The sequence below is a fragment of the Xenopus tropicalis genome, chromosome 2 (assembly GCF_000004195.4).
Source record: "Xenopus tropicalis strain Nigerian chromosome 2, UCB_Xtro_10.0, whole genome shotgun sequence".
Taxonomy (NCBI): domain Eukaryota; kingdom Metazoa; phylum Chordata; class Amphibia; order Anura; family Pipidae; genus Xenopus; species Xenopus tropicalis.
In genome coordinates this window covers 150,650,723-150,789,252 of record NC_030678.2, presented here as the reverse complement: position 1 = coordinate 150,789,252, position 138,530 = coordinate 150,650,723, and the positions used below count along the sequence as shown (strand labels likewise).

Here is a 138,530-nt window from a genome sequence, read left to right as displayed (position 1 = left end):
ACAAAACATATTCCCAAGTTTCTAGCTATGCTTATGCACTGTAACATTATATTTAGCTCTTTTCAGATAAGAAAATAGCAAGAGCCATGAAGAAGGAATGGAAGTGAGAAATGACTAATTTAAATTTCCATTTCACTGGCACAAATAGAATTTTAGCAGCTCCAGTCGGAGCCTTTCTACTGGGTTCCTGAACGTGCGAAATGCGTGAAGTTATTTCCAATGTAGCGTATGATGAGAGGCATTCCCAAGAGCTTAAACCTTCGCCCTCCTGTTCTCTGACTGATCACCCCTGGAGAACTAGCACTTGGTTACTATTGTACCAAAGTAGAACCTTTTACAGGGGACACATGCCAACTGTATGATGAGATTTACTTACATTTTATTTAGTACAGGTATTGGATCCCTTATCCGGAAACTTGTTATCCAGAAAGTTCCGAATTACGGAAAGGCCATCTCCCATAGACTTCATTATAAGCAAATAATTCAAATTTTTAAAAACAATTTTCTTTTTCTCTGTAATAATAAAACAGTACCTTGTACTTGATCCCAACTAAGATATACAGTGGTGTGAAAAACTATTTGCCCCCTTTCTGATTTCTTATTCTTTTGCATGTTTGTCACACTTAAATGTTTCTGCTCATCAAAAACCGTTAACTATTAGTCAAAGATAACATAATTGAACACAAAATGCAGTTTTTAAATGAAGGTTCACGTTATTAAGGGAGAAAAAAAACTCCAAATCTACATGGCCCTATGTGTAATTGCCCCCTTGTTAAAAAATAACTTAACTGTGGTTTATCAATTTCAATTTTCAATTTCAATTTCAATATCAATTTCTGTAGTCACCCCCAGGCCTGATTACTGCCACACCTGTTTCAATCAAGAAATCACTTAAATAGGAGCTACCTGACACAGAGAAGTAGACCAAAAGCACCTCAAAAGCTAGACATCATGCCAAGATCCAAAGAAATTCAGGAACAAATGAGAACAAAAGTAATTGAGATCTATCAGTCTGGTAAAGGTTATAAAGTCATTTCTAAAGCTTTGGGACTCCAGCGAACCACAGTGAGAGCCATTATCCACAAATGGCAAAAACATGGAACAGTGGTAAACCTTCCCAGGAGTGGCCGGCCGACCAAAATTAGCCCAAGAGCGCAGAGACAACTCATCCGAGAGGCCACAAAAGACCCCAGGACAACATCTAAAGAACTGCAGGCCTCACTTGCCTCAATTAAGGTCAGTGTTCACGACTCCACCATAAGAAAGAGACTGGGCAAAAACGGCCTGCATGGCAGATTTCCAAGGCGCAAACCACTTTTAAGCAAAAAGAACATTATGGCTCGTCTCAATTTTGCTAAAAAACATCTCAATGATTGCCAAGACTTTTGGGAAAATACCTTGTGGACCGACGAGACAAAAGTTGAACTTTTTGGAAGGTGCGTGTCCCGTTACATCTGGCGTAAAAGTAACACAGCATTTCAGAAAAAGAACATCATACCAACAGTAAAATATGGTGGCGGTAGTGTGATGGTCTGGGGTTGTTTTGCTGCTTCAGGACCTGGAAGGCTTGCTGTGATAGATGGAACCATGAATTCTACTGTCTACCAAAAAATCCTGAAGGAGAATGTCCGGCCATCTGTTCGTCAACTCAAGCTGAAGCGATCTTGGGTGCTGCAGCAGGACAATGACCCAAAACACACCAGCAAATCCACCTCTGAATGGCTGAAGAAAAACAAAATGAAGACTTTGGAGTGGCCTAGTCAAAGTCCTGACCTGAATCCTATTGAGATGTTGTGGCATGACCTTAAAAAGGCGGTTCATGCTAGAAAACCCTCAAATAAAGCTGAATTACAACAATTCTGCAAAGATGAGTGGGCCAAAATTCCTCCAGAGCGCTGTAAAGGACTCGTTGCAAGTTATCGCAAACGCTTGATTGCAGTTATTGCTGCTAAGGGTGGCCCAACCAGTTATTAGGTTCAGGGGGCAATCACTTTTTCACACAGGGCCATGTAGGTTTGGATTTTTTTTCTCCCTAAATAATAAAAACCCTCATTTAAAAACTGCATTTTGTGTTTACTTGTGTTATCTTTGACTAATAGTTAAATGTGTTTGATGATCAGAAACATTTTGTGTGACAAACATGCAAAAGAATAAGAAATCAGGAAGGGGGCAAATAGTTTTTCACACCACTGTAATTAATCCTTATTGGAGGCAAAACAATCCTATTGGGTTTATTCAATATTTTAGCAGACTTAAGTTATGGAGATCCAAATTACAGAAAGATCCCTTATCTGGAAAACCCCAGGTCTCAAGCATTCTGGATAACAGGTCCCATACCTGTACCTGTGATGTACAGCATATTATTATAATATTGTGCTTCATTTCTACTATTGTCATAGTATTCCTATAGCACAATCCCCAAACATCTGACACAATAAACAGGAGGGACTTGTTTCCCACTGCAACTGCCTTGGATTGCCGGTACCTTGTTTTTCTTGGCTTTACTGCTCATAGGGGAGTGCGGTCTCCCCAGAGGATCCAGCACCAGGCGACTGTTGATCTAGAGGCCTGAGAGTAGCCTTTGTACTTTGTTGTGCACCTTTCATTAACTTTAGTATGTTGCAGAATGTCCTCTTGTTAGAATTGTTTCACCTGGTCATTTTTTTATATAGTTTTTTCGCTTCTGCCTCTTTACAGCTTACACAAAACTTCATGAGCACTTGTGCAATTTGCATGATTTTTTTTTTCTTCTTTTAGTTTTCATGATATTAGCAGTTTTATACTGCTAATACCTTGAATGTTTTACAGACATACCCCACTACTGTTCTGTCCTGGTAGCAGTCATTTTGTCATGCCACGCAACACAGAAATTGTGTTTTTGTGTGTTTTGTGCGCATACTCAGACATTGCCAAAATGTGACTGACTACACTGGGAAGTTAAAGGAACAAAATCAAGCATCAGCTCTGATATCCCATAAACCTAGCAGGCTGGATCTTCTTAACGTGGCCATACACAGGCAGATTTAAGCTGCCGATTCAGGTCCTTCAGACCAATTTGACCTATCTGCCTGTGTATGGGGCCCTCCAACAGGCCTCCCTAACCGATATCTGGCCAAAAATTGGCCAGATGTCGATCGGGCAGTCTTGATTTTACTGTCCTCACTCCGACTTCTCATATCCCCTTTACTAAAAGAGTAAATCATACCATGTATGGCCACCTTTAGTCTTGCTTGTCTACTGGAGCTCACTCTGGGCCCACTAGCCAGATAAGATGGAGGAGGCATTTAGCTGCTTTCAGTTGCCCCCAAGCGTCCTACAGTGGCAAAACCCTGTGTAAGTAGGGCATGTAAAGCCAAATGTAAGGTCACCATTTCTGGAGTTGCTATATAGCAATAAGGTGAGTTTGCAGAGCAAACAGGTGGTTTGCTGCTAAAAGAAACAGATCCAGATTATACAGAGCCCTGGTTAGTTGTAAACCCCTAATTAGAGCTGCTCTGCAAGATTACAGGAGTCCCAATATAAACCTTGAAGCCTAATAACAGAGGCGAGACACACAGATCAAGCAGGCAATAAAAGGTACAGAAAACTTTTATTGACAGTGTCCAGGAAACACCTTTTGGAGCTACAAAACTGTAATTCATTTTCAGACTGTTGCCTGTCCTGCCCCTGCCTAATGGCAACCCCAGAATGCAGCAGATTTTCCACAGCAGGTTTCCAGCGTTCTGCCTTCTTTATGTTTCTGTTACATAGAGCAACTGAGAGGAATCTGTATAATGAGATATACAGATATATAAGCTACCTGTGACTATTTCTTTGTATGAGCTCCATACAGTACGGAAGCTGAATTTGCCCAGTCTCAGTAAAAAAAATATGTGATATGGGCCCACCAGGATTCCTAAAATACAGAACCCACAAACAGCTATTCATATCTCTGCATGTTTCATTTGTAGCCATCCTCTGTTACTCTGCACTTCTATAAGCTGCTCCATTCTCTCCTGTTCTGTCTACAGCTTCTTCCTCTGTAGCTTCTTTTTGTATTTCTCTCCTTCTCACATTGTATTGTATTCATGATGCTGGCAGCATATTTGGGTCATAGTCTTGGTAGCCTAAATTGCCTACTGAAGTTTGGGCCCTCTTGGCCCAATATGCTATAATATGCTATAGTATGTCCTATTCCTATCAGCTTTGCAATTGAGCTTCATTATTTATTTTTTATAGTTTTTAAATTACCATCCTTTTAGTTTTTAAATGGGGGTCACTGACCCTGGCAGCTTAAAAAAATATTGCTCTGTGAGATTACAGTTTTTTTTTAATAACTATTGCTTTTTTCCTTATCCTTTTATTGAGACCACCTCCTATTCAATTTTCCAGTCTCTTATTCAAACCACTGCCTGGTTGCTAAGCTGCTGATCAAAAAGCAAAATACCACAAATAAAAAAATTGAAACCAATTGCAAATTGTTTTAGAATATCATTGTCTACAAATGATAGCCCTTTTAAGAGAAACCTGGAAACATCCTCCTCATGTGACTACTGCCAAACTATAACTCCCAGCATGACATGCCATGTACCCTTTCCTTCTATAGAACTGGATATTCTGTGTACAGCACAGATGTGTATGGGCCTACACAAATACTGAATTGCATAGAGCCCCATTATGGGGGCCCCACAATATTCTTATGCTGAATTGTTCCTGGATCAAGACAATACCAATGCTTTGGTACCTCTTTTTACTTGTTACAAAGAAATGTAGGGAGCATTTCATTCATTTAACTGACAATTTTGTCTGCCCATGGCCCCAGTAATGCCAGTCAGTGTTCCTGCTACGCTAGGACATGCCCACTGCTTGCTTCTTTTAGGGATTTTATAACTTTATAGCAAGGCTATGATAAATAGGTTATGGCAAGCCATCCCAAGTGAGAGCTTAGACAAGACTGAAAATGCAAGCTTAGTCAGTAACAGATTTCAGGGCAGATGTCTTCAGATATTTTAATCATTGCCCCCCAGGTACTCATAAATGTACTCATGTTTCCTTGTTCATAACAAGATTAAAGATATATGAAGTTATTAACAGTAACTCCTGTACTGTCTAAGGATATCCAAGACAGTAAAGAAGCACTCAGCCCTTTACTGTCCCTCCAATTAACCTTCAGAATGGGCGCTACCTCCAAATCTTTGGGTCCTCTGCGGTTTTCAAACCAAGTTAGGAATACATGATCAATGGAAAAAAGGAAAGAAAAAATTTACATTTTGGCAATTTAATATCCATTACACATATACAAACTGAAAATAAATATAAAGCCAGTGAGCCACCACATTTTGGAATTTGTAACACAAATGGGGAAGGTGCTTCATTGTGTCCAAAGTGCTGTATTTTCAGAGGTACAACAGCCTATAGACCAGGGGGCTCAAACTCAATTTACCTGGGGGCCGCAGGAGGCAAAGTCAGGATGAGGCTGGGCCGCATAAGGGATTTCACAAAAAATTGGCTTTCAAGGGATAATGCAAGGCACGGCGGGCGGGAGCTGCTGATTGCAGAAATGACGTTATGCCATCATAACAGTTATTATGGGAAGATGTTCTGTGTGCACAATTAGCTCCTTAGCAGCTAACTGTGCACACGGAACGTCTTCCCATAATAACTGTTATGATGGCATAACGTCATTTCCGCAATCAGCAGCTCCCGCCCGCCGTGCCTTGCATTATCCCCTGAATCGCAATAAAAATCGCGATCCATTCATTGCTTTTGAGAAGGCGTTGGTGCGGGCCACAAAATATTGTACAGAGGGCCGCAAATGGCCCGCGGGCCACGAGTTTGAGACCCCTGCTATAGACCCAACTTCCTAAAGGGCACTTTAGGCAAACAGGTTGCTTAGCAGGGGTGTAACTACAGAGGGGGGGGGTGGGGGCAGGAGTGTATAGGGTCTACTTAACAAGCAATTTCAATTTATTGTGGTAGAATAAGTCAACCTTGCAATATTTTGGGGCCCTAAATTGAATTAGCTATGTGGCCAAGTAACATCTAGTTAGGCTACTGTTGCTGAGCAAAGGGGAATAGCCAGGAGCAAGCTTCCCACTGGAGCTCCATATGCAGTCTGCTCAAGGGAATGCCATTGCTGCATTTGTTACAATATTCAAAATGTGATGTCGGTATCACTTTAAAGTTTAGAATGCTCTTCTGAAGCTGCCTGGATAAAAGCTCACATTTCCAGACGCGCCTTAATACCGGGCAGCATTAGATACGACTGATTACATCAGGTTAATAGACTTTTTGTTTCAGCTCATAACGAAGGAATTTCTTATCTTGTTACCTGGCCAAAAATGATTGGAATTCAATTAACAAAAATGAATTTGCCATTAAGTGAGAATTCTTCCAGAGAAACTGGGGCTGGTAAAAGAAAATAAACCCCATAATATTTCCCTGATGTACTTTTACTTGAAAATGTAATTGGTTTTACACAAAATGTCAGCAGAGGAAGGAAAGGGGGTATTTCAGAAGGTTAGACTTATATTACTACTTACAGCAAAAAAGTGATTACAAAGGTTTTTGAATATGTACAGGTATTTAGAAAAGAGCTTTAAATTGCACAAATTCTAAAACTTAAACTTGGATATGACTTGGCAATGGTAGTTGGAAAAAAAAGTATTTTCCAATGTATGAAGAGATAACTATAGTTCATCTTGTATTTAAAGTGAGTTCTGGACCAACTTGTATTGGCACCCAAGGTGCTCCCTGCTTGCTTGCCTTTCCTCCACCAGACCGTTGGTTGCTCCACCACCACCTCAAATGTTTCAAAAGCCTTGGATGGGGAAAAGCATTGTAATCTGTATAAACTATACCAAACTGGATCCAAACACAAATTTTCATATTAAAATCTCAACAAAATGCTCAAACATGCTATATCAGAATAATACATTGGTTGGTGTGTGTTACTGCACCTGGGCAAACTTAGGGGTATATTTATCACGCTGTGTAAAAAGTGTAGTGAAGCATAACCGGTGATGTTGTCCAGGGCAACCAATCAGCAATTAGATTTCAACAGTTAGAAAATCAAAGCAAAGCATCTGATTGGCTGCTATGAGCAACATTACCGGTAATGTTTTACTCTACTTTTTACACAGCATGATAAATATACCCCTTAGTGTTTTTTATTGCATATGGGTGCTAAATCCAAACCCTGCTTGAAATGCATACTGTCACTACTGTAGGTATTCTCAGCCCAAGTTGTGACTGCTTGGATGCTGAATTTTCTGAATTGTTTTGTGGTTATTGACAGTTACCTGAATGATGGGGAAAAATCAGCGCACAGGTTAAAAACATGGTGATTTTCTCACCCCTGCTATGGCTCCAAACACACACTATACCAGAAGCAAAAGAGTGTCAACTGCCAACCACCGACCATACCCTGATGGTCTGGCAAACAACTAGAGCCAAATATGACCTTCCTTTTCCATTCCCAAAACTACCTATGGAAACAGTCGCTCTGTTCATACCAGGTATCAACCTAAACATATGGATACTACAAGGACTGATCAAGGTCACACAACTCTATGATGACGGATACTTGCAACCCTTCTCTAAACTAACCAGTTCTTACAAACCCAGCAACAAGATACTTTATAAATACCTAGGGGCACATTTACTAATGCACGAACGGGCCGAATGCGTCCGAATGCGTTTTTTTCGTAATGATCGGTATTTTGCGATTTTTCGCAAAATTGTCGCGACTTTTTCGTAGCCATTCCAAATGTTTCGCAAAATGTCGCAACTTTTTTGTAGCGTTACAACCTGCGCAAATTGTCGCAACTTTTTCACAGCTTTCGCACCGAGTACGAAAGTTTCGGATTCATTCAAGCTTCAATATGATGACTTTTCTTGGGCCGGGCTGGAGCTGCAGAGTGCCATTGAGCCCTATGGGAGACTTTCCTTGGGCCGGGTTGGAGCTGCAGAGTGCCATTGAGCCCTATGGGAGACTTTCCTTGGGCCGGGTTGGAGCTGCAGAGTGCCATTGAGCCCTATGGGAGACTTGCCTTGGGCCGGGTTGGAGCTGCAGAGTGCCATTGAGCCCTATGGGAGACTTTCCTTGGGCCGGGTTGGAGCTGCAGAGTGCCATTGAGCCCTATGGGAGACTTTCCTTGGGCCGGGTTGGAGCTGCAGAGTGCCATTGAGCCCTATGGGAGACTTTCCTTGGGCCGGGTTGGAGCTGCAGAGTGCCATTGAGCCCTATGGGAGACTTTCCTTGGGCCGGGTTGGAGCTGCAGAGTGCCATTGAGCCCTATGGGAGACTTTCCTTGGGCCGGGTTGGAGCTGCAGAGTGCCATTGAGCCCTATGGGAGACTTGCCTTGGGCCGGGTTGGAGCTGCAGAGTGCCATTGAGCCCTATGGGAGACTTGCCTTGGGCCGGGTTGGAGCTGCAGAGTGCCATTGAGCCCTATGGGAGACTTGCCTTGGGCCGGGTTGGAGCTGCAGAGTGCCATTGAGCCCTATGGGAGACTTGCCTTGGGCCGGGTTGGAGCTGCAGAGTGCCATTGAGCCCTATGGGAGACTTGCCTTGGGCCGGGTTGGAGCTGCAGAGTGCCATTGAGCCCTATGGGAGACTTTCCTTGGGCCGGGTTGGAGCTGCAGAGTGCCATTGAGCCCTATGGGAGACTTTCCTTGGGCCGGGTTGGAGCTGCAGAGTGCCATTGAGCCCTATGGGAGACTTTCCTTGGGCCGGGTTGGAGCTGCAGAGTGCCATTGAGCCCTATGGGAGACTTTCCTTGGGCCGGGTTGGAGCTGCAGAGTGCCATTGAGCCCTATGGGAGACTTTCCTTGGGCCGGGTTGGAGCTGCAGAGTGCCATTGAGCCCTATGGGAGACTTTCCTTGGGCCGGGTTGGAGCTGCAGAGTGCCATTGAGCCCTATGGGAGACTTTCCTTGGGCCGGGTTGGAGCTGCAGAGTGCCATTGAGCCCTATGGGAGACTTTCCTTGGGCCGGGTTGGAGCTGCAGAGTGCCATTGAGCCCTATGGGAGACTTTCCTTGGGCCGGGTTGGAGCTGCAGAGTGCCATTGAGCCCTATGGGAGACTTTCCTTGGGCCGGGTTGGAGCTGCAGAGTGCCATTGAGCCCTATGGGAGACTTTCCTTGGGCCAGGTTGGAGCTGCAGAGTGCCATTGAGCCCTATGGGAGACTTTCCTTGGGCCAGGTTGGAGCTGCAGAGTGCCATTGAGCCCTATGGGAGACTTTCCTTGGGCCAGGTTGGAGCTGCAGAGTGCCATTGAGCCCTATGGGAGACTTTCCTTGGGCCAGGTTGGAGCTGCAGAGTGCCATTGAGTCCTATGGGAGGCTTCCAAAATCATGCTAAGTCTGAAAGTTTCGCCCGCCGCTTACGAGCGTTCAATACGAAAAAGTCGCGACAAGATACGAAAAGTAACGGCGACAAAAAAAATCACAAAAAAATACGAAAAAGTCGCAAAATGTTCGTTTTCCAATCTGAATTTTTCCAATTGGAATTCGTGTCTTAGTAAATCAGCCCCCTAGGGTTAACCTTACTTGCATATGACCTGCGGCGCCAGTATTACCCAGAAGCCCCCCCCCCTTGTTTCGGAACGGTACCATTTTTGCTCAGACCTACTAAATGACGTATACTGAACAATATGGAACACGAGTGTACTTTGTCCTATTTTGTTAATAAAAAAGAAAATGAAAAAGAAAAAAAACATGGTTATTTGTGACGAATGTTTTTGTATGTTGCCCAGTTTAGGATGGGCCCTTTGGTGCTCTGTGCAAATGCTCAGCCTGTAAGGCATTGCTTTCTTAAACCTTTACATTAGGTTTAGATTAGTCTCACAACTATGAATAACAAACATAACTCCATTTAAGTTATCCTTTCGTCTACCCCCTCACAGAGGCAACAACGCCCCAGTAAAGCCACCTTGCATTCACAGTGATTTTATTGCTTTTAATGTAAGGAAGGACTTTCCCCTATGCAGAAAGTGCAGTAAATGGGTTTGTAGGCAAATCTAACTAAAAGTTTCGCTTCCATGTTTATTTTTACGATACATTCACTTCCATTTACTGATCTCACCGCACACATTGGAACTAGACTGTGCGCTCAGCCAGTAACAGACCCTGCGCAACGTAGCAAACTAAGCGTAACAAAAACGCCAACCACAACATGGCGACACATCTACTAAACAGGAAACAGCGTTAAGCGGCCAATCATTGCAGTGTTCCTGCGGAATTTCAAAAGAACCCGCCAATGGCTGAGTCCAGGTGAGCACAAGTCGCGGGAAAGTATAGCAAAAGTCTCCTGTGGGAGCGCTACTACATATCGTAGCTAAAATAGATAGTGTGAATCAGTCTGGCCAGTTGTTTTGTTTCTTTTAGCATTAGTACGGACTGTCTGGAGACCGTACATATTGCCGCTCAGGCAGGGATAGGCGGAGAGTTATAGGCTGGGAAGTGAGAGTACTGTATCAAAAGGCGCAGTTTTGTACAGGCGACGTTACCTATAGTAACCAATCAGCAGGTAGCATTTACTAGTCCCTGCTTAAAACCAATTATGTGATTGGTTGCTATGGGTTACTGGCCCCTGATAAGGGGTAGAAAAGATATAAGATACACGCTCTTTTTTTTGTGCAACCACTTCAGCTATGAGTTTATATTTGGACTTTTTGGGGTTTTTTTATTTATTTATTACATACAGCACTTTTTGGGGAAGTTATTTTAGCAGCTATGAGTTTTTCACAGACCCTTAACACCATATAAGACATGCCTAAAGAGGACATGAAGTGCAATACTAACAATATGACTTGCTCAGTGGTTATGGGTATAGCAGTGCAATTCCCTTCTTCATCCTTTTTATGTTATTTGATGATAGTAGGGAAAAAGAACTTATTTCTGGTCATGAGATCATATGTATCTGCAGTCAAAATGCTTTTAAAATATATATATTATATATATATATATTGTATTGTATATTATTTAAATATACATTTTTTTAATAGTTTATAAATTCTCAAGCCATTTATTGCCACAGTGCTCATTTTGAAGACTCTATCTGCCCACGTATCCAAGGAACGTAAAAGAAAGACATACAAGCCATGTGGCATACACTAGAACCCCTAGTTTACAGTTTTGAGGGGCCTAGTTAAAAATGGTGTAAAATCAATGTAGCTTTTGTTTGAAATACAATATTCCTGTGGTAATGACAAGGCTTTGGCATTGCTACAGGGGAGACGTGTTGGACCAACGTGTAAACCTGCAATGCCGTGGGTTTCAAGCCGGCTCACACATCACTACTCTGTGGCAGTCATATGCATACCCTTTAGCAATAAGTGATTGTGCATGACTGTATGATATGTGCGTGACAGCCATTTTTGGGTAAAAAATGTTAGTGTCAAATCTGGGAATACATAAAATTATCGAAAAGCACCTATTGAAATGCATTATAAACTGGCGGGACAACAACAAAAATGGTGTAAAATGCAGGAAAACTTGAAATCAGGGTATGTAAAATTGAGATTGCACTGTGTTTTACAGGAAACGTAATTTGCCACAACATCCTATGGAAGATACAGAAAGGAAAGCAGAGACAGACACTACATTACAATTACAGGTAAATTGTAATATAAATTCAGGTAAATTCTAAGTGTAAAAAGTTCTATACGTATTTTGTGTCCTATAGCTACAGATTCACCAGTTGTCACTTCCTGCCACAGCTGTGGCTAATTCATAGGAATTTTTTATTAATAAAATCACTTTACAATAAATAATCAACAAATTATAAACATTTCACAGATCATGAAACAAAACATAACCAAAACACATCCCACAAACCCACCCATATCCCTCCAGCCTGTTCATCCCTCTGTCCTCTGGCAAATCTCCACCAAACCAAATCAAAGGCCAGTTTGCAAAGTCTTGTGTTTGTCCATACGGCCTTCCTTCCACCACCTCCCAACAAATTCACCATCCCCAGAAAAGTCTTTCCTGGCACAACCCCCCAGTTTCCATCCCTCAACAAAAACACAGCCAATAGTATATCAACAACAAAGTGAAATGATCCCCACCCATAACATATATATATTCCATGCCAATCTGAGCAGATTGCCCCAGGCCACAGAAATCTACACCTCCAGCCTATAGAGAGAGAAGAGCAGAATCAGTGCTGGGGGAGCCATATACATACAGTAGGTACATACCTTGAGAAAAGGGCGTGTTTAGGAAGAAGACAGAGTATGGTGCACCCCTCGCCATAGATTCTGATACATAGGTAATTTGGATGTGGCAAATACGGTTGCCCCCTGGCTTGAGCTAATATTGTCTGTACCTGAAGCTGCTTCTAACTTAACTGGTGTCTAACAACATCTTGGCCTCACATGTACTTATTGTACTTATCACGTGTGTATCGACTATCCGCCCAGTTTCACCTATAGCATCACAAGAACTGGTGTGCTCACTAGATCTGCACATAGGGTGAGCTGAGATGGTGATGGTTGGAAGACACTTCTGTTAAAAGAAGGCCACATAGGGCCCTCCAGTGGATTTTTCTGGCCCCCAGCTGTCATGATCATTGTTATAGAATCTGCCTCACAGCATTTGGTAAATAAAAACCAGACCCACAATAGAGATAATACTGGAAGACACTGCTTTTACTTGTGTGTATTATTCACCATGAACTCAGTTAATCATTTTAGCTTTCTTTGGCTGTCAGGTTTAAATAAACAGTTAATTTCTGGTTATATATTTTTGTTTTCACTTAAATTTCATATAATCATACCATAACAGCAGGAACTGGAGACTCTTCAGCAGGTTCATTCATCTATCAAAGCTTTACACCATATGACCGTTACATTACATACAGTAAGTTCATTGTATTTTGCCGTGTTTTTTTTGTTTATGTGGACCAAGATGCTACTGCTACTGTAAGGCACACATAGGCCTAAGCTTGCATAAGGATAAGGTCACAGTCTGTGTGTCCATATGTGTGTATAAGCTCATAAGGTACAGGAATTTATATATATTTTTTAATAGTTTTCATATGACACTTACTGGGGTAAAAGTACAGACTGTATTTTATTGGTTGTACACTTATGTACTGTATAGTATTTTGGGGATTAGTTGGGGCATGACACCCACAAAGAGAGAGGCCTTTGTGTTGGAGGAGAAGGGAGAAGGAGTGTGAAAGGTTTGGTATAAGATAAATATTAATTTTCATCTCATTTATTGTTATGATTTTAATAGAGGAAACAAATGTGGTTTGCCTGAAACAGAGGGATTCTCAAAATAAACCATGTGTGTACTAACAATAATTATATTGATCATGGCAAAGGCTGTACTACAGAAAACTACTGCACATGCATTTCACTGAGCAGAGACTGCCCAATGATTTCCTCTGTGTGGTGTTTATGTAAAGGATAACATAAGCCATAGATAAAAAGTGGTAGCCTCAGAGAGACCTCCTGACCCGCACCAGGGATTTTGGACTTTAAGGGCACAGCAAATACATCACAACATAATGTATATTGCTTCTTTTTTAGTGTTCCACAACCAGCCCTTACTCCATAAATATAATATATAAAATATCAAGTGTTTTTTACAGCCCTTTCTTGTGCAGGGCTTTAGGAAGACAGTAGTTATGGAACCTCAGTTTCAGGAAAGAAATGCAACCTTCCATTGCTACGGTGACTTTTCTAGTGTTTAACATCTCACAGGGTTATGCTGGCTAGGTAACTTGCAGCTAGCTGACTGTAATTATTCTTTATATGCAGCTAAATAATATTTAACACAGATGCCATGATAGAATTATTATATGTTTATCTTTTTAATGAATATCTGATTCAATACCACGTCATCTAAAACAGCTGTATAATGTGTGTTTAGCTGTACAGCTGTATAATGTGTGTTCTATAATCATTTTGATTGAAAGCATTATTATGCACAAAATACTGGGTGGATTTCTTTTTCCCTGTGACTACTCCTTGCAAGCACGTTTAACATTTATAAATGTTTCTAGAAAAGCAATAGCAACAAGATATAAAGCCACAAAAAAAGCAAATGGCACTCAGGGCTGCAAACAAGGGAAAAACCCTTAAAAAGTTTATTTAGGGTTTTTCCCTTGTTTGCAGCCCTGAGTGCCATTTGCTTTTTTTGTGGTTGTACTAGTTTTGGAGGGTGCCGATCCCTCCAGCAGAGTGCACCGGGCATATAACTTTGGAGTGCCAGGGTGTGCGGATAAGGTCTCTGTGGTACAACAAGATATATAGGCCACCTTTCACTTCCTATAGAAAAGAACTTTAGCTATAGTGCAATTTTTGAAACTGTTATGTGTATGCATGTTAACAAGTCATAGTCATGTCACTGAACCCATATGTCCTTGCATTGTTATAATTATTGTATTATTTTTTATCTTTGCAGACTTTGCAGTCTGTTGTTAGAAACAGCAATGAACTTAAAGGTTGGTATTCTGAAAAAAAAAAGTTGGTATTCTGCTAGTAAAAAACTGCTTGAAATCCTCTAAGCCAGGGATCCCCAACCGTTTATACCCATGAGCCACATTCAAATGTAAAAAGTTTTGGAGGAAAAAAGTTTCCGGAGGTGCCAATGAGCGCTTTAATTTCTTGTTTGATAGCCCCTATGTTGACTGGCAGCCTACAGAAGGCTCTGTTTGGCAATTACACTGGGTTTTTATGCAACCAAAACTCACCTCCTGACTAGAAATTCAAAAATAAGCAGCTGCTTTGGAAGCAACATCCAAAGGGTTGGCGAGTAACATGTTACTTATAAACCACTGGTTGGGGATCATGCTCTAAGCCATCTGTGTTATTGACTGTAATAGAATGTTCGCGACACCCCTAGTACAGGTAGATTTTGTCTTTATTCATATTATGTTGGCAGGTGGCACGGCCTGGTTTAGCCATTATTCCCCCCTGTGGCAAATACACCATGAGCATAAAACCCCTCAGGATATGAGGTTATGCTAGTGTTTTTTTGCATTGCCAGGCTTACTTCTGCCTGCAACATCTACTCTGACTTCTGCCCCAATGGGATTTCATCCAAGGGCAAACATTTATCTTTGATTGTTGAAATCCATCCCATAAAATGTTTATATGATACAAGTATTTTACATTCTTCTTAAATAACAGCTGTAACTATATGAAGCCCCATTACTATGTGCAGGGCACAGGGCAGTCACCCCATGGACTGATACCCCAGCCCCCAGATATAAACTGTTCCTAGGACCAGACCACACTACAGGCATGACAATGTTTGGAAGCAATAGGATTTATTATTTGCTACTAAATGAAACCTTTGATTTTTTTTTTTAGATTTGAATGAAGGATGGAAAATCTTCTTTGGTCAAAGTTCAACCTAAGCCAAAAAATATCTGTTCCCCAAAGTCACCCATATAGAAGCCTCAAGTAATGAATGTCCATCCTTGTATCAGTGATTAATTGCTGAAGCAAATTTACAGAAAATAATATTTTAAAAACCACATACTAAAAAAACAAATAGAATATAAACCCTGCTGTGCTTTCTCTTGAAGTATGTATAGCCTTAAACTATATGAGTGCAAATAAAATGTATTGTTTGTTATGACAGAGCAACTTATCTGAATTTGTTCTTGCCCTTCATTCTCTTCTCCATTTTTGAAGACAAAGAGCATGAACTGTCAGTATATCTAAGACAGGGGCTGTCGACTAAGCTATGTGTGATTCACAGACAAACCTTTATAGTGAATAATCAGACATTGCCGATTTCATAACTTTCCTCAGTTTTTAATGAATTCAGCACCTTTCTTTAGAAGCTGGCATTAAGCGTCAGGTAGGAATCTCATGCTGTGAGTGCACAGATGGCAGGGATAGAACCGGCTGTATGCTTATTGGCCTAGCATGCTACAGGACACATTTATGGTGACTCAGACCCGGGGAGGAAGGATATGTACTGTTATCAGTAAAAAGGAAATTTAGTTATTTATTTCTCAGGATCGCTAAAGGAGGCCTAGATGCTTTTTTGGGAATCAAGGTCAGTGGCACCTGGAGCGCATCTGCAGGATTTTCATGCATCTTACTGACATATAACAGCAGAACTATTATTATTTCTATTGACTATTCTCACCTTTCATTGTGGCCAGGTGTATATCTGAATTCAGTGCCAATGTGATTGCTAATAATGCCCAGTGACAGGCCTTCCAACTGTGCTAATTCCCTCTACTTAAGTAAGGCATATCATGTTATAAACCAACCCCAGAGCTTTAGAAATAGGTGATCCATAACTCTTAATGGTGAAAAAAGAAGCATTTGTCCAAGGCACAGTCTCCTGGGACTAAATTTTGTACTCATTATCACATTTTCTCCTTGAACCACTGGGAGGTTCCATGCCCTCTTATTGCTGCAGCACAGTATTCTTTTTAGGGTCATAGAATTTGGGCTGATTAGCTGCACTTTTGTTCCTTTTGAAAGGGATCCAAGAATCCAGCTTGATCTTCATCCAGCAAAACAGTTCTGAAACAACAGCTGCTCTTAAAAGCAGCAGAACCTCTAATCATAAAGCAAAATCATATAAAAAGCTTGCAGTCTTGAAGATGTACTGTATTTATCCAAGGTCCCGGAACTCAAAGATCAAGAGTGTTCCTTAACTGAAAATTTTCAATAAATAAAATTACATTTTTGTAACCAAAACACACTCAATTCCCTAAACTGCACTGTTTACCTATTATAATGTCTGGCAATCACCTCTTAATGTAACACTAACCCATTTTATTATTTTCTTTCTAAATTCCCGGTTGCTGATTCTGCCTTATTAAAAGGGCACTTGCAGTCTTGCCTTTCTAGCACACACTTTTTTTTCTCTAATGCCATTTTTATGCCCCCCCCATCCCCCTCACTTCAACCTGTTGCTTCTGACAGTGTTCTTACACAGGCAGAGAAGACGTAATGTATGCCATATGCCAAAGTCTAAAGGTGGCCACACACAGGCAAATTTTCACTGCCAATTTCCCCCCGTCAGCTTATCTACCCATATATAGGGCACTCTCAGGGGCCTACCTGTTAATATCTGGCAGAAAATTGGGCAAATATGGATTGGACAGGTTAAAAAAATCTCATCAGAACAATAACCTCATTGGCTCGTTGATGCGATCCTCACCCTAAACCCCTGTCAGGGTCGGACTGGGGTGTGAAGGGCCCACCAGGGACCCCGTCCCAGGGGCCCTGCAGGTGCACTCAGCCGGGCACGTCCTCTAACCCCCCCGTAGGGGCCCCCCCTAACCCCCCTCGCAGGGCCCCCACCCAACGTCCTCCCCCAAGCGCATAAATTTGGCCCTAGTGCCTAGTTTCAGACTCTCACCTAATGTAGCCTTTTGCTGGCATTTTTCAGCCAGCAGAGAAGCACACAAATAATGGAAATTGTTTGTCACCATTGCTGACTGGCTGCACAGAAAGGTTTGGCCACTTCAAAATGCTTTCTCCACAAAGGGCCCCCTCCCAATTCACATTAAATGTTTCTGCATCAGTAGACCAATACCCAGATGCTATGACCCTTTGTTACTTGATAGCCTCCATTCCTTCTTTGGGCCAATCAAAATTTAAGACGGAGTGGTCGAATTGTATTAATCACTTTAACGCTAGACTGTAGCTCAAACATGCCATGGCAATCTGTTGGCTAATGGTATAAAATAATGCTTTTCTCCATGGTATGTACTTAGTCCCCAGTCTTGCTTATTATCAATAAAGTAAGAGACAACTGGAAGTGGCTTCCAAGCATTTAAACATTTTATAAATCTCAAGCTGGTGTCTTATTTTAGAGCTTCAGGGTAGAATAGTTCTACTTCTTGGAGCTTTTCTCATAATATAATATTCCTCCTACTCCAATCATTGTCTGGAAAATGTGAACTGTGATTTTTATATTCAGAATATGTAATTGCCTTAAAAATCAAATATCTTTGTAATTGTTGAGAAGCCGCCCTGTGCCGGCTCAGTGATACTGTTATTGAGCGCCACACTGGATACTATTGATTCTATTGTTGTAACCCAGTGACTGTGATTATTCCCTGCCATCTTGGGAAGACTATGATTTCTCTTCAAAATGCTGAATTATTTCTTCAGTCTGCTGATTTATCCTTTTGCCATAAGTGTAAAAAAAAGTACATTTCCATGAAGTAAAAGCTCACATAAAAACTGTTATGTTGCAGTATATCCTTTGCAAGCTCAATACTTTGTGAGGCATATTATGAATGAAATACTACCAAGTTTACAGTATATTGTACCTGAAAACATTGCCTACTGGTTAGTAGAATAATTCTGGAATAAAAAAATCTTCATTTCAGGCTTCTAGACATTATTATACTTGCATGGGGAAGCACAATTAAGCCCATATTGAGCAAACACAGGTGCCGAAAACAGAGATTTAACAGAAGCAATATCAAGGTCCGGTGTCCTTAGCAATGACATTTGGGGGCATTTGCGCCCGGAAGCACCATTGCACTTGTCTACAGCTACTTGAGAAAGAACTCCTTTCACATACACACACACACATATATAGAGAGAGCAAGAGAGTTAGGTTTTGGGGGCCCAGTCATATCAACTCAGCAGTGTGCCCTGGCACTATCACAACATTTTCAATGTACAAGACATAGATGGAGGAAGCACTCATTGCACAAAAATATCATTTATAGTGTTAAAGAAAACAAAGAACATGTTGTTGAGCATGTCCATTGATTCTAGTCACTTAGTTTAGACCTTTGGCCTGTGTGCCTTTTCTTCCAAAAATGCATAAGCTCGGGGTACTTTTCTGCTTAGCACTGGGCCATCATATATTTCTGGTACCACGATGCTGCTCAAGGGGAACACATGAACAGTACAGAAATTTGCCCATGTTTGTACTGAGCATGTGCAAGTATCAGTGTTGGTCTGGGAACCCAGGGGCCCACCAGGAAACCTTAGACCATAGGCCCGCTTTCCAAACAATTCAACATCTACTCTTCCATCTATTTCTCCTATTTGTTCCCATTCAGAAATAGTGAATGACAATGAAAAAGGGCAAATGGTCAGAAGCAGGAGGGCCCACTGACACCTGGGCCCACTGGGAGTTTTCCTGGTATCCTGGTGAGCCAGTCCGGCACTGAAACTGAAGTACGGGGCTGTGGTGCTGAGAAGAGAAGTACCCCAGGTCTGTGCATTTTTGGAAGAAGAGGAGTGTCGGCCCAGGGTCTAAAGTAAGAGACTAAAATCACCGGCCTGAGCCTGACAATTTTCCACCCTTAGTGATTGTACCTTTCCTTGTCCTTTAATGTTTTGTTGCCATTCATGGGGCCTTTCTCAAGATGTATATATATACCAGTATAAAAAAAAGATTTTAAACCGACACACCCTTTAAAAATTGTAGCTTTTATTCAACATACATTGTATGTAATAATTGTATATATATATATATACAGGGAAAGAGAATGCGAGTTAGAGATGAACTCCAAAATCTACTGGCCTCTGCGTTGAGGGGAATCATGATATAGAAAAGCTTTTCTAGCACTATAAATAGCACTATATATTAGGGATGCACTGAATCCTTGTAAAGGATTCGGACAAATACCGAACCGAAACAGTTTCAACTTCCATGTTTACGTGACAAAAAGTCACGTGATTTTTAGGATTCGGATTCTGTTCAGTCAGGAGTGTGAATTCGGGGAATCTGAACCCTGCCAAAAAAGGCCATATCCCAAACCGAATCCTGGATTCGTGCATCTCTACTATATATATAACTCCATGACTATCCTGTCTGATAAATCAGAATAAAGTTATCTTATCAAGGAAGAATTTATTTATACCTGATTAAAAAGTTTGATTTCAGATGACAGATGGTGTCTGAGCAGTTAAACAGATGGTGTCTGAGAGTATTAAACTGCTTATTATTACACAAAAGTTCCATAAAAGAGACTGAACCTCAATAAAAATCCTCTTCCTTTGCCTGCGTCCTCCTTTTTTTCCTCTGACCTGTCATGTGATGATCCATGAGAGACCTATTTTAATAGCTTTGCACCTGCACAGAACTGACATGGTGCGTATTTATCGCTTACTGAATGGTAATATAGTGTGAACACCTACCTTGTCATGGAAAGCTCACAATACTCAGCTTTATATATAAGCCTCCGCATTGTAATGCTGCTAGAAATAAACAAAACATTATAAAATATTGTATTTCGCTCCACCAATACAACCTTGACTCTGGAATGATATTTATATATGCTCCCTGGTTTCCTATTTTATATGACTAATGAATCGATGAAAAAGATTTAAGTGCATAAGCCTTTAAAATAGAGTACAGACTAGTTTGCAGCATGTGGGAATTGATTATAGTAGTTAACACAACACTGCCGTGTCATTATTCTACTAATCTTGTACATCAAAACTCAGTCAATATTTTGGTATTTGCAATGATCTGAACCAAAGGGGGATATAAAAATAGGCAGGTTATTTGTCATTTTAATGGAGTAGTGTGTTTTCCCTTTGCGAACTGTGATCTACCTCGGTGGCCTACAATTAAAGGAGAAGTAAAGTTAAAATCTAAGTAAGCTTTATCAGAAAGGTCTATGTAAATACAGCCATAAGCACTCACAGAAAAGTTGCACCGAGTTCTCTATCAAAAGAAACACAGGATTTATTGTCTTCTTTTGTGTAAACATGTCCTTCGGTATCACACTTCCTCTCCTTCAGGTTTGGGGCACGAGTCTGTGCAGCTTTCTCCTCTCCCCTCTCCCCCTCCCATAAGATTCACTCCCCCTCCCATAAGAACGTGTAATCTGAGCTACCAGCTGCTAAAGCTTCAGCACAGAAGCTACTGAGACCAAGCTAAAATGGCAGCTGCTATCTTAAATGGACGGGGTTTCTAGGGCTCTTTACTCAGGTATGATAAAGCTTTCTGCAGAATAAATATAGTGTTCTAGGTGGCACTAATGTGGCGAATCTATTGGCAGTAAAATGCCTTTCCTTCTCCTTTAAAGATGCCGATAAACAGAAAGATATACTCGTATAGCGAGGTGGCCAAAGATCAGGTCTTTTCCTGAAAAGCCCACCTTGAGGTGCCTGATATCTGATTGATCCGATCTTTTGGGCCTTGGGCCAAAATATGGGATCAAATTGATGGGATAAAGGCTGTTGGAATGAGGACTGCATCAACGTGTCGATAGGGGGGATTTTTAAACCCAATCAACATCTAGCTGATTTTCAGCAAGATATCAGTAGGGTAGGTCCATCTAAGGGCCCCGTACACAAGCAAATAATCTTCTGACGGACCATCCACAGCTTTTATCGGCCGTGTCTGACAATAGATTCTGAAAGCAGCAGATGATTAATCCTGTATAAACAGAAACAATGGTTTTTCAAATACGATATGTGGCCTTTGAGACAGAATGCACTGTTATAAAAATAGCTAGACTCTTAGCCATAAAGCAAGACAAGACTGCTGTTTGTCGAAAGAAGGGGACTTAAATAAACTTTGCTGTGCAAGCACAAACTTTGAACAAATTGCCGTGGTCCCCTGAACTGAACACAGTACTGCTGAGTAGAGTTCTGCTGTGGGTCAGGCAGGTCTGGACTGGGATTCAAAATAGGCCCTGGCATTTCAAGTACACAGAGGCCCAAACAGCCCCCACCAGCCCAATAAATAGTGACTGTCTATGGCATCTTACAGCAGCCCCTCTGGCATTTGCCAGAACCCACAGATTGCCAGTCTAAACCTGAGGTCAGGATCCTGTCTGTATTGCTGGCTTGAACCATTGTATCTAAATAACTTAATAAAACTATACAGCAATTACATATGTTTTATATAGCGTGAAGGACTGGGCCTACCTAATTTCCCCTTCATCCAGAAGGGGCTAGTGGGATGGCTGAAAAACTTATCGTACCAGTCTGAAATGTCTTTGGTGCCCTCGGAGTTAGAGAATATGTCTAAAAATAGGACATGGAGCATTGAAGCACATGAAAAGGCATTTATACACATGGAATAGATGTAACCCTGTTATATAAAGCATATATTTCTATGGAAATTTTATTGTAATTAAAAAGGTTTTTTTCTAATAACTGATGCCCATTCCTCTTTCAGATAATCCTCTCCAGACCCCATGAAATCAATTTGTGCTGAGGTCTCCTTTTTATTTAGAGCTAACAAAGCAACAGATATCTGCACAGACTTGGGGGTTTCAGACCATCGGGTTTCAATTTAAAGACCTTTTCAGTCTAGTTCATACTTTCTGGCTGTCTTTTTATTGTGTTTTTTCAATAAAAGCGAGTCCCCTGAGGTTGGCAGTGTATTGTGCATGCAGATGCTGACACATCATTTCGGAATAATTGAAATGCAAGTTTGCCTTTTCCCCCTCTCGTTACCCTTTGCTCATGAACACAAAAAGCAGTTGTAGAGGGCAGTGAGCAGTCAGAAGCGGCATTAAGTGCCGGCATGTTGGTTGTCATGCACTGTTATATGGAGCACGCTCTCTACTGCAGAGCTACCGACACACTGCTCAGGTTTTATATTTCTGTTGTGTTTTTAAGGCTATAAAAGAGAAAGTTGAGCAGTAACCATTATACTCTCGATTTTCTCTGGGATAAAATGTCTTCCCAGGCTGGATTTACCATGAAGAGGAGTGACGCTAGAAATAGATCCTCCTGTTATCTAACTGGCTGCTGCTGGGATAGGGATAGATGGACCATAATACATGGTTATAGTTTATTATGCCCTTACTGACCACATTTACCTAATGCATAAGGATTGGCTTTTGTTTTGTTTTTACAGTTTCCAAACCAAAATTTGTTAAAGTGCCCCACACAACACAGAAACTCAAAAAGTATGATTAAAACAATTTTTATGTGCTGAAATCCAGCTGCAAAGCAGTTCTTCTCTTTCTGCATCATTTGAAATCCTGGCAGGGGAGGAGGGACTAAAACACAGATGTTACAAATTGTTAGTTACATAGTTGCATAGTAAGTAACATAGTAAGTAAGTATAAATATATAAGGGGATCATATAATAACCTCTCTAATGCTTTATTTACCAGTAGGTCTTTCCAACACGAGGGCACCCGCTCCGATTAGAAGAAGGGAGGTTCTGTTTAAATATTCGGAAAGGATTTTTTACTGTGAGAGCTGTGAAGTTGTGGAATTCCCTCCCTGAACCAGTCATACTGGCTGATACATTATATAGCTTTAAGAAGGGGTTGGGTGGCTTTTTTAGCAAGTGAGGGAATACAGGGGTATGGGGGATAGCTCTAAGTACAATGTGATCCAGGGACTGGTCCGATTGCCATCTTGGAGTCAGGAAGGAATTTTTCCCCTCTGTGGCAAATTAGAGAGGCTTCAGATGGGTTTTTTGCCTTCCTCTGGATCAACTAGAAGTTAGGCAGGTTATATATAGGCATTATGGTTGAACTTGATGAATGTGTGTCTTTTTTCAACCTAACTTACTATGTAACAATTTGTTCTCAGCTTACAGACAGCATGCAGGGACAACATAACCCATAATGCATTATGCTGTGATGGTACTTTCCTTATTGACATTACCCATGCAGGGAATTGTGGGATTGGGAGGATGCAGGCTGAAGGCTGGCTGAGGACAGGCGACTTACATTTTATTTGAGTCACAACTAGTCAGCCAGGTTAGCAGGAGAACAGGCTTAGGGAACTGTTCCAAACAATATTAATCATGAAAAGGCTTCATATTGTTTAATTGATGTATATTGCAAAGTTGCTTGAAATTATGTTTACTTTTCACAAAGCTCAAGTTGTGTTTGGGTGGAGTTCCCCTTTAACTTGAGCCTGAATACTATTATTGTTATAATTCTCTGGAAAATATTGCATTTTGCAATTAAATAATGTTGGGGGGTTTATTACATGGCAAGTTTTAATTGTAGAGGAAGAGGGACTATCAATAAAATAAGTTCTTAATAAAAAATAAAAAGGTTAGATTTTCAGATTTTCCTTTTTTTCCATTCAGTAAGGTTGCAAAGCATCCACATCCCCCTGAAATAGTCACACAGTCAAAGATAGGGTTGCCACTTTTTATTGGAAAAATACCAATACAGCCTCCACCAGACTCCAAATAAGCAAGTAATTCTGAATTTTAAAGATGATTCCCTTTTCTCTGTAATAATAAAACAGTACCTGTACTTGATCCCAACTAAGATATAATTACCCCTTATTGGGGGCAGAACAGCCCTATTGGGTTTATTTAATGGTTAAATGATTCCCTTTTCTCTGTAATAATAAAACAGTACCTGTACTTGATCCCAACTAAGATATAATTACCCCTTATTGGGGGCAGAACAGCCCTATTGGGTTTATTTAATGGTTAAATGATTTCCTTTTCTCTGTAATAATAAAACAGTACCTGTACTTGATCCCATCTAAGATATAATTACCCCTTATTGGGGGCAGAACAGCCCTATTGGGTTTATTTAATGGTTAAATGATTTCCTTTTCTCTGTAATAATAAAACAGTACCTGTACTTGATCCCATCTGAGATATAATTACCCCTTATTGGGGGCAGAACAGCCCTATTGGGTTTATTTCATGGTTAAATGATTTCCTTTTCTCTGTAATAATAAAACAGTACCTGTACTTGATCCCATCTAAGATATAATTACCCCTTATTGGGGGCAGAACAGCCCTATTGGGTTTATTTAATGGTTAAATGATTTCCTTTTCTCTGTAATAATAAAACAGTACCTGTACTTGATCCCATCTAAGATATAATTACCCCTTATTGGGGGCAGAACAGCCCTATTGGGTTTATTTAATGGTTAAATGATTCCCTTTTCTCTGTAATAATAAAACAGTACCTTGTACTTGATCCCAACTAAGCTGCATGAATCCTTATTGGAGGCAAAACAATCCTATTGGGCTGATTTAATGTTTAAAAGATGTTTTGCAAACATAAAGTATGGAGATCCAAATTACAGAAAGATCCAATATCCAGGTCTCAAGCATTCTGAATAATAAATCCTATACCTGTATATTAATATATAGCTGTTTGTCTCTTCTTGGGCTATCATTCAGTGTGTCATTTCGGGCCACAAAGAGACAATTAAATTCTGTGTATTTATAGACATTTACTCATCCGGTTATCCGGAATCCACTCGCACAATTTCAGGAACCGCAGAAACAAAAGTTGATGTAACGCTGTCTTGTGGGAAGGCTTGCTGCTACATTTAGTTCTGCCAGGCCCATTATCATAAAAGCCCTATGAAGCAGCGCTAAAGAAGATATTGTTATCTCTCCAGTGAGGAGTTACCTTGTTAGAAAGCTTTTAAGCAACAAATCACCCAGTATGTTACCGGAACTGTGCAACTTTGCTCTGTCACTGAACACTTCAACAGCTTGTCTCTGTCTGAAAGGGAAAATGTTAATCATTTATGATTACCCGACGTTAAACTGAACTCCGTAAATCACTCGCCATTGTCCTATTAGGGAAAAACATAAACTGACGGCTAAAGAAATAAGAGATTTGTTTTCTCCACAATTTTATCTCCTCTCTCTGCCACAAACATGCCCAGTGTTTTGTCATTGCTTGTAAAAATCAGACCTGGATTTTGGTAGAACAGACATTCTTCCACTAGGGCTGCACAAGTAGAGACACCAGGGGGCACGTTTACTAAGTCATTTTGAGAAAAATACTTCTAGATCAGTGCTGTCCAACTGGCGGCCCGCGACCCCCCTCTGTGTGGCCCCCCACCTGTCTGGCTGCTTTGATTGTTTACTCTTGTATAAGCTTTAAATGGTATCAGTACTGAGATTAACTGGCCCCCTGCATGGTTCTCACCTCAGATTCAGGCTGTAATCAGGCTGTATTGTTTAAACATGTAATCCCCTGTACTGTTCACACCTTTTAATCTATGCATTGTTTACCCCCTGCAGTCTTCACACCTCAGGCTCAGGCTGTAATCACCCATATTGTTCATCTATTCACACCTCAGACATTGTATGTACTGCCTGACTATGCTACCTGTGTGTAGGCAGCATAGGGTAGGCAGAGTATGGCACATAGGCAGCATAGGGCAGGGAGGGTATGGCACAAACAGGCAGCATAGGACAGGGAGGGTATTGAACACACAGGCAGGGTAGGGCAGAGTATGGCACACACAGGCAGGGTAGGGCAGAGTATGGCACACACAGGCAGGGTAGGGCAGAGTATGGCACACACAGGCAGGGTAGGGCAGAGTATGGCACACACAGGCAGCATATGGCAGGTAGAGTATGGCACAGAGGCAGGGAAGGGCAGAGTATGGCACACACAGGCAGCATATGGCAGTCAGAGTATGACACACACAGGCAGGGTAGGACAGACAGAGTGATGTGTGCCATACTCTTTCTACCCTATGCTGCCTGTGGGAGGTGAACCTGGCAGGGGTTTGTTGTGGGAGTTGGAAATAGCCATTAAATGGTCCCTAAGGTGTGTAATTATATGCTGGGGGTTGCTCCTCCTATAGGGGAGGAGAAGTCATATGGATTTTAGGGTGTGTCTTAATATGACATAATATAATTCTTTCACATATGAATGATGGTTGATATCCCTGCAGTGAGGACCAAGCATTTGGGTTTTTGCTGCACTACCACCATCGTGATAAAATGGGTGTGGTTTGAAGTGGGTGTGGTTTAAAAGGGGGAGTGGCTTCCATTAGCGGCCCTCCACCATGTATGCGCGAGAAATTCCGGCCCTCGGCACCGCAGAAGTTGGACAGCACTGTTCTAGATCATTTCCAAATTTAGAAATGGGTTTTTGCCAGTAATCGATTTTTCTGATATTGTTTTTCTAAAAATTTGAGTTTTTGAAATATGTTGAAATTTTCCCCCGAAAAATTCAAGTTTTTCGAAAATAACTCCCCTAATTCGTGATTTATTAATGTTTGGCCAAATAAAATTTCGGCAGGTTTGAATTTAATCCCCTCATTGTTTTCTATTTCACCCAGTTTCATGGGGAAGTCAACCCCCTCATTGTTTCCTATTTAACACATCTTCAAGGGATAGTTAATCCCATGTTTGTTTTCTATTTCACCCAGTTTCATGGGGAAGTCAATCCCCTCATTGTTTTATATTTCACACATCTTCAAGGGGAAGTTAATCCCATGTTTGTTTTCTATTTCACCCAGTTTCAAGTGAAACTGAAACACATTATTTCCAAGAATGAGCACCAATGCTCCTAAAATGGCTGCTGGAGCAATTTCTGTTTGGGAAAAATAAAGAGGATTCATGGAAACAAACATCCATTTAAACTTGAGTTTTAACAATACTTTCAACTAGAAAAATTTGGGATTTACAAATGTAAACTCAACATTTTTGTACGAACAATTCAAGCATTATCGTGACATTTTAGAAATACAATAATGGTCGAATTTATACAACTTTCACGGCCACAACAAAAGTAGACCAGCCCCCAGGTCTCACCCGCCGTTGCCATTTTCCTACACTCCTGGTGTCACTAGTACAGGGCAGGCGGCTGCACCAATTTAACAGGTTCTTCTGAGCTTCTCACACAAAGGGGCATATATAAATGTTATCAGTCGATCCATTATATTTAATCCATAATAATTTTGAGGCTACAATTTTATTATTATTGTTACTTTTCATTCCCTGTTTTTCTATTTAGGCCCTCCTCTATTCATACCAGTCTCTTCTTTAAGTCATTGCCTCACAGTCTCATCTTTTCTTGTCAAGAACTAGCTTGGGTTTGAGGTTGGCAGGAGGGAGCCTGGGTGCTGACTAACCCAAGTTAAGCATGTTATAAGATGGATTGTTAGTGGAAGCCATGTAGAGAAAGCATGGTGATGTAATGAAAAATAATACACAAATAACAAAACTGAAATTAGGTGAAATGAAAGTGGCAAGACCAAAGAAATAACCATTGATTAGCAGGTAGGCAAGCTGGTGCAAGTCCTAAGGCAGGCAAGAGGTCAGGCCCAGGCTCAGTTCAATCGTAGTCGAGGACAGGCTGAGGTCAGAGGCAGACAGAGTTCAATCGTAAAGAATGTCCCGGAAACAGGCAGAGTCTTTATACAGATCCAAACAAACATAATGATCCAGGAGGCCGGATATAGGCCTATAATGACCAGATTATAGACACCTAGCCTGAATGAGAGTGAAGGTGGAGACAGAGAAAATAGCAGTGGTAACAGTGTGTATATGGACATTCGGGACCAGTAAGCACCTAATGCCTCCTGTAGCTCAGCAGGATACTACAACCGCTATATCCCACAGAGGCCAGAGTTTGAATCCCAAAGAGTCTAGATGCTTCAGTTGGTATAAGAATAATATACATATTCCTGTTATGTTGCATCATACTATACACAAACATAAGTAAACCGTAGCTACCCCAAGGGGTTACATTATAATGTACGCAGAGATAAATACTTGCGTTAAGATTAATAGTCGACAGGGGAATGAACCAAAACACCTGTTCTATAATAAGATGAGAATATGAGACTGAATGAACGAGTTGCAACAATGATATCGCCCTTGGGATAAACAGTTTATCCTTAGTAAGTTGTGTGTTAAATGGAATGTATATGACTGGGCAAACTGGAAATTCAGGCACCTAAAACGAGCATATTCCTCAGTGCTGTCAGCTCTTAGTGTGGTGCCTTTAAATAGAGAATATAAAACTTGCATTTCTTCTGCTGCAGAGATACTATCTCCCAGCATCCTCGGCATAGCACTAACTGAATGAAGTTGCAGAGCTGCAAGGGCAAACCCTGCTAGAAACCATGGGACTAGACAAATTGCTCAGTCTTATAAGTCAAGCAGTCACAATTTTTATATTTTTGCCACTGATACTTATTGAATGTATATTGCAAAGCAGTGATCACTGTACAGGGCTCATTTACAAAGTGCAGGGCAGGGTGCAAAGTAGAAAAAATGGGTGCATTGTACACCACAAGTGCAGGAATTTGAATTCCAGATTGGAGTTAGCAAAGGGACTCAGATGTGCATTAGGTGGCACTCGGATGAACATTAGGAGGCACATTTAGATGAGCATTAGGAGACACTCAGATGAGCATTAGGAGACACTCAGATGAGCATTAGGAGACACTCAGATGAGCATTAGGAGACACTCAGATGAGCATTAGGAGACACTCAGATGAGCATTAGTAGGGAATCAGATGAGCATTAGGAGGCACATTTAGATGTGCATTAGGAGACACTCAGATGAGCATTAGGAGGCACATTTAGATGAGCATTAGGAGACACTCAGATGAGCATTAGGAGGCACATTTACTGTAGATGAGCATTAGGAGACACTCAGATGAGCATTAGGAGACACTCAGATGAGCATTAGGAGACACTCAGATGAGCATTAGGAGGCACATTTAGATGTGCATTAGGAGACACTCAGAGGAGCATTAGTAGGGACTCAAAGGAGCATTAAGAGCCACTCAGGAAAGCATTGAGGAACACTGGTGGGCACAGGGCACTAAAGAGGCCTGTCTGGCAGGTGGTTAGGTCAGGGCTGTATTTTGCCTGCCAGTGCTCATGCCACAAGGTGCAAAGTCCTGCAAAGCCCCAGATACAATTGCTTAGTGAATGAGCAATAAGAGGTGTAATTTAGTATTTGAAGTAATAAACAAACAATTCTAAAAAAAATTATGATCCTGTTCTTAAATTAGCTGATGACTTCTGAAGCTGAATTATGTTTGATGCCTTGTCCTTCCTTTTTCTATGATGAGAACTAAATTACTAGATTAAATCATCAGGGGCATTAAGGCTACTGCCACATCAGGCTGACTCTGGCCTGCAGATAAACACGGGCTGAGAAACGACCCCTACATATGCCTCAGCCTACCCTGCACTTGGTTCCACTGTATCGACTGGTGGGCTGAGGCAAGAGTAATGATTGTTTCAAAAATCAGCCTTGTGTGGCAGTAGCAGAGAATACAGCTACCCTATTGCCTTGATGTTTCTAATGTACATTGTACTTACTGACCTGCCTCTTCCTGGTTCCACAACAGGACCAGTCTGTGAGATGACTCCTTGTACACAGGGAATGCTCTCTAAATATTGCCTTATAAGAGAGATAGGAGATTTATCCACAATTAACAACAATTTTACAGTATTACAGTCTATAACTTCTAGAATTGCAGCCAGCATCTGCCTTAGGCACAGCCTTTCCAGTTCTTTGACAACCAAGAGTGTTTTGACCCTTAAAGGAAACTATACCCTATGTATTATGAGATATATTTTTATAGAGACCTACATTGTTTAAGGTTATAGTTATCCTTTACAATGTGTATGGTACTGGAGTCTAGTTGACCCAGTGTAATGATGCCATATGCAGTTTAGTCTTTCTTACTCCAATGAGCAATGAGACCAGTTCCCTGAACCAAGTTTGTACAAAGAATGTTAATATCAGTAACAGTGTGATTTCATTCTTGTGAGAGACATCCAATCCCTTCTATTTCCCACTACAACAGTTTCATAAAGAGAATTCCACAACATCACTATAGAAAATACTTTTCACTCCTAAAGATGGAAGCTACTTTCTTCTAATCTCAAAGGATGTCCTCTGGAATAACTTAAAGGCATCAGAGCACTTATTATTGTTATTATTATTGTTATTAAGATATATTAAATCTTCCTTTCATCAAGCAAGTTGTGGATTGAGACAGTTCATGCTCCGGAAAATATACAGACATTGTTTCTGTCTTGTGCTGGTAAGATCTTTAAGAGCCATTTCTACCCAGATGGAACCAATTATGGCTTAAAAGGAACGTTCAGAATAAAGAGAGTAAAAGGAATGTTAAGTGTTCAACACCCCCAGCTCTTGCTTATGTACTTTATGGGCTATTACCTCTCTACTTTATGAAATGTCTATATGGGATCAGAAATCCGGCCAAAATGTTATTTTCTCAGCAGGCTTCATCTAATGTTAGTTACCAATTAATCATGAGTTACATGTAGTGAATGGTGTAGAATACAAGGTCTTTTTCTTCATCAATGATTATTCTTTAAGTTTGATGTTGGGGTCTGTTATCATCTATTTATTTTGGGTGAAGTGAAATGGCTCTGTGGATATAAATGTGTTGAGTAATGATCTGCTCGCTGCAGATGTTGTGCATACGTTCCCTCGCATTTTCATCTTAATCCCATGATGTCAGGGAAAGTAGAAAGGCAGGAAACATCTGGGAAAAATCAGTATACATTAAAATTAACCTTTAGGGGAGGTTTCTATCAAATATGGCCTCAAACCATACCTTTCTGAAAAAGCAAGCAGAGAATTTTTTTATATCTGAAATGATGTTATTATAGAATGTTACTATACAACTGGTTAATACTGTCATTAAGCTGCCTATACACGTAAACATCTGTTCAAGTGTCCGGTTTAGACATCCTCGAGCTGGGCCAAATTGGGCTAGTCCAAGTGAGGCTTTGTCAGATGGCGCTGCATCAGTCACCTGATTTAGTACGTGCCCAATGGAATTTTTAAACCTGCTTGATATATATCTGGCTGATTTTCACCATATATATCGGCCAGGTTGCCTATTGGGAGCCCCCTTATATAGGTGAATAAGCTGCCAACCTGGAGGGGCTTAGTCAGCAGCTTTTATTGGACTCTGCATAGGTTTGTTCAACTAAGAAACTAATAAGATTATTAAGAGAACAATCAGAATAAGGATTTAAAAAGTAATTATCCATGGTCACCATATTTTGAAGAGTAGGTTTTTAATGTCAGTATCTCTTTAATACAGCTGCTTATGGATATCCCTCTTTTACTTACCAGTGAAAATTATTTATGGGAAACATTTGTATGTATGTATGTATATCTTTATTTATAAAGCGCTACTTATGTACGCAGCGCTGTACAGTAGAATACATTAATACAAACAGGGGGTTATTAAGATAATAATAGATAAATACAAAGTATTACAATAAAGACAAGTAAATAAACAAGAGGATGGAGGTCCCTGTCCCGTAGAGCTTACAATCTATACAATCTATATACTTTTTTTCCTAAGCTGCCCTCTCCCTGCCCCTTATTGCTGATGGTGCAACTGCTCACATGACACAATACTAGAAACAATGAACTCATTCTCATATGATCCTACATTCGGGTTGTAGAGATCAGCCAGTGCCAACATGTGGGATTCATTTTCTAGAAACATTAGTGGAAACCATTGCAGTGTGTGCGTCAGCAAACAGCGAGTGTAACGGAAACTGAAATTTGCTGTTTATTAGATCATTTGGCAACATTATGTAAGTGCTAAATATTCAACAAATGTCACTAATTATGAATTCATGCAAATAAGCTGTATGTACGGTGTATATGTGCCTCTGTGTATATGGCAGCCAGGCAAGTATCATGATTGCAGAATGTTAAAGCCTATGCAGTTTTCCAGCATTAACTAAAGTTTTTGTAAAATAAATTCATTTTGAAGAAAATGATGTACCCCTAAAGAGTGCCAAAATATAAATCACCCCCATGTGAATAGATCACACATTTTTCCCCCAGGCTGGTGCTGCTGTTAGGAGAAAACTGTGGAAAAACCTTCCTAAGGGCTCTGGCACACGGGGAGATTAGTCGCCCGCGACAAATCTCCTGTGTCTCAGGCGACTAATCTCCCCCAAATGCCATCCCACCGGCGAAAATGTAAATCGCCGGTGGGATAGCATACGCGGCGGCGCAAGTTTCCTCTCAAGGCAACTTGCGCGATTTCAGTTAAATCGCGCCGCCGCGTATGCCATCCCACCAGCGATTTACATTTTCGCCGGTGGGATGGCAATCTGGGGAGATTAGTCACCCGCCACAGGGAGTTTTGTTGCGGGCTTTTGTGCCAGAGCCCTAAGTGCTGCACCGGCATTTTACTTACCTTCCTACCGGTGTCCCAGGCGTCCCTTGTGAAAATCCCAGTTTGCGCATGTGCAGTAGAGTAAACCTGGCACATCTACTGTACTGCACAAGTGCAGCGCTTAGGTAGCTTTTCCATGGGATGGTGCAGTTTTCTTCTAACAGCAGTGATCCCCAACCAGTGGCTCGTAAGCAACATGTTGCTCCTCAACCCCTTGGATGTTGCTCCCAGTGGCCTCAAAGCAGGGGCTTATTTTTTAATTCCTGGCTTGGAGGCAAGTTTTGGTTGCATAAAAACTAGGTACTGCAAGTTTTAACGCTACGAAAAATGCACAATTTTCGCGTAAGTTTTAACGCTACGAAAATGCGCAACTTTTTACGCAACTTTCGTAATGGATACGAAAAACTCGCGTTTTACGCAAAATCGTATTGGTAACGAAAAATTCGTACAGAATCCGAAAAAATCGCAAACATACGAAAAGTGCAAAATGTTCGTTTTCAAGTCGGAACTTTTCCAATTCGGGTCGGATTCGTGGGTTAGTAAATCAGCCCCTAGGTGTACTGATAAACAGAGCCTCCTGTAGGCTGCCAGTCCATATAGGGGCTACCAAATAACCAATCACAGCCCTTATTTGGCTCCTCCATGAACTTTTATGATGCTTGTGTTGCTCTCCAAGTCTTTTTACATTTGAATGTGGCTTACGGGTAAAAAAGGTTGGGCACCCTTTCCTAACAGGAAGAGCCCAAGAAAAAGCTTAGCAATCTATTTCACTGGGGGGGGGTGCCTAACATTTTGGCAGCCCCCAGGGAAATAGACTTTAGCTGTAGCTCAACTTTAGGAATTGAGTTTGAAGATCTACAAAGGTAAAACCCAATAGGCATATTAAAATAGACCCATGGTCTGTTGCAAGGGGAATGAAATAAAAATATCTGTCCCCATCAACAGGGACTTATAGCTAAATAGCTTTACAATGTGGCGCCTTTGCTATGGCTGATCCTGAAAGAATGGTCTCTACAGCTTTTACTCCAACCCCCTGTTGTATCAACAGAGTTTGTCTATTAAAATATAATTTAAACATTAAATAAACCCAATCCTATTTTTTTGCCTTCAATGAGGATTAATTATATCTTAGTTGAGATCAAGTACAGGTACTGTTTTATTATTACAGAGAAAAGGGAATCATTTAACCATGAAATAAACCCAATAGGGCTGTTCTGCCCCCAATAAGGGGTAATTATATCTTAGTTGGGATCAAGTACAGGTACTGTTTTATTATTACAGAGAAAAGGGAATCATTTAACCATTAAATAAACCCAATAGGGCTGTTCTGCCCCAATAAGGGGTAATTATATCTTAGTTGGGATCAAGTACAAGGTACTGTTTTATTATTACAGAGAAAAAAGAAATACATGTAAAAAATTAGAATTATTTGCCTAAAATTTAGTCTGTGGGAGATAATTTAGGACTTTTTATCTCAGGATAAAGGATCTCGTACCTCTGTATGTGTATGTATATATATACATTTTCTAGTTTTCTATGAAGAAACAGTGGTCCGTAGCAGGTTATTGGTTGAATTTTGGACTCAAATGAGATTTAAATCTAAGCCTTATTATTCAGCCCAGAATCTGAGTGAGTTTCCATGACAAAAAGCACACAAATCTGATATATATGCAAGAATCTGTCTCTTCTGTTATCCACGGTGTCGTCCATGTTGAGAAATCCCCAGACGCCTTGTATCCCACTTTGTTCTTTCCTTTTGTGTAGCCGTCTCTCTGAAGATAACTGATCCACCATGAAGCAAATCTGGCATCTAGTGATGTTCCAAGCTGTGGGCTTAGTTCTGACTTCTAAGCTGAGATCAAATAAAAGGGGAGAATACTTTTGACTTTTTCATTAGAAACAGACAGCATGAAGTTGTGCCCTTGCTGTTCCTCTAATCCAAAGCCGCCTCGCAGAAAGTAGGGTTTCCAACTTGTTCCTTAAATAGTTCTGCAAGTTTGTGTTTGATGCTGGGGTCCTGTGTTGGCAATGGATTCAGATATATGCTATTAATATAAATATATTAATATAAATATGAATACAGGCTGTTTTTATGTATATTGTAAGGTTCCAGAATAATGTGTTGTATTTTGTCAATGCACACTTGCTCTGTGAATGTTGGTTTGGCTCATAATTACAAATCTTAATAATAGATGAGAAATCTGAATACAGGAAAGTGGTTCAACATCACTTAGAGATTATTTTTTCACCTTATACAGATTTGTGGTTAACTTTAAATCACCCCCTTAATGTTTAAATGACTTTAGATATGGTAATCCGATTTAAAGAAAGATCCCTTATCCAGAAAACCCCAGGTCCTAAGCATTCTGGATAACAGGTCCCATACCTGTACCATTATGATTTCTTGAACAATTAATATTGATTAAATTAAATTAGGAAGTCCTAATGGGGCTCAATTGCAAGTTGGTCTATATGGACTTTCCTCTGCTTTTCTTTTAAGGAACAGACTTGTCCATTCAGCCTAAATTATTATGTAAACTTCAGAGAGATGTTCATCTCTATTCCCAAGTCTGTATTTTCAAATAATGAGCGGAGCCCTCATAATATCTGTGTCAGCCTCTCCATGAGCACTGTTCCTTTCTCTCTGTACAGCAAACCCATAATCAGGGAAACAGCTGCCTTCATATTCCCTTTCCTCATTTATACGCGAGTCATTTAATGCATTTAGAAACAATGAAGAACATATAGTAAATGAGGGTAAAACCTTACAGCTCAGTCTCACTGTTCCTGCCTCACCAAAGGCACTTGGGCAAGTCACCAGAATGGCTCTCATTAAATGTCACACAGCCAGCCGGTCCAAACATGATGGATGTCAACTCCCAGGACATGTAATTAAGGTTACCTGTAGAACATCATCCAATACAGAAAACCGAATAATTGCTTTTTTTCTCAGTTTTATTTCTCTGCAGAGATTTTGCGTTGGAAAGACATGATTAGAGGCTAAAGCTGTTTTACGTGCGGTCGATTCGTTTCCGTTCTATGGAATCGTTTGGTTTTCCAACATTTATGGTGCAATGATCATTAGTGTATTAGACACCCACTTTATAGCTGATGTGATCTAATATTCCACTGTGGTAAAAAGGTTTCTTTATATACATCTCAGAGAATAAATGGTATAGGACGGAGAAACAATAACCTCTACTTAGGGTATAATAACAACACTATTACTTGGCTGAATAGAATCTGGGATTGCCCAATTACCCTCATACATTCTACTGGAATGGAATTCTTTATCCACCTCTTGAGATGTGTCTATTGGGCATGAGTAGAATCCTTACTAACTCAGAAACAACTCAAAACAGGTTTTGTTATACTGTTATACTGTGCAAGGAGAGAGCCAACACCGCCCCCAGCACCGCGCACTATTCAGCTATTGTCAAAAATTAATAAGGGGATGTTCACCTTCAGACAACAGTCCAAAATTGAACAGCCCCTGTCAGAAAAAAAAATTAAATCATCTTTGTTATTTAAATGTTTAGTTTTGAAGCTACGGACCAGGATCAGTGCTGCTAAAACTCTCACTGATCTGCTGTCGGCTCTCTCTGTAGGGGATTTCAGAGACCAGGACTTGTCAGGCAGCCAAATAAAAAAAGAATTAGGTTATAAATGCTATGCTGTTAAAGATGTTTACTGTGCACGGGAGTGGTCCAGGACAGCCCTGGGACTTTAGGAAAGATGGGGGTGCCCACAGTGGGTTAAATTGTCATTATGGGCCCAGAAGTGACATTACTCCAGAGGTGGATACACCGGGTAAGGGGAAAAAATATTATTATAAAACATTGCCCTCGCGTTTTGTGCACCCTGCATTTAATCATACCCAAGCAGCGTACTGCAGACCTCCCACACAGTTAGGCAATCTGGAACTTTCTGCCAAAAACCCAACCAGTTTGCAGATATTCCGCAGGTACCTGACCCTATGTAGGACTCTGTGCCAAGCTGTTAAGCACATCCATGGTGATTATAGTCACTTCCTACCCTGGCTGCTCTCCACCTCTTAAAAACATGCACAGGGCACTCAACACTACTAGTATCAAGCCACCATATTGTTTTAGTGTCCTGCCAGTATTCTAGTGTCCATCCAGGCCTCCAGGATTCAACAGGGGATGCTATAGAATTGGCGTGGTAGGAATGGGTAGAACACTGGGAGGTAGCTAGCAACTGTGCATCCCCACCTTTCATTCTTCCATGTACCCCACCTTTCATTTTCTTTTAATCTGCCTGCAATACGTCACTTTCAGTGGTCAGCAGACTGGCAACCCAGCCACTAGGTGGGGAAACCAGCAAGCTCTTGGCATCTTAAATGTGTATAAAAGGCACAGGAAGGGTCTGCCCATTCAATTCAATCAATAACTTTAAAATGGCTGTTTTTCCCAGTTTTGTATATATGTAATTATTAAAAATTCAGTGAAAAGTATCAATCATTTAAAGAAAAAAAATTATATACACATTTTATTGTTTTAATATACAAACATATTATAATACAGGTACGTGGTTTACAAAAGTGGTAATAGACATAGTGTAACGTAATGACAAAATATGGTTTCTAGGTGCCTATACTGAACATAAGCATTTAAAAGGCAAGTACTAGAAATGGTTATATAACATAATTATTAAGGGCACTGTAGGAACACAACAAATATTACCTATAATAAGTATAAAGAGCTGGGACCAATGGGGACAATTAGAGCTCAGGGAACTTGGTGGCAAAATTGTTTGCAAAGTATTAAAAAATGGACCCTGTTAGAAGTCAAACATATACCCTATTTATAAGCAGCTTCCTTCCATTTCATTTCCCACACTTTCATGTAAATAATATCCTCCTGGTTTTACCTCTGTGTATTTGCTAATCTACTCTGAAGACTGTACAAACTTATATATAATGTTTTATTATTATCTAAATGATTTTTAATAGGCCACTGATGGAGAATTCCTCAGCACAGACATCCAACTCCTATATTGTATATGTATACATGTATAGGAACAGAAAATGATGGAAGATAACTCCTTCTAATGAAAGTACATAGTCATATTTCCCCTTTAACACAATACACTGGAGCCCTTTGTGCTCCTGAGGTGTTATATATATATATATATATTAACCTCAAGATACATATACACAAAATTATAAAAACTGTGCAGAATGGTCCAAACAATATTTTACAGAAGCTATTATAGCAATAGAAAAAACACTAATACTGAAATATACCCTTTCCTACCAGAGGGGGCAGTAACATAGCTGGGAACATGCACTAATTGCCATTATTAGGTTTGGCAACCTGACCGCTACATATATGCCCCTGAATGACTTGTGGCCCAACTAGTGTCAAAGGGGCTTTATCAGAGATGTCCAACCTGTGATACCATGACTGCTCCCACAGCTAGAGGTTTGCATGTTGGACATTCCTGGGCTAAAGGAGGCTGCATTAAAAGCCCAGCTTTGTGCTACTTGCTTGCAGCAGGTTTGTGCTTTCGCTGAAGTATAAAAAGTGAGATCGCTGTTCCTTTCACCAAAGCGATAAAAATTCTGGCATCTTAAAAGCTTGTGAAATCCTCAGGAGGTAACCAACCACATTCTAGAGAACTTGGCCTCAGAATATGGTGCATGTGAATGAATGTCCATTAGCGAGGACAGTGCGCCGTGAAGATGTGAAAAGCTCACTCCAGCCGTCGTGATGGTAACTGTCCTGTTGGTAAGTGCCAAAGCACCATTCTCAAACTACCCTTCTGGTCCTTGCGAGTCTTTGATAGCCCAGCACACTTATTTCACAGTAGGTTCTAGTAAGGGTATTGCTTTTGCTTCTTGCCTGAGAAACAAGATAACCAGGTGCAGATCAGCATGACAACTGCAGCCCCCCCTCCAGTGCAATAGTATGCCCATCCAAATCTACAGGTGCCTAGAAAGAAATAAGAAGAATTAGTTTGTGGGGATCAATTTGACAACATCATATCAAACATCTAAAAGATCAACGCATTCTATTCAATCACAAGTAATGTGGATTTGCATAGAAATTCTGCATTTCACCCAATTAATACAACAAATCCAGGCAACAATGCATTGATTGGGCCTCAAGGCATCTCTGTACTGTGCTTAGTTGTGCCCATGGTCTGGGCACAGGTGCTTTTTAAATGTGCCCCTTCGGTGCTCTTGTGTCCAGGGTTGAAGGAAATGACCAAGATACTTCATTAAGAAGTTTCCCTATTTGATGTGAATTTAGGACCCATGTGCTGCAACATAGCAATTATAACCATAGTGCCACCATACTGGGCATCCATTATATTAATTATCACTCCTGTCTGGCTCCCAGCCTACTGTCACCACCAACAATCCGAGCGGCCGTACTATTAGTAAAGCTTACAAATATTGCTGGATCCTCAAAAACCTCAAAGTCTTGAATGAAAGGAAATGAAGTTTAAAATGTCAGATTCCTGGATTTTAATATGGACAAATCCCAAGAGTAGGGTTGCCATCTTTCTTAGGACAAAATACTGGGGGAGGGGGGCCAGTGTGGGCCAGGGTTATGGTGCAAGAAAGAGGTGGGGTAATGATTCAGAACGGGTGGCACTGGACTGATTGGGCCAATGCAGCAGATTTTTTAAAATATTTTCTTTATTGATTTTTTAACATTTTAAACACAGAAAGCAAAAGAGAGAAGGGGGTGACAGACTGCAGAGGAGAATGGGGCTATAAATAGAGCCTTTTAAGGTAGCATAGAAGAAAAAGTGTAAAGAAAAATGTAGGGGGGAGGAAATGAAGCAGAAATTTAGTGAGTTGGGTGGGGGGGTCTGTAGATCTGTAATACCAGCCCTGGCCTTGGTTGGTTTTTACCAACTAGGCTGGTGAAATACTAGCCAGGAGGCAACCTTACAAATTGGTCTTTTGGCCAACCATATAGACAGCACCACTGAATACCCCTAGTTAGATATAATCTGGGATATACTTCTAATAAGCCTATTGGGGAAGCTGGTGGACAAAAGAACCAAAAAAAGATTTTATTTATCGCACCCTAGATTATAATAATTATAATTATATTTATAGAGAAGTTCATAGGCCACATGGGCATAGAATTTAGGGCTCAGGAGGGCCAAGTCGGCCGGGGGCCCTAGGCAACCACCTTGCCCCCATCGCTTCTCCCTGCCCCTACTCCACCTCGAAAGCGCGCACACACTGGGAGTGCCGGGAAATCAATGTCGGGGTAAAAGATCCCGGAGTAGGGTTGGCAACAGAGGTACCTGCCTAGTGCCCCTTCACTGTTGCGCCCTAGGCAAGTGCCTCTTCTGCCTACCCCTAATCATGGCCCTGATGTAGGGCAGGGATGGCGAGGGCATCACCATATAATTAAACCACCTATGTTCCTGTAACACTGCTGAGTTCCCAAACATTCAGATAACTAACAAAGAGAAAAGATAATAAGTGCAGCAATTTCACAGGCTGTGGAGCTTATTGGGATGCAACCACACTGTGTAATAGTAATATTCACATAAATCATTTAGAAAGATTATTAACCAGAAAATTAGCTGTGCTTTTAGCACGTGTTGTAATAAATCCTTCCCTGACATCTACTAGAGATAAAGGTCAGCTGAGATCCGCATCTCCCGGCTGATGCTTCTATGCACATCACAAACTCTCTCAGCCGCCCGTGTAACATCCAGGCAGAAATGCTCCTTATAAAAGGAAAAGATTTGGTTGAGTGAGGGTTTTCTCACAAGGACTATACTGTGCTTTATGGGGAACTAGGGAGTTGTGTTAGGAGGTATGGTGCTTGGTCATGTCTTCAGTTATAATCCATGCCTAGTGATGTCACATGACTCACATAATAAATAATGTACCATTTGTAAAATATGAGGATATTAGAAGTCACCTCATAGCCTGTATAAAAGGGCTTGTACCTTCATGGGGCAATGGAACTCTTTGGTGTTCTATAATATCCTTATATGTTACAATAGGGGGTACATTATTCAATAATTCTCCAAATTAAGTTAAATTAAGGTGGCCATACACGTTAAGATCCGCTCGCTTGGCGTGTGGGTGATATCGGGTGAATTCAGGCTAATTCGGTCGTTTGGCCCTGGGGCCAAACAATCGAATTAGAACGCTGGTAATAGGCACAGTTGGTTCGGGGACCACATCAATGAATCGATGTGGTTCCTCGATCCGAATAAATTTTTTAACCTGCCCGATAAATATCTGCCCGATTTCAGGCCAGATATTGGTCGGGCAGGCCCGTCGTTAGTTCACCTACACGGGCTGATAAGCTGCCGAATCAGTCTAAGGGACTGATATTGGCACCTACAATCGACCCGTGTATGGCCCATGGGAAAACCTCCCACAGAGCTACCTTTAAAGCTTAGTAAGATTGTTAACCTAATCACCCGGCAATCATAGTTTTAGATCTAAAGATATCCATTTTTAATCTCTCTTTCTGATGGCAGCTGAGACAACGGAAGAAAATTCACATAACTGAATGACAGGGAGACAATTATAATGCCATATTACAAGCAGCGTCAGTCTGTCATACATTATCCATCACTGCTTCCCAGGAAAGGGTTTCCTGTAATGTTTTACATATTGCCTCATATGGCTACTTGAAGGATTAAAGGGAAATATACATCAGAGAGGAGAAGGAAATAAAATGCACTGTATGTAGCACCCTACAACTAAAAAGTCTACAACAGCACAACATTTTCTCCCTCATTTTTATATAGGCTCTGTGCCAAAAAAACACTCTACTTCACACATGCATGCATTGGCAAGTTACTCATATACAGTGTCCGGCCCACCTCTCTCTGACATCAGTGGGGGAGTGGGGCAGCCATGAGTATAAAAAGCTGTCAAAAAGCTAATTTTTATGCACACAGGCAATAAACCAATAGAGCCATTTGATGCACTCCTGCATCAGAATCCTATTTGAACCCTGCCAAAACTGCACATTTCTCTTTTGGGTTCTCCTGCTCTTCAACCGCTATTCACTAGCCACCTCTAGCAGCTACTTGTCATGGCTACAGAAATAGCCAACGCTGATCATTTACTGATAATTGTCTCTATGTGTGTTTTAGCAGAGGCGATTCTCAGTATCGTCTATGGCAGTGTATTTTCTGGCATTTAGTAGCCATGACAAGTAGCTGCTACTAAGTAGCTCCATGTGTCTTCACCCTAAGACTAAAGCTTCCTGCACTATGTATAGGGGGCCAAAATGACTGCCTAACTGGCAGTATCTGGCTGGGGATTGGGCAAGAACCTCATAAGCTGTTAATGCAGTACTCTCCAGATAGGTCTCTGTTTGGATAGGTTGCCACCTGGGTAATCAAATTGGGCAAAGACTTGCTTTGGTTTTGGTTTGATGACCTTACCCAATAAGCAGATCTATTTGTGTATGGCAAGCTTTAATATCTCAAAACAATGATATTGCCTTTTCCACCTAGCTAATACCTAGCTAATGTATGTGCCCATGTTAGAAACAGTTCCTGTTGGGTCAAAGGGTTAGCACCCTTGCCCCAGTGTGTGCCATAAATGGTAAATCGTAAGGGCATAGTTTATTGTGTTGATGGAACCGTTTGGATATTTGTATTTATTTGATGTAGATGATGATAACTGGGCTGTATTATCCCCACAGCAGAGAGGCAGTTTTATCATAAGACAATGCGAGACAATATGTGAACTCCAATTTGTATGTATAAAGGAAAATAGAAAACAATCCATGCTGACAATAATTTATGTTACAGAGAAGTTATGAGACAGTTAGGGCTGTGACAGACGGGGAGATTAGTCGCCGTGTGACAACTAATCTCCCCGAAATGCCATCCCACCGGCTTGAATGTAAATCACCAGTGGGATGGCATACGCGGCTCCAAAATCGCCGAAGTTTCCTCTCAAGGCAACTTCGCCGATTTCGGCATTACATTACATTACATTCAAGCCAATGGGATGGCATTGCAGGGAGATTAGTCGCCTGCGGCAAGGGAAATTTGTTGTGCGGCAACTAATCTCCCCGTCTATCACAGCCCTTAATAGTAATATGATTAAATGGCTAATAGGGTTTCTGTAAACAGACAAGTGAATACCTATATAAAAATGCTGTTTATTTTTTTTCCAAACAAAAATATGTCGTTTTAATATCCGTTCCCATTTAAATGCACTGCTTTTAATGACTTTATTATTATCCGCCCGTTCAGATATTCTAGAGATAAAGCAGCTCTTCGTAAATCCAGTTTATGCATATTTAGACTTGTAATGAGTGGCAGGCAAGTGACAGGGATAATTGCTTGGGGATAACACTGTGCCTGTTTCAATAAACTCTTATCTCTCTCTCCTCTCTTTTATTCAGCGAGCCATTTATCTAGTTTGCACTAATGTTAGCACATCACACTCCCGCTGCTGACATAAAGTGATGGTACAAATGAAACATATCTGCTAAAAAATGTTTGCTTTATTGGGGCTTATGGATCAGATCCTCTGAGTGCAGCCAATAAATGAAGATGACTTCTAGAATATAAACACATAAATTTGCCTTTTGCATTTCAGTAGGGTGTCCACCTTGCTGGTGGCTAAATCTAAACAAAAAGGCGGGGCTGATGGCATCAGGGGTGGGGAGGGGGGGGGGTGCGAAAAAAATATGCGCTGCGTGAACTTTATAATTGACCCCCTCTATGTTCTAAATGAGAATAAAAATTGCAGTACACTTACCCAGTTCAAACTGGTCGGACAAATTCCCACATGCCTGCCGAACCTCTTCACTGTCCCATCCCAGGGGATACAAAGCACAGCCAGCTCCAATCAGCAACCCTGTAACAAAATACAAGGCTTTAGCACCAATGACATATATATTATTCTTATTAATCAAGTGGTTTTTCAACAAATATTTAAGTTGCTCAGAATTACATTTTTGTTTTTTTATTAGGCAACATTTTATTTCTGGGCTTACATCCCCTTAGTGCAGGGGTGGCCAGATTTTGGCCGCGGAATGCGGAAATGCGGCGTGAATGCGTACGTACGCATTCACGCTGCCCTTCCACATCCCCAGCTTGTTCGTGGTCCACCAGAAAGCCACGGGGGATCGACTGGTGGACCACAATCGACGTATTAGCCACCCTTGCCTTACAGAATAAGAGTGCAGAGTGGTCACGAAGGTCACTGCAACCACCACTAAAATGTGTAACTTCTGTCCCAGAACCATTAAAAACACCAATTGTTGCGCCCATAAATATATAATACTAGTGACAAAGAAAAGCAATGGATAATTTCAGGCTGGGATTATTCCCCTATTATTAGATTCTACAATTGAAGTAAAAAAAGGTTCCTATTCCAATATAATTTGCAATATGGAAATATAGTTGGCTACTTAATAATTAAAAGTAGAGGTCAGAGGAAAGTGGAATGGATGCTATTGCTTATATTAAAGGGTTGAGATTTTTAAGCAGTTGGCAGCTTTCCATGGTTAAAGGTTAATTAGGACTTAGCGCAAGATAACAAAGCCAACCTAGATGCCCTGCACAAATAAAGCCAAAAGAGGGCATTTATAGTAACTTTATGCATCAACAGACATGGCAGAAATTCTCTCTCCATTAGGGAGCTTGACTAAAACTGGGAAAATGTAATAAATATGAAAGATTAGAACAGTTAATATTTCTGACAGAGGAATTATAATACACTGTGCAATACTGAGAGCTGCTTTGTTTAACTTTGCTTAATGCTTTATAATTAGTGCAGGTTTTAGACTTCAGTAAAAGCTCCAATACAGACTCCAGGTTTCAAAATAACTTGGGAATAAAAACTAATTTTTATATTCATTTGAAGGAACACTATGTGCATGTGTATGTGAGCTTGTATCAAGGGGAAGCAGCCATCTTTTTGGGAGCAGAAATATCCTAGTACAACAGGAGATATGGTGATTTGATAATAACTGGTGTAAACCTCAACACTTGCACCTTATTAATAAGGGGAAGCACATAAAGAGACTGGATAAGAAAACACATTTTGCTATGATGCTAATTCATTGCATTATGACTTGTTTGTTTGCGAGTTAGTTATACTTGAGGCAGGGATGGAACTAGGGGTTGGCAGAAAAGGCAGGTCCACTGGGCACAAGTGAGGGAAAGGTGAAATAAGAGGAGAAGTTATCTATGGAGAAAGCAGAGACCAGAGAGCAGTAGGAGGAGCAAAAGGCGGCAATGGCATGCATAAGATGGGGCTGGTGTGTGCTTCATGATGGGGTGTGGACTGAGTGATTGGGGTTGCTGGATTAAGCAAGTGTGAATGAGCACAGGTGAGTGGGTATTGTGGTGGGTTTCAGGGTACTGGGTTTGGATGTCAATACTACTTGATGTTATGGAGTCCAAACCTACCCTTAATTTGAAGGTTTCAGTATGACCAGGGTCGGGCTGGGGGGGGGTGCAAGGCCCACCTCCCCAAGGTGCCTCCGCTGGCTGCACCACCTGCAGGGCCCCCGCCACTCGCACAACGTCCTCCCCTGAGTGCACGTAAGTGAAACGCGTCAGGGGAGGACACCGACGGCCAGGGGAAACGGCAACAGGGATCAGGTCTGGGCTGCCAGGGTCCACCGGGTTTTTTCCCAGCGTCCTGGCAGCCCAGGCCGACCCCGAGTACGACTTTAAACAGAAGTTGTTTGGTGTGCTGTACAGAAATCGTCCTTCTTATTTAACATACTTAGCTGACTAAACAGAAACTGCATAGAGAATAGAGATGTCTTGGAAGAGAATCCATAACAGATACACAACCCTGATGCCCAATTGGTAGAGATCTAACAGTAATAATGAATAAAGACTACACGTGTAGAAACAATAGGCCACTAATCTAGTTAGGATCTGGTCAAATCCCAGGACTTTAAAGTGCATTTCTATTTGGATAACTCCATAGTGCTTAGCCAAATGAAATGCAACTGGTGCAGCTTTAAAAATCAGTGTGTTCATTAGGAGTTTGGGATTTATCAGGGCTTGGTTTTAACTGGCTTCAAGTTAAGGGTTTTTTGTTGATTTAGCAGAGTAAAGTGAATGAGATGATTTATTTTTCTGCCTAGTCCTTCATATATAGAGAAGACTGTACACCACTTTATATGTATCCTTGTCCTTTATATCAAAAGTATTCCTGCCTAGTTGTGGGCACAGGTCACTAATATTCAGCACAGCTCCCAATACAGTCAGAGTGTCACTCTAGTAGAGCTCAGTCCTAGCTCCTGTTCCCTCCATCTTTGTACTGACAGAGACAAGCACCAATCAAGAGCTTAGATCAACCGCCTTATAGAAGATAGAGCTTCCTCCCAACTGGCTTTTTGCCCCACCTCCTACTTGTAGTACAATTCAGCTGCTGCTACTACTCTCTGCCTATTAAGGAATATAGAAATGCCAGCCTGGAATTCCAGTTTTGCTTTGTTTTGTCTGGATTCTGACTTCCTGACATAAGAGCTTCAGATTTATGGCTGTTCCTGCCTTGCCTGTTATTCTTTCCAAGCACATTTGTGGAAAATTCAAGCCCACACTTGTGCTGAGGGGACAGAATAACTTAACAAACACATCTAAGCATTATACAAAATAATATAACCCTTCTGCCACTGCTATTCCACCTCCAGTCTGACCCTGCTGTTAAATCACTAACCCGTTAGCTCCACTGCTTCTCTCCCTGTCACAAAGGCTGGGCTGTCATATGCAGCTTGTGAAGAGAACTCGCTTTCAATTTTTCAAGACCATTTTGTCCATTTATGTAATTATTATGAGATGAGCGACAGAAGGCATTTAGGCATCTGTTTACTAAGCTGCGATAATCAGCAATAATGATTTGCTCCAGAAAAAAACGCAAGAGCAGGTTTACTAAAGTGTGCGTACTTTTGTCATCGCACTTTTCTGGTGCCCATATATATTATCGCCTATTATTGCATTCATGCTACGTAATTGACTCATAAGGTTTACTAAAGATCATCGCCAGAATTGTCGCCGAATATATACAAAATTGTTGGGGTTTTTTTGCCACCTGGAGAGTGATGTTACATGAAACAAAGCCAGAAACTATATAGTGGGAGAGATATAAGGTCAGTTTTTATAAATGAGCAGCGAAAATTAGTGATTGCACTTTATTATTATTATTATTGAATTCATTAAGAATATTTAATATAATGTGAAAATAATTGATTCCTGATTACTTTATTGGCCATGAGTAATACATTTATAAATTGCTAATAAATACTATTTTATATAAACTATTCTTTAATATGCAGATTTTGTATTTAAACTAAATTAGCGCCAACTCGCAAGAAATAATGCAGAAACTAACTGCTACTCTTAGCGTAAATATCGCCACTTATCGCAAGACACATCTGTCGCACTTTAGTAAACATGGGAGTGGCGTTAATTTTGTCGCAAGAATATTTGCAGTTTACAGACAATTTTTTACGAACTGTAGTAAACAGATGCCTTAGTCCAGCGAGCAATGAACACGAGGAGATCCTACCAGGCCCATTCCCAGCATTATGAAATGCCTATTTTGTGTAAAGATGGAAATATAAATACTCCATGAGAGTCTGAGAAATCCCAGGCTGAGCAAGAGAGAGAGGCCACAGAATAATCCTATAATCATTAACTCGGCAATTCTCAGCTGGAACGTTTGTAAGCTCAGAGCACCGGGAGAAAACGCAGCACCCAAACTGCATCTGTTCCTTGTCATCCTCTCCACTATTCTGCCTGCTCACACCGCCGGCCGGGACAGTAGGGACAGTAGGATCAGCGCACACTGTCTGGCTATAGAGAGAAAGACATAACCTAATGAACTGCTGCCTCTGCGTTCTCTGCGTGCGACATCAAGATAATTGGATAAAATGATGTCACAGACAACAGTGCCACGCGGGGTATTATTAGAAGGAAGGAACCGAGATAAAAGGGCTTTTAAATTACATCCTAGTAAAACCACTGTACTTAATATTTGTGTAAATGAGTATTGCATGCTGAACTGCAGGGGGCAGCCTCTAAAGAACCACGGCCTTTATTTAAAGGAAAACTATAACCCCGAACAATATAGGTATCTATAAAAATAACATAATACAGCTCATATTGAGTGATCCTAAATAAAAAATTGCCATTTCCCTCCTGGCAACATTGATGTTAGAAAGTGTAACAAATTCACCACAGCTTACAGACAGCATACAGGAACTGCATAACCCACAATGCATTGCACTGCAATGTTCCTTTCCTTATTGACATCATGTGTGCAGGGGATTGTGGGATTTGGAGGATGCAGGACTATCGACTACCTAAGCCAGCCTTAGGGAACTGTTCAAACCATATTATTACATTAAAAATCATGAAAAGGCTGCATATTTAATTAATGTATATTGCAAAGTTGCTTGAAATTATGTTTAATTTTCAAAAAGCTAAAAGTTGTGTTTGGGCGCAGTTCCCCTTTAATAACAATTCAATTTGCAACAATGGCTTGGGTCTTATATTTATTTTAAGATCTTTATGAATGCATTAGAAGCCATATGGAATTTGGCAGAATATACACTAACTGAGTCCAACTGCATAAATGTGATATCTTGTTGGAGAGAACGCAGAATTCCTTGCTAGATTAACGTTTCCGCGGCCCCATTTCAAGGACAGTGAGAACATTCAAAGCTTCAACATCTGGGCGCCCAACGGTACAAACGTTCAGCAGCCAAGGGCACATTTACCCCACACAGTCACCTGCTCATCTGAAAAGCCTGTCATTTACACTACTTAGCCCCTCAGCTGTGAGGACTAATGGAGTTTCTGAATATATAAACAAAAGGTTACAAAGCAGCTCCACCATTACACTGGTTCCTTTTAAAAGGATTGACATTTCTGCGCACTGCAGCCAGCTGAGGTAAGGTCAATCAGAACCTAGTGTGAGAGGGGCTGCTGCTTTAAAAAACCATGTATATGTACAGCGACTCCCCGCAATATACAAGTGCTGTTATTTTAATTAAACATTTAGAAAACAATAAATATACAATAAATATTTTGCATATAAATATGCCCATTACCGTGTTCAGTTTTGCAAATGATTTTTAGAACTGGGGTATAATTTTCTTCCAAGAAAAGGGAAAGCCACACCGCAAGTATTTAATTATTCATACACTTACATATATTTTCCAGTTCAGAGTCGGACTTGGCCAACGGGACACCGGGAAAAAACCCGGTGGGCCCCGACGGCCCAGACCCGACCCCTGTCGGTGCTCCCCCGGCTGCAGGTGTCCCTCCCCTGACGCGTTTCACTTATGCGCACTCAGGGGAGGACGTCGGATGGTTGGCAGGGGCCCCTGCTAGGAGGGGTTAGGGGGGCCCTGCGGGGGACATGGTTGGTGGGGGCACCTTGAGGGGTGTGGGGCCCCTGGGGCGGCAGTCTCAGTGGGCCCTGCACCCCCCTGTATGACCCTGTTCCAGTTTGGTAACATTCATCAGCATCATCATTTATTTAAACAGCACCAGCAAATTATGCAGTGCTTCACAATAAATTTAGACAAACAGGGATCATTAAAAAGTTTTATAATAGGCCACTTAATATGATATTAACAATCAGAAGGATTCATTCTGGAGGTATAGTTTTCCTTTAACAAAAAAAACAGAATTCAGGCACCACCATACCAGTTACATGAAAATAAAGTTATAATGTTATACCCTTGTATATATTACCCACAACGAGATCCCTGTCTACACAATAAAAAAAACATCCAACTTTCATTTGTTCAAAAGCATAATTGTGTGGAAACTGTGTGCCCTGATCTGAGTGCTGCTAGAAATCAAATCTTATCTTTCTTATCTTATCTCTTGCATGCAGTCAGTACCAATCCAGGCAATCTCCCGTCTCAGATGGCTTAAAGCACCTGATCCACTGGCACATTTTATATGTCTGATTGCAACACGTGTACACTGTGCCATTTCAAGAGGCACTAAATGAGCCCTTTGATTTACCAAGTTTGAGGAGTAAAAAAGACAAAAAATAAGACTTTTAAACTCCTTTGTCATTTACTGATGTTTGTTTACCGAGCATTTACAGCATATAGATTCCCAGCCAGTGTAATAAATTGGCTAAGGAAAAGGATATCATACACAGAAGCACACATAGGTGACACTGTCATAGACAAATACTGCAGAAGTGCCAACCAATTAGCAAGCGAGATTCACAGAGAGCAAGACAAACAGTAAAAGAGATATTTAAGATTTGATGGCAAAAAGTATCCAACTGTCCAATTCAGCCTGGCCTCATAGGTACATTCAAATACCGGATAATCATGGGCTCAGTGGTGTAATATAAAGGGTTCTAGGAAAGAGGGGTAAGAGTGATCTGTGATTTCATGCAAGGAGCCCAAAAACATCTGTTTTGCCCTGGATGGACCAGTTTTGGAAATGTCCAACCTTTGTTATCTTAAAAATATTTTTTCCCTTGCCAGCTTTATGACTATACATTTGGAGGCTTCTGGTATAGTACATTATTCCACTGGGAACTATTACCTGCCTAACAAAGTATAAAAAAAATGACTATGACCACCCATTAGACAAGTACATTCAGGTATGGAATCCATTATCCAGGAACTTGTTATCCAGAATGCTCCGAATTACGGGAAGGTCATCTCTCATAAACTCCAATTTATTCAAATAACTCTCATTTTAAAAATGATTTCCTTTTTCTCTGTAGCAATAAAACAAACCCTTGTACTTCATTGCAACCAAGGTATAATTAATTCTTATTGGAGACAAAACACTCCTATTGGGTTTAATTTATTTTTTAGTAGACTTAAGGTATAGAGAACCAAATTACAGAAAGATCTGGAGAACTCCAGGTCCCATACCTGTACTAAACCTTTTGTGCCTCCTATAAGCTATACTCGCTGTCTATGGAACTAAGAGTAAGATAATCATCACTTCTTTAATTGCTTGGTTTTGTTATTAATTAAAAAGTCTTTCACAAAGTAGAGTGTGTTTAGCAAAGAGAAAGAAGCCAGGATCTCCTGGACAGCTTTGCTAGGTACTTGGCAGCATACTCTCCTCAGATACAATTCTTGACCTGTTCCAGCCTGGCTCCTCGCCCAGTGACACCATAGAAATAACCACTTTCTACCTTTTTTTCTGCCAATGCCTGGATCCCCTTCACATTATATTCTTTGTTTCCTTTGTTATTATCCTTAAAATGCCTCAGATACCAAATCTGTCACAGTTTCCCATTGCTCATTGGAAAGCTTCCCACAAGAGGCTGCTAATATTTTCTTAGGGTGCAGAGACTGTGAAGTCCAACTCCCTGAAAGATCTAACGTGTCAAAGTTTCTATTACCTGATTCAAATTAAAGGATAAGTAAACCTTACCATTTTTGCAATTTACATTCATTATTTTTTTTTTCCATTCCAAGATATTAAAGGTTAAAGTACAGTTAATATGAATGCATTTTGTTACAACAGCACCACATACTGGTCATTTTCTGAACATGAAGTAGTTAAGGATGTTGTCATGAAGTTGTTTGGAGAAAGAAAGAGGTAAAGAGAGGGATTCTTCTAGTTAGGAAAGACATGAGAAAAGTTATCTGAGGTTTTGAATGTCTTTCCTAACCAGAAGAACATTAGACCAGCCCTCTTTCTTCTCCTGACACGTTTGACCACAACATCCTCAACTACTTCATGTTCAGAAAGCAACCAGCAGGTGGTGAAGTTGTAACAAAATGCATTCATATTAATATCTTGAAATAAATAATGAATGAATGTAAATTGCAAGCCAAGAAAGCATATGGTGGCCCAGTTTTATCTCACTGAACGGGCTATAGGAAGAGTTGCAAGCTTGGCCCTGCAGCAGTTATGCCTGTGCACTTTTATTTCTGGCCATATGTACTGGCCACACTGCCAATAAAACAAGACCACAAATCCCTGGACCCTACTCTATGCCTATAACCTTTATCATGTCAGACATGGAATTTCTCTATAAGTGTGAATGTGCCATGAACACTGGATTGTAGCTCGTGTAATGGAATTTCCATCCCAGCTTTACACTTGATTATATTTGTACAGCCAAATGATTTTTGTTCTTGGCAGCAATACTCACTTAATTCTGTTACCTTGGATCCCTTCCACTATTGTACTGCAGCAGAAAGAGATGTTTTATACAGTTCCTATTGTTCGTATAATAACTCTATTTGTTATCATCAATGCAATGAATCTATCAGAACAAGTCACCTCTGCAATGAATCAGGTCACATCCCCTATTATGATAAGGTGCTCCCTGGCAGATACTTATTTGAAGGTCTCTTTTCTACAAATGATCCCTGTTTAGTCGGAGCAGTCCTGCTGGAAGGGGTGAGGAATACAGGAAAGTTGACTGGATTGAGTGTGGATTGGGCGCGTGGCTGGATTTGATCAGGGCAGACAGGTATAAGTAAATAAAGCAATATGGCCACCTATTCTCAACATGATATGCTGTTACTGTACGACTCCCATCTGTCCCTGTTTTAGGGGGGCTGACAGTTTCTGGTCCTTAGTACCCAGGAAAAACTGTCCCCATCTGCTGTTATCGGCACAAGAATGTCCCCATTTTTTGTGCACCCACTCAACAATTCTGATGTAGGGTGCTGCTCTTGCATTAACTGTGAGGTCCTACCAAAATTTGTTGTAAATGGCAATTGCTTCCTCAACCTGTAGGTCTGGGCTTAGTACATGGATATCCAGGGCTTACTGGTATATTACTACTTTATATTACATTTATTTTTCCACTTAAATATAATTTTTTAAAGCATACACTGTTAGGCACTAAGGCACTGTTGCAAAATCAGTGATTTCCTTAATGTGAAGTTTTAATAGAAAAAATCACAAGTGCTAGGTACCTCTACTTCATGTCATGTGTGGCTGCATCGCTTCATGTCCTTGGAATTGAACACCAACCAGAAGTGTGTGCTCTGGAACTTAGGAACAAATATACTGTCAGTGTCCATGTCCCTGTTTGGTCATCAGCACCAGGGTGCCAAGGAGTGGAAGTGAAGTGGCCAGACATGGTGGCTTTCAATACCACAGTGCAGCATGAGTTCATGTATGGGGGACAGGGTTTTCAAGTTACACTGGCCAGTAATGGATTTATACACTAAAAGGGCTGTGGAGTAGGAGTAAGAGTCATGGGGTCAGTGTCGGAAGCAATTTTGGGTACCTGGAGTTGGAGGTCCCATAAACGAAGGAGTTGGAGTCGAAGGATTTATGTACCAACCCTGCAGCTCCGTAAATCAACACAGGTTTTGTGTGCCTTTCTACCTGAGGAATAAGACTTTACTTACTTGCTTTCAATGTTAGTGACAGATAAAGCCAACAAATCACTGTAAATTTATCATAATAATCTTTTCATTACAGTCTGCGGATGAGGTTACATTGTAAGAGCTATCAAAGCTGCTCCCTATAACCTGAATCAACACCAACATTTAGAACATATAGACAGATATGGCAATCTGTGCCAAATAACCTACCCCAAAACCATCTTGCAAATTTTGAATGTACCATTATATTATATTTTTAATGAAAAGAAATGCAAAAAAACTAAAGATTTCTGAAAAGTAAACAAAAGAAACTTTGCAATACACATCAATTAAAAAATATGTAGCCTTTTGGCTTTTAATGTAATAATATGGTCTGGAACAGTTCCCTAAGCCCCGCCCCCTGTTCAACTGCCGATCTGGCTGCCTATTTTTACTCAGCCTGCATCCTCCAAATCCCACAATTCCTTACACGTGATGTCAATAAGAAAAGCAACATCACAGTGCAATGCATTGTGGGTTATGAAGTTCCTGCATGCTGTCTGTAAGCTGTGAAGTTGTTACAATTTGTAACATCAGTGTTTTAGTCCCTCCTCCCCTGCCAGAATGATGCAGAAAGAGAAGAACTGTTTTGCAGCTGGATTTCAGCATATAAAAATGGTATTTATTCATACTTTTGAAGGAACAGATAACAGTGATAGGTATATTAGGGGTTTCTGTGTGGGGCTGGAGTTCCCCTTTAATTTTGGTAAACTAGGGAAAAGCTGATACTGGGAGTGCTGTGCTTTTATGAAGAGTAATAGCTGTATAAACCAAATCACTACATTGGCTCATTCTATAGAATGCTAGTGTTCCAATACAGAGGACAAAGTCACGCTAATTAGAACAAATGTGTTCATTTTTACACCGTCTCCTTTCGTTTTGACAGTAAATTTCAAGCTCCAACAAGCTTTATAGTCAATGTCCTCTTCAGCTGTGGCACTGTAATAGGGGAAGCAAAGACCTCTGAATTTATCTTCTGGTACTTAAAGAAATGATTACGGGAGCGCTATTAGACCCATTCGTTACTGTCTCACTGGAGGAATAACAGGGAATACGCAAGCTTCACAAGATACTTCTACGCACACACAAACAGCATATAAATATAAAATATACACAGCATATTAACATATTATAAATTGTGCTTAGTGATGTCATTTGTATCAAAAGGCTCAATGAAACTTGGATATTATAAAAATAATAATGTAAGAGAGCTGTCCTATAAGGTACACTTTTTGGTGGAAGAAGTGCACCATCTATTTATGTACTCCCTTGGTTTAAACCAGGGATCCCCAACCTTTTATACCCGTGAGCCACAATTAAATGGAAAAAGTGTTGGGGAGCAACACAAGCATGGAAAAGGTTCCTGGGGTGCAAATAAGAGCTTTAATTGGCTACTTAATAGCCCCTATATGGACTGGCAGCCTACAGAAGGCTCTGTTTGGCAGTACACTTGGTTTTTATGCAATCAAAATTTGCCTCCTTGCCAGAAATTTTAAAATAAGCACCTGCTTTGAGGCCACTGGGAGCAACATCCAAGGGTTGGGGGAGCAACATGTTGCTCATGAGCCACTGGTTGGGGAACACTGGTTTAAACTAAGGGTTTAGAACTGGTGCAGTTTATTTGAACTTTGAAAATGGGGCATGAATAGGACTGGATTAAAGCAGGCCAGTCTTTTTTTCTAGGGCACTGCTAGCTATGGGCCATTTAACCACTATTTTACATGACTAGGGGTGGATTATCAGACACCAAACATGTCATAGAAAGTATTAAGGCATGGGCAATCTGAAGGTAATGTCTTTGTCAGCTAACCCAGCATCTTACAATAAACAAATAAAATCCTTGGAAGATTTAGGCCAGCTCCCCATTCCCCAAACTACCTTTGTCAATATATATATAAGTCAATAATTTTCAATAAAGTTAATGTTGCTAGCCAAAAGGTCAAAAGTATTCCTTCTGGCTTGTGTATATGTTTCACCAGGATATGAAGGTGGTAAAATATCCTTATTAAATGAAATGCTGGTTATATCTGGCAGTTGTTTACCATATTTGGGCACCTAAGTTGTGTGCATTAATAGGGTAATCAGATTTGCCCACACAAATCCATTGGTTGCTGACTGCATCCACAACTTAATGAAGTCCTCAGCCATAGTAAGTTTTCACTAAGCCCAATCAATACCTGATATTGATGAGTAAGGACCTGTTTTGGGGCCCATATATTTGTCAAGAGTGCCAGCCATTTTCTAGACACCATTAATTGGGTTTTCGATACTAGGTATAGAACAGTTGGTGTAAAGTCAAACTGGATGTTCTGGCTACTGCATATCACAGGAAGTGACCCCTGCCAGACAATGCCAGCTCTTGTCAGCCTCCATATTTAAAGCAATAATTTTCACGAGCACACTCAGACCTCTAAAGTCACTTATAATGCTTGGTGCACAGCCCCCGGGGAGACGGCACTCCCCCACCCAAGGAGAACAAAATAGGTACTGGCACTCAAGGCAATGCAAGTGGATAGATTGTAAGCTCTACGGGGCAGGGACCTCCATCCTCTTGTGTCTTTGACTCTTAACTTATTGCAACTGTTACTGTATCTTGTATTTATTGTTATACTTTGTATTTATCTGTTTGTATTATTCTACTGTACAGCGCTGCGTACATAAGTAGCGCTTTATAAATAAAAATATACATACATACATACATACATGACTAGCCCCTCGTGTTTAATAAGTCAAACAAGGTAACACAACGTTTCAAAGGTGTGCCCCTTCTTCAGGCATCACCCATGAAAATGTATGATTCCCTGAGAGCAACAGAGTGAATACTGCCAATGAGCTATTAGCCACAAACTCCCAGTAGCCCATGACCTTGGACCAATAAACTGAGTCTTTGACTCTCTCTGTGGCTCCTGAGCCTTTTTAAGCAGCTCAAAATATGTCCAGATTCCAATATGAAACTTTGCTTTTTGAAGCAAATTGCATCAATATTTCACTGCAGTCTTGAGAGACATTCCTTTGTTTTTTAAGTCTGACATCCCCACAATTTTGCTCTTATCAAAGCCAATCGAAAATGCCTGAAAGCAATGGAATGGCAGAAAATTATGAGCCGAATTCCCTGTGAAGGGACCATGAAAAGATGTTGTTAAATGATAAGCCCAGGCTTTCTAGATATGGCCTGTGTAAGGAATGGGTAAAGATCTTTGTCTTAATTGCCTGTTGCATGTTAGTAGCCAGAGATTATGGTCTTAACAAAAAACATACAAAACTGTATATTACATAAATCTCCATGGGGGGGGGGGGGGGGGGTGGGCAGGAAGTTGCAGTACAGCATTAGCTGAAAGCATTCCATTTGGACACCCCACAAGTATTTAGGGGTATAACTTGACCTCCCCAAAAATGATTCCTGAGTGCCCTCTCCACCTCCTGCAGGACCTATGATCCCCCCTTTTATATACATCTGGCAATGGAATTGTGAGCCCAGGGAGGATCCATACAGGATCCATACAGGGCCCATTCTCCACAAATATCTAAATGCGCAGGACCTCTCTATACCTTAAGTTTAGTAAATAATCATTCAAATGTTAATTAAACCCAACAGAATTGTTTTGCCTCCAATAAGGATTAATTATATGTTAGTTGGGATCAAGTACAAGATACTGTTTTATTAATATTATTTCACAGAAAAAGAAAATTATTCTTTTTTTAAAAAATTATTTTTTTGATTAAAATTGAGTCTATGGGAGATGGCCCCTGTAGTTCAGAGCTTCCTGGATAATGGGTTTCTGGATAAAGGATCCCATCCCTGTAATAGGGGAGAAAGGCAGTTGGTCTTAAAAAAAATTGTCAATTGATACTTTTATTACCTACAGGAAAAACAGTTTCTTTGTTATCTTATTCTGTATGACCCCTCAATATAAAATGTATGTTCAGACTCCATATTGCCTCTGGGCATATTTGCACTTTGCTAAGTCTCTGTCTGAATGCTTTGAGCAGAATGTAGCCTGAGACCACCCTGCCCTATACAGTCCGGCTATGCTTAGTAACCACATTGCTTTGTTTTCAGGCTGAGCCTCGGTGTAGGATTAAACAAGACTTCAGGATTAAGTGAAGTGCTTCAGTAAATACCCCAAATTGCAGGGAGTAGTTGCACAGACACAGCTGGAGGGCTTACACAACATCCTTGTTGTAAGATGTAGCTATGTTATATTAGCCTCAATGGCTGGAAACGTCTTAAAAGGGTAAATATATTTCCCCTTTGAACCTAAAAGACCAAAATAATTCCCATTACACCTAGGGGCACATTTACTAATCCACGAATCCGAATCACGAATGGGAAAAAATCGTATTGAAAACAAAAATTTCGGAAGATCGCAAATATCACGAAAATGCTTACGAAAAAATCGTATTGGTCACGATAATATCGTATTGGCGATCCGAAAGTCCCGAAATTTTCGTACCAAACAATTGTAAACAGCGGTAAAACTTTTCCGATTTTTTCGTGCAAACGTCCGAAAAAGTCGAGCGCCGTACGAAAAAGTCGTGCGGACGCCCGAAAAAATCGGCAAAAATACGCTCGGAACGTTCGCATGAACGCTCGAGCGTTCGTGCTTTTGTATATGTGCCCCTTAGGCAACTGGTCTTTCACATATCAAGATGCCCAAATCTAATCTATGAAAATAAACCAAAATCCCATTACTTCCATCTCATTTAATACATCATGGCTCGGTACTAAAAATATCAGTGATGTCTTGTCTTTCCTTGGCAAAAAAAATAATTTTTTCATCCTCCCACAGAAAATATATTATTATTATGGCAGAGGCGGAAGGGAAAGTTATATATATATATATATATATTTCAGCCAAGAGTGTAAGACAAATCAACTGCCTGGTTGCTAATAAAAATACATGGATAGAAGGAAAAAGTATTGCACTTGCAGGACTTTGTGTAAAAAATCAAAAAGACTTTATTTTAGTTCCAAACATTTCAGTCACAATTACATGACCTTTCTCAACGGAGAACAAACAACCAGGGAAGTGCAAAAATATTTATATCTCTATATATATGGATAGACACATAGATAGGTGAGTAAAACAACTTGCATTCCCATAAAAGCAGTACTGGAATAAGTACCATCATTGCACCAAAGGAGGATGTGGGAGAGCAGTGCAAGGCTATATAAAGTACAAGTACAAAGGAAGTTAAGACCACCACATTGGGTTTACCCTGACATGGGGGCTTGGCAGTTTTATTAGCAATTTAATATTTATGCAAGGTTTTAGTATCAAAGTTATGATCATAAAATTCTCCCCCACTTACAGCTTTTATAGGCATGAGACTGGCCAGACCAACACCAATTTTTACAAAATCACATAGACATTGTACCATTCTTCCTTCCTTGTGGTAGTGCTTTAAGGCTAAGTAAAATATATACAAGTGCAACTGATCTGACCAGGGGATGTGCATTGATGAATCCTCTTTCTTTTGTAAACTTGGATGGATGGCTAAACTTCCATAACGTTGCAGCACTCCCACACCCACCACTAATGGTAGTCTGATGCCTTTAGGATTAGGTGTGGCCTGGGCGATCTCTCTCCTTTAAAAGCTACAAGAGAGGGAATTTGGACCAGTGCCTTGGACAGGAGGTAAATAGTTAGGAGCACCATGTGGGGTTTACCTTGGCTTGATATGGTGGCAATTTTACCATCAAAGCCTGAAGATGGCAGACCACAGGGGTTACACAGGCATCAAAACTGTTGCAAAGAGTATGCACTACTTTAGATGACAAATCTAAATGTGTCTAATTGCTCCTGTTTGTGAATAATTAATAGCAATATTTTTCCGCCAGATCCTTCTTGATGAGGGCTTTTATTTTGGTTCTCTTGGCAGCCGGCCCTGACAATCACAGTGTTTCTAATTTGGCACGCGCAAGCTTCTAATTAGTAAGAGTTATCACAAAGGCTCACATGCGACACATTTGTAACAACATCCCAGGTCATTATGGGTAGACAAACTGACTGGGAACTGAACCTAACCCTGACAGGGCTACTATAGCTCTGTGTATCTGCAAGGTACATAAACCCACCCAAACAACAGCCAGAAAGAAGTCAATCAGCAAGTAATTAAAAAGTATAAAAATAAATAATGAAGACCAATTGCGGGTGAACCAGCCCTTTCAGTTTCTGCCATTCTGCCTGGCCAACTGCCCACAGAGAAGAGCAAGGGCACTCCTGTTACAAATTAATGAAATTAAATGCATGTCAAAACTGCTAATATTATGAACACTTAAAGAAAAAAATATGATTGTGAATTGCAAAAATTGCTCAGAAGAGTGCAGATGGGAATATTTCTTCTCTAACAGAAAGGAAAAATACATTGTTGCTTTGGTCCCAAGGACCAAGAAACAGACTGTAAGCTTTTAATAAGGGATTTTCAAAAGTATACATCATACAAGCACAAAGCTAACACTCCTCACTGAGCCACCGTACCTCATTGCAGCACATTACTCCACAAGTCAAAGCACCTTGGGCACATTCTCCTCTGCAGCTTGTACCTAATAATGGACCTAATAATGTGCAGAGCATCAGGACTACCTACTTACTCTCCTACTCTTACCTACTCACTTCTCTCCATTGCTGCATTTCTTCTCTTGCATGGCCATGCATTTACAGTATTTGCCATCCCTATAGAATTCATTGGTGCAACTTCATGCTGGCCCTGCAGAGCTGGCAGGTACAATACTATGGTATAACTATGGCACTACCAGAGAATGAGTTTAATAGGAAATGAGAATGTTTTCCCTGTTCTTAGAAACTAAAGGCATTGAAAGAAACACAGTGAGCCTGGCAAACACAACAGTAATGTTGCTAAGCACCAACGTGTCTCCTAAGAACACTTCTAGATGCTTCAAGGAGTCAAAAGGCATCCAGTCTCTTTAAAGAGTGCCAGCCGCCGTTCCGAGCTCATTTATCAGGGAAAGTAAAGCGACTCTGACTCATGAGTAATTTGTTACTTTCCTTTATAAACAACTGTGGGAAATAAGGCTGCGAGAAATTGTGTTCCAGGTCTACTAACCCATAGCAACCAATCAGCATTATTTACCAATAAGCTGTTTAAAAGGGAACATAATTGGTTGCTATGGGTTACTAGAAATTTTGTTTTAAATGTTCACATTCTTTTTTTTATGCAGATTTTTTTCATGCATTTGCACAACCAAATAGGCAGAATACTCTTTTCCCGCTGCTTATCCCATTCATTGTGCTTTATTTTGGCATTTTTTAATAGACATATTAACCTGCCAACGTGGCATGTCCAGAAATAGGGGAAATTTTTGTTCATGGTCTGATGCTTTTGCATTTGTTAGTACAGGGATGGATAACCTGCTGACCTCTAAACTGCAGCCCCCAAATCCCACTGCCAGTCGAATGCACCCCAACACTTTCCAACTATCCCTATTTAGGTAGGACAATCTTGTTTACTGATATATAGATGTTGGATAGCTAGAAGTTTAATCCCCCCCTTTAATATGTCTATTTACAATACTAAATTCAGACAATACAGTTGGTGGTGGAACTCGCTATTCCTCTTTGTGGCAATTGATAGAATTCAGTGTTTCTGTTTTGGGGGTGATAGCTAGTCAAAGGAAATTTTGGGCTGTGGCCCATGGGGAATGGATAGGCTACACAGCCCATCACTAAATGGTGGCTCAATAGGAAAGATGTAAAAGGGCAATATTTACTGATGTATATATTCCAGTTTGATAAAATTCTTTAATAGGCAACTTAATATGATGATAAAATTCTAGGTATTCATTCTGGGATTATAGTTTTCTATTAAAATCCCATTTTTTTAAGAAGACACAAAAACAGAAACACTAAATAGAGAAGTAGATAAATGTTGTATAAATTCATAAAAATATGCTGACAGGTAAATATATATCCAAGATGAATCCCCTGAACTGTTAAGGCTATGAGAAAATGTCAGTTCAGTTTGATTTATATCAGCCTTTGGTGTGTTAAGAGGAATCCGATATATTCTCTGCTTTTGGACTTATTTATGCTACACCCAGCAAGTTCCTCTTAGCTTCCAATGCAGCCGACTCCCCGTAAGAATAGATCAGCATTTTATATCAAGAGAAAAATGAAATCAAAAGAAGCCAGGGAGTGTGTGATCAGAGAGGGCTGTGTGATGCTTTGTGCTGCTGTCCTGCTGCAGGGCAACACTGGCTATGCCATAATGAAAGAGCGAACAGGCAGAAGGGTCTTTTAAAGTGATAATGACACGTTCCTATAATTGGAGGGAATATATTGCTACTACTGCTAATCAAGAGATGCAATATTCTTTCTTTACAGACTTGCCCTAAGCCACCCCTAGCCCAGTAGTAATTACTTCTCCTGACACTTCCACCAGGCTTAACCTGCTTGAGATGGGGAGCCGGTTCTGCCACTCACTTTGAGGTTTGTCAGGTGATGGTGCAGTCCTATGGAAGGGTCACCCCCAGCCCACAGAGACACAAGCAGCTTACACTCTGCCTGGGATTTAGGAGGGATGCTGGGTACAGGTACAGGATCCGTTATTCGAAAACCTGTTCCCCGGAAAGGTCCAAAATACAGGAAGGGCATTCTCCATTGACTCCATTGACTCCAACATAATCTAACCCTTTTCTCTGTAATAATAAAACAGTTCAGTGTACATGATCCCAACTAAGATCCTTATTTGTGGCAAACCAATCCTACTGGGTTTAATTAATGTTTAAATTATTTTTGTAGACTTATTATGGAGATCCCTTATCTATAAAACCCCAGGTTCTGAGCATTCTGAATAACAGATCCCATACCTGTATATTAGTATCACTTTCTTTCTGTACCAGCCTCAAACATACTCTTTTATTTGATGCAATACTATATTATATAGCACACACATATACTCACTACTACTACTACTTTGTCCGTGACAGACACACAATTAAAAGTCAGTGTCATTAGGAGCCAAATAACCCTCATGCATGTTTTTAGAATGTGGGGAAATCACACCAATTTCATGTATAAACCACTGTACCACCATGTTGCCTTGTTTTTTTAATTAGAGCATTTTTTTTGGCCAAACATGCTTGATGACCTGTGGATGCCACAAACATGCCAAAATGGCAGCAACTTCAACATGCATTATTTATGTTACTGTAGATGAAACCCAGTACTCTCTAGCATTTAGCCATGTAGAATTCCAATTCATCTTAGACTACTCTATACATACAGGGCATTTGCATATTTACATGAAAAGGACTAATATGTTGGTTAATCTGCTGACCACTGAATAAATTTTGCATTCCAATGCGGCAATAACATTAGGGAAATAATATTAGCAATGCAAACTTATTTGATGTTTTGAATTTCCCTGAAACTGCTGTGACGCATAATTTATAAAGCAGCAGCTATGCCAACATACAGCCTGCAGGGAACCCATACTAAAACACACACTTAATCCATCATTTCTGGATGCCACCGGTACCGGACAGTTCCGTTTTTACACGGATTCTGGATTTGTCCACAAACCCCAAGTTCATGGTGAAACCCTGAAAAAGTCTTGGTACACATATCATATGGTGAGAAGTACTGATTAAATCACTTTGATACTTGAGAAAGTTCTCCAATAAAAACTAATCTTGATTTAAAAATGTACTTTTCATAGATATGTCATGCTGAAATTGATTCTGTCTCTCGAGGGATAACACAGCACAACCACAGATGCAACCACAGGCACTCTTACATTTATTACCTATAAAGGGGGTAGGTGAGGGGCTAAAAGAAAAAAAGAGTATCCACTCCCATTTGTAAACACAAACCAATCAAACCTTTGAAGCTGTCAGGCCTGTAAAAACTTAAGAATGCCAGCATGATGTGGTTATCCAGTTTCTTTATGGTTTATGAGGGTACAGAAGCCTATACAAATACATGGAATGCGTTATCCTAAAACCTGTTATCCAGAAAGCTCCAAATGGGAAGGTCATCGCCCCCTCCATTTTATTCAAATAACTCTCATTTTTAAAAATGATTTCCTTTTTCTTTGTAATAATACAACTGTACCTTGAACTTGATTCCAACTGACATACAATTAATCCTTATTGCTGGGAAAACAATCCTATTGGGTTTATTTAATGTTTAAATGATTAAAATTACAGAAAGACCCCTTATCTGGAAAACCTTAGCATTCTGTATAACAGGTCCCATACCTGTATGTTGTATGCATAGAGATGCCTAATGACACTGTATAAGGAGGCCTAGTGTAAATTGTGCACTAATGGAGACGTAATAGAGAGAGCTTCCCCCAAGCCCATCAGTTAAGGCCAAAAATGCCATCAATGCCACACTGATCTGATACTCTCAAGCTCTCTAACGTAGTGCAATAATAATGCAACAAAATGACCAAATATATGTTTTAGGATTATAACAATATTTTCCCTCTTTGGAAAGTGACAGTCTATTCCATTGTTTATGATTTAATTACACTGAACTCTGCTATTATTCATTTCCAGTAAATCTCTCTTCAAATATATCCATATTTATTCCTCTTGTGGTGGGGGAAAGGAAGGCACAAGCACAACAAGCCATAATTACCCTCTACATTCCCATTCACGCTCAACAAAGTATTTCCCCAACAAGATCATCTTTCTAGACAGTTCTTGCTTGACACAAATAGCACAGTACAGTCAATAGTGTGTTGCAATACATTTACAAAGAGGGATATCAGGTCACACTGCTTAACAAGTGATCCTAAGTGACAGTGACAGAATCCACCAACTGGAAATCCCCCGAGCCTTCTTAGAAAGCATATCATGAGACTTCAAAGTCCTCGGCAGGCATGCACTCCCTGTGCACGGGATACAGGGGGAATATACTGTGCAGGCGATTAAACGTGACGAATTCTGAGTGAACATGGGGGGGTGCTAACTAGGTTATGGAGCACAAATAAATGTCAGAAAAAAATAGGAGTAAGTATAAGCATATCTAGGACATTATCATTTGATGTGCTTTCTATTATAGGAGATGCATATAAGCCATCCTAATTAATAGGGCCCTTTTTGCCGGCAGCATCAGTCAGTGTTTCAATGTAATGTATACACCCTTCTACTGTACATCACAGTGGAATATGCTGTCATTTTATAAATACTTGTTTATCATAATAATTCTCTCTACCATGAATAAAATCTAATTAAACTTACCCTCCCCCTCCACCACCACCACTTTCAATGAGAACATAACCCCAAACCTCTAGGCATGTCCCCAAGTCCTTCTATTGCTGTATTATATGACGTTAAACACAGGAAGGCAGATTTATGCATTTTCCAGTTCAAGAGGTTTTTTGTAACATGACTGAGAAAAAAAATAAAATAGCAATTAATAAACTAAAATAAAATTGCTTGAATGTTAAAAATAAACCTTCCATTTTTCATTCGATTTTTTAATACTATATTTGCCCCTAAGACAATGACAGAAAATCTTTGGGTTTGAGATCAAGGGGCCACAGCACTGAAAACTTCTGGCACCTTTACAAAAGCAAGAGTAAGCCCTACAACAGGGATTCTTAACCTCTTGGTTGTAACAAAATACACTGATTAATAGATAGAGAGGAGCTGCACTGGATGGTGTGTATGTGTGTGTTTATATGATTTAATATTATGGCTACTTAATTCATTGCCTTTCTTAATCCATTTGGCCACAAATATACAAGTATGGGATCCTGTAAATAACAAAAAAATGACTGATGGATAATTAATCACTGTAAACAAACTGTGGAGTGCAAATAGACGGGGTACCTTATCATGTGTATGGCCATGGAGTGTGGGGTTTGTATGTTATAGATAATGGATTAATAAAGATTCTTCTATTTTATAATACATTTTTGGAGTGTAAAACATATTTTTTGATACACATGGGATACATAATCCAGAAGCCCATTGTCTAGAAAGCCCCGAATTATCTCTTGTAGACTATTTTTTTCTAAACAATTTTTCCTCTGTAATAATAAAACAGTACCTTGTAATTGATCTCAACTGAGATATAATTAATCCTTGTTGGAGGCAAAAACAATCCTATTGGGTTTATATAATGTTTAAATTATTTTTTAACAGACTTAAGGTATGGAGATCCAAATTACAGAAAGACCCCGTTATTTGGAAAACCCCAGGTTCCAAACACTCTGGATAATGGGTCCCATACCTTTACTGTATATATACACATTAACAATACATCCTTTGTTGTGAAAGATCTCAGGAACCATTTATGTTGGGAGAAGCTCACCCTGATCCTATCCCTGTTTAGAGAAATGAATGGGAAAGGGAAATTACATTGTTATGGAAAAATGTATTTCTGAGAGCTGAAGGCTGGGTCTTCAGCCAACAGTCGCTTGCCCTTTGACTCACACTATATAAATATGTCACTGGAGAACGCAATGGAAATTTGAGTTTAAAAGGGCACGGTCTTTCTCATGATGTGCTCAATCTGTTAGAATTATGTATGAACACATAAAGACTTCTCTTGAGTTGTTTCCATTTAATAAAAACATCTATTCATGTGCTGGAGGGGAAAATGATGCCTATGTAGGAAAGAATGCCAGTAATGTGACACAGACTCCCACACCCCCCATTTAGTTTTCTAAAGACCTGAAGCCATTGTGATGCCACTCTATTTAGGGCCGTGGCATATGGGGAGATTAGTCGCCCATTTTGTCTCAAGGCAACTTCTGCAATTTCGGGAAATCGCGGTGCCACATATGCCATCCCACCGGCGATTTACATTCAAGCCAGTGGGATGGCATATCGGGAGATTAGTTGCCCACAAAAAGGGAGATTTGTCGCGGGTGACTAATCTCCCCGTCTACCACGGCCCTAATGCAAACTCTCTCCATTTTTCGAGCTACAGCAGCCTTAATCTACAACCCTGAATCTACATGGAGCACTAAAAGTCAGGTATCTGCTAACTGTTCCCTGTAGAACACACTCAGCTCCATGAAGATATTACAGAACAGGCCAAAATGCACATTTCTGGGTCTAAAAGCCTCTGTGCCACATCTGCTGCTATCCATGTAAAGCAGCCCTTAGAAATGATTGTCTTTCTTCTGCCACCCCTCACTCTGGTCTAGTTGACTCTCCTCTCTCTGGTACCCCGTTCTACCAATATGCACCATGATTCTACACCCCTGGCTACTACACCACAATGGGCGGCAGAGACAAGGGCGAAGACAGACAGAGAAGTAAAAAAACATGAGGGTTCAAAGGGAGAAAGCCTGAAATTACTTTGTCTATGACTGCTAAACTCATACAGCACCCCTATGCAAAGTGACAGTCACACACAATTGCAAACATATTTTTTCTTTACATCTTAAAAACAGTCAGAATTTATTCATACTGAAGTTTGTAATTAGCAATGATAAGGATCAAGTTTCTAAATTTCCAATACCGAAGCTCATGAGGGTTGTATTAAGAAACTGCCTTAACCTAAATGGCTTACATTAGACCCAAAAAATAAGTACTGGCAGTGAGGAAAAGGGCTTTCCATTGCATGCCTGTACCATTTATCTGGTAATCCTGCCGAAAAGCTTAAGGCTTCTTATAACCATCCATCAGCAGGATCTGGCGCAAACAAATGTAAAACAAGGAGACATAATTATGCTTTATAAATAAAAACCTGCCAGTTGTAATGCAAAACCTGTTGATACGTTAAAGAAATTGTTTGTATAGATGGACATTTGATAAGCATACTATTTTGTATGTAAATCCCTTAACAACTAAAAAACTTGGCCAACACACCATGTGATTATCATGTTGTCTAATAAGACACCATTGTTTTACTCTTCACCCTAACAAGGCAGATCTATATATAATGTAAATATCAGTCATGTTACCTTAATTGTGCGTATGTTCCTATTTCAGTTTGTAAAAGAACAAATGAGCATGAGGGTTATAAACCGGTGTTCATATTGAGACTCTTTCTAAGGGGAGACATGCAAGAGTAGAATAAAGAGTGCACATATTATGTGAATGGGTGCCTTACATCTGCCCACCAGGTTCTTATTTGCTAATATCTAAGGTGAACCTACTAGTGTGGAGACATCATGTTCACAAGCTGCTTCATGAACAGGATGGAAACCTTTGTGCACGTACACATATATTTGTAGTTTGATCTGACACATTTTTGTACGCAACAGATGTCGCTCGACTCATGAGTTGGAACGTTCCTTTGAGAACATACATTGGCCCTCTGCTCTCCCTTCTCACCATATGTTTAACTTTGGCATAGAAATGACTGCTCATAACATTGATGGCAATGCTCACCCTGCAGACAGTGTGGCTCTTTGGTAACCACAAGACAGAATATAAAATAATGTATATTTCATATATATATAGATATAGTTACATAGGGTTGAAAAAAGAGTCCATCAAGTTCAACCCTCCAAGTAAACCCAACACACACAAACCTATACTGACCTATCTATCTATAGACACAAGCATTTGGATGACACTGCACTATAAAGACTACATAGACCCAGAATGAGAAATGCATGTTGAAGCAACTCCATGAAGTAACCAACTTGACTGAATCCCTGTGGTGTGATGGGAATCTCCATTCACCCTACAGTGTTGGCACCGGGGCGTGAATGTTTATTGCGCTGATGCAAAAGGATCATTCAGCCGTGCACAAGCTTCTGTCAGAAAAGATATTTCCTGAGCTCTGTAAGGTAGCAAGAGATAGAGAGAAGAGCCAAACATATATTACTAGGCAGCACAACTAATTATGGGGTATTGTGGGTAAAAACATGGCAAACTGCATTAGTTTTTCAGCTTCCTTATTAAAGGAAAACTATACCCTCTCTTTAAAAATATATTACATGAGACAGTGTTTAAATAAAATTGATGAAAAATCTATTTTTCTAATAGTATGTGTCACTGGATAATACTATTAGGAAACAGTGCCATTTTAAGTACTCAAGTTCAACCCTTTGACTCATAAGAGGCACCATGCTCACAAACCAAGGGCACGCATACATGTTGGGTAAATTCAGCCAATTAATGGACAGAGTTCTGCCTCTGACGCCCACACCACTTCCTGTTACAGTTAGAACTGCATTATTTCCTGTCAGCTGATCTCTGAGGGAGCGCACAGCCCATCACTAAATGGTGGCTCAAGGGAAAGGATGTAAAAGAGTCTTTATAGGTCACTTATTATGATCTAAAATATCTGTTGGTGAACTTCTAGTTTTACTTTAAATGAACTCTTATAAAATAAGTTTAAAAGATGTAGAAAGCAGCACAACTTGTGTGACATAGTTCCCTTGAAAAGTAAAACTTAGGTCTCTCTTGAAAAAAAAGCCATTGCTAAAATAATGATCCAACAATGGAGGTGGAAGAGGAATGAGGGACAGGAAGGAGAAAATGTAAGCTCTATAGATAATAGCAAGTTAAAATAGAAGCAAGACTTGTGAAAAGCTATTGCCAGATTCTTTGCTAAGCCCCGAGGGCCTGGCTTGCTGCCGCCTTTCCTTTCTTCAAAGACTAACTGCCAGGTTTAGACCTTTAAAAGCAAGCGCTTCATGCAGCACCCTCCTAGCCAGGTGACAGGCTTGGATCTACTGTCGACAGCAAGACCACACAAATTCCTTCCTGGGGCCATGCATTAACACATTTCCACTGTCAGAAGCCTCACTGTGCATTGTTCTACACACATTACACCCTGATGCAACATTCCTCCTAGCCAAGGGTTTCAAAAAAAGCACAGCAATTTCCTACACTCTCTAGTATTGTTGTATCTCTTTAAAATATGGTTTATGGCCTTCATCCGTGTGATATAATTATCAGCTTTGGACTTTCCTTTTGTTCTGCAAGGCTGCAGGCTGGAAACATGTCCAGTGTAATTCAGGCCCGGGTAATTGCTGTGCTTTCAAAGTTAAGCTTCCTGTGCAATATAGGAGGCAATTTTAGTGGCACAAAAGAAATACTGATGTGTAGGTAGCAAGATGAACAGTGGCCAAAATTCACTTCGTTTTTTCCCCCTCTAGCTTCTATGAAGTCGCATGCTTTAGTCTCATAAAGGAGCTAAAATGCAGAAGCATGAATATTAGCACCAAAATCCACTCCATGTGTGCACTGACAGGCGGTTCACTGCCAGGGCCGCTGCTGGCCAAAAGGGTGCCCTAAGCAGAAATTTACTTTTGTGCCCCCTCCCCCAAATATTACGGAAGTGCCCCCAATAGAAATCTCCCCCATAAACAGTGCCCCCAATTGCCCCATAGACAGTACCCCCCATAGACAGTAGCCCCCACACACAGTGCCCCCAATAGAAAGTGTCCCAATTGCCCCCATAAACAGTGCCCCCAATTGCCCCATAGACAGTACCCCCCATAGACAGTAGCCCCCATACACAGTGCCCCCAAGAGAAAGTTCTCCCATAAACAGTGCCCCAATTGCCCCCATAAACAGTGCCCCCAATTGCCTCATACACAGTACACCCATAGACAGTAGCCCCCACACACAGTGCCCCCAATTGCCCCCATAGAAAGTACCCCCAACAGACCAAGTCATCGTTGGCGGCTCCTTCTCTCTTATGCCGCGGCAACAGGCACTTCTATAAGGTTGCGCCTCGTTGCTGACGTGTGATGTCATATGCACGGGCGCAACCTTATAAAAGGGCCTGTCGCTGCCGCATAAGAGAGAAGGAGCCACCGCCGATGACTTGGTATGTTGGTGCGCAGACTGCGTACTCTGCGTAGGGAGCGGCGGTACTGGGTGCCCCCCTGGGAGTTGGTGCCCTACGCAGAGTGCGTACTCAGCGTGTAGGGAGCGGCGGTACTGATCACTGTAACCATGAGGGAAGGTGAGAATCTTGTCTCAGGTGGCAGCTCCCCACAAGATAGCAGGGGTGGCAAAAAGCTACTCCTGGTAACTTTAAGAGGTAAAATTCCGAAGGTAAGGGCATTGGAAAGGCCACTTCAGGGCAGGCAGAGCTTTCAGTGCAGATGTGGCAGACAGGAGTGGTTTGGATTTTTCAAGCTGACTGCCCCAAGTAAATTTTAAGACAGAGATTCTCTGAAATTCCAGAATAAGTTGTTTTCTTTGGGCGGTTATGTGGCCAAAGAAAGTTATTATGGCAGCACACAACTATTTGTTTTCACATCATACAAAGTTTGCAGCTGGTCCAGTAGCAATAGTAGCCATAGCAATAAGGCAGGTAGCATATTACTGGTCATCAGTTTGAAAGCGAAACATCTGGCTGCCGTGAATTATTAGACATGGTGCAAACTTCAACTTTTATTACATTGACCCAATAGATTACCATGAGAGAGAATCTTTGCCTAAAACTAGCTTTAAAATTAACATTCATGCAGTGATCCTTTGGTGTGGCGGATAAGGGATTAAATCTGGGCAACCGTTCAGGTGGGTGCAGGTCCGACTGGTGAGTACACTCTTCCTCTGCTCCTGACGTTTCCCCTGTCTTGGAACCTAAGGTGTGCGCAGAAGTAGTGTACAAAGTGGAATGATGCAGGTATAGTTTGGGTGCAGTTAGGGTCGGGTGAGGGATGAGTTTTTACTGATCCACACATCACTTCTGGGCTCCCTGTCATTCTCCGGTCCTGCCTTGTGAGACCAGACCCACAATTTGGCATAAAAAGGAAAGGTACAATACACCAAGACTGGCTGACGGACAGTTCCCAAAACAAGACAGTAGGCATGTATTAAGATGAAACATTTATGAAATATTAGGACACAGGGCATTGTTAATGATTCCGAGCATTTGGTCGAACAGGGCATTGTGCCCACATTTTCTAGTAAAAGTCATCTGATTTGGCAGACAAATGGCAGAGATTTTATATAGATTTACAGAAGATTGCACAGAGCACTACTGTCAATATGCCGGTATACACCAACCATGGTGCAAAGTACTATGAAAGATGCAGATTGAGTAAAAATTAAATGCTTTCAGCATTGAGCAAACAATTGTCCGTTACTTTTGAACAAAAGAAATATTCAAAATTGATGTTGTTCTTGAAAGGGTCATGCCATACTGTATGTAGTGTATATATGAACAGCATAACGCTATTGGAAAATGTACGTATGTCAGGAGATTAATTACCTGCATGACTAAAATACAATGGTAAATGTATTATGTGATAAAGAATCGATAGGAGTGTTATCAGAGGTATGATTTAGCTGCTGAAATATTCCAGTAATCCGCTTCCCTCTAGTCAATTATTAACACAGGCTATTATAAGTTAATATGTAGAGAACACAGAAATACCCCTTGCCATTTCATCTTTATCTGGGCACAAAACTATTTGCACAGTGGATTTTCATCTAACACAAAGGAAAATAGATTCTTTTCTTTCCAAATCAGCAAATAATTATAACAAAAACGTGCATTATTGCGCTTTTAAGACTCAAATCAAAGCCATATCTACATGTACATACAAAGCAAATATTGAATAAGACAGATATTGTTGTTAATAAAAAAAACATAAAAGCAAGGCTTCTCCCAGCTTCCCCTGTAATTAGCACATCAAAGAGGTCTGTGTTGGGAGCAAGTACAGCTACTGCGCTTATCAATTATAGAGCAGCTAATTAAGGTCCGAGGCTTTTGCGTTGCTTTAACTGAAAATCAGCATCACTGAAGTCTTACAATCCAAGGTAATAAATATTTATGGGGATTTAGATATTGATTTGATGCAGCATAACATTTTTTTTTTTTTTTAAATAGTAGTATTCGAAGAAGCAGGGGGTTGAAAAGTCTACTTTAACCACCTATTTTACAAATCTGTTAATCAAATATAGCTGTCCTTGGGAGTTCATTTTCAATTTTGAGACCTATTGTCGATTTCCCAGACAATAGCCTTAACCGTATGTCCAGATAGTTGGGAACTATGGATGAAATTAGCCAAACCGCTCAAGCAAATCCAGACAATTCGTGTCCAGGATTTGCTTGAGGACATAGATGACTTCCAGCACTTATTAAAAATCTGTCCTTGACCTGAACCAATTAAGAAAAAAACATTTGTCTAGCAAGGTCACCAAAACAGCTCGTTCTTGCCTAATTTGGCAGACAAGATGGTGAGCCAAATTGGACTAATTTAATTTTTTGACCTTAAACCAATTACTGGTCATAATCAGACCTGCTAGGAGAGAACTACCTTAATTGGCATACTCCCTGCCAGATATCTGTCAAACAGGACACTTTTTTGGCTCAGTACAAGGACCAATAAACTGCCAACTCTGCCTGGAGAGGCAATTTGACTGCTAAGGTAGGCCCATTTTAAACCAACATTATGGCACACAGCCAGGACTGGAACTAGGGGGTAGGCATATAAGGCAGTGCCAAGGGCACAACCTATTCCACCTACTAATAGTTTAGCCTTCTTTAAATAAAGCTACCTCACTGACTTGCAATGCAATGCGCCATGGTGCAACGCATGTCTTTATCCTGCTTTGCAACCCCTGCCCCAATCAAGGGTGGGGGTGTCTTCAGTGCAACTTATGCTTGGCCCAGCACTGCACACAGCAAGCGTTCCTATGTTTGGATGTCCTTTAATAAATATTAATCAAATAAACAAAGAAAATACTAAGTCTCCTAAAAAAAATGATGGTATTTTACTTTAATTGGAAAGTGAGGCTCAAAGATTCCAAGCCTGACATGATTCAGGTTTGAAGAATCAGTCTTAGACTGTGTGTTTCAGAAACGTGTCATTAGCAAAGTTGTACCTACTTCAAGCAGCTTCATATTTAGCAAGAAAACAGTGACAAATGTCGAGTTATGGGAGTAAAAGGTGTCAAGAATATGTGAGAGATCTGAGAAGTGACGGGGAAGCTGTGCCAGGCTTCTAATTAGAAGTTAAGTGTTTCTCAAACTTGGTATCTTGCGGAAAGGGAGGGAGAAGGAAAATAAAAGATTCCTTTAATAATTCATGATAAGAAGAGTTTGCTCATGTACCTTGTACTTGGCAAAGGGGAAATGAACAGGTTTAAAGCTACAATCGTGCTGATAAATCTTTTGTACAGCCCTTGAAGCTACAGTCTGCATAGATTTGCTTTGGCGGGCTTGCCTCATAAGGGAAAACATTCAGCTGAGCAATAGCTAAAAGCTGCAATTACTTGAACAGAAAGTGATTTACCTGCTAGGGGAAAGGCACTGCAAGTACCAATGGCCCATTTTTTTAATGCAGAAGTTCTTGTCCTGGGGTTTTCAAAAGCTAGCAGCCCCACTAAGGAGAGGACTCCTGTTATGTCTTAGGCCTCACAGAGAGTTCAGTATTATGTTTGGAATACTGCACTGATGCACTTGTCCGGCCACTGGTCATTTCTTTTATAGGGTAAAAACTGAATTCTCAGAACATTTGCCTCACTTGGGTCTAAACTTGCATTGGTTGGGTAAACATTTCTGGTAAATTACCACAATGAAACTGCATTAAATTATATTGAATGGGAAAATGTTACATTCACAAAATATTGTTCAACAAATCTAGTCTTGCTGGCTGTCCCACTGCCCCCACAAGGGGCTACATTACCCCCAATGGCATGCTTATCGTAGCACAAAAACATAACTTCTTCCATTATGTAAGCCACCACTACAGAAACAGATGGCTAAGGCAGATTGCCTGTAAATGCACACACACCTGACTCAGCTACAGAAACACAATCAGCATTTTGTAAATTACCTGAATAGGAATGTTCATAAACTGATTGCAATCTTAGCACTCCTTACTGTGAGATTTAAATGATGGAATGTAGCAATAATTGGGCACTAGGAAAGTGGAGGCGTTCTAAAGGAACAGTTTGGTATAAAAATGAAACTGGGTAAAATGGATAGACTGCGCAAAATAAAAAATATGCAAAAATGTTGTCTATAAAGGCTGGAGTGATTCAATTGCAAACAAACTGAACAGTTATGTCCCATAAGCCCCCCCCCCCCCTTAAGTCACTGATTGGTTACTGACTGCTAACAGCTTAGAGAGCTGTAAAGGAGGAAGTAGTGTTCTGGCCATTATGTTAGACATCTGCCCGCTCCAGCCTGTATAGATTACACTTTTGGCAAACTATATTGAAAATGTTTTTATTTTGCGCATTCAGTCTATTTTACCCAGTTTCATTTTTACATATGTGCTGCTTCAACTTTCCAAAGTCGCCCAAAGTTTCCTCGTGAGGTAGAGATTAGTCATGGGGTGACTAATCTCCTTGTCAGTCATTGGTCAAATATGAACAGACAAAATTGTCTCACTCTGTCCCTCTGGTTTCAATTTCTAATACCAACCATTTGCTTGTTTATAAGGCAGCCATATAAAGACTGATGTACAAGTTATATAACTAATAATTTATTCTGTCAAATTAGCCATACACTTAGAAGTTCAGCCCCTTTTCCGGTGTGCCAGTGTCCCATACACTTAAAGACACTCCAAGGAATTTCTAATATCCAAAGTTGGTCATACAAACATTAATACAGAAGGGCAGTTAGACCAATGTTGATTTTAATATCCAACTAGCAGTAAATTAATGACCACTTTGGGAAGCAGTTACCAGAAATGTGATCTACTGATGTCTTTATTTTGCACATGACTGAGGCACTGACAGACCTGTGAGAGGGAACCCAGAATATATGGCCACCATAAGCGACTGGTAGCCACCTCAACTTGTTGAAAAACAGCACAGAAAGTTTTATATGTAATAAATTCTATCTAAGCTATTAAATTATATTGATTAAATACAGTAAAAAAAATAATCATACACTAATTCTCCAGATATCTGTAGAAGTCCATCATCTTTAATTCTCTCTCTCTGTTATACAAAGAGACTCACAGGTCAGAACAAAGCATAGTAACATTCCTGCAGAGAATATGTGATGTACAAATGTACAGACAACAGCTAATATGGGGCATGTTACGTTTCTGAAGAAATTCTCTGCCTGGAGTCTTCTTTGCGTGTTGACACACTTTCCATGCATATTATAAATCCCTCTGATCTCCTGGCCTGCAGGCATTGCTCTTGCCAGCTGAATGACTAAATCATGCAATGACCTAGGTTAGACAATCACAATATGTTTTAATGCCATCTCCCCAAACCAGTATTTTCACTCTTTGTTACATTCCTATTGGCTATTTTAAGCAATCATCCATGTACGATTCACCTAAAAGATAAGAGGAACCCTCACCATGGCTTTACACAGCACGGTTCATTTGCTCCCATCCGTGTCTCAAAGCTCAGCAATCCCTGCATACAATTAATCTGGCTGAATTCACAGCAGCTTCCTTGGAAACTTCTTTCACCTCCCAGTATTTTCATTGTACATTTTCAATGTGTAATTCATGGGACATTTTTTTTTTAATTGTAATAAATATGCCTGTTTTTAAATTGTGGCTGTAGCCTAAATCTTCAATGTTATGGCTTTAGGGTTAAATTCCTCCTGTCTGAAATACCTTTTAAGTTGTCCTCACCAACAAACACTGGAGCAATTAACATATAGAAAGAAAACATAACATTCTTGGAGAATGACGGCATGGTACGGCTTGTCATATACTGGGTTGTCACACACGCACACACACACACATATATATATATAGTGGAATTGGTGTCTTGGTATCCCAATACGATGAATTTGATCCCAACACACAACAGTATCGTGCTCAGAAGCAGTGACTTTACAGACGGCAGGACTTTTCAGCTTAAAAAGTTAAGTATTGGAGCTGGGAGTAGGTAAACGGTGATAGAGCATTTTGCCTCAAATATCCAACATAAATATTGCTGTTTAGGTCCCTTTCTAAGTGTTTGCTCATTACAGAGCAAGTGGTGATTTGCACAATGCCACTGTTAACTTGCAATAATGACCTTTTTGGTTGAATAGGAGGAGTGATTAAATATTTGCAGCCCTCAAGTATCCCTTCCTCTGGCAGAATATCCATGGCTCTCCAGCTGTGTTTGCAAAGGATCTGAGAATCATAGTTTGGCTATACCTAGAGGACTGTAGGTTGAGTGTCCATGAGATTACAATTTCACCCTATTTAAGATGGATTCCTGTTATACTGGTCTGATCATATTTCTTTAACATTAAAGGGATACTGTCATTTTATGGTATATTTTTATTTTTAAATTACACTGTACTGTTCTGTACACTGCTTTCAGGTAGCCTATTGTTTCTCCTACTCCCATGTAACTGGAGGAGTCCCAAGCTGGACTTGGATTTCTTACTATTGAGTGCTATTCTGATACCTACTGGGAGCTGCTATCTTGCTCCCTTCCCATTGTTCTGCTGATCGGCTGCTGGGAGGGGGGTGATATTACTCCAACTTGCAGCTCAGCAGTAAAGTGTGACTGAAGTTTATCAGAGCACAGGTCACATGGCTGGTCACCCTGAGAAATGAAGAATATGGATTACCCCTTTGTGGAATTTCAAAGTTAAGTATAAAAAAATTTGTTTGTGTTTTTGAAAAATGGATTTCAATTCAGGATTCTGCTGGAGAAGCTCTATAAACTGTTTTTCACATGCCAGTATTCCTTTAAGAAAGCATTCTGTGCCCCTTTGTTGTTGGCCTTATATGGAGGGCGTTACTGTGATCGACACCTGTCCTGTTTTTCACCGGCCACCTGCTAAGTCTGGGCTGGTATTACAACTTTACCAGCATTACCATTGCAAATTAATTTGCAATTCCCCTAAATTTCCCACCTCCCTGCCCAATTTCAACTCTGTCTGCTCGGAATCCACCACAGGATTTGTTCACTTCGCTCACTGAAACACCATAATCCCACTCCTGCTATGTCATAACTCTGCCCTGTGACTTCATAACCTGCCCTGTTATGGCACTCTAACTTTACCAACGCTATGGGCCGCCACAGTAAGAAGGAGTTAACCCTACCTTCACCCTGTATTTTTAATCTGGTGCATTAGCAAGTAGTAAATACAGTGGCACTAACCCCCCGTAACACTCTGAATCCATGCAGAAATCACAATACTTGTTAGATCAACAACTCTCTTTGGCTTATGAGGGAAAAAATAAATCCAAGTTTGTCGTAAACAAGTGAGAAATAGGCAGCTATTTATAACCCTATTTCAAACTGTGTAAAATCCAGCATATATACAAACCTGTGTTTTGATTTTAGGCGTATGTGAAGCCCAATATAAATTTCAGCCATAAAAGGCATTGGTCTCTTTAAAAATGCTGGGGGGGGAAAAAACTATTTTATCACTGCAACTTTTACAATTTTTTTTTTTTTTAGTTGTTTTTTCTTTCCAACCAAACTTTTTACTCTGAATTCTGCCAGGTCTGGGGTGAGGGAAACCAATAGTATCAAGCAGGGTGCCCCATTGGAGTAATAAAGGATACAGAATACTGCGACTATTATCATGATGCATGATGTACAAACTTGCATTAAGAAGAAATATACAAGATTTATAAATATTTCATTTATTTTGCACCACATTTTATAGCTTTATAACTAGTCCCCATCGACAAACCAAATGAGAAGGTAATGAGGACCTTGCTCTACAATAGTACAGGTATGGGATCCATTATATGGAAAGCCATTATCTAGAAAGTTCCGAATTACTGAAAGTCCATCTCCCATATACTCCATTATAAGCAAATAATTCTAATTTTTAAAAATGATTTCCCTTTTCTCTGTAATAATAAAACAGTACCTTGTACTTGATCCCAACTAAGATAAAATTAATCCTTATTGGAGGCAAAACAATCCTATGGGGTTTATTTAATGTTTAAATTATTTTTATTACATGTAAGGTATAGAGATCCAAATTGCAGAAAGATCCCTTATCTGCAAAACCCCAGGTCCCAAGCATTCTGGATAACAGGTCCCATACCTATAAATATAAGTTGTATATAATGCCCCTTAAACTTATCATTATCATTATCTGTACTACTTAACAGAATATGGGTCACTATACTTGCTTGCCATAGAAACGATACCAGGACAAACCTGGCAGACAATAAAGCATTAATGTATTGCATGTTCATCACAGAATAATGCCAGTGTAATTGGAAAATTGTAAAAAAAGACCTTGAGTTCAGAGCACAAAGAATCCGTAGAGTACGACAAAGAATTTTATTGTTTTCCTTCCCTTCCCAATAAAGAGGAGATGCCCCTCGCTGTGTTATTTGATGGAGGCGACCTGCTGGGAAGGGTGGAAAATGGATAGCATCCAGAAATAAGCCAGAGACCCACCACTGCGTGCTGTTATTGCAGGAAGCGGGCTGAGCCATAAATGGGGGTCCGTGGGGACAAACTAGCACAGTCTACTAGACAAGGAGGCAACATAAACACATTGTAAAGAAAGGGAACGCTCAGTGGTGCATAACTAACTAACATGCCAATTACTTCCTACTGTAAATGATCACTTTTATAACATTTCTTATTGATGGCAAGATTATTTGCAGGCATTTATTGCATTCATTTTAATAATGGGTCCCTCCACATTTTGTGCAGTATATGTGTGTCTGGCTAAACTCCAGCGTCAGCCAATAGGATGCCTATTACGCTGACAATGTGGGATATTAAAGTCTGCAAAGGCTTTAAACTAACAGTGGGTTGTCTGGGTATCTGTTGCACAATGGGAACACCTTAATTAGCTTCTGCCAGGAGCAAGAAAAGTCTAGGCCTCTGACCTATACCACCCTTGAAGGAATTATAATGGTGCAATTATTTAAGGCACACTGGGGCAAAGCTACAATAAGCAATGCTCAGGGTGAGAGTCCTACAGTGGAAGAGGGTACTGATGTAGCCATATCAGAAGCATATGTCCGTTTGCAAGCAGAGTTCATAGGGATGAACACCGAAATGTAGGTGCAGGGCAAGTTCTTAAAAACTATTTATAAGAGACCTTCATAATAGTCATCACTTCAGAATAACTGCTAAGAACAAAGCCTTTATAAAGCAATCTCCTGGCAATGCCAAATCAGTTATCAGCACCATAAGGTATGTCATTGCTTTACGCATTGTAGTTACAGGACCTCAGATATCTCACTCAGCATTCACATCAATCCCAAGTCCAGGAGAACTTGTAATTTAGCTGTTAAACAAAAAAATATATATTTCTGTACTCTGGAAACAAGGAGGAGGAACAAACACCTAACAGGTCACTGCCAAACATTGGGCCTCACAATTCTCTTTCTCTGCATAGAAAGCTCTTTATTGCTACAACAGTGACCAAATAGCTAATCATAGTCTTTATTTGCCACCCCAAAGAACTTTTTTCATCCGTGTGGCTCACCCACCCCTTTTTACATCTGAATGTGGCTCACGAGTTAAAAAGGTTGGGGATCCCTGTGCTAGTGGGAAGCTGCTATGGGTGCTCAAAGAAAAGGCAGAGTTGCATGTATGCAGACGACACACAGAGCCTCCATCCCTTACTGATGTGGAAATGAGGACAAGGAAGATGGTTCCCGTGTTTCTCAAACTGACATCTTGTCTCACAGGACTAAAAGTCACAGCCATTGTACAAATACACTGTCACCCCTTATTATTCCCTCATTGCCGTATGAACAGTGACAGTTAACGAAGGCACCTACCTGCCGAACAACTTGCAGGGATAGCAGGAGTTGAATAAATTATCATTAGGCACTTAATTCAACATCACTATACAAATCTGATCGTTTTGCGTTGCAGTGTGACACTTTGCAGTCCCCATGGGTATTTTTCTCCTTACTGAACATTACCAGCATTCAGGGGGGCATGCGCGAGCTGCACGTCTCTTGTCTTGCTGCTGAGATTCTTAGGCACTTCTGCAAATTCATATAGCTCTAATTAGGCTGTGTAAAGGGAAACGGATCCACATTTCCTTGTTCTTCATTATCATCAATGTAAGATTTGGTTTTAGGAGAACTTCCAGACAGAGCAAGTCCCAAGTCTTAGTTGTGTGTGGGTGGGGGGGGGGGCTGCAAAATGGTTTACATATACATCCAATCTGCAGCCCCCCAGCTATTGTTGATCTACAACAAACCTCCCAACTCTCCCGCTTTTCGAGATCTTACTAGCTTATCTGTGGTTAATGGAATGCTCATTGGCCATTTTTGCAGTCATCTTACGGGCTTGTTTCGGGTCAATGGAGTGTTATTGTCCATATTGACAATAATTTTACAGGCTGGGGTTAATATGCTGATTATGTATTTTCTGTAGTAATTATACTGGCACATTGGGGGTTGATATGCTTGTTATCCATTTTTGTAGCAATTATACTGTCACAACTAACGTTAATACGCCCATTAGTCAGTTATCTAGTGATTATAATAGCAAGTCGAAAAGGTTAATATGCTGATTATACATTTTCTGTAGTAATTATACTGTTCGCCATACTAAGCATGGTGCGAGGACCATGTTCCTATGTTTGTCTATGTCCTCTAAGCCCTCTGGTATCTGTGACCATCCTTCTTTTTAGTCTGTTCTGAGTGGACAGCTTATATATAGGGTGTAGGGCAATAAGGATTGACTGGAGTCAACTTAAGCTGGCTACACCTATGGCGATTTCCGATCTTTTGTGCGACCATCGGTTGCACGAAAGATCGTTCCAACCCTCCACTGATGTTCAGGGCTGAATCGTTAGATATGAAGGTAGAAACAATAGGATTTCTACCTCCTTCTGCCGATTCAGCCCTGAACATAGAGTTTGCTCGGGAGCCTTCAATGGCGTCTGATCAAAATCTTTGTCCGATATTTGCAGCCTTCTCCGAAATCGGTCGCCTCGCCGAGTTGCATACACGCACAAAATATCGTACAAAATATTATCGGTGCGTGTATGGCCAGCTTTAGGGACTTCACATGAGACAGGAGATGGCATTGGAAGTGGGTGCTGTGAAAACTGGGAGGCTTAGAAGTGAAGAGAGGAGATGAGAAGGAACATGCTGAGGCACAATATAAGGGATGTAGAGAGGAGCAGGGATGAAGGGCAAGATTAGCTGAACAATTTTCTACATTATTCTTTGCTTGACTTGGAACCACAATGAAGAAATGAACAGAACGAGCAGGAGAATTCAATATTTGTATGTAACATGTATGTGTGGTGCATCCACCTTTCTATTTCACAGCTCTGTGGAATATGTTAGCACTTTTTAAATAAGTGTGAAAAATAACATTAAATTCTTCTAACACTGTATAAGATTATAAGATAAGACAGAAGTGAGGTGAGGTGGGGGCCTTGGAGGCTACTTAGAAGTAGGTTGGAGTGGTCTAGGTAGCCTAGGATGAAAGCTTGGATGAGTGTATTAGTAGCTGCTTAAAGGGGAAGTCTACCCAAACACAACTTAAGCTTTTTGAACAGTAAACACAATTTCAATTCAATTTCAACACAACATCAATTACAAAAATATTATTAATATATCAACAGATGAAGCAGATCAGGTGTCCCAAAAAGAGTGTACAGTCAGATAGGAACAAGTACAGAACCCCGAGGCACTGTCAAACTAATCTGAACTGTAAGGCCTATTAGAAGGGTAAGAGGAAAACGGCTTAATTACAGATACCAAGGGAATGGAGGATTTGAACTAAGCAATGGCTGACACCATCAAAGGCAGAAGATACACCCAGGAGCATGTTACAGACGTGTCCTTTGGCATTGGCAATATGGAGATCATTTGTCACCCTACATAAAACTGTCTCAATAGTACATGCAGGTTAAATGTCAGACTACATGGGGCCCCTTGTTGAAGAACAAGATCACTGCCTTCTAGTGAAATATGTCTCCATGCAGTTCAGTTGCAGGAAATCAATACCAGCTTATATTAGTTTGTATTATGCAAATCTCATTGTGATTTTGTAATACACAATTTGTCTTTATTGCACTAAGCCCATACAGCACAGTAACACAATGTGACCAGCAATGCCTAAAAATATACTGAGATTTGGTCATTCTTTGTGCAAACTAATGTTACCCTATGGTATCACCCTCAAGGAAAAATAGTTTAAAATAATCTTTTATGTATTTGGTTATTACTTTAATTCTCTGTGGCTTTGTTCTGTATCGTTCTGAGCAGCAGTGGGGTCCCAAGCAAAGCAAAAAAGGCAAGGGATTTTGAAAATAAATAATTAGGTTTAAAAAGTGCCATGTATTTAATAGCACCTGGCTAGAGAGCAAATCGCAGTACATTAGAAATGTTACCTAACTGCAGGCCTAATGAGAAGTGAGCCGCCGATGTGCCACCGGGAACCTGCCATACAGACAAAGCCGCTTGTAGAAGACCCTTTAATAAGTGAAATGTTGCCGCTGTTTTACAGGAGACAGGACAAAAGCCATAACTCCTTATGAAACAGATGCATGCTGCTCGATTCCAGATAGGAAACATTAAGTTAATTAAAACCCGTTAGAAAGATGCATTTATAAAGCTGCTTTTATTAGAGCAGATTTTATACCTGGCTGCTTCCCTTGTCAGCGTTTCTGGAAAGTGATGTTTGCAGCTTCCCTTGCACAAAGGAGTCAGGGATGTGACTCAGTGAGCGGTGCAGCTCCCCAGTGTGAGCAATATGTAGCAGGGAGAGGGGTGCCAGCTTATAACCGCACACCAACCAACAGCCTGAGCTCAGCCACAGACACATCTCATTTATGGATCATTGGTGGGGTTCTAGCTGCTCCAAATGCCACACCATCTGTAGTGCCATGGGCTTCTCAATACTCATCTAATGCATTATGATAATAACCAAGATGGGGAAACCTGTAACCCTCATTAAGCATAATTGATACAATTGTGTCTTTTCAAAGGAATGTTGACACTTAAAGTATATATAGACTAAGGTTACTGGATTTCCAAAGTGAAATCAGAAATACTGACAGTTGCTGGGGTCAATTTTTCATGGGAACAGGGAACTGAAATGTGGTCAGTCCCCCTGAAAGGAAGTCTGCCCCCCTGAAACGGGGACTGATGGTAATAAAGACTGGCTGATGAAAGCTGTTAAATTGGCCTCTTCAGACTGAGTTTATTGGCCTTTATAGAGAACCTTTTGCATGCCTGGCTAATATCTGGGCAAAAATCAGTCACATATCTACAACATATCCATCATACTACAAAATTCTGTTGGATGAGGACTGCATTAGGGCAGCAATATAGTCTTCTCCGGACAGGTCTCCATAAGCCCAGAGTATGATCACTCTTGGGCCTGGAGCCAAATAATTAGATCCACTCAATTTGGCCTGCCGTGTAGGTGGCCAAACTGCGCCAAATTGTTTCACAACCTCACCAAACATGCAGTCCTTGCTATGTACTGTATGCTCAGTTTTAATGTCACACTTTTAATTTACAGGGTACTGATATAAGTTATGTATCTATAATCATTTGTCTATTTAAAGAGACAGTTTAGATCCTATATATCGATATATATATATAGATTCTTAAGAGTTTTGTAGCTACAAATCACCAGGACAACAAAAAACTTAAAACTGTGCCATTGCCCTAAAACTGCCCCTGACTACACTAGCTTACCCTCAACACCTGCAAGAACAACATCACTGAACAATTCTGGGGCAACTGTTTGGATGGTTGCATAATGTTCATAATGCAAAATAAACGAGATTAAAAGAAGACGTAACAGGGTAAGCCAATGTATTATATTTCAGTCAAGGAGAACTTGGGGTCTGACACTTATCAGGTTTTGAAGCCTTCCATCTGCTTTCCATTGCCAGAGCTGTGTTTATGTCAGTAAGCTTTCAGCTGCTGCCTGAGCTTTGGAGAACAATACACAATATTAGCCATGTATAAACAGCACTGCCATTTGTGTTTGCTCAAGTAAACAGCTTGCTAATTAAAATCAGTTTAATGCAAAACGAAGCACATTTGGAAAATGGATAGTAAAACCCTGACACCCATGTTTGGGCCAGATAAGGACAGCTGGGAGATACAAGATATGCTGTAATGGGGGCAAACACTATCTGCCCACATTCCCACAAAGCCAATGCAATTCAGTACAAGTGTGGGATCTATTATCTGGAAAGCCATTACCCAAAAACCTACAAAATATGGCAAAGTCATTTTCCATTCTTAATCATATTCTCTGTAATATGTATAGTATCCCAGATAATTGTACAGGTATTGGGACCCATTATCCAGAATGCTTGGGACCTGGGGATTTCCAGATAAGGGGTCTTTCCGTAATTCAGATCTCCTACCTTAAGTCTGCTAATAAAATGAATTAAACAGTAATTAAACCCAACATGATTGTTTAGGCTCCAGTAATGATTAATTATATTTTAGTTAGGATCAAGTACAAGCTACTGTTTTATTATTAGAGAGAAAACGTTTTAAAAATGTGAATTATTTGATTACAATAGAGTCTATGGGAGATGGCCTTTCCGTAATTTGGAACTTTCTGGATAATGGGTTTCCGGATAAGGGGTCCGATAATCTCAATTTATAATCTACTGGATAATGTGTAAAATCCAGGTTACATTCCATGTATGATGTGAACGTAGAAAGCTGGCTTCAGAGCCTTAACAGCCAATCAGCAAGTAGTAATTACTGCTCTTTAAAAGGAAACGTTATTGGTAGCTATGGGTTACTGGACCTGGAGAAATCGGTGCAGTTATGTGATTCCCCTGCGATGCAGTTAGGGAGAGGGTAGAGAGGCATTTGGAAGGGGCTTAGGGTCACAAGCATATTTTTGCTCTCCATTTGATGCAGTTAGGGAGAGGGTAGAGAGGCATTTGGAAGGGGCTTAGGGTCACAAGCATATTATTTTTGCTCTCCATTTGTCCTGAACTGCTCCCACTGACTTGAAAGTGAACTGCCCTCTAGTGCTTGAGCCAGTGGTTGTTCTGGGGATAGCTGCCTGGGCAGACTGGCAGGCAATACCCATGTAGATAAATGCAGGTGTTTTGGGGCATTCTGGAGACAAAAAACATCACTGGGAAGCGTTATTGCTTAGACCACTATGGCATCCCTCACAATATTCTTGCCCCTGGATGTAGTCATCTTGCAAAAGAAATTATGAGGAAAATCTATTCCCTTGTCCGTCTGTGTATAACACTGGTATGTGTGGTATGAGCAGTATGAGCAGCATGTCCCCAGCAAGCAGAGAATGCAAACGAGTCAGTATTCTCTATGCGGCTCCTACTGTCATCATTCCCTCGCCCTTGAGATATCTCCAGCCATGACCTCTGAGGAGTACTGGTCAGGAACAGGTCCCATTAAAATGTTATAATTGAAGGCACATTAACTTCTAGCTCAAGGGGCATAACCTTTATTTACCCTGTCAGAAATATATTTGGCTTGGGCTGATATAAAGCCAGGGAAACAAAACAGTAAGCTAAATATCATCAAAATTTCTTGCTATGCAATGATATGGAGCTGTCCCTTATTGTGGTGTGACAGAAGCTATAATTACTAATGGAGGGAAGACGCAGGCAGGAGCACTCTCACACATACACATACACTGTACAGTTATTACAGTATGTTTGTGGTAGGCTACTTGTCAGTTAGTTTGCCTGCAGCCGAATACTGATGTGTTTGTGTTCCCTTGAGAAAAGGTTACCAGGTCACTTGGAAGATCCAGAATGCACCAAATCCACTTTTTAGGTATTCTGACAAATCGTGAATCTTTCGCAAAGTATTTGTCCAAATGCCAAACCAAATCTGAACCCTAATTTTCAGGGTTTTTTCCAGTGAAGGATAAAAAAAACAAATTCCTTACTTATGTGCAGGTCTGAACTGGGATTCAAAACTGGCCCAGGCATTTGCCAGACGCCACAGATTCCCAGTTTGGGCTTGCTCATGTGACCCAAAGTCATGTGGCATTCGCTTGGATTCGACTGAATATGGAACCTAAACTGGGATTTTGTGCTTCCTACTAACCACTGCACTGCCTGCAACCTGAATGAAATCTGTGAAAGTGGCCCATATGGCACGCACCCTTAAGGTGACATGTTGTTAAATGTATCTAAAAATTTCAAGGTGTGAGGTGAAGATGTAGCAATAAACATTATTATTCAGAGGGTTTTTTTAAGTGCAGGTAACTATGCCCTGAAATGTCACTAGAAAAGATGACTGGAGGGTCCATGAAGTTTTCCAATATTCCATATGCAGTTCTTATTTTATGGAATGGTGGAATTCACGCAATTTTATTTCCCTTTCATGTATATTTGTCTTTAACGCCAAGCAGACATAGGTGATAAACCCTATCTGGCCTGCCAGATATAAATATAAATGTATTTTTTACACAGACATACATGATTCCACATTCTGGAAGGAACCCATGATAGTTTGTCTGTGCTACAGAGGCTAGCGTAACCCCCCTACACTTGTGATGGATTCTGCAACCTTAAATCCATTTTTTTAGAGAATCTGTGCACCACCCACTATAAAAAGCAGAGGGACTAAGATAAGGGGGTGATTATATAACACAGTCAGCACAAGGGATGTTGGGAAATAGTTCTTACAAATAACATGTTACCTTTCAATATGAGGAATCAGGTATATCTGTGTAAAAATAAAAAAAATCTGTAAAAGTTCAGACAGTGTTTATGCTGCTTTTCTACATATGCCCAACTTAGTGAATGAGCGCTTGTCAAAATGGGGGGTATATTTTCATTTGAAATGTGCCAGGATACACTGCATTTGTGTAAGACAAACAGAGGAAGGACAAAGAGAGGAGCATGGCACATAAAACAGCGAGATGTCAGTTCTGGAACAGAAAAGCCTTCCCTAACACTTATCAGGTTCCATCTACATGAAGCCAGGATACCAAAAGAAAGAAATTGCTGCCTCGCTGCAGGGAAACCACGCAGGACATATTTAGCATTCCATCTGACGGCAGTCAGTGGGCACCAGAGACCTTCAGATATGAGTAAAATGAGATTATTTTAGTGTTGGAAATCTTACATTTCTCTGTTGCTCACCTTTTCCAAAGGCGTTATGCACACACTATCAAGCCACGATATTAAACACAATTCTCCATAGCTTGCACTCTGTTGGGCACCTTCCACGCACGGCCCACAGTGTGCTGGTCTGTTGACATGATTCTGGAGATCTTGTTTGATCTCATTTTTTAAGTTGCAAAATTAGTTATTAATTGCACAGGAAACATTTCCCCTGCATGGGATTAGTAGGATTACTATTCTGTACGTGCCAAATGCATTTTTAATGAAGAGAAAAAGTGCAGTACATTATTGGCTGTATGTCATACACGCGCAGTGGGCAACATGCAGGGATTCAAGGGCCTCGTGCGTGTCCTCTGATTACTCAGAAGGGTATTGGATGCTGGCAACTGTGCAATAAAACAATGTTTACTAGGAGAACTTCTAAGGCACACAAGGCAAACACAAACACAGGCATTATGCCCACTAATTAGAGCCCCTCACAAATTACCCCCTTCCACCTCCCATCATCATCATCTTTGTTTATTTATATAAAACCAGCGCCTCACACATTGCTTTACATTAATTCATAACTCTACAATAATTTAACCAATATGTGATCTCATATATCCATATGTAATAAAACCGTTTCTGTAATGGAGCCGCACACACAAACATATGCAGTCGGGGAGCTTACCCCATTTATTATGACCACCTTGATCAATGTTTCGGGGGGGATACACCCTCCCTTTGTCAGGATGGATAATAAAAAGCAGAATTGTGCCCAGCTGCAGTAGCCAGCAGCAAGCAATAAAATATTGATTGTTTGTATTAGGTGATTATACCTGTAAGAAACATTGCATATTTAAGGACATAACCCCCATAGAGTCGCCTGAAAGCATAAGAACTGGCACTTGAAAGCTAGCTGTAGGCTACATTGTTTTCAGGTGGAAACTGTCTGATGTGCATCAGTGTTGGTGGCAGCAGGGGGTGATGTAGGTGGGATTTTTAAGCACAATGAAGAAAACACAGAAGGTAAGTTCTTCAAATCTGCCTTGTATGCCACATGAATTTTATTTAAAAACATAGTGCAATATGTGTGCACGTGCTTTGCTATATCAGTTATAATAGTATTTATTTTGTATTAATATGTGTGGGAGTTGCCAAGTAAAAAGTAAAACAAATAAAAGAATCCCACACCCCAGGCCACTGCTTGTTTACTAAAAGTGGCCAATCCTCTATAAAAGGGGTTTCCAGACTTTTCCAGGCCAAGCTATTGGATTAGCAGGAAGTGCTAATGTAACATGGTGCATCAGCAAATTAAATTTTTTAATGTACAAACTCATCTGAGATCTAACATGGTCTGTCATATAGGCTCCCTACCTGGCATACATGCCCACATGGTTGAGCAGTATAGTTAAAAGTGGCCATACTGCCCTCCAAACCTGGGAATTGTATGGTCAGCTTTAGCTTTACCAGTCAGCTTAATCTGAAGAAAGTTTAGTCTGGCAGTAACCTCTTCTCACTAAGCAAGAATAGACACCACCACCCAAAACTGTTAGCAGAATTAATAACTGGGCAATGCATAGGAGAAAGATTAAACTAGGCAATGCCATAATAATATAAATACTGTTTCTGAATCCCCTCTCTTCCGGGGCTAATACATTTCCCAAGGACTTTGTCCAAGTTACCATTATTATGAAGTATCCAATAGGAGCTGCAGCCATTTCATGCCTGTTATCAGTTTCTTGCAAAGTGCATCGCACTGCTGATCTCTAGGTGGCCAGGACAAATGACATATATTAGTATGGCGGACATCCATGCCAATAAAATGGCTTTATCTAAATGCTAAGGGACGTTCTATCCCACAGATTACAGGCTAAATCAGACTCATTCTGTGGCCAGAGCTTTCTATCAGGGGAGGCCAGCACGGCAGTACAGTAGGCAGCACAGATAAGCAGGATGCTGGCATCACAGAGAAATATAATTTGATCCTTATAATCCACAACTTAGCTCCTGCCAACCTGCCTCCATTGGAAGGAAACACTGCAGGATTTTGTAGAGATGCTTCTATAAATCAAATATTCATTTGACAGTGATGCTTATCGTCAAGTTTAGCAGGGGTTGCAGAGAGCAGGCATTTCCATGGAGAGGGCAATTTTACTTTTGGAGATGACCTAGACGTATGGGTAGAAGCAGAAATTAATTTTTAATGTCTAAACTAAGTCTTCTGCGTTATTCCTTGCACACCACTGCCTTATTGATTTAAAGGAGAAGTAAAGCTTATCAATTAAACATTTTTTTCAGTTGTGCCCAAATGCATGCAAGACAGCATATTTATCCATATTGGTTTGCTTGCTTCCAAAATATGCCAGATCTTTTTGCCATGTTTCTGCTGCGGTGGCCACCATGTTGTTAGTACAGGTATAGGACCCATTATCCAGAATGCTCAGGACCAATGGTATTCCGGATAAGGGGTCTTTCCGTAATTTGGATCTTAATACCTTAAGTCTACTAAAAAATCTATAAGACATTAATTAAGCCCAATAAGATTGTTTTGCATCCAATAAGGATTATTTATATCTTAGTTGGGATCAATTACAAGGTACTGTTTTATTTCTACATACAAAAAGGAAATCAATTTTAAAATTCTGAATTATTTGATTAAAATGGAGTCTATGGGAGACGGGCTTTCCGTAATTCGGAGCTTTCTGGATAACGGGTTTCCAGATAAGGGGACTGATTCCTGTACTGCCGCAGTAGTTATGTTATACTGTACATCCTGGTAACATTAAAACAACCATGATAACATGGGACATTTCTTATTGTATAGTAGGCAAATATGTGGAGCTTGATTTTTATGGTAATACTCATGGCTAAGGACACACGTGACTATAAGTGTGCAGATTCTCTCCTATGAATTCACTTATTAATTCTCTGCAACAAACCCTGGCTTCCATTATAACCCAGGAACGCCTCCTGGGATCAAGGTCTTGATTTTCAAATAAAAATGTGAGCAGGTTAGTTTTCCCTTATTTTCTGTTAATCTAAGAGTGGCTGGCACGTAGTGGAGTGCGGTCTGGGTGTAATGAGTTTTAGGCAAAAATATCCTGAAATTAAGGTTGAGGTTGAGGTCATGACAACCTTTCATGCTTTGTTGGGAAGACTTTTCCAGAGATATAAGCCAGAGGTAGGCATTTCATTACCTTAAGTTGTCATTTCCTTACAGGAGTTCATCACATCTGTCATCACATCATAATGATGTCATAATTATACTTTTTTAGAAATGGCCTTTTTACAGAATACCAAAAACCAACTGGACATGTCTCCTAGATTTATGGGCCTTGATACATTCTGCTCATAATGGGGAGTGGCTTGGGTAAGGTGTAACTGTTTGTAGACCAGATATAACCTGTGGGATACTCAGCAGTAATCATTTTAAGATTCATTTAATAATTCTCTATTTTCTTATGAAACATTTACAATCTTAGCAAATTTGGGCTATTAAGATTGAGTCGGCAGCTTATCTACCCATATATGGGACCTTTCCATGGGCCTGCCCAACCACAAAGTGGGCATAGAGGGGAAACACTTGTTTGGATCATTCCATGTACAGCCAGCTGAAGTTGTAATTTCCTCATATGAGTTTATGGAATCTGCCATTACATCATAACCACCATGAAGATGTCATAATTATCACTTATTATATACCTGCATTTTATTGACACCAAAAACCTAGTGAGGTCAGTGTCATTGCCTGGACATTTATGGGTATGTAAAATGGTCTTACAGGAAAAATATGATTCATCATTTAGGCACCCAGAACTTCTTTTGTTGAAAATGATCATTTTTTGGAATTTTGAGATTCACAAATTGATTGAAACATATCGCTAAGCAACCTCCAGGAGGTTAATGGGTCCTACATATGCAAAGGAGAATACGAATGTATATTAAAATTCTGCACAAATTCCATTTCAAGCACCTTACAATCGTCATGAATAAAAAGCAGTGAGATTTCATGCCTAGCTCACCCTGATTTTAATGTCATGAATACTGAAGTGTGAAACACCCAGAAGGAACGTTTCCAATAAGTAAAGACAACCTAAGCAAAAAGCAACCGCAACAAAAATAATTATAGTTACAGCAGTGGAAACATGCGGATGATAAGTGCTCACACTAGGCTGAAGGAGGGCCGGCAGTAACTGTGTTATACTCAATTCCATTATCATGGCTACTTAGCATAGGAAATCTTTACATAACAAAACCCACTCAAGTCTTCCATTAAAGGGATACCTCATAATCCTAATGTTTTTTTTATGGTCCAGGCCAATCTGCTTATAAAATTCCTTTACCTGCTACCATGACATAAGAAGCTGTAGAATAAAGGTAGTTTTCAAATCAAACATGAAACTTAAATTGCTTTGATTTTGTAAAACATCCATACCTGTTATAAATGTATTTGAAAATCTCACTAGTCAAAAAAATATTGCCTGCCCCACCTTTATGCCTCATGCACAGAAGAGGGGAAGGTGGTCACTTTCACTTTCCATTCTGCACTTCCTAGATGTCACTGCACTCCTCGAAGTCTGTAATTGTGTAAGTAACTTAGTAACAGTATTCACAAAATGGTGCCTGCCTGCTTGTTGCGACTGTGAACCCCAGGAGTGAAGGAAACAAGATTTATATAATTTATATGCTGTAATTAAAGTTTATTTTGCCTGACTAACATATTAGAAAAGAATCTGTAATTATTACTTAGGATGGTAAGTTCCTTCAGTTCTCATGCTTTACACAGTTGCAGGCATCCATGTTATGTGATTTTGTTGCACTTTAATGGGTGCCACCATGCACTGAGGATACTCTACACACTGCCAGCATTGCAATGCCAGTTCCAGGGAAACTTTGTCCCTGAGCACCACAGAAGGAATGCGCTAAAAGGGGTATCAGTCTGCCAAAAATAAGATAAATGATATGTCTAGCAGGCATAATTATAGCAACTGTACTTTGGTTTTAAATTGACTTTTTTGCAGAGTGAGTACACAATGAAAAAGAATTCATGGTCCAAGAATTATTGATATTGTTATTTAAAAAAAGGACATTTCTGAGGCAAATGGTCAAAAATAGTGAAAGTACTTAAAATTTGGGACAAGTGTGACTCACTGTTACTGTTCCTTGTCCCTTCTAAAGGGACGGTTCTGATTATGCATAAGAAGTAAGTTGCTCTAAATCAGGGCCCTCCAAACAACTACTGATGAACTACAGCTCCCAGAAACAGTAGAGGGCTTTTAGTTACCTAGATGCAATGAGCAAAGTGCATTTTCTAGAACAACTGGCATGTTGCCACAATACACAGTTTTTTCCCAGAATTCCAGTGTCATTGCGGAAGCATATGGGTGATTATCTTGATGCAATTGCCCTGAGCCTACTGCAGTTGCATCTGATTCACGAAAATTGATGCCCATCTTCTTAAATTGTATGCAGTTGCGCTAAATATTTTTGAAATCTGCCTGGCATCATTTACTTATTTGCTGGGCAATTCCTTAGGCACAAGTGTGCCATGCCTATTGAAATAAAGTGCTGAAGAGACACAGGAGCTACCGCCAAGTCAGGAGGCAGCAGTAGCTCCAGAGTCTCCCCTCATCAGTAGCAGTGCAACTAAATGGAAGAGCAGAAAGCACATTTTTACCCAAGTAATGAAAGTTGTTTTAGGTGCAACTGAAAAGCACAAGTTGCCCAGAGCACTTGTGGACATAAATGAGCCCTAGTGTAACACCATGGCAGCTTGATGGCCCGCTGAGTTAGGAAAGCCTTTTCCCCAAAGACTATACATACTACCCTAGTAGCAGGGTTATTTTATTCTGTTTAGGAGGGTAATTAAAGATATTTTGACACTTCACAGTATCCTAGGGCTAATTCCATGTACAATACCCCAGAACACATGGATAAGTGCAAAGCCACTTTCATGTATAATACCCCAGAACATATGGACGAATTAATGAAGGCCACATACTTGTATAATACCTCCCACATGGCAGTGGGAATAAATAAAATATAAATAAACAAATAACACAATAATAAAAAATAAAATATAAATACATAAATAAAATATAAATACAATAAATAAATATATAAATAAATAATAATAATAAAAAAATAAAATATTTAAATAAAATAAATAAAGTGCCAATTTCTTATCTATCTTTGCAGGTAGGATCTGCCTATGAAGACTACTATAAAGACTGCACCTCTAAATACTTGTATACAGTTTCTCTACAAAAGAATGTTCATCCTTTTTTAGAAATGCCGCTGTTGGCTTTACATGCTGCCGCTCCGATAAAGATACACTCCAAATGCACAAGATCCATCTTTACAGAACACAAAGACAAATGTGCATGTTTCAGTCCACGCACAATGGATAAAACTTGTGCAACTGCAGCCGCTCAGAACACGACACAGCTAACAGGTCACAAGATCGGATCAGATTCCACTTAGCTGAATATTAGGAATTTGGTTGAATCCAATTTTCCAAGTGCTTAGTTTCAACTATATCTGATCCGTGGCATCCCTACTATCAGTGCTGTATTTTACATTTCACTTCTAATGATATTGATATTTAATTTAAAATAAAGTGTCTGATGTACTGTAAACATGTAACAATGCTTATTATGACAGTAATTTTTATAGAGGCTGTAAATATAAGAATAGAGAATGTGTCAACACAAACTGTGATACATACAATTTTATGCTAATTCATCAGTGTATCATTCTACTACACATCAATGGGAATTTTTTGCTTGAATAAATTATACTTATTTTGGTTAAATATAATCATAAAAATACACTAACTTTTACGAACAAGACTCAAATTGTCAATGACTACTAGATACTAGAATTCTTAACAAATCAGATGAAAGTGAGTGTAGGACTGGCCAGACAGGGGATGACTGATGTAGTTGGCCAGCTGAATATATTGCAATATGTAAAGGAGACAGCATTATTAGTAGCTGTATGCACAAAATGCCTTAAGGGCTCATTAACCATGCCCCATGCAGTGTGCAAAGTGAAAATGCCCACAATATCCCATTTTTCACTTTGCCCACTGTGTAAGGCATAATGTGAATAGCCTTTGGAGTGCAGAGACCTGCAGACTGCTCTTTGAATACAGTGCAGTCTGTGTTAGGTCGCACTAGATTCAAAAGGGGTGGGGAGAGGCATGAAGGTGTCCTCCTGTCCCAACCGCCAACCTGCCCCTACCTTGCATGTCATTCTGAGATGCAATGTAGGAGTGCCAGGAGATGCAGCACTCTGAGCCCATCCTTACCGCCTGTCTTACCTGTGCTCCATGCAAAGAGCTACAACCCCAGGAGGCACAAGGGTTTGTAAATGAACACTTAACACTCTTGTGCCCCCTGGGGTTGTAAATGACCCCTTTAATGTCCTATTTATATTAATAATGGGAAAATGCATACGAAATCTTATTATTGTCAGTGACCACTTTGTTATGAAATGATTTAAGTGAAAGAACCATATTGGTTAGGGAGTGGAGGACTAAAAGCAGACCCACTTTTCAAATGCAATACAAGCACAGAGAGTCTTCTTGTTGTAAATGGTAGATGCACAGATTTGCACAGACCTGTTATTAATCTGCTGAATGGTCACCCCCATTGGTTTGCCAATTTCTGTTGTCAACTGACCCCAATCATTGATTAGGAGCCAGAGGCTGGTCTCCGTTCCCTTTGCATTGGCCAGCATATTAATAGTATTGCTGATGCCATTGCCTACTATTGCCTATTAAAATTTGCAGTTTAGTGACTAATTAATCATGACATTTTAAAGCATAGTTTTTTCATTTTTGATTTCACAAATTCTATCCTGTTACGGATTTTTATTACACCCCCCCCCCCCCCATAAATTCCAAAAGACAACCAAAAATCCTTCTTAGATGTATATCTGCTGGAAGAGGGGAAGCAGGTGCCCTGGTAGGGTTGGTGCAACATGGAGCTGTTTATCGTTTCAATCACAAACACATTTGTCTGGGACTGACAGCCTAGCAGGCCGCTCTAAGTGGACAACACAATTATTGTTGCATAATGATTCCTCACCAAGCAAAATGGTCTGGAATTATGCTGGAGTTAAACGCAGATAAAAAGGGACCTGCGTAGGCAATTAAAACTAACTGCTGTGAAATTTAATGAAACCTGCTGAGTGCCAAGGGCATAGAAAAGCCAAATTGAATTTAAAAATGTGTCTTGCAGAGGAGCGAGCATTCAGGGTAGGCACTGATTTGGATGAACCGAACACGGAAACCTTTCTTAATCCATGGCAAAGTTGGAGCTCAGAGCATGAAAGGAGAAAATATTTATCCTGTGCTTGCAGTTAAATCCCTATCACAAATGATGAGAAATACACTGGGGATTATCCATCATTCCATTTGATTTATAATGTGTATTAAGTTCTATTAAAAAAACCCTAAAGTGTTTAACACTTACCTGTGCCCACACAGGATAGACATTGGCTATTGGCTTGGCCTTCCCAACTAAGCTTACACATTATTATCTGAATATAGTTTGTTTAAACAGATGTAAAATACTGGGCTGCATCCACCCATGAATGCGGTTCACAGCCAATGAACCAATGGCTCTGATTTGATTTTCATTGTTTTGCCATTTTGGCAAATATTCATATCTGCCTTAACTGACCCTCTAAAAAGGTAGCCAAATCAAGCATCAATGCACTTATTTGGTGATTTTGCCCTACAAGAGAATCTTATGGTGTATTTAAAAGCAAATTAATTCAGCCTTTCCAAAACACTCTACAGCCAACCAAATTATCCAGGGTCAAGGGAAAACTCCAATCGGACAAACTACCAATTCAAACTCACCATGATATGCACTATGCCTTGCATACAGTACACCACCAGAAAGGGATGTTGGATCGTTGGATCATAAAGATGACTTACTGTAGCCCATAGAACCCATCACCTCTTTGCTTTAGGGCACTAAATTAGAGTAGTCGCCCACAGATATCTTCATTACTGTGGACTACTAATCTCCAAGAAATGCCTTTCCACAGGTAACAATGTGAATCGGCAGTGGGATGGCATACACGTACCTTTAGTTATCTGAAGTTGTCTGAAGTTGCCTTACGAGGAAAAACTGCAGTAAGGCTAATGAGCGCAAATATCTGATCATCTGGTTTTAGACTCTTCTCTTAGCTAGTCTGGATGATGGCTAGTTTGCGAAATCAAACAAACTGGAACCTCTCAATGACTCACAGTTTCATTTTCCTTTAATACAAATGTCCTTTTTCCATTAGAAAGGTTACAAAAAAATAACTTAGAGAGAATATACAGGGGGTAGGAAAAGAGAAAAAAATAAATCAGCTCCAGAGGAATTTTCTGGCACATAGGGAACAACCGTGCTCATTTCTACAGAAAAGCATAATTAACAGTTTTGCTTAACAGAACCTTCAGCAAAGCGAGCGCGCACAAATGGTGTGATGTGTATGTAATGTCGAACAGCATTAGAACTGAGGCAGCTTATAACAGATTACATGCACTTACTAATAGCAGACATGGTTATTTTCTTTGTGCAGCAGTTAAATCATTAGCATGCTTTCCCAGTGAGCACATTGTTCCGCACACCAGAAACCTACAGTCAGCACCATAAGGAACAAAACAGCACTGCCTTACTGATACGGTGAAAACATTATGGCGCTGTCAGAGCTCCCTTGTACCTCCAGGCTGACAAACTCTGGCTTCATAAACCAAAATGTGTTAAAGAGCCCCACACAACACAAAAAACCCTAATATACCTATCACTGTAATATGTCCCTTCAAAATGTATAAACAGATACCATTATTATATGCTGAAATCCAGCTGCAAAACAATTCTTCTCTTTCTGCATCATTTGAAATCCTGGCAGAGGAGGAGCGACTAAAACATCAATGTTACAAATTGTCATAACTTCTCCACAGCTTACAGACAGCATGCAGGAACTGCATAACCCACAATATATTGCACTGTGATGCTTGTGATGCTCCTGTAGCAGTTTACTATACAAGTATTAGTCCTTTGCCTAGGAAAGTCTAGTTATATTAATATTCCTTCCTTCATCTTACAAAGCAACAGTTTTGCCATGCTTTATGGCTGAACTTCTCAAAGCACTGAGACCACAGTGTTCACAGAAATCCACTATTCACATCACTGCTGAACATTTTAGGTTAAAATGTCCCTAAAGATGATGGCCCCACAGGAAACCATAGTACAGGCTATGCCCTATGGCAGGGGTCCCCAACCTTTCTTACTCATGAGCCACAGTCAAATGTAAAAAGAATTAGAGAGCAACACAAACATCATAAAAGTTCATGGAGGTGCCAAATAAGGGCTAAGATTGGCTATTAGGCAGCCTCTATGCACACTATCAGCTTACAGAAGGAAGTAAATCTTATTTTTATTCAACCAAAACTTGCCACTAAGTCAGGAATTTAAAAAAAAAACTACCTGGTTTGGGGGCACTGAGAGCAACATCCAAGGGGTTGGTGAGCAACATGTTGCCCCCGAGCCACTGGTTGGGGATCACTGCCCTATGGCATCCTTATTGTCCACCTAACGCCACTGCCGTTGCTATGCTGTACTTAAACAACAAAGGAGAGTTGGCACTTTGCCTCCTTCTTCTACCTGTCCTTTGCTATGGCCCTGGGCTTTTCTGTGAGGAAGCACACAGGGCATTCTGGGAAATGCAGCCATGGCTAGAAAAGAGCTGACAGTTAGGACAGGCCATGCTGAGAACAGAAATAGCCAGACAGTTACTGTTTCCAATGGCAATAACATTTACATATGACTTTACAGTCATTTAACACTCAAAATGAATGTATAATGGAAAAGTACTCAGAATGGCATTTTGTTTCTTAATGCAGAATGCCCTCTCTGACTTTTACTTTAGGGTTCTGAGATGTATTTTAATGTAACTGCTATGTTAAACCAAAGCTCTTAGCTGTGAAATGTTCAAACGGCCCCGTGTTACTAAAAAGAAAAAAGTGAGATGACTGTGATTTATTTCCACTTTAGAAATTCTTCAGAAATGAAGTATTTTATTGCCAATAAAGCCCTGCTGCCACATACGCTGGGATAATTATATTTACAGAGGGGTAATTTACCCCTAAGCTTTGGTAAGCCCTGCTTTCATTTATGTGTACAATGCAGAAAGGTGCTAACACCACATGAAACGGCTTCCACTCCCAATCCAAGCAAAGGCTGAATGTACAAAGCAAACTGCTGCTTTCTCCAGCCAGCAGCTCAGCAAGGCAAATATTAGAGAGCTGAATGAAAGGCAAGCGCAGTGTTTACTTTGCATTTGTAAAGGGAATCGTGACCTGTCTAAAAGAAGAATTTTTCATCTAATTATTAGCCTTACACAGGCAGTTAACGTTTGTGCGCAAGACATTCCTTCTCCGCATATTCCTGTTACACAGGTATGGGACCTGTTATCCACAATGCTCGGGACCTCGGATTTTCTGGATAAGGGGTCTTTCTGTAATTTCGTTATCCATACCTTAAGTCTACTAAAGTCGACATTTAATAAACCCAATAGGCTTGTTTTGCCTCCAATAAGGATTAGTTCTATCTTAGTTGGGATCAAATACAAGGTATTGTTTTATTATTACAGAGAAAAGGGAAATCATCTTTAAAAATCCGAATAATTGAAGAGCTGTGGAAAGAGGCTTTAGAACAGGTACCCCAAATAACCATCTCCAGCAGAGATAGATATATACAGATCAAGTTCTTGAATAGAGTGTATCTTACCCCACAAAGAGTTGCTAGAATATATCCTGGGGCCTCTGATCTATGCCCTAAATGTCCCAACGAGTTAGGGACCTTCTACCATCTCTTCTGGGAATGTCCAGCAATAAAGGGATTTTGGCGAGAGGTGCTTAGTTATGCTGAGTCGGCACTAGCATTTCCCAATATATTGTCACCCAGTCTATGCTTATTAGGTATACTGGACACCCTACAATTGAGACCTCCAGCCAAATTGTGCTACTTACAATTGCTATACTATGCCAAAAAGGCATTGTTATTACACTGGAAATCTACAGGTCCACCCTCGCTGAACTTCTGGAAAAAGCTCATTAATGACTCCTTACCAAAACAGAAGCTAGTGTATCAAGTCCGCGGATGCCCGGACAAATTTGAGGCCATATGGGGGGCATGGCTTTTGGCAAACGCACCACCTTAGCCGACTTTGAACACCCAGAAAAAAAAAGACACAAGGTCTCCTTCTTGGCTTTATACAAATGTAAACCTTAGATTTTACACCCCAGCTCATCTCCCCCTTTCTTCTTCTTCTTCCCCCTCTTGATCTTCTTTCTTCTCTTTTTATTTTTCTTAAAGGGATTGTTCCCTTATGTTGTTTAAATTTAAAAATGCAAAATAAAATCTCTTAAAAAAAAAAAAAAAAAATCCGAATAATTAGCTTAAAATAGAGTCTATTGAAAATGGCCTTCCAGTAATTCAAAGCGTTCTGTATAGCGGGTTCCCAGATAACAGATCCCATACATGTATACATAGAAAGAAGCTGTTGCACTGCTTACTTCAGAAACAACTGGTTGGGGCTCATTTATAAACACTGGACAAATCTGGGCAGTTATCCCATAGCAACCAGTCAGTGATTAGCTTTTCTCAGCCAGCTGCAGGTAGAACAATGTTTAGTACAATAAGGTTTTATTTTTTTTTTGGGGGGGGGTGCACATTAATTACAATTCTCAGCTTTGTAACCTCAAAGATGTATTTAGAATTAATTACATTCCATATTTAGTTGTTATTGCTCATTGAAGACAATTTTTTCTCTTTAAAGGACATGTAAACCCCCCCACAAAAAGTTAATCATTGAACAGCCTCTTTGAAATCTTTAAATACCTGCCCCTCCTGTTCAAAGGTTATTAAGGCTGCAGCATCCTCAGTTCCTTGGGATTCCTTCTCTTCCTTTAATCCCTCTTAGGAACCGACTTGGCTTTTGGCTAACTGAGCACGCTCAGTTCGTCTCAGTTCTTACCAAACAGACCCCACCCCCCCAGTCTAGCAGCCAATGAAGAGCTGGCACTGCTAGATTCCATAGAAACTCTGCTCTAGCTATGCATTCTGGTGGAGACACATGTTTTTATTCTTAACCTCTCCTGAGCTCAGGTTAACTGTTACATGGATTATTATGCAGTTGTTTGCCACTTTAGTAGGGAGATGGGCCTAACAAATATACATGGTAGAAAAATGTAGGGTTTACATGTCCTTTAATAAATGGATCAAGTTATGGTTGCCACCTTTTCTTTCTGGCTGCATTGGCCAATGGTGTAAGGTGCTGGGCTGAGAGGGGTGGAGTCATGCCATTTTGGGGCAGAGTCATGTTTAAGCCTAATATATTCTTTTTTTTAGTTGTTTTCACCAAGGAATTGTCTAATAGATTATTAAGAGAGGAACTGAAAGATTGTATAATATTGTCCCCTCTTACTAGGGCTTTGGTTCTTTTTGCAGAGTAGTCAAACAATCCACATCAATAAGTGCATATTAAAGTAATTGTAAGTTTGATACTAAATGCCTGATTATTTTCAATGACTTCTATGAAGGTGCCAATGGCTATGTTTTGCAGCTTTAGCCTTGCCCAACTAATCATTGACCCTCAGGTTGGCTGGCTACAACCTCCCATTGTTCTCCTACAGTGTTACAATAAAACATTGCAGAGACATGGGGAAAACAGTGGGAGAATGGCAAATTAATGATTTTGTAACAACAGTACAGCAGGCAGAGATACAAAGTGGTACCACAAAACTATGCCAGTTTAGGTATTTCTCTCTAATAAATACATATCTGCTAAATGGTTGGAGGGTATAATGACCCTAGAATGCCAAACAAATATAAAAACCACATGGTTCCTCTGCCATTCACCACTGTATGCAATTACAGCTGTGACTTTACAGTTCTGGGTCTGTGCTAGCTTTCCACACTTAAATCTGTCAATATTTAACCATTCTTCTTCATGACATGCTCTATCATGTTTCTTGGGAAGAGTAGATGAGCGTTGTCTTGCAATCCATTGCCTTAAGCTGTCAAATGGGTTTAGTTCAGGGATAGACAAAAAAGGACCAGTTTTTCATGGTTTTTACATTCCCCTAAGGTTGATATAATGGAAACATTAAGGCTAAAGACACACAGAGCTACTAGTCACAGCCTCTTGTCACGGCTGCAGGAACAGACAATGCTGGTCATTTACTGATAACTGTCTCTACATGTGTTTTAGCAGAGGGAATTCTCAGTATTGTCTATGGCAGGGTATTTTTTGGCATTTAGCAGCCGTGGCAAGTAGCTGCTACTAAGTAGCTCTGTGTGTCTCCACCCCAAAAGCTAAAGTAAATATGTATTTATTTGCCATTTGCTTTATTTATCTAAAGATTCAGTGTTGAAGAGTTAAACAGTTTTAGCTGTGCCTAAGTGTTTTACTGCAAATTGCCCATAATCCTCTTACTAACTTTCCATAGGCACCCTATTGTATTCATTATCTTGATGGGCACAGAAAGTTGGTATGATGCCATTTAGGATGTGGCCAGATGAACTGGGCTTTAAGTGATACTGTGCCAAGAACCAATCCCTTGCTTTTCTAGTTTGTACAGACAGACAGACAGACATATATTCTTCCCAGAGTTGTCAACTCCCCCTCACCCTATTTTTTCTGTGAGTTACCCCATTTTCGCTTCTTTCCCCTGTCTCCCATCATCCAATAGCATTCTCCAGATTTTTTTTAAATTCCCTAAACTTTACGTCAAAATATGACATCTGCCGGAGCAGTTGAGTATGCGCGGGTAGCGATTTTCGGGTTCAATCAGGCATTTGGCATACACATGACGTGACTTTCGGAAATACACACTGGTGCGTGATGTCGCTGCCAGGTATAGCCGCAAATTTGCACTGCAATATCCCCCACTTCCCATTGCTGGGAAGTTAATAACTCTGTATTCCCCTGTGCAGAACAGAATTCTGCTGAAATATTTGTGAGTACCCTGCAAGTCAACTAGTAAGAAACACTGATTTTCTTGCTCATTGGGCCCTTCAATGTAGCTCTGACTGTGCCTCTAGCCATGACCATATTGGAAAAAGAACTTGTGCCCCAGTTTCAGCTTTCATGACAGCAGCATGAAAGAGACCTATTCTGTATGTTTCTTTAGAGGTGGGTTATGGGTGGGGAAACAAGGATATTTGCCTTAGTGCTCAGTCCCAGAGAGGTTAGAAAAACAAATCACTGTTGTTTTATATTTTTCACATATACCATTCTAAGAGCAAAGGCATACTGGGTGTTCCAATGGCCTAACTTAGAGAAAGACCTCCCTAGACAAGGGCACAGCAAACTAGAAAGGAAGTAGAAACCCGGCTTCTGTAACTTTGGCTATGGCCGAACTGGCCAGTGAGGCACATGTTGGATCTCATTGCCTCTGGGTGCTTAGACTTCCTGCACTTTTGTGGGACTACTGTACCCAGCAACTTACAACTAACAGCGCTACAGCCATAATAACCCCATCCGCATACTTTTTTTTTTGTAATCTTCAAAATGCCATGTGTAGGAGGAAATTAATTCTACTGCTTTTAAATTAATTCAGTTGAAATTGCGTGTGATGTCATAAAGACAAAGCAATCAGCTCAAATTGCATGAGAGATAATGTGGAACTGTATGAGTGGGAGAAATCCTCCTGTTATCTACAAAAAAAAAGATATTAAAAACATGAAGTGGGTGAGCAGAACCTTTGTCTTTACACACATAGCACACGCTTCAAAGTTGGAAATTGTTCGGGCAATTGCCCGAAATAGCCCTGCTTGCCTAAAGGTGGCCCTAAACAGGCCAATAAAGGCTCAGACGGCCTGGCCATATATTGGGCAGATGTTGTTCGGTTAGTTTTAAAAAATCCTATTGGGACAAGGAGAGCATCTGTGTATTAATGTGGTCCTCGTCCCAACGACCTGTATTCCATCAAGAGCCAAATGATCGGATCAATATGATATCACCCACCTCAGGGTGGGTGTATCAGGGAAAGGTCCAATTGTTTGGTGACCTTGTCCAATGAGCGGATCTCTAAATGTATGGCCGGGCGACTAAACCGATCCGTGGGACATCAGCCTTAGACTCACAGTGTAATGCATTCCCTCCATCACCTTGTTTTATTGTGAAGTGATGGATTTTGGGGCTTGAAGTCCCATTGCTTTCCATAATGAGTGGTGCACTGACTCTCTGGATAGCAGAGGGACTTCAAGTCCCAGAATCCATCACTTCTGTAAACCCAAATACTGTGATACCTCTACTGTATCATCAGCCAGGAGCAAGAAACTGCTTTCAACAGCAATTAATAAATGATTTCAAAATTGCTGAAGTGAAGTTGTAAATAATTTCTAGTGAAAAGCTGCTTAAAATGGCATTAGCTTTTACTATGCAAAATAATATATTAGGGTCTACAACTATTTTAATCTCAGTTTCGTTTCTTTCCCAATTTTTTTCTTTTTTTTTTGTAAATTCAAAAGGTTAGAGAACCACTGTTTCTGCCAATTAAAAACTTCCATCAACATCAATTTAATGCCAAAAGCAAAAAAAATTCTTCATACACAAAACTGGATCAAGGCTTGCAACTATTTTTTTTTTTACCATTAATGTTATTCAGTTTAATTAACTCTATCACTGGGAATGGCCCCCACTGAGATGGAATAAGTAGAACAAATTTCCAAATCCACACACGAATGTGAAAAAAAATTAACGCTTAATTAAAAAGTGGCAAAGAAGGATTAGAATAATACCGGCAGTTCTAATTACTTTAAGTCTACACATGATGCACACAAACATATTACATAATCTTCCAGCTCCTGTGATACATGCCAAAAATATAACTTCTGAAAAGTGTTGCTGAGGAGACAAGCAACTCTTAATCCTACGAGTGCCGATAAAATTTGTACTTCCATTGGAATTCAGTTTTCTCCTTCCCTTGCGGAATTACATGGATTTTGTTTTCAGCACAAACAAAAGCAAGGTATCCAGCTGAACTGGTGAAATAACTCCTCATCCCTTGTGAACTAAAAAATAAATTTACAATTAAATGAATTGCCATCAGAGAACCCCTCTTTAGATGAAAGCACTTTACTGTGATTACTTTGCATTAGTTAGTCCATGAGGAATTCATAAAAGAAAATGACTCTATCAGAGAGAGACCGTGGAAGCAGATGAGCTTATATGTCCTTTAGGAAATATGTTCAGATGCTCTCACTTCCATCCTAGGCTGGGAAGGAGATTAGATAGTAAATAATACACCCCCTGCTGAGATATGTAAGGATGTTAGAAATCACCCAGCAGTTTTTAGCTATGTAAAGCAATGGTTATGAAACTGCAGGGCTGGGCCTCCAATAGTAGCTAACTGCTATAAGCAGCCAGACCTAAAGGATGGTGATATATGACATGAACACCTGCAAACCCAGTCTGAAGGTAAATTAGAGGGAAATTAGAACTTTTCCTTGTCATAGATACTCTTGGAAAAGTATCTACAGAAATTGGCTAAACGCCCATAATTGCCTAGGAGGCCTTGCTGAAAATGCATACCTCTCAACTGTCCTGAACAGCTCAGCCCGCAGTCCCGGATTCTTACTGAAATGTCCCTCATTTCCCTTTGATCTCCTGCACTGAATGCTAAAAACAATACAATGTTTCTTGAACTTAATTAATAGGTTTTTTGACAGAGAGCCCAGAAATCTTAACAAGTTACACCTGCACTGAGATACAATTGTAACTAATAAGCTAAGCAGGTCTCTTAGGGGAACTGAGACTCGCAGCTTAAAGGGCAATTTCACCTTTTTAGCAAAACTGCAATAACACATAAAACAAGACCCCAAAACCCCCAAAAATGTGTTCAAACTTTAAATAACCTGCCAAATTTTGTAAAACGAGAGTGATATTTAGGGGGTGTGGTCACAAAAAATGGGCATGGTCAACAAAACTTCACCACACTATGGGGCACATTTACTAATCCAAGAACGTCCGAAAAGCGTCCGAATGCGTTTTTTTTCGTAATGATCTGTATTTTGTGATTTTTTTGTAAATTGTTGCGACTTTTTCGTAGCCGTTACGACTTTTTCATAAATTGTCGCGACTTTATCGTAGCGTTACGACTTGCGCGAATTGTCACGACTTTTTCGTAGCCGTTGCGCCGAGTACGAAAGTTTCGGATTCATTCAAGCTTCAGTATCGTGACTTTCCTTGGGCCAGGTTGGAGCTGCAGAGTGCCATTGAGCCCTATGGGAGACTTTCCTTGGGCCGGGTTGGAGCTGCAGAGTGCCATTGAGTCCTATGGGAGGCTTTCCTTGGGCCAGGTTGGAGCTGCAGAGTGCCATTGAGCCCTATGGGAGACTTTCCTTGGGACGGGTTGGAGCTGCAGAGTGCCATTGAGCCCTATGGGAGACTTTCCTTGGGCCGGGTTGGAGCTGCAGAGTGCCATTGAGCCCTATGGGAGACTTTCCTTGGGCCAGGTTGGAGCTGCAGAGTGCCATTGAGCCCTATGGGAGACTTTCCTTGGGCCGGGTTGGAGCTGCAGAGTGCCATTGAGCCCTATGGGAGACTTTCCTTGGGCCAGGTTGGAGCTGCAGAGTGCCATTGAGCCCTATGGGAGGCTTCCAAAATCATGCAAAGTCTGAAAGTTTTGCCTGCCGTTTACGAGCGCTCAATATGAAAAATTCGCGCAAGTCGTAACGGCGACGAAAAAATCGCAAAAAATACGAAAAAGTTGCAATATGTTCGTTTCCAATCCAAATTTTTCGGATTCGTATTCGTGGATTAGTAAATGCGCCCCTATGCGTGGCATTTCTTTTTGTCCCTCTTTACATTTTTCAAACGTTGGGTCATATGAAAATAAGATACAAAACTTACAAAACTGACATTCTTCATCTGCCTTCAAGTATTGATTCTATATTATCTTCATATGAAGGCTATCTACCATGCATACTCCAGCTGTCATTGCACTATAACCTCCATGCAGGGTATACACCTTGGTCTCTAATACCACTAAGGACAGCAAGATTAATTAATGTAAAAGCAATAAGGTAGATGGAAACCTACATACGAGTTTACACTAAATAGCAGGGGAGAACAAGAAGGATAAGGAAAATTGTATTAAATGGAGTGGCAATGTCAATGGGCTGTTACACAGCTGTCTGCTTCTTCTGTGAGTAAAGACAAACATACAGCATCCATGGGGGAGGCTTGTGTGTACATAACCATAGTAGGAGAATGGGATTTGGGAAGCGAGTGGGACAATCTGATAAGAGGTCACACACAGATGTCACATTTACACTTTCCTTCCCTCTAGTAATCACCAGTCCCCTTTATTGCTCTCTCTCAGTGACTTAAGGCGGCCATACACTGGCGAGGTCACCAAGCAAGTGGATCTTCAAATTAAAATGGCAGGCATAGGTGCCATCAGTTTGGGGACTACATTAATGAACCAATGGTTCTGTCATTGCCGATAAGCTGCCAAAATGGTCTAAAGGACTGATATCGGCAGCTAAAATTGGCCCATATATGGGCACCTTTACAGAAACCATAAAGTGGAAACCAGGACATCATCAATGTTAATACGGTATCAGTAACATTTGGTTTTCTCATCCAAGGCTTTCTTGGAAATATTTATGTACAGGCACATCTCTTACTGTAAACAAAAAATAATTTGCCAGTGTGAGCCATTTTCCCATTTCAGTGAATGGGAGCCACCTGGGTTTAAGTGCCCCATATGTCATTAGCCTAAGGTGGATTTTCTTTCTTCTAATCATACGGGATGTCCTTATGTCAGGGTAGGGGCTGTAGTAAAGGTTATTGTGTCAAAATGCACTCTTGGCACGTCTGTATAGTTGCGATTGGAACCACTGAGTCTTTCCTGCCTTCTGTTCCGAATTGAGCACTGCTGCGCCTATTGAAGCAGGGGAACCCTGGAGCTACCACCACCTCCAGGGATCCCTTCATGCCCAGGTCACTATGTAGTACTTCTGAACACATTCAAATCACAATACTAAGTGCAGCTAGCACTCGGCATATGTATCATATACAACACTACAGCATGGGGAGTTCAACAGTACTGGATAAGGTGGCACATTCTGGTATCCAATTATTAAAACCTTGTTGACGTCAAGCACACAGGCTCAAATCATATCTTATGCATTTTATAAACACTAAGGCACTGTGCAGAGTATTTCACACCAGGCCCCACAAACAATATAGGCAGCCCTGAACCCCACATTATTAGAAATAAATCATTATTTAAATACCCTATGTATGAGAGACAGTGTTGCTTATATATCAGTAGCTGAAACATATAAAGTAAATAGGAGAGTGCTGATCTGAGCCTGTAATTACAGTGACCCGAGACAGTGCCAGTAGATCGCTCAGCTTGCTCCTATCAACTACACGTCCGAATCCAACAGCCCCCCGAGTGATATTTGTACTGCACAGTGTGGCAGCCCCAGCTACAAAGTCAAGGGCACTTCTAAAGCCAGAATATTCATAAATTAGCTCTCACTGTGATTTTGTCTTGCAGGAAGAACATTGCCAAATTGCTTGGAATAAAACCTACTCAGCCAGAAATTTATATTTAGGGAATGACAGTCGGGAACCCATGAACTTACTTGCACTGAAAAGAGGAATAGCTCACAGCACCCAAGTAGTGTTTCCTTATTGAAAATTAAAACAATAACATCATGTCATTTTAAATATATATATTTATTGTGTGTTGTCTTCAAGTGTTCCCAAAGTCTGTAAATAAAAGTATGTATGCCGGCAGCACCAACTGACTACAGATTCACCCAAATACTGAACAAATTCTGAATTTGAGAAAAATTCAACAGTTGCATCATGAGTAAACAAAAAATTGTCACATTCAGTTGTCAAGAGCTTTGCCACATGAATTTAAGGGTTCAAATTCAACTTACTACTTGCAAGTGAAAGTGCTACGATTCCTCCAAACTCAGTACATGCCCAAATTTGCTCAGGCAGTTTGGTACAAGTAGATTTCCATTACAAAGACAAATGGCATGGCCAGGTTTCCACTATCTCCCACTGATAGAGACACTACCACAGGTACCATGAAGCTAAGGCTGATGGCACAGTAGGCTCAAAAGCGCATGAAATCACTTCTTGTTTTGCCCATTGCACTGAACAAAGAAGGCCAGAACTGGCTCTCTTAAGCCCTGAAAATGCTCTTATGAGTGCTTCGGGCCTAAAACACTCCATGTGTGTCACAGAAGGCGATTTTATTCCATTGGTCTTAAGGTGCCCATACACCTTCGGTTGGGCGATACCGGGAGAATCCAGGCTAATTCGATCGTTTGGCCCTGGGGCCAAATGATCGAATTATAACGACGCATATAGGCACGTCGATGCGGTCCCTGATCTGACTAGATTTTTTAACCAGCCCAATTGAGATCTGGCCGATTTCAGGCCAGATATCGGTCTGGCAGGCCCGTCGGGAATGCTCAATGCCCATACACGAGCAGATTAGCTGCCGATATAGGTCCCTTAGACCGATTCGGTCCCGTGTATGGGGCCCTTTAGGCCTATGACACATCTGGCTAATCCTGTCCACATTTGTCCTGTGTGTAGTGACCTGAACTAATGCAATCGGATCAGCCTAATATGGCCTAGCACAGTGATCCTCAACCAGTGGCTCCTGAGAAACATGTTTGCTCACCAACCCCTTTGATGTTGCTCCCAGTGGCCTCAAAACAGGTGTTCATTCTTGAATTTTTGACTTGGTGGCATAATGACCACGTGTACTACCAAAAACAGCCGCCTGTAGGCTGCCCGTACACACTGGGCTACCAAATAAACAATCACAATCAGTCACCCCCTTTTATCATGCTTATGTTGCTCCCAAATTTTTTATATTTAAATGTTGCTCACGGGTACAAAAGTTTGGGGACCCCTGGCCTAGCACATACGTGGGCAATTGGTGCAAATATCCAATCATTTGGTGATATTCAGGCATATGGTTACCATAAGAGCTCTTACACATAGGCATTTCTCCCAGTGTTCCCCTGGGATGGATCTCTCCTGAGTTCCACCACAGAGCAAAACACAGCCCATTCTTCCAGATGGGACTGTACACATATACACACAGACGTATGAAAGTGCTGAACGCAGTTGGACACAACTTGATTCCAATACTGGCAGTTAGCAGACAAGCCCATATACATCAGAAGTCAAGACATAATTTTTTCAAAATCAAGGTATCATTTTTTTCCCCAACTCTTCCGTCTTTGAATTTACCAAGTATAAGCAGCATTTCACTTTAGTGAATGTGTCCCTTTAAACATCACTGGTCATCTACACCATAAACACATTTCCCAGCTTATTATTCGGCCCCATAATTAGTGATTAGCAATATGCAACGCAGAGTAACGAGAGCCAAAAGGGTAGAACTAAAACATCATCCTGGAATATTAATGAATGATCTCGGAGAATGATATTCACTCATGGGAACATAATTGTCCAATTGCTTGGAAGGTTTCTTTACTGTGCCAGAAAGTCTTCAGGGAATGTGCAAACACTGGGAGAGCCATGACCTGATTTATACACAGCGACCAAGACGTAATTTTAATCAATCACTTATTTCTACTTTATCTTAAATTATTTGACATATATAAATTCAGTGACAAATTACCTAAAGGGCATACATACCTAACTAGACAGAGCTGTGCCTATTAAAGGGGAAGTATCACTAGCCAACAGTGCATATGCTGAATGATGAATCATTTCTGGTGAGTTAAAAAAAATGTTTTGGCCATTTAATCTTACTGCCACTGGAAGCCCTGCAGCCTTTGTATACACTGTGAGTCTAGTTCACCTGGATCCCACCATAAATCAAGCCCCCATCCCAATGTGCAAAGTTTTCTCTCCAGTTGTCCAGATACTGGAAGTACCTGGGGAACAATGGGCGGAGCTGGACATCGCAGTGTTGAGAGGGCACCCCATTGGCTGTTTTAGAAGATGCAGAAGAGGGCATGGGCTGCAGCATGAAGAAGGAGGGCAGAGTAGAAGTGACGCCATCACACTTCCAGTCTTTGCCAACCTGCCATCCGCGACACTGTGCTCCCATCAAGGGAGCAAGGGGAGCAAAAAAGATCTCCCTCATGGTATTTTAATTGTTAAGGGTAATTTCTTTGTGGGAATTGATAGGGGGTTTGTGGGACAAAGGGGTGTTCTGTGTCACAGCTGGGGTGGGACAGTGGCTCATTGGAAAAGTCCAGAAGTTCAGGGGGGTTAGCGGCTGGTGGTATGCTCCTGGGGGGATGTTGGGACCTGGGTGTGGGCAGGGATAACAGGTTCTCAGAGTGGTGGAGTCATGTATGGAGGGGACCTTCACAGTGTCGGTGCAAATGGGCCTCTCTGTGGAGAAATGAAGACAATAATCGAGTGGCTGGCAGTCTGGGGAAGGGGTGCAATCGGACCCTTTCACTGCCATGTTCTTTAACTCTAACATACTGTTAATAAGAAAACAGAAAACAGAGACTTGCAGCGATTCAGCAAAAGGAGGAAGGTATTATATAAAGCACAAAAAACTGGCCAAGTTCCAACTTTTTTTTCTTTTGCACTAGTAAATGAGCCTTTATATAAAAGTCACAGACATGGTATCGATCTTTAAAATTCAATAACCCTGTTTAAAGCATTTCCTAGGAGTTAGAGACTAAAGTTAAAGTATTTTAGTACATTTAATTTGGGCACACTGGGGGCCCACACATGGTGGAGAAAAACATTACTTAAAAGCACAATTTTGTGCCACTAGACTATCCTCTATGCCATCAGCTTGTATAAGGTTAGAAAAAAGAAGAATAAAAATAACTCTGACCACAGCACCAAAATAACAGGTTATTTCTCTGAAGAACTGCTTTAGCAAATATATAAATGTTTTTCTTCGGAAGCAACCAAATCCCTTCTGCCATTGGGGGGCTGGTAAGAGGATGGATAGAATGGGTTTCACCCTCAGCACCCAGCACACAGGGATCTTTTTTTGAGGAGGAGGAGGTAGAAAAAAGTGCATTTAACATATTATACTGTTTAAACATTGTTAGATATGTTCAGTATATAGATAAGGAATGCTGAACTTGCAGCACAGTAATTGTAGTTAAACTGCATCCTACCAACAGCAGAATGTATTGAGACAGTCCCTGCAGACCTTATTCAAATACCCCATGTGGTTAAGCCTTCAAGGGAAACAACAAAGTTTTGGAAGGGCCAAAGTTATTAAAGAAAGGTTTTAATACACAAGCTACTAGTTGTTCTAATATGTAACATTTAGACGATTAGAACCTAAGCAGCAAGAAAAGGGGACACAATTAAATACAAATCATGGGTAGATGTAACTAAACATTGCTTTGCTGTTTTGTTAATGTATAATAACTGCTGCAGCAAAAGAGCATGATGCTATTTTCAGAAATATTTTCTTGCAGAGCTTTATAACTGCTACATTCTATTACTCTGGGGGCAAGAAGGTGGTCTCTCTTCTGTTGATCACGGCATAAGTCAATGGAAATTCGCTTTGGTAAACAAGGCATCCAGAACCAGAGCACTAACAAAGGGGCAGTTTGCCTTTCCAAACCTTATTGTTTTCAAATAGTGTACCACAATTATTATTTTTTTTTATATGCTTTCTATTTTCTACTTAGTCAGTTGCAATTTGATATATTAGTTGCTGTCAAGGATCCAAGTCAGGGAGGATGGTGAGTAGAGGCTGAAGCTACTATAGTACTAAAATACCAAGGCTACTGATAGGCTGTAGCAACAACTGATACAAGGCATTCTGACCTGGCTCGCAGTCAGTGTTTCAAGTGAGGGACAATGATTTTCTTCAGGGTAGGGGCTGTAGTAAAGGTTATTGTGTCAAAATGCACTCTTGGCACGTCTGTATAGTTGCGATTGGAACCACTGAGTCTTTCCTGCCTTCTGTTCCGAATTGAGCACTGCTGCGCCTATTGAAGCAGGGGAACCCTGGAGCTACCACCACCTCCAGGGATCCCTTCATGCCCAGGTCACTATGTAGTACTTCTGAACACATTCAAATCACAATACTAAGTGCAGCTAGCACTCGGCATATGTATCATATACAACACTACAGCATGGGGAGTTCAACAGTACTGGATAAGGTGGCACATTCTGGTATCCAATTATTAAAACCTTGTTGACGTCAAGCACACAGGCTCAAATCATATCTTATGCATTTTATAAACACTAAGGCACTGTGCAGAGTATTTCACACCAGGCCCCACAAACAATATAGGCAGCCCTGAACCCCACATTATTAGAAATAAATCATTATTTAAATACCCTATGTATGAGAGACAGTGTTGCTTATATATCAGTAGCTGAAACATATAAAGTAAATAGGAGAGTGCTGATCTGAGCCTGTAATTACAGTGACCCGAGACAGTGCCAGTAGATCGCTCAGCTTGCTCCTATCAACTACACGTCCGAATCCAACAGCCCCCCGAGTGATATTTGTACTGCACAGTGTGGCAGCCCCAGCTACAAAGTCAAGGGCACTTCTAAAGCCAGAATATTCATAAATTAGCTCTCACTGTGATTTTGTCTTGCAGGAAGAACATTGCCAAATTGCTTGGAATAAAACCTACTCAGCCAGAAATTTATATTTAGGGAATGACAGTCGGGAACCCATGAACTTACTTGCACTGAAAAGAGGAATAGCTCACAGCACCCAAGTAGTGTTTCCTTATTGAAAATTAAAACAATAACATCATGTCATTTTAAATATATATATTTATTGTGTGTTGTCTTCAAGTGTTCCCAAAGTCTGTAAATAAAAGTATGTATGCCGGCAGCACCAACTGACTACAGATTCACCCAAATACTGAACAAATTCTGAATTTGAGAAAAATTCAACAGTTGCATCATGATGAGTAAACAAAAAATTGTCACATTCAGTTGTCAAGAGCTTTGCCACATGAATTTAAGGGTTCAAATTCAACTTACTACTTGCAAGTGAAAGTGCTACGATTCCTCCAAACTCAGTACATGCCCAAATTTGCTCAGGCAGTTTGGTACAAGTAGATTTCCATTACAAAGACAAATGGCATGGCCAGGTTTCCACTATCTCCCACTGATAGAGACACTACCACAGGTACCATGAAGCTAAGGCTGATGGCACAGTAGGCTCAAAAGCGCATGAAATCACTTCTTGTTTTGCCCATTGCACTGAACAAAGAAGGCCAGAACTGGCTCTCTTAAGCCCTGAAAATGCTCTTATGAGTGCTTCGGGCCTAAAACACTCCATGTGTGTCACAGAAGGCGATTTTATTCCATTGGTCTTAAGGTGCCCATACACCTTCGGTTGGGCGATACCGGGAGAATCTAGGCTAATTCGATCGTTTGGCCCTGGGGCCAAATGATCGAATTATAACGACGCATTTAGGCACGTCGATGCGGTCCCTGATCTGACTAGCTTTTTTAACCAGCCCAATTGAGATCTGGCCGATTTCAGGCCAGATATTGGTCTGGCAGGCCCGTCGGGAATGCCCAATGCCCATACACGAGCAGATTAGCTGCCGATATAGGTCCCTTAGACTGATTCGGTCCCGTGTATGGGGACCTTTAGGCCTATGACACATCTGGCTAATTCTGTCCACATTTGTCCTGTGTGTAGTGACCTGAACTAATGCAATCGGATCAGCCTAATATGGCCTAGCACAGTGATCCTCAACCAGTGGCTCCTGAGAAACATGTTTGCTCACCAACCCCTTTGATGTTGCTCCCAGTGGCCTCAAAACAGGTGTTCATTCTTGAATTTCTGACTTGGTGGCATAATGACCACGTGTACTACCAAAAACAGCCGCCTGTAGGCTGCCCGTACACACTGGGCTACCAAATAACCAATCACAATCAGTCACCACCTAGGAACTTATCATGCTTATGTTGCTCCCAAATTTTTTATATTTAAATGTTGCTCATGGGTACAAAAGTTTGGGGACCCCTGGCCTAGCACATACGTGGGCAATTGGTGCAAATATCCAATCATTTGGTGATATTCAGGCATATGGTTACCATAAGAGCTCTTACACATAGGCATTTCTCCCAGTGTTCCCCTGGGGTGGATCTCTCCTGAGTTCCACCACAGAGCAAAACATGGCCCATTCTTCCAGATGGGACTGTACACATATACACACAGACGTATGAAAGTGCTGAACGCAGTTGGACACAACTTGATTCCAATACTGGCAGTTAGCAGACAAGCCCATATACATCAGAAGTCAAGACATCATTTTTTCAAAATCAAGGTATCATTTTTTTCCCCAACTCTTCCGTCTTTGAATTTACCAAGTATAAGCAGCATTTCACTTTAGTGAATGTGTCCCTTTAAACATCACTGGTCATCTACACCATAAACACATTTCCCAGCTTATTATTCGGCCCCATAATTAGTGATTAGCAATATGCAATGCAGAGTAACGAGAGCCAAAAGGGTAGAACTAAAACATCATCCTGGAATATTAATGAATGATCTCGGAGAATGATATTCACTCATGGGAACATAATTGTCCAATTGCTTGGAAGGTTTCTTTACTGTGCCAGAAAGTCTTCAGGGAATGTGCAAACACTGGGAGAGCCATGACCTGATTTATACACAGCGACCAAGACGTAATTTTAATCAATCACTTATTTCTACTTTATCTTAAATTATTTGACATATATAAATTCAGTGACAAATTACCTAAAGGGCATACATACCTAACTAGACAGAGCTGTGCCTATTAAAGGGGAAGTATCACTAGCCAACAGTGCATATGCTGAATGATGAATCATTTCTGGTGAGTTAAAAAAAATGTTTTGGCCATTTAATCTTACTGCCACTGGAAGCCCTGCAGCCTTTGTATACACTGTGAGTCTAGTTCACCTGGATCCCACCATAAATCAAGCCCCCATCCCAATGTGCAAAGTTTTCTCTCCAGTTGTCCAGATACTGGAAGTACCTGGGGAACAATGGGCGGAGCTGGACATCGCAGTGTTGAGAGGGCACCCCATTGGCTGTTTTAGAAGATGCAGAAGAGGGCATGGGCTGCAGCATGAAGAAGGAGGGCAGAGTAGAAGTGACGCCATCACACTTCCAGTCTTTGCCAACCTGCCATCCGCGACACTGTGCTCCCATCAAGGGAGCAAGGGGAGCAAAAAAGATCTCCCTCATGGTATTTTAATTGTTAAGGGTAATTTCTTTGTGGGAATTGATAGGGGGTTTGTGGGACAAAGGGGTGTTCTGTGTCACAGCTGGGGTGGGACAGTGGCTCATTGGAAAAGTCCAGAAGTTCAGGGGGGTTAGCGGCTGGTGGTATGCTCCTGGGGGGATGTTGGGACCTGGGTGTGGGCAGGGATAACAGGTTCTCAGAGTGGTGGAGTCATGTATGGAGGGGACCTTCACAGTGTCGGTGCAAATGGGCCTCTCTGTGGAGAAATGAAGACAATAATCGAGTGGCTGGCAGTCTGGGGAAGGGGTGCAATCGGACCCTTTCACTGCCATGTTCTTTAACTCTAACATACTGTTAATAAGAAAACAGAAAACAGAGACTTGCAGCGATTCAGCAAAAGGAGGAAGGTATTATATAAAGCACAAAAAACTGGCCAAGTTCCAACTTTTTTTTCTTTTGCACTAGTAAATGAGCCTTTATATAAAAGTCACAGACATGGTATCGATCTTTAAAATTCAATAACCCTGCTTTAAAGCATTTCCTAGGAGTTAGAGACTAAAGTTAAAGTATTTTAGTACATTTAATTTGGGCACACTGGGGGCCCACACATGGTGGAGAAAAACATTACTTAAAAGCACAATTTTGTGCCACTAGACTATCCTCTATGCCATCAGCTTGTATAAGGTTAGAAAAAGAAGAATAAAAATAACTCTGACCACAGCACCAAAATAACAGGTTATTTCTCTGAAGAACTGCTTTAGCAAATATATAAATGTTTTTCTTCGGAAGCAACCAAATCCCTTCTGCCATTGGGGGGCTGGTAAGAGGATGGATAGAATGGGTTTCACCCTCAGCACCCAGCACACAGGGATCTTTTTTTGAGGAGGAGGAGGTAGAAAAAAGTGCATTTAACATATTATACTGTTTAAACATTGTTAGATATGTTCAGTATATAGATAAGGAATGCTGAACTTGCAGCACAGTAATTGTAGTTAAACTGCATCCTACCAACAGCAGAATGTATTGAGACAGTCCCTGCAGACCTTATTCAAATACCCCATGTGGTTAAGCCTTCAAGGGAAACAACAAAGTTTTGGAAGGGCCAAAGTTATTAAAGAAAGGTTTTAATACACAAGCTACTAGTTGTTCTAATATGTAACATTTAGACGATTAGAACCTAAGCAGCAAGAAAAGGGGACACAATTAAATACAAATCATGGGTAGATGTAACTAAACATTGCTTTGCTGTTTTGTTAATGTATAATAACTGCTGCAGCAAAAGAGCATGATGCTATTTTCAGAAATATTTTCTTGCAGAGCTTTATAACTGCTACATTCTATTACTCTGGGGGCAAGAAGGTGGTCTCTCTTCTGTTGATCACGGCATAAGTCAATGGAAATTCGCTTTGGTAAACAAGGCATCCAGAACCAGAGCACTAACAAAGGGGCAGTTTGCCTTTCCAAACCTTATTGTTTTCAAATAGTGTACCACAATTATTATTTTTTTTTATATGCTTTCTATTTTCTACTTAGTCAGTTGCAATTTGATATATTAGTTGCTGTCAAGGATCCAAGTCAGGGAGGATGGTGAGTAGAGGCTGAAGCTACTATAGTACTAAAATACCAAGGCTACTGATAGGCTGTAGCAACAACTGATACAAGGCATTCTGACCTGGCTCGCAGTCAGTGTTTCAAGTGAGGGACAATGATTTTCTTCAGCCTTTTCTGATGAATTCTGCAAAGATGCCCACAAGGATACCCATGTACCCTGGAATTACTGTAACCCTGGACCTAGTGGTAATTTCAAGGTTGCACCAATAGCTACAACAAACTTGTGTCAAATAAATAAGACACTAGGGGGCCTACTTCTTATGCTGTGTAAAATGAAATTCACTGAAAAAGCGGTGTAAAAAAACGGTGTTAAATAAATTGAGAAGTTTGCCGTCCGAACACCAGATTTTACACCACTATTTTTCCAGCGGAAGAAAAAACATGTAAAAAATGGCATAATTTTTTTGCACGGCAAAGCTTGGCGATGTGTAGTGAATTTTTTACACCGCATAATACATCTGCCCCTAATACTGATATGAATACCAAGCACTGGACGTGAACAGAATTTGAACACAAATGCAGGGGAATAACGTGTATTGCAACTTTTGTGCGATTTACTAAAACTGACAATAATTTACAGTCACATTGATGGCTAATGTGCAATTTGTGGTGGACACAACATAGCATCTACCCCCAATTATTCTGGAATTCTTTACTGTGGGTAAAACATGGCAACCTGCACCCAAATTGTGCACTATGTTAATAAATAAGACTTTGCATTTCAAAGACAGAACATCCAGTTTTTGTGATATTATTGATTTTTGTCATGTAGGCAGTGACCAACATCATGTCCCAACCACTGACATTGTCATTTCAAGCATAAACAAACACATCACGGGGAGAACTGATGTCTCTGCACAAACAGAAATCATGATAAACTAAACAGAATTTTATCTGCATATGAGAATAAATAAAACAGTAAGGGACATTTCCAGGTTTTAGGTAACACAAATTGAGACAGCCTCACTCAGTATAGGAGACATGGGATGATCCATTGGGAACAACTGGCACTTTAGTGACAGACACAGAAAGGATGGCAAACACAGATGTACACAATGTGACTCTCTTTTACTGAGCTTAGGAAGAATTAGAACCCTTTAAAAGGAAAGTCCACCCAAAAATTCCTCTTCGCACAATGAAATAAAAAAGGAATTCTAAGTAACTTTAAAGTATAAATGAATTTCTTTACACAGTAAAAAGTCAAAACAGTTTTTGGTGGAGTTGCCCTTAAAGGAACAGTAACACCAAAAAATGAAAGTGTATAAAAGTAACTAAAATATAATGTGCTGCTGCCCTGCACTGGTAAAAGTTGTGTGTTTGCTTCAGAAAGTCTACTATAATTTATATAAATAAGCTGCTATGTAGCCATGGAAGCAGCCATTCAATGGAGAAAAGGCACAGGCACATAGCAGATAACAGATAAACCACTATTGTATTCTACAGAACTTGTCTGTTATCTGCTATGTAACCTGTGCCTTTTCTCCTTTTTTTCAGCTTGAATGGCTGCCCCCATGGCTACACAGCAGCTTATTATATAAATTATAGTAGTGTTACTGTAGCAAACACACCAGTTTTACCAGTGCAGGGCAACAGTGCATTATATTTTTATTACTTTAAAGCTCTTTCATTTTTTGGTGTTACTGTTCCTTTAAATCAGCTGAGATTTTATCGAAATCAAAGCATCAATGAGATTTTACCAACCCCTAAATCTCTTTAATAAAATTGTATACGTTTAAGCAGTAAAATAGATTCTAGACATAAATGCTCAGTGCTTGCACAATGATCTGAAAAGAAGAGATTACCACCAGAGGCACGTGTTAGGCACAGGCAAGGAGCAAATGGCTGACAGCGATGCCTATAAAGGACTTTTTATGGTCTGCCCATACTGCAGTTATTCAACCCACATAACACAAATACCATTAGGGGGAAGCTGAGCACTTGCCAGCGACATTTATTACTGTAGAAGGAAATTCTTGAGCTTAACAGAACTTTCCAAGTGAAATATTCATAGACTGGCTTGTCCTGCATGAATTCTAGTGAGATTTAGTTTAGTGTGATTTTCGGAAGGACTAGGTGACAAGGAACACAAATGCAAAATAAGTCCAAAAGACTGGCTATTTGTGATGGAGATTTACCCTTCATGTAGCTAAAATGGCAACAATATGAAAGCACCACTTTTTTGTGGAGGCATCTGTGCAAGGGACCCCCATCTTGTACTGTAGGGGTCAAACTTATATATCTCCAGTCATCCTCAAAGGAATTGTCAATATCATCTTTGGTGGTGGCAGTGGGAACAGGTGAAACAAAGTCATTGTCACAGGCACCATTTAACTGCTTACAGGCTCACAGTTGTTGGACTACAACTTCCTTCAACCACCAACTGAGCTATAGGTTTAAACTAGAACAGCAGCAGACAATTTACAAATTGACTAACCACTGTGTTAGGCATCATGTGGCCCAACATGTATGTGTGCCCTTGGTTTGTTTGTGTGCACCATTAATCCTATGATCCTAGGAGTCTGCCCTTAATTTTTAAAATGGCAGTTTTCTATTTAGGGTTACCCAATAGTACATGCTAATAAAGTATATTTTTATCAAAATGGTTTTACATTTGAGCTGTTTTATGCAATATATTTTTGTAGAGACCTACACTGTTTGGGGGGTATAGTTTTCCTTGTGAAAAACTAAAAAAAAAGTGACTACATCAGGCTTGGACGGGTTGGCACCGCAGCTGGAAGTTGAAATATAATGACTTCCTGTTTAAAAAGGATGTTCTTCCCTTAAATGTTAATGGGATTTAATACTTTCACAGGAAGGGGGGGGTTAAAACAGATGTTTGACTAAAGAAAGCCATCTTTGTATCAGCAATAGCCTTAGGTAAGCTTTATGGGAATGTGACTGAGACAGGATGCCAAGATATACCACTGCCTACACAAAACAGATGGCATTAATATATTAGTTATGATTTCCTGCAACTGTTTGCATGATTAGTGTGTCTGGCCCATCGTTCTGTGTAGGCTCATCTATTATTAATTATATTCTTAGACAAGCATTTTCCATATCTTTTGTCTCACGCAGTCTGTACATCAGCCAACTTGCTTCCTGGTTGGTCTTGCTAATTAAACGGGTCTAGCCCCCATCATCATCGGCCCCCTTCACTACGCTGCTTGATTTATAACTTCCCACCTGCTGAAATTAACTCCCTGTCCTCCGCAGGTCCTGTGTATCTTTAACAAAAATGGAATCAGTTGTTTAAGGAGACTGGTCATGTAAGAATTGTATGTCCTCCTCATAATTGTGGGTATTCAGTCAAGCCAACATGCCTATTTTGGCAGGAAACCCCATACTCGTAGATACAAAATGCAAAGGGGCAGTGGGCATGGTGTGAGTAGACTGAAGGCCTATCCTAAATTGACTCCTGAACCGTATGTACAGTATCCCTATTCATGCAATCTTTGAACATGGAAACTGCAGAGGTTAAAGAACATTCTGCAACCAGAGAACTAATGGTGGATAAGGGGTATGTATAAGTAGTGGATAGTTACAGGGTGTCATGATGAATTGGAATAATGGTTACATTGAACTGTGGCAAGGTTTGGAATTTGCTATAAAAAAATGATGATGATACATAGGGAGAGAGTTGCCCCTGGTCAGACGGCTATTTCACTGTTTCACTGACTTAGTTGGTAAAATACCAGCCAATGCCAGGCTGGTATTACAAATGTATAAGAAATGTAAATTTGTAATTCTCTGTCATTCTACCCATGGCCTCTCAATCCCCTCTCCCAGTTCACACTCAATCTCCTTCTTCCTGGCTATCATCCTGAGCTACTAAATTCCAGCCCAATCTAACCCTTTATGTCAACACCCTACCCCCTTGTGTCCCCATCCCTAGCTCCTTTAACACCGGGCCTATTTGTATAATAGTGGCAACCCTACATAGAAAACATGGTTGTGTCTTTACAAACCTGGTATTAGGCTTGCCCTAGTAGAGCAGAATACCCCGCTCCCTCCGTTCATAACATACACAATGAACATGACTCTTCTCATTGTACTGGATTTTAAGAATACACATTTTTAACAATAAAGCTGCTTTTTTTTATTGATTACTCTTTTTACTTTTTATCGTTTTTGGATGATTAGCCTCCCTTTGCTACCTCCTTCTAGCCTCTAATGGAAAATACTATCTAGCTGTTGAGGTCACTGACCCTGACAACTAAAAGTAGATGGACTGCAAAACTTCATTGTTACTGTTATTCTTATTGCTTATCCTTTACATCATGTCTGGTTGCTAGGGTAATTAATCCCTAGCTACCACACAGCAGTTTCATTTAGAAACCTGGGAGAAGCAGAGTTAAAAATGTAAATGATCAAAATCACAAAAATAAAATACAGGTCAAGTACTATGTACATATTTTTAAACACAGACTGCATAATAAACCCATGTAAAAGAACCTTGGGCATTTGTATTTTCTGGTTAGATGCAATTTAAATACTGTGTGGGTGGTCATTAAAAAAAATGTGGGTAATTTCTAGGGACAATAATTCCCTTGCTTCAGGTATTTAATAAAAAATAAAAACTGCTGCAAGAAATGATAGGCACTTGGCGTCTATGTGAAAGAATGCTATAAGCCTCTCATTCTTGGAGTTGCTTAATCCAAATACCACTTGCTGGTTGTCAACACTTCTCAAAAGTATATACTGCAAGGGATTCTGGGGCACTGGGTTATCAAAGGCAAAATATACCCAGGAATGTATGCAAACCATTTCATTCTGGGGTCAAGTAGTTTTCTCACACTGGATATAGAATCGTAGCAACGGCACAACATATTTACTGAAGACCCCTGAAAGTGCACTACAGGTCTACAAAATAAAATAGAAATATTCTGTGTGTACCAATTAGGGATGCACCAAATCCACTATTTTAGGATCCGGCTGAACCCCAAATCCTTTTGGGAAAGATTTAGCTGAATACCAACTGAATCTAAATTCTGATTTCCATACGCAAATTATATATTATTATATTATTATTATTATTATGTATTGACTTTTATAATGTATGTATATATTTTGCTATACTTAATTAAAGGAGAAGGAAAGGTACAATCACTGGGGGGTGCCGTGGAGTAGCTGCAAGACAGCGATCCTCTTCCTTCTTCTGTCTCCGCACAGGTTGTGCATCAACAGTACAGTGAAAAACTGAACTTTTAATAATAAAGTCTGCACTTCCACCCTACTGCGCATGTGCCGGCCCCGGGATTCGGAGGAACGTAGACAGGTAGAAGAAGTTTGCTGTCTCGCAGCTACCCCAGGCTGGTGCACTTTTCTCCTAACAGAAGCACCAACCCAGGGTATTAGGTAAGCAGTTACAATCACTGGGGGGTGCCTAACATTTTGAGTTTACCATTCCTTCTGCTTTAATTGACTGTGCATCCAAACGTTGAAGATTACAGCATACAGTATATTGTCGGTCTCTAAGCAATTGCCACGTCATAACCCTTCCCCTGATGTCCCTGATCCTCTCACAAAACGTCACCCACCCCACTTCTGAAGTTGCCCCCACGACGCTTTTCATCCGGGCTAATTTAACCCTAGTTGTGAATCCGAAAAAAAGAATATAGGGAGCTACTATGGGCATCTTTGGAGGCACTGATCTTCCCGGTTGAAGGTTTGTGGTGGTCTTGGGCTGGTACAAAAGCCCAAAACATATGATGAACCTTGTCCAGAATAATTCTTTGTCGAGGTCTAGTTCTCTTTAATGTATTGTTTCCATTTATTGCCTTAAGGTGGCCATACACGCACCGATATTATCGTACGAAACCTCGTTTCGTACGATAATCGGTGCGTGTATGGTATGTCGGCGAGTCGACCGATATCGCAGGAAGCTGCTGATATCGGCCGACTCGCCGATCGGACCAGTTGGAAAATTTTGATCGGGCGCCATAGAAGGCGCCTGACCAAAATTCTCCCTTCAGATCTGAATCGGCAGAAGGAGGTAGAAATCCTATTGTTTCTACCTCCTTACCTGCCGATTCAGCCCTGAATGGTGTGTGGCGGATCTTACGATGTTTCGTGCGACCGATGGTCGTACGAAACATCGTCAGATCGCCACGTGTATGGCCACCTTAAGCTATAATATTTTATAATTGCCTCACCAGTAGGTCTGTCTCAGGTCAGCATCGAGTATTTAGTGTCAAGTATTCAGCCAGTCATGAACATTTACTCTTAATTATCAGAGCAGTAACACAATACCAGCATCATTTAACTAGAGTTCAAAGTGACTTGTGAAGCATTGTATTTGAATTGGTGTGTTCCTTTACTTATATCTGAATACAATGAACTTGCTCTAGGCTTTTGCCTTGTGCTGGCTTTAATTAGATACAGGGAGGTATGTAGTATTAGTTATTTTTTATATGTCTATTCAGACCTACTCCTATTCATTTTCCGTCAGACATTCCAACCACTGCCTGGTTGTTTAGATTAGTGGGACCCTAGCAACCAGATAGCAGTTTGAACCCTTACCTAGGGAGCTTCAAAATAAAAAGCTAAATGAGCCAAAATTCTAAAAACAATAAAAATAAAAACCAGATGCCTTTGATTACCATTGTCTGCATCTTATAAAAAGTCCATTTTGAGAAACATCATCTTTAAAATATCTTTTAGCTAAATTTTCTAAATGTAAAATCTATATTTAGAAACCATAATTATTCAAAAACAATTTTACAAAAATAGGATTTCCATACAAACATTACAAATGGATTTTGTCCCTGCTTTTTACGGACAATGCTCTTGAATAATTCATGTTTTCCAGGCAATTTTGGGCCATTCTCTATAAACTACACTCATTCATCATTGTCTTGTTAAGAATCTGTGGTGTCAGTGGGTTCTCTGCCATTTTAAGATCATTCATTATTATGATCTGCCATTTATAAAGTCTAAACTGCTGTGAACATCCTGTCCATTTGTTCTCTGTCACAGTGTGTGCTTTTGTACGATGAGGAATCTGTGGGATTCTGGGGGCGCATACCTTCCTCTTGCTCTAGTTTCACAGGGGCTCATTTTCTAACACAGGTGCAGTAACCTATAGCAACAAAATAGTTGCAACTGGGGACGTGTGGTAAGAGTAATAACAACAAACGCCTGATTGGTTGCTACGAGTTACTGTCCCTTTGTGAGTAATTAAGAACCACTGGGTTTTCAAACCTTGAGCTAAAAAAAGAAATAAAAATTAAAATTAGTTGTGGCCCAGTATGTGTATAACCCTGGAGGGTTAAATGTTGCAAACTAATGTGCGTGTAGAGAGACAGATGCACACCAACCCGGAATCATATAATGTATATGATTTAAAGTTAACTTTTAATATGATGTAGAGAGTAATATTTGGAGACAATTTGCAATTGGTCTTCATCTTTTATTATTTGTAGTTTTTAGTTATTTAATTTTCATATCTGGAGCTCTCCAGTATGGAGTTTCAGCAGTTATTTGGTTGCTAGAGTCCAAGTTACCTTAGCAACCAGGGAGTGGTTTACATGTGAAACTGTTATACAAATAGGAGAGGGGCTGAATAGAAAAGAAAGTTACAAAAAGTAACAATAACAATAAAACTGTAAACTTACAGAGAAACTGAAACCAAATTGAAGCCTGAATATAAAGAGAAAATGTACATTCTTTTCTGTGATACCAAGTGGGAAGATTCTGCATAGACACAGAACTAAAAGGCAGCAAAAAGGGCTAAAAGGATCAGCTGTAGAAAAGCAGGTGAGATATATATATCTCTAGAAAGCATTTCAAAGTCCAAAGCATTTGCTCTATACCACTAAATATGATATTAGGTACAGTATATATATATATACTGGAACAAGGACAGCACTCCTAGGATTTAAAGAATTGTGAGCAAAATGTAAATGCAAAAATAGAAAGGTTTATTACTCAAGTTTCGGTCTCACACAGAAACCTTCATTTCACTCCAGATGAAGGTTTCTGTGTGAGACCGAAACGTTGAGTAATAAACCTTTCTATTTTTGCATTTACATTTTGCTCACAATTCTTTTAATCCTAGGAGTGCTGTCCTTGTTCCAGTGCATTAGTTTGTACTAGCACCCTGGTTTTGTTGCTGCAAATGGTGTGCACCCTATAGACTTTTTTTTATATATATATATATACACAAGATGTAATAGTAATTATAGTAAATAATAATCCCTGAATTTATATTTTTCCTTAAAAAGTAATAGAGGTTAATCAAGAATCTCAAGTAAATGAAAGGGATATCCAAGCCTTTCCCTCCAGTTTGAATCAAGCGCCACTTTACTAAAGCCCTGAATGGCTATGAGCTGGTTTTTATAACAGTTTTAACATATGGTAAAAGGCAATATAATGGTTCCATATTCATTAGCAGCTCTTCTGTTCCTGCACTGACAACGGATATCTTATACCTGATCTTACCTCAAAATGCCTGGGGCAGGAGATGGGGCCTGCACTAAAGCGACACTATGGGGCTGATTTACTAAGACACGATTTCGAATCTGAATTGGAAAAATTCCGATTGGAAACGAACATTTTGCGACTTTTTCGTATTTTTTGCGATTTTTTTCGGCGTCTTTACGATTTTTGCGTAAAAACGCGAGTTTTTCGGCGTCTTTACGATTTTTGCGTAAAAACGCGAGTTTTTCGTAGCCATTATGAAAGTTGCGCAAAGTCGCGATTTTTTCGTAGCGTTAACACTTGCGCGCAAAGTCGCGCCTTTTTCGTAGCGTTAAAACTTAAAAGGCGCAACGTTTTGCGCAAGTTTTAACGCTACGAAAAATCGCGACTTTGCGCAACTTTCGTAATGGCTACGAAAAACTCGCGTTTTTACGCAAAAATCGTAAAGACGCCGAAAAAATCGCCAAAAATACGAAAAAGTCGTAAAGACGCCGAAAAAAAATCGCAAAATTACCGATCATTATGAAAAAAACGCAATCGGACACATTCGGCCCGTTCGTGGGTTAGTAAATGTGCCCCTATGTTATTCTAAGGTGATACTGACAGCGGAAAGCAATGGCACAGATTTCTAGCATTCTCTGATCCTGAAATTCCAGGAACGTAAGGCCTGCTTTCACCGCTGCCATCTACAAGTATAAACTATTAAAACAAGTTAAATCATACCTTGCAATATAAAAAAGCAAAACAATAAATAAGATATATCCTTTACTTATTGAGGCCACACCCAGACTTTCTGAAACCCCACCTTCTTTCTGATAAAACCCACCCGTTTAATATATAAACTCTTAATCTGTTCTTTTTATTGTATGGTAATTTCTGAATACAAACAAAAACAGACTGCCTGGAAACACTACTTTCTCTTAAAAAACTTATGTACATGTATATGTATATTGATTGTATATACACACATAGTAACCAAATAACAAACTGAAGGAAAAACACCTACAGCACACCTAGGGGCCGATTCATTAAAACACAAGTTTGAATCCCGAATGGGATATACGGATTGGATACAATAATTTCTGTAGATCGCAAATATTATGAAAATGCTTACGAAAAAATCGTATTAGTCAAGATAATATTGTATTGGCGATCCGAAAGTCACAAAATTTTCATACAGAACGATTGTAAACTGCGGGAGAACCTTTCCGATTTTTTCGTGCAAGTGTACGAAAAAGTCGCGCAATCGTACAAAAAAGTCACACGGGCGTCAAAAATTTGGCGTAAATACGCTCGGAGTGTCTTAATAAATCAGCCCCCTAGTCTAACCAGTCCAGTCTTACCCAGACAGGCCATAAAGGCTTTCACCAGCAGCATGTTTATTTTGGTAATGTCCCTTTAAAATCAAGGATGCACAGATGTTAACATTACACCATTGCTTTAGCTCATTGAGCAATCTGCTTCTTATAATGATAACGCCAAAACAGGGGAAAAAAAATCATCCACTTTAAAGTTGCAAAGAAAATAATTCTGTTTTATGCAATAAAAGATAGAAAATTGTTCAAACGAGGCATGGCAAGAGTTAACAGGTCTAGACACAAAGCAAAACATTAATTACAAAGTTGTTCTCTCATAGGAAAGTCTGGGGGGACTCTGAGAAAGAACAGAACGCCAGGGCTTTATAGCAGTGTTTAGAAAACCCCTAGAATAGCACTGAATTATTAACGAGTCAAAAGCATAAGCCGTGAGCCCACTCGGGATTCTCTATAATTCACTCTGTCCTATATTTAAAGGGATATTGTGGTCTGTATTTAAACGTAATGATCAATTCCCCTTTACTTGAAACATAATTTTTACGTTTTTACGTTTTTTGTGCCAGTGTTTTTAAGGCCGATCCTGTCTGCATCAGTCATGTGTGCAAAACAACAGGAATAAATTTGATGTGCCTGTTACGCAGAATGGGCTGAGGACAGGATCAACTTTTTCTGTACAGGCAGAGAATACCATAGGCCTTAATTTTTGTGAGTTCCAAACGCAATCTTTTATTCCATTATCTGCTGAAGGCCAAGCACAAGGATATGCAGCATGTTGTATCTAAAACAACACACTGAAAAGCAAATGCAATAAAACTTAGCTCTGAACGCTCATGAGTACAACCAGGCAGAATATAATGGAAACAATTCGCTGATTCCTTTAGGTGCACTTAAACACGTCAAACGCACAAAAGTAAGTCCATGTGTAAGAGCCCATAGGTTTAATGCACAGCCCACTGACCTCCAACCAACAGCATCACCCTACTGGCTGCCCAACTTCAATTCCCCCCCCCCCCCCCCCCCCCCGATATGACTGATAGACGGCAAAGCTGAACAGTGCACCACAGGTATAGGAGAACATTTAGGTTGGGCAATGAGAGAGGGGGGTCAGAAAGGATAAATAAATATCCAATGATTAGACGTTTGTGACTCATTAACAGGTTGGTAGAGAAACTAATTCAAATTTAGCAGTGTTACAATAGGTTAAGGACCTCACTAACGTTACTGTATATTATACCTGCTCCAAACACATCCACAGCATCGCAAATATAGAAAATGCCTTCAGAACTGATGATGTCGCCAAGCCCCACAACTTTTTAGTTTACACACAACAGTTTTAAATTAGTAACAAATCAAGTGACTTTTTATGCGAAACTGTCCAGGTCCTTTCATCTAAATTAAAGACCTTAGTTGACCTTTTATTTGAATGCAGGAAAATCTAATTTGTGCAATTTGCATAGTGATCCCCTTGGATCAGCCCCGTTGGAACATCAGTCAGATTACTCAGGAGAAGTATGGTGAGAAAGACTCCTACAGTTCCAGACAGACATATGTTTTCAATAACTATTCCTGTTTCCTCCCAAAGATATTACAGAAATCTGCAACAGTGCAACCAACTTGAATATCAGGTTAAAGCACTCAATCATGCCCCCCCCCGGGGGAGGACCCTAACATAGGTCTTGTCAGGTCCTACTCTCTAATATACATTGCCCTTTAGCTGCTTTGACAATCACTGCTACACTTAGTGGAGATCGCGAACACAGGCATTTTTGGGACAGTCTCTGTTTCCGATCTGTGTAACCGCATGTACATGTGATTGTCAATGCAGAAACAAGGCGATGCTTATTAGAGCCAACTCGGAATATTAAGGAACACTAAGAGATTTAGGCCCCTGTCACACAGAACATTTCCTCCTGCTCCTCTCCGCCTGCGGTTTTCAGTCAGGGAGTGGAGAAGGAGGAAACGCTCTGTGTGACAGGGGCCTAAATCTCTTCGTGTTCCTTTTATTCACACAACACAAAACTGTAGTTGAGTTGTCATCACATTATACACCTCTGTTAACAGAAGGAAAATGCTTTGAAAAGTTTCTCTGCGTAGCACTTAAAGATTTTTTTTTTTTTTTTTTAAAAAGCAACCCTTTAAAGGAGAGCTAAACTTCATCATGGATAAATCTCAGTACACATCTGTCTCATTGGCAGGCCGATTGTGGGAGAATTTTGGACAGAACAGTGACATTACAGGTGGCCATTGGGGGCAGATTTTTGTCCAAGTTGAAACCAGAGAAACCAGGCTATCTAATTAAATGGGAACCCTATCAGGAGATGCAAGGACAATCAGCATTCTAAAGCATAGGATGCCATTATCTTGCAGAACACAGCCCCACTACTCTGTTCCACAGCTGGCAGCTCAGTGGACCTGACAGAGAACTGCATTACAGCTTCCCCTGAGTGAGGGTACAGTTGTGATTGGCTAAAGGCCAGAATGCCAACATCACACTGTTTATTCCAGGAATTAAGCCTTAGGACCCACTCGCCACTCATGATGTACCTATATATTATTATGACGTAGTCACCCACATTGAACCTGGACCCTGTCATTATACTGGAACAACTTGCTTTACTGGAACAGAGGTTGTGCTGGTTCTAAGTATTTCTATAGTGGTAGCCATCTTCCTTATAGGTAGAAATTTGGTTTATAACATAAATAAGGGGAAAGAAACAGTTTGGATAGAATGACTTACCTCCCAGAAACTGTATCCCACCGGCCACTCTTCCCACGGTCCTAGAGATGAGCTCAGTCACACAACAACCCATCATTGCCGTCAGGGCAACCAAAAGCAGAAGGCCACAACCTAGGCCTGTAACTATCGTACAGATCCTCCACTCAGGACTTGGGATTGCCTCGAAAGATGCATAGCGGCCACACTGTTCAACCATAAAAGTGGTCTGGCGGGTTTCATCCCGTACTGGGTATGAGCACCGGCGGAAGGTTCCAAATGATACGGGCTTATCCAGCTGGCTACCCAGCAGCCAATATGGCATGAAGAATCCAACACAAGATGCTGCAGCACATAGGAATGACAGTAACGCCCATATTACTCCGGCGCATGTCAAACTAGAGGCCATGATGCTCCTCCAACAAGGCAAATGTCACTAAAGGTCAAGTAAAGTTAAAAATCTGGAAATCCAAAGGAATGATATATGTAAAAAGTATTCCAATGCAACCCTGGATCCAGGCTGCAATCACTTGTCCATTTTTTTCAACAAGCCCCTTGAAAAGGAAAAATAAGAGAAGAGCAGTTAAAATCTGAAAGGGAATAAAATTACTCAAAGTCAGCAGCTTTTCTTCCTGCAGCCCTTTGTATGTGCAGAACTGGAACAATTTTGCCTGTTTGGAATGGCCAGACTCCAGTCCCAGACTGCCATACATGTACATAGCCACTATTTATTGGGCCTGTGGGGGCTGTTTGGGCATCTATGTACTTGAAATGCCAGGGCCTATTCTAAATCCTGGTCCAGGCCTGGGAATTTCTGTTCAGCTGGTGTAGCACGACTATTCCCATCCTGGTGTAAAGGATTCACCCCATATGTGAGGGATGCAAAACCCTACCAAAGCCCTTTGCACCCCAAACACTGGCTGATGTTTCCCGATGTTGGCAGAGAATAACAGTTAGACAACTGCAAAACAAAGGCTAGAGACGATGTTCTCTGTGATTGCATAATAATTCGTGCTAACTTGGAATATCCATTTATCCTTTGCCACAATATGATGTAATGATGTTTCTTGGGCTATGCTTCTGACATCTCTTATGTATAACAATGCACTGATGTTGTGTAAACAGTTTTAGTGACTTTGTACACCAAATACAAGAATCTGAAGGGATTAAACAGTTCCTTTATACACAATAACTTAATCTTTTCAGAGAAAGTGAGGACAAATCAGTGCAAATTGGAATGGATTAGACACAGCCCTCGGGCTGCAGACCATATCATACAAGGCTATGGACATGTGGATTGGCAATACCCTGCAAATTAGCAATGCTGCCTTGTAGCACTGAGGTCTTGAGTCTGTTCCTACTTGCAAGGTGTTTGTGTGTCTCCAGGTACTCTGTCTGTCCCTTTCTGCCCAACTGGTTATGACTCTTGAAACAATGTAGCAGTAGTCAGTGAGGTCAGTTAACCAGCTGGCTTCTGCTACATTGTTTCACACATTAGAACCAGCAGTGGAGAACAGCATAGTAAGGGAGAAGAATTCCATCTTATTTTTGTGTTTACATCCTCTCTCTCACACTGTATGGCCAGCTTTACTGCAGTTTATGCAAAGCCAAACATTTTTGGGTGTTCTCTATCCCTACAGAAAAAACCCACACAACGCTGACTACTGTCTGTTCCTGTTAGTGCAGCAGTTAAGGCAGGCAGCTGTGCATTTGAGATGGCTTTCTGGACTTGCCCGTTCAATCAGTAAATGTAATTTAGTGACACAAATGAATAGTGATCTTGGGATATTCAGCTCTGACACAATAGCTGTACAACCAGCCCATAAAGAATTCTCCAGAAATCGCCTGCCTGAAAGGGCTGTTTTGTTAGCAACGCTTTATCCGCCTGCCAAATAACCCACGGCACAAATTAGTGTAAAGGAGAAGGCTGGAAAGGGAAAAGGAGAAAGTTATTTATACTTTTGCTAAAACTAAAAGGAGGAAATAGACATTTCCCAGAGCTTTCTTGTCATTAGTAAATGGGTACAACTGCCATTTGCTAATGAGAAATCCATCTACCCTTTATAAATTAATATTATCTGGAACTCCGTTCTCTCAGCAACCTGATTAGATGTAAGAGTCAGCTCTGCCACCAAGGACACACCTTGTGCTTTATTCTGTAATTCCACTGGGGCCCTATTGCACTCCTACTGGAGAAGAAGAAATACTGTATTTAACACACATCTTTATAATCTCTAGGAACTTCCCATTGTGTGGAGTGCAGTGGGAGCTTACAATCTAATTTTCCAATCACAGTCACACAAGCCCACACTAGGGTCAGGCCTTGTACCAATTTTGGCCTGTAGAAGGAAACCCCCATACATACTAACTCCCCACAAGAGGCTCCCCCGGGGGGAATCAAAAACCAAAGGCATCAAGTCTATCCTTGGTGTCACTATGCAATTGATTAGATGGTGCTATGGGTACAGCCTACTGAGAGGGGTCACATTACACTGAACTATGCTGATAGCACACAGTATCAAGTTCACAAGATGCAAACTCTGGGGGTCTCTTGCTATAAAAGGACCATAAGATACTGATCTGTAGGCTCAGGCTGCTGCACTGAAACATAACAAGGGAATTTCTGTAGTCCTGAGAGTGCACTGGTGGAGACAGCTTACTGTTGGGGGTCATAATGTCACAATATGCTGAATTATAGGGGCATGATACTGCTGGGACCACCTGCTGATACTACTACTACTTGGGGGTCACTTGATATTGAACTTTAAAGATTTCTTGTACAGCTGAGCTAACAGAATGCAATAGCTCACTTTGGGCTCTCACCCTATAAAGAACTCTTTCAAAATCCTTCCTCTCGTGGGTGCTGAAATTTATGCATACCCTCCCGTGATAGAAACGGAATGACTAGTGGGCACCCCACAGCAGAGACAGTGAATATGTAGCCCTGCAGATGATACAGGGCTATGGTACCCAGCATTCTTATTAAAGCAGGCAACTGTAGGCGTAGCAATAGTTTGTAGTTGAATTTTTAGTTAAGCAATATCTGTAGGGCTACAGGTTGTAAATTTCTATCCTACTGCAATGGGAATGTGTGGGTTCTCTATTTAGAAGGAGGAAAAGAGAACAGCTGCTATGGTTTTGTTGCGGAGTCACACACTGGGGACATAACATTCCCCTGACTTTACAGTACAAGACTAACAGTATCCAATCCCTGCTGCCTGTGCCACTCCATCCCTGCTAAGCAAGCTATAGCCCACCCTAATGCATTAACCCTTTGTTCACCTGACTGCTCGGAAACCTCCCCAAATACTATACCTAATGACCAGGACACAAATCACACACAGGTACAATCTCTGCTCTAAGTTGCATCCCAGGCAATGGAGTATCCTTCTAATTCTTCTGCCTGGGATGCAGCTTAGAACTTGCCACATATGCGATTCATTACAACCAACAATATGCTTTCAAAAGTTTAGTTGTTTGGTTTGCACATCTTAAATCTATAAAAGGCATGGAACACTATGATCACAGGGAGAAATGCTGTTCCCTGAACCCAATCCTTTCGATGGGGGGAAGCTAGAGCTTGTAGTTTAACAACATCTTAAGGACCAGGTCCATTAGTCCTGGTCCATGGTAAGTTGATTATTGGGTAAGCCCGTTCTCTCTCACTGCGCTCACCTTCTAGGTGCCCCCCACTTGGGTAAATGTATATACAATAGATGTAGGGACATCTGCTCTTTCCAAGAGTCTTGTGTGACTGCTGCTGGGATTGTGCATCAGGAATTCATATTTCTGCTAGGAAGTATAGGCTGATACAATACACTATGCAAACTATCAGAAGGAATTCCCCTGTGCAGTACTGGAGGCTTTGCCTGCTGGAGCTGCCCAGTTTTACACAGCTTTCCCTTTCCTTCTGATTTGGGTGACAGCAAGTCCATAACAAAAGTGCAGCCTCAGCAAAGTGACTGCACCCATACTAATGAGCCAGAGCCTCACCCTAGCACCTACATCTCCCAGATGCCCAACCTGCCTTACAGTGTGAAGATGTTGAAAGTTGTAGTTCAGTCTCAGCTGGAGTGCAACAGAAGCAGGTCGCAGCTGATCTCTAGATGGCCAGTGTGTGATGGATCGCTCAGAGGCACTTCCATTCTACTCCCAGCCTGACACTCACCAGCTCGGCTCAGATGTCCCGATCCCTTGGGCACACGTGTTACTCGCCCCAGCAGCTGGGGATCCCGACTGACACCCACAAGTGGAACCTGCCGGATCCCGTCCCTTCTCTTCCAGCAGCAAGAAGCGCAGCGCTGCCACAAGCAGATCCTTCCCTGCTGCACAGCGTTATACTGAGAGTCCCTTCCCCACAGCTCTGGAGCAGCAGGCAGCGCAGGCAGCCCTCCCCTCACTCAGGAGCCTCCAGTGGAAATGTTATTAGTACATTCCTAAAGATTCCCACTGACACAGGCTAAGGGGAGGGGCGAGGAACACTCCGTGTCAAACTCACAGGGGAACCATCAATTCAGACAAGGCCCCGCCCCCGGCCCCGCCCACAAGCCTGTGAGAGAAATTAAAGCAGAAGCCAGTGAGAGAACAGCAGGCATATTAGCTCCGATGCGCTGGGCTGGAGTTGGGCTTTTCTCTCTCACAGGCAACATGTACTGCAGCAATAGCTCAACTGTGGGGAAAGTCTGTGGCATAGCAGTAGGGCAATGCTGAGCTAACTGAGAGAGTAGGGGTAATTATAATAGGGCAACTATAGCATTTGCCTTGGGTCCCACTACAAGGACCACTTTGAGAGAAGAAACCTTTCATGTTGATATCTGGATAGAAGTCCATGTCGAAAATGGTATCCCAAACTCAGTACAAAGTCTTTACTTAAAAAATTATATTTTTATTCAAATATCCCATATTAAAAGCATACAGACCCCACAGAGTGCTGCCTCACTCATTTTGTACCCTTCTGGTACTTAGTCATAAGCAGTTGTATCTCTATATTAGAAGCTGCCTCTGCCCCATATCCTCTATAGCAAGGGTCCTCAAACTGCGGGCCGAATATGGCCCCACTCGGCCACTTACCCGGCCTGCACTCCCGCTGCCGTGGGCCATAGTTTGAGGCATAAATGAGTTGCAGGTAGTCTTTTCCTCCATCTACTACTGTGTTGGCGTTCTGCGCAGTCTCGACTGTGATCTGGCCCCCTCTCTAAAAAGTTTGAGGACCCCTGCTCTATAGGCACATGGTGCATTGTCACCTGCTGGATAGTGATGTGTGGGTTGACTGCCACCTTTTCTGGAAAAAAATTCTCTTCCCTAACACCCAGCAGGTGAAAATGTCCCTGAAAAAAGTGCCTTGAGAAAAACTAAATCAGTTTTACCCACAGCAATTTTTATTCACATGCCATGAAAATATATTTAATCCACATTCTGTTCCACATTCACATTCATTTAAATTCATAGTGCTTGGCTGTCCAGAACCAGTGTTGCAAGCAGCATGCATCTACATTTGCACTGTTAGTTAGCCATGCAGGATCTAAAGAGAGGTTGGGTGGCCTACAAAATATAAACTAATGTAGTTATCATCTATATGACAATATGAATGTATAATAGCTGTTTAAATGTCAATACAGTGATTGCATGCTTGGCAAAGTATGATGGGCCTCCTGTAGCTAGCATGTACAGTGCCAGACTAAGAGAAGAGGGGCCCCCAGGCTATTTCAGGGCCTCTACCTTTGGGCAGACATTAATGCTAAAGTTGTAAAGCACCCTGGTACTCATAAATCTTAAATATACCATTGGTAATACCTTTTATTTTTAATTATGTTGTTTTCAGAGGTTGCATACTATTGTGTCATTTAGTTCTGGTAATTTGTCAAGTATCCCAAATACTAGATCCAAAACGTGTACTTAAAGGAACAGTGTACACCTAAGAAAGAATATCTTTGCTAAAAAATAAGCATGATAAAAAGGGTTTGTTTTCCAAATGCATTACATTATTTTAATTTTAAAAATTCCCAATTTTTTGCTTTATAAGTCACTAATTGAACATTGTTTCTTTTTCAATCACATTACTCCCCCCTTATAAACAGAGTAATTTGTTCAGAGTTCATTTGATCAGCTTATTATCAGTGCTTCTCAGCGAACAGCTTCTCCTCAGCTCAGTAGAACCAGAAAGTGACAAGACGGGCAAATGTGAAACTGATTTCATTTCCTTGTTCTTGCAAGAAATAACAAAAATATAGATGTTTCTTAAGTAAAACACATGTAAAAAGTATATTAATCACAAGCCCTATTTATTAACCACATATTAAAAAGGGGTGACTACTGTTTCTTTAACTGCTAGGTGACGGCTGGACTATAGGAGCCTTGTGGGGGCACCCCTCCCCAGCTTCCTAGTTGTTGGTATAGAGGAAGAAGCATATCGGGAATCAAATTGTCGCTGAATCAATAATGCTAACACTGCCTGGTGCAGAGCTGCTAATTTTCTGGCTGGGTGAAAACCAGAGGTGAGAGCATCATAAACAGCTCCTAGAAATGATTCTTATTCCACACCATCTGCATTTTCTAAAGATAGCAAAATTCCACATTCAAAAAATTCCTTCAACAATTTTGTGCCTCTCTGGTTCCCTGTAGTTTAGAGTGCTTGTGTAAAAGGCCCTTTGCACGTGCCATCACATACTGTACATTAGCATGGCTGGTATAGAGGCTTTCTCTAATGTTATTGCATGTATCAGGTAATGCAATTGGACAGTGCTGCCTTAACTTATACATAAATAATTATAATGATAAAATATGGATTGTCTATGAAGTAAATCAGTAAATATAACATATAAAGTGCCTTCAGAAACAACTTGGGAATTAACTATGTATTTTATAATGAAAATGTCTGACATCTGTTCTATCTAGTAAATATACAGGATATAGTCTAAAGCACTCATATGGTAAACCACCAATGCTTTATGTTATAGTAGGAATAATTAAAGTCATTACTCTTGACAAGAGAAATCATTTATTTGGAGCTCTGTGAATCTGTATAAAGGCCCATAGCTTTATATGTTCATACAAGTCATGAGACTCAAAAATTGCGAATTCATATATCTTTCTATTTTATGACATACAAATATTTCTTTTCTCTTACAAAATTGGCATTGCAACTGTAGATAATAACAATTTTATTAAAAACAGACAATCCTGCAAATAGCGCTGGGATTTGCTGGAACCTAAACTGGTGCATTGATAGTTAAAAGGATTCAGATTTTTATAGTGTAGTTTTTAAACGAAATTAAACTGTGTATATTGCAAATAATCCATTCTACTATTTAAATATTATTCTTCAACCAATAAATGTGTTTTTTAGTTGTAATATTCTCATATCTACCACTAGGAGGGGCATTAGTAGCAATACAGGTGTCAGAGAGCTGCTATCTTGCTATCATATCATTGTTCTGCAGATTGGCTGCTGGGGGGAAAGAGGGGGATTATACAACTCCAACTTGCAGCGCAGCAGTAAAGAGTGACTGATGTTTATCGGACCACATGACTGAGGGCACCTGGGAAACTAACAATATGGCTTGGTCCATGACAAATTTCAAAACTAAATATTAAAAACCTGTTTGCTCAATGCAGGATTCTGTTGGAGAGGCGCTATTACCGTATATACTCGAGTATAAGCCGAGTTTTTCAGCCCTAATAATGTGCTCAAAAAGGCACCCTCGGCTTATACTAGAGTATACATACAGGACCAAAATTGCCCTTCATTAGCCCCTATGAGAATTACCTGAAAGTGCAAATATTGACCCTTGCAGAAGATTTTGCCTAAAAGTGCATTGTCTAGTGATAATCACTAAAAAAGTACAGGTGAGATTTTCTGCATTTTGGGCTAGTGTCTTTAGGTTTGGAGATGCTTCCTAAACTGGGAAAACAAATGAACTGAGAGTCAGAAATGAACTTACATAGCGAGAGGGTGTCCTAAAAATGCAAAGCACAGTAAGATACTGTATGCATATGTGGATTTTTGCTTAAAAGAGAACTAAAGCATAACAACAAGTAGGGTAGGTAGAAGGCTACACATTATGTTTTGTGCTTCTGTACCAGCCCAAGGAACCCACAGCCCTTTAGCAGGGAATATCTGTTCCCCCAAAGATGCCCCCAGTAACTCACCATCTTTTTTTCTGCTGATTCCCTGCACATGCTCTGTGCTGCTGTTACTTACCTGAGCTTAGGGACCCACTCACAATATACTGTATATATAGAATATAAATGGCACACTATACTGTATATACAGAATATAAATGTCACAATATACTGTATATATAGAATATAAATGGCACAATATACTGTATATATAGAATATAAATGTCACACTATACTGTATATATAGAATATAAGGCTGATTAGTAATTATTTCAGATTCATATTAAATGGCAGCTCTGAAACCAGTTCAATTAGCATCAGAAATTAATTTAACCTTACCCTTAAAACTACTGGCTCCTTTCTCACTATTTCTCTTTTCCTTTATTTACCTTCTACTTTGTTATTGTATAATTAGTGAAAAATAACAAGTAAGAACAAAGTTTAAAAAAAGAAAACTTGACTTCAAGGTAGACTTGTGAAGTAAGGTGGGAACCATAGCAACCAGACATTTATTTATTTAACTACACTAAAAACTAACTGCTGTTTTGTTGTTGTGGGTTGCTGGACTAGGCAAAATCGTTGCCCAAGTTGTTGTATTATTTACAGCATAGGCCCAACAGGTTCTACACTCCCTGTCCCATTTACTGGGTGTTCTAAACATAGGTCAGTACAGACAAACAATCAGGCAGGGCAGGCAGCATGTCTCTATGGCAGAACGCAGAACGGAACCTAATGTCATTTGGTGCCTTGTGAGTATATGGTTCACTGGCTTTGGTGTGGGGAGGGGGGTTAGGTGTGTAGTTGTATAAATACTTCTGCCCCAGATGTATGTGAGCCCAATGTGTCCTTGTGACAACAACTCAACACAACAAGTATACTGTGTTCACTGTACCTCTTCTGGTAGCACGGAGACCTGCCTTGTCTTCTACTACTGCAGGACATTATGTTTCAAAAAGAGGAAAAGACCAAAAGGAAATCAAATCTCGGACTCCATATGGGATTTTTTTGTGATATTTTTTTTTATAGAGACCTGCAATGTCCAGGGCTACAGTTCTCTTTACCATAGTGAAAAAACTACAAATATACAATGTGCTTTACATGTTGCATTGCTATACTGTTGCACAATATGGGACGTTAATATTGGCCCATATGTATAATGTTATT

At 40.5% G+C, this 138,530-nt stretch overlaps 1 protein-coding gene across 2 annotated transcripts; it reads right to left on the bottom strand.

Annotated features, from left to right (window-relative positions):
• Nucleotides 1–37,282: 37,282 nt before the first annotated feature.
• lhfpl6 (LHFPL tetraspan subfamily member 6) lies at nt 37,283–133,697 on the bottom strand. 2 transcript variants are annotated; one of them, XM_012956507.3, is made up of 4 exons: nt 133,278–133,697; nt 129,270–129,799; nt 43,543–43,641; nt 37,283–38,755 (listed from the first exon to the last, which is right to left on the bottom strand). In XM_012956507.3, the coding sequence occupies exons 2-4, from the start codon at nt 129,652–129,654 to the stop codon at nt 38,637–38,639; spliced, it is 603 nt and encodes a 200-aa protein (XP_012811961.1). In that variant the 5' UTR covers nt 129,655–129,799; nt 133,278–133,697; the 3' UTR covers nt 37,283–38,636.
• Nucleotides 133,698–138,530: the final 4,833 nt, after the last annotated feature.

What these genes read in the sequence shown, in the direction of transcription:
- lhfpl6 (XM_012956507.3), bottom strand. Translation starts at nt 129,654, where the DNA reads ATGGCCTCTAGTTTGACATGCGCCGGAGTAATATGGGCGTTACTGTCA. An exon ending in TGGGATACAGTTTCTGGGAG is followed by an intron (nt 43,642 to 129,269) that starts GTAAGTCATTCT and finishes ATTTTGTTACAG; the next exon opens with GGTTGCTGATTGGAGCTGGC. An exon ending in GTCCGACCAGTTTGAACTGG is followed by an intron (nt 38,756 to 43,542) that starts GTAAGTGTACTG and finishes ATTTCTTTCTAG; the next exon opens with GCACCTGTAGATTTGGATGG.